The sequence below is a fragment of the Panulirus ornatus genome, chromosome 17 (genome assembly GCF_036320965.1).
Source record: "Panulirus ornatus isolate Po-2019 chromosome 17, ASM3632096v1, whole genome shotgun sequence".
Classification (NCBI taxonomy): domain Eukaryota; kingdom Metazoa; phylum Arthropoda; class Malacostraca; order Decapoda; family Palinuridae; genus Panulirus; species Panulirus ornatus.
Genome location: NC_092240.1, coordinates 51470102 through 51599994, shown reverse-complemented (window position 1 = coordinate 51599994; position 129893 = coordinate 51470102). Strand labels below are relative to the sequence as shown.

Sequence of the window (129893 nt, the reverse complement as noted above, 5' to 3'; positions counted from 1 at the left end):
AGTTTTCTACAACACAAGCTTAGGTTGGGTTCTGCATCTTCAGTCTGGCCATGACACTTAATGAATCAAAAATATAGTGAAGAGGAGGGAGGGGAGCCCGTCCAGGGAATGGCAGAGGGAGGGGAGGCCGTCCAGGGAATGGCAGGGGGGGAGGCCGTCCAGGGAATGGCAGGGGGATGGGCCGGTCCAGAGAATGGCAGCTTTGACGGCAGCTAAATCAAGGTATCTGAAGCTATTATGAGAAGCTAAGGGACATAGATTTACCCACCGTGGAAGAGAGAAGAGATAGGGGTGACCTAGGCTCAGGGACACAGCTCTGCCCACCGTGGAAGAGAGAAGAGATAGGGGTGACCTAGGCTCAGGGACACACCTCTGCCCACCGTGGAAGAGAGAAGAGATAGGGGTGACCGAGGCTCAGGGACACAGCTCTGCCCACCGTGGAAGAGAGAAGAGATAGGAGTGACCTAGGCTCAGGGACACAGCTCTGCCCACCGTGGAAGAGAGAAGAGATAGAGAGAGAGAGAGTGACCTGATTACAGCCTTTTAGATTTCTAAATGAGTGGGACGACCTCGACAGTGAAAAGTCCCCCACTCCCTCGTGTGATTGGACGAGCAGAGTGGCGAAAGGCCTTAACAAGCAGTTAGTTAAGTGAGTCGTTATAGGGACGATTTGACAAGGTGCTTTTCGTAATGTGAAAAGAGGGTGGTTCAGTAGTTTAGGGTAAGGTGGTTAAGAGCGGGTTTAACGATGACACTAGAGATGTCAGTACTAATATTATCTGTGTTTAAAAAGGGGGGGAAAGAAAACAAATATATGGGTTGGTTACTTGATAGTTCGCGTCGCAGAATGCGACCCCACACGAGAGTGTGTGTAGGGCTCTCTCTCTCTCTCTCTCTCTCTCTCTCTCTCTCTCTCTCTCTCTCTCTCTCTCTCTCTCTCTCTCTCTCACTCTCTCTCTCTCTCTCCTCTCTCTCTATCTATCTATCTATCTATCTATATCAATCTATCAATCTATCTATCTATCTGTCTATCTATATCAATCTATCAATCTATCTATCTATCTATCTATCTATCTATCTATCTATCTATCTATCTATCTGTCTATCTATATCAATCTATCAATCTATCTATCTATCTATCTATCTATCTATCTATCTATCTATCTATCTATCTATCTATCTATCTATCTATCTATCTATCTATCTATCTATCTATCTATCTATCTATCTATCTATCTATCTATCTATCTATCTATCTATCTGTCTATTTATTTCTATCTATCTATCTGTCTATCTATATCAATCTATCAATCTATCTATCTATCTATCTGTCTATCTATATCAATCTATCAATCTATCTATCTATCTATCTATCTATCTATCTATCTATCTGTCTATCTATATCAATCTATCAATCTATCTATCTATCTATCTATCTGTCTATCTATATCAATCTATCAATCTATCTATCTATCTATCTATCTATCTATCTATCTATCTATCTATCTATCTATCTGTCTATCTATATCAATCTATCAATCTATCTATCTATCTATCTATCTATCTATCTATCTGTCTATCTATATCAATCTATCAATCTATCTATCTATCTATCTATCTATCTATCTGTCTATCTATATCAATCTATCAATCTATCTATCTATCTATCTATCTATCTATCTGTCTATCTATATCAATCTATCAATCTATCTATCTATCTATCTGTCTATCTATATCAATCTATCAATCTATCTATCTATCTGTCTATCTATATCAATCTATCAATCTATCTATCTATCTATCTGTCTATCTATATCAATCTATCAATCTATCTATCTATCTGTCTATTTATTTCTATCTATCTATCTATCTATCTGTCTATCTATATCAATCTATCAATCTATCTATCTATCTATCTATCTGTCTATCTATATCAATCTATCAATCTATCTATCTATCTGTCTATTTATTTCTATCTATCTATCTGTCTATCTATATCAATCTATCAATCTATCTATCTATCTATCTATCTATCTATCTATCTATCTATCTATCTGTCTATCTATATCAATCTATCAATCTATCTATCTATCTATCTATCTATCTATCTATCTATCTATCTATCTATCTATCTATCTATCTATCTATCTGTCTATCTATATCAATCTATCAATCTATCTATCTATCTATCTATCTATCTATCTATCTATCTGTCTATCTATATCAATCTATCAATCTATCTATCTATCTGTCTATCTATATCAATCTATCAATCTATCTATCTATCTGTCTATCTATATCAATCTATCAATCTATCTATCTATCTATCTATCTATCTGTCTATTTATTTCTATCTATCTATCTATCTATCTATCTGTCTATCTATATCAATCTATCAATCTATCTATCTATCTGTCTATCTATATCAATCTATCAATCTATCTATCTATCTATCTATCTATCTGTCTATCTATATCAATCTATCAATCTATCTATCTATCTATCTATCTATCTATCTATCTATCTATCTGTCTATTTATTTCTATCTATCTATCTATCTGTCTATCTATATCAATCTATCAATCTATCTATCTATCTATCTATCTATCTATCTATCTGTCTATCTATATCAATCTATCAATCTATCTATCTATCTATCTATCTGTCTATCTATATCAATCTATCAATCTATCTATCTATCTATCTATCTATCTATCTATCTATCTATCTATCTATCTGTCTATCTATATCAATCTATCAATCTATCTATCTATCTGTCTATCTATATCAATCTATCAATCTATCTATCTATCTATCTATCTATCTATCTATCTGTCTATTTATTTCTATCTATCTATCTATCTGTCTATCTATATCAATCTATCAATCTATCTATCTATCTATCTATCTATCTATCTATCTGTCTATCTATATCAATCTATCAATCTATCTATCTATCTATCTATCTATCTATCTATCTATCTATCTATCTATCTATCTATCTATCTATCTATCTATCTATCTGTCTATCTATATCAATCTATCAATCTATCTATCTATCTGTCTATCTATATCAATCTATCAATCTATCTATCTATCTATCTATCTATCTATCTATCTGTCTATCTATATCAATCTATCAATCTATCTATCTATCTATCTATCTATCTATCTATCTGTCTATCTATATCAATCTATCAATCTATCTATCTATCTATCTATCTATCTATCTATCTATCTATCTGTTTTCTCTCAGTAATTTTCTCCCTCTTGTCTCCCGAGCAGGCATCATGCTCCCTCCTCCCTCAGCCACGGATTACAGGAGCTCTATATCTCTCTCTCCCTCCCTCTTCCTCCCTGTTTCTCCCTCCATCTATCTCCCTCTTCCTCCCTCCCTTTCCTCCCTCTTTCTCCCTCCCTTTCCTTCCCTCTATCTCCCTCTTCCTCCCTCCCTTTATCTCCCTCTTCCTCCCTCCCTTTCCCTCCCTCTATCTCCCCTCTTCCTCCCTCCCTCTATCTCTCCTCTCTTCCTCCCTCTTTCTCTACATCTTGGCCAAGGAAAAAAGAGAGTCAGAGGCTTTCGCCGATCGTCGCCGACGGTCGCCGACGCGAGCCCGGTTGACGCTGCCGGACGGAGTGGACTCCCCTTCCGCTGCAGAGCCAGGGTGAGGGAGGGAGTCGTAGTCCTCCATCGTGCAGGCCTCTTGCTCAATCAGACAATGACCTGCGATATCGTAAAAAGGTGTCGCAACACACCTTTCCGCTCCAGATGAGGACACAGAAGTCGGAGAAAACGATGGCCATCAGTCGTTGAAGAAGAAGACAGAATCCGTCGCCATTAATTTCGGAAGGGATAAAGCAAAGGTTATAATCCGTAATGACTCCTCGATTAATCAGTGAGGGATTAATGTCCTCTGATCATAAGGTGCCCTAAAGTACCCGATGAAATTGAGGTGGAATGACGGACAAGAGAGTTTGGAAATATTAACCAGATGCCCAAAGAGAGGATGAAGTGTTCATATACAGTTGTCAAACTTTTTGCCATGGACTTGTGTGGCTGACAATTATAATAGTGGTTCCCTGGTTCATGACAACAGAGTGTCTGTTGTGTAAGTCGTAGATTAACTCGTTCCTCGTTCTGCAAGCGTACTGAACGAGAAGGAAAGAGAGAAAATAAAATGTACCTTCAAATAGCCTTTTTCAAATTCATACTCGACATATATTGATTTACTGGATTGTTTACATATATTAATTACTGGATGATTTACATATAACGAAAACAGTTCATCTGTGAAAGTACCAATCTTTTTTATCTTCTTAACCCTGAAAACTCAATGGCTTTGACCCCAATATAAGTCTCTCGTGTCATCATATATTACAAAAGTTTCCCCATGTCAGAAAATGGTATATAGAAAACAGACGCCTCTTTGGAGGGATGACTCATTCAAAGAGATTTTAACCTCGCCCAAACCTTCCCAACACAATATCTACGGGTCTCCAGGTTCTTCATTTAAAGCCAACTGATTTTATATCCTTGGACTTCTCTGGAAATTTGCTATTGGTCGATTATTGTGGTTTTCTGGGTCGTTTTGGTGTGTCAATCCCAGGTTCATTGACACAGCCTTAGGCGCTTGTGACACAGCAAACACCCTCTGGGATGAAAAGTCAGTCATATGTGGTTTATATCCTGTCTTATGTGGTTGAGTTATATGTGGCTCATATTCTGTGTATGTTGGTGACGTTTTGTGACACATGGTTCATTTCTTGTTACATATGGCTCATTTCTTGTTATATGTGGTTCATTTCTTGTCATATGTGGTTCGCTTCTTGTCATATGTGGTTCACTTCTGGTCGTATGTGGGTCACTTCTACCACAACGAAGCGATGGGTCTCCATTTTCTTTGCCACATAACCATGAGGGGGGTTATGTATATATATATATATATATATATATATATATATATTATATATATATATATATAAACACGTCCATTTGTATATATTGGCGTATATACGAGAGGAAAAAATTCAAAATAGACGAGAAGAGATCATTCATGGTTCCAAAATGTGAGAATGGGAGGCGTAATGACGCATGACATGGGAATAGCGACATCCCGTTTTCCTTGTTCTGCGATGCCATAAAACGATGATGCATTGGTTAACTCTGTAACACTCTCTCTCTCTCTCTCTCTCTCTCTCTCTCTCTCTCTCTCTCTCTCTCTCTCTCTCTCTCTTGGCCGGACGAGGTAGAGTGGAGTAGAGTGAGTTCTAGTTGATCAACTTACAGAAAGACCCGCTCCCACCACTTCAGGTATTCAGAAATTATCTTAACCTGACCTAACCCAGATCAGTTTCACCTTAACCTTCAGGATATACAACTTTCGGAATTCCGTGTCATGAGAACAACAAACTGTAATTGGACTGGAGGAGGAAGAGTGGATCATAAAAACGATAACGCGAGTCGGACTGGAGGAGGAAGAGTGGATCATAAAAACGATAACGCGAGTCGGACTGGAGGAGGAAGAGTGGATCATGCCAACGATAAAGCGAGTCGGACTGGAGGAAGAAGAGTGAATGACACGAATCGGATTGGAGGAGGAGTGGATCATGACAACGGTAACGCGAGTCGAACTGGAGGAGGAGAGGAGTGGATCATGACAAATAAACACGAGTCGGATTGGAGGATGAAGAGTGGATCGTGACAACGATAACGCGAGTCGGACTGGAGGAGGAAGAGTGGATCATGCCAACAATAACGCCGCGAGTCGGCCTGGAGGAGGAGGAGTGGGCACTGCATTTAGGAGGCGGGCTTGCAGGTAGATGGGAGGGATGTGTGTGTGTGTGTGTGTGTGTGTGGAAAATGTGAGTCAGAGTGTCGTCACACTGCTCTGTAACCTAGGGAGGGTGAAGTGTGAGTCCAGACCAGGTCAATGCAGCTCTAGGAAACTTTGAAGAAAGAGCTGTGTGAACCCCCCACCCCAAGGGGAACTAGTGACCCTTGCGAGTCACGATGACGTAGCGGGGGAAATGTAGGAGGTCAGGTCAAGTCTTTTGAGAGACTTAATGACAGCAGCTGACCTTCGCTGGCCGGGAGCCCCATGACGTAAAGCCATTCGAGGTCAGCCAGCGTCGGAAGAATTTGAGCACCAGTACGACATCAGTCGGTCAATACGACATCAGTCGGTCATACGACATCAGACGGTCAATACGACATCAGTCGGTCAGTACGACATCAGACGGTCAATACGACATCAGTCGGTCAGTACGACATCAGTCGGTCAATACGACATCAGTCGGTCAGTACGACATCAGACGGTCAATACGACATCAGTCGGATCATATGACATTAGTTGGTCAATACGACATCAGTCGGTCGTATACGACATCAGTCGGTCAACACGACATCAGTTGGTCAATACGACATCAGTCGGTCAATACATCAGTTGGTCAATACGACATCAGTTCCCGGTGCTCAAGCATGGACGGAAGAATGTCGTGGAAGTATACGACCCGACACGCACACCCATACAAACGTTATCCTGGTCCCGAGACGTACGACACCCCCCCACTGGGTCGTGGCTCTTACGACTTTTGGTTGCGTGATGACCTAAGGGTCAGGTCAAAGACCGAGCCATCGTAAGCAAGGGTCGTTACCCTCTTAACCCAGGGGGTGATTGACCCCAGTCCTCAAAAGTCGTGCCAAAGTGTCCAAAGGAAATATATATATACTTTTTTTCCATATATATTCGGCATTTCCCTCTTTAGCGAGGCAGCGCCAAGAACAGATGATTGAGTTTTAAGGGGAAAAAATCCTCACTTATCCCCTTTAACGTGATTAAACATGGCATTTGATTCTTGTCCTGTTCTTATATTATATTTATATTGTTTAAGTCTAACAGAAAGATCCTTACCAGTCTGCCCATTATGAAACATATCACAGTTTTTACATGGTACTCTATAAACATACCCTGCAGAACTTTCTGGTGAGTTCCTCATTAAGATATTTTTTACAGTACTATTATGCTGAAGGCAACATTTTCATTAAAGGATTTAAGCAACCTGGGAAGTAACGTAAAATTATTATTAAAAGGGAGAGCTAAAAGATTCTTGGTGTCAAGGGGAGGTTTGGGCTCAACTCTATAAAATATTTCTTTGCCAACTTAAGGGATTTATCAATGATAGATCTAGGATACGTTAACTTGGATCCAATAGAATATATCTTCTCAAACTCATCAATAAACTCTGGACTGCAAATACGTAATGCCCTAAGGAACATAGATTGAAATGATGATAATTTAACTCTGTCATGTTGAGATGAGTAATAATGATATATGAGCATACATTGGTAGGTTTTCTGTATATGCCACACTTAAAAAATTATGGATCATGCAATCTAAAACTGGTAACATAACATTATTTTCATGTTCTACAGTAAATTTGATGAAAGGTACTAAATTGTTAAGTAAGGGGAGAAATGTTTGTAAGTTTTCATTTGTTGGCCAAACACAAAGAACATCATCTACATACATGAACCAAATTGCATTAGAAGTTAAGATATCCTTCAGTAATTTTGTTTCAAAGAATTCCATGTAAAGATTACTTAATACAGGTGAAAGAGGGCTACCCAGTTACCATTACTATAAATCAAATCAAAATACTCAGTCTTTTATACACAATGTTATCAGTTAAATAAGAACAGACTTTGAAACAGGTAAATGAATGTCGTAAAATATTTAGCTGATGTATTTGGATTATATCCATTTACCTGTTTCAAAGTCTGGGTTTTTTTTTTCATCTCTATACTCGAGAGAGAGAGAGAGAGAGAGAGAGAGAGAGAGAGAGAGAGAGAGAGAGAGAGAATTGAGAATTTAATCACACGACTGTCTCTCTCGTTGGCCCTGGGTGAGGTTGAGCCACCAGCTGCTATTGCTGGACCGAGAAGAACTTCCCCTCCCCCACCCCAGCCTTCCTCCCTCCTCTCCTCTCCTCCCTTTAGCACGCCCGCCTCCCTCCCTCACCCAAGTACACACACACACAAACACACACCCGTCCCTCGGGCGCCCACACAACCTCTGCCTGGAGCAAATTATGTTGCTATGTTTGGAAACCTTCTCAGGCAGGCGCGTCCCATTATCGCTCTCCACATTATCTATCTTGACTTTGATTGCCTATCCCCCGCCATTCTCACTTTCACACACACACACACCACACACACACACAGACACACACACACCAACACACACACACGTCTGAGCTGTGGACGAAGCTTTTGCTGACTTTTGCCTGACGGAGGGTTGTTGACGCTTTGCCTGACGGAGGGTTGCTGACGCTGGTCTGACGGGGTTGCTGACTTTGGCCTGACGGAGGGTTGCTGACGCTAGCCTGACGGAAGGTTGCTGACGCTGGCCTGACGGAGGGTCGCTGACTTTGGCTGACGGAGGGTCTCTGACTTTGGTCTGACGGAGGGTTGCTGATGCTGGTCTGACGGAGGGTTGCTGACTCTGGCCAGACTGGGGGTCTCTGACTTTGGCCTGACGGAGGGTTGCTGACGGGCTGAGGAGGTGTGCGCTAGCTGGGAGGACGCTGAGTGGGACGTTGGTCGCTGACGCTGGCCTGACGGAGGGTTGCTGACGCTGGCTTGACGAAGGGCAATATGCCATACGGGGCGCTGTGCCACAGTGCTGGCATATGACATATCTGAAGATCACCCCAGGGCCAAATCTTTGTTAAGGAGGTTGCGCTACCTCCAGTTGCAGGGAAATGGTGACTCCCTTGAAGCGAGAGTGTACCCCTCTCCCAGTCATACAACCTCGCCAAAAGGAATTTTTTTTTATTCACACGCGATGTAACCTCTTGCAGGTGGAGCCCGGTAACACCAAAAATGAGATACTCGCTCACAAATATACTAGCAACTTACTGTAAGAAGAAGAAGAAGAAGAAGAAGAAGAGGAAGAAGGAAAAGAAGAAGAAGAAGAAGAAGAAGAAGAAGAAGAGGAAGAAGAAGAAGAAGAAGAAGAAGAAGAAGAAGAAGAGGAAGAAGAAGAAGAAGAGGAAGACTGTAGTGTTAAGGTTAGCTAACTTCAGTGTACTATTCGAAATGATGTGTGCATATATATATATATATATATATATTATATTCTGTAGGAGTGCAAGCAAAATGTAAATAAGGATAAGAGATAGACGCGTATTCATCTATGGCGACCTAAAGCCTAGCCAATTAGCATCGCACAGAAGCAGTGAAATGGTGCGACCGTAATTCTTATTCGAATTGAAGTCTAGGGAAAATATCATCCTTACTTACTTGCTCTTCTTTCAGTCACTCTATTTGGAATGGAAAGAGTACAGAGACGAGCCACCAAGATCATTCCCGGATTCAGAAAACAAATTTTTATGAAAGCTGACTAAATGAATTCAATTGAGCCTAGGCATATTGAATTCACTATTTAATAATTCATATAAACTCGTATGGGTCACCGTTTTACCTCGAATGCATTGGTCCATTTATTTATTTTTCAATAGGATTGATTAACATATGAAATGGTTTAACAATCAGTGTGACTAAACAGTACTGTACACACGTTTAAGAATAGACTAGATAGATATTTTGCTTCAAATCTACGACTGACTATCTTTTTTTATATAAGTTTACTGGTTTAGTTTCCACCTGTCGTGGCCTCACACTGACTCGTGTGTGTGTGTGTGTGTGTGTGTGTGTGTGTGTGTGTGTGTGTGTGCGTCTGTTTTCTTCAAAAACAAACAATTTCGTCATGATCCATTGGTCTGTTCCTGTTTGCTTTCCGTTGTATACACTTCTCTGTTGGATTTCTCGACTGTTGGGTTTGTGAGGCAAAAATCTTATCAAATTTGTATCACAAATTCGTTCGTTTCTCTCTCTCTCTCTCTCTTCTTTCCTCTCTCTCTCTCTCTCTCTCTCTCTCTCTCTCTCTCTCTCTCTCTCTCTCTCTATCTATCTATCTATCTATCTATCTATCTATCTATCTATCTATCTATCTATCTATCTATCCTATATATATATTATATATATATATATATATATATATATATATATATATATATATATATATATATATTCATTTATATTATCTGTTATACTTGATTGCCATTTTCCCACGTCAGCGAGGTAGCGCCAGGAAACAGACGAAGAATAAATTAGCACTCATACACATAAATATACATTTCAACAAGTACACATATACATACACATACACAGTCATATATACACATGTACCTAATCATGCTTGCTTGCCTTCATCCATTCCTAGCGCTACCTCACCCCCACGGGAAACAGCATGATGCAGTATACCCCACGCGCTTGTGTGTGTGTGTGTGAGGGAGTTTGAGGAAGGGAAAGTTAACACGGACTGTGGCAGTAGTGTTGATGGCGGCGCCCTCTTAGTCGAGAAGGTAAGGGTGTGGCGTGGTGGGCCAACCTCTCTCCCTCCCACCCAACACCAGTCATTATGGCTTAGCCACAGAAACTGTAGGTCGCGGGTTCGATCATGTTGCTTCCCGTTACGTCGCCAAATCAAGGATCTATGTATATTATATATATATATTTATATATCTACATGAAAGTTATACGAATGATATGATCTAAATTCTATTTCGGTAGCAGAATATGCTATACTTCGAATATCCGTATGTTTCGAACTGAATAAACACGGAAGATTTATATGGACATGTAATTATTATATTTTCGCTGATTCAACTTTTAAGAAATATCTATTTTTGCCTTCGTCTATCGACTGCTTTCATCTGCGCGTTCTGATTTCAACCTTCATTGAATGACTGCCTTCATTACAGTCTGGTACAATGTATCTCCTTAGGGCACAAGTGAATATACTGAGGCCAGCGCTATATATATATATATATATATATATATATATATATATATATATATATATATATATATATATATATATATATATATATATATTCCTATGAGTCCACTGGGAAAATGAAACACGAAAAGTTCTCAAGTGCACCTTCGTGTAATAATCACATCAGGGGAGAGACAAGAGAGAAATATAACAGTCAGTTGATATACCCATTTTAAGAGTTAGAGAAGATAATTTGACTTGGCGTTTTCTTTTATCTCTGTTATATATATTTTACTCTATAGTTATCATATCTTTCAATATATATATATATATATATATATATATATATATATATATATATATATATATATATATTATAACACACACACAAGAACCTCACCTTTTACCAAACTCCATAAAAAATGATCATTTTGATGTCATGTCGTAAGAGGCGTGGATTGGGTTATTGACAAGTGTTTATGCAATTGTTTTTGATCGGTGAGGTTGTTATTTCCCTTATGATAATAAATGCGTCAATAATTTCTTTATACTTACACGCTTGATTTGGACTCATATTGACACCAGCCATATTATAACAACCTTTTCTAAGGCGTCGCTATTTTTTATTCCTCTCACTTTTTCTCTTTTAAAGGAACACTCCTTCAACGGATCTAACACAGATGGCAACGAAAAAAATAATTAGTTTTTCGTTAAGTTAGAAATATATATATCAAAAAAATAAAGCCGGGGTGTTCTATCTATAACATTTTTGAACTTATTTCTTAAAATTGGTTAGCTAGTTTATAGACAACAACTATTTCATGTAATATTTCCCTCGCATGATCAAACTCTTCGACTCCCTGTAACATTACTTTGGGATTATTTAGCCTCTGATACGTATTAATAATTTTCTGTATCACTGAAATAGCCAGTGTGGCTGATAGTGGAGCCCCACACGCATATTCACAATGGCCTTCCTCTATATCTTCTTTCTTGTGACGATATCCGGTCTTAAAATGGAGCTTGTCAAGAAATCAATTTGACCTCCTCTCTCCACAGCAGAATAACCACAGCCTCATTTTTTGTCTTATGTGAAATAGAAAAAAAAAAACATTTAAAAGAAAACTTCAACGTAGGGTTAACATCAATCCCAGAGGATTAAATGCACCAAGTAAGGTCGTTCGTTCGCTGAGCACTTCGTCAGTAGCCTCGCCAATTTCAAAAGGCTGAATTTCGCCGTAAGTACCTCTCTCTTCTCTCTCTCTCTCTCTCTCTCTCTCTCTCTCTCTCTCTCTCTCTCTCTCTCTCTCTCTCTCTCTCTCTCTCTGAACCACATAAAACACAAGTAAACAACCTTTGTGTCAGTAAGCTTAAGCATTTTATAACAAAGATAAGCAGCAAGAGGTGGCAAAATTGTTATGCTCCTGGTGGTATGCAGTACTGTCCTTCATGCATTTTCCTCACAACCCAATAAATTCCCGACTTATTAATAACCCAGGGTAATTATCAGAGCCAGGACCATAGATAGATTTTACAGTAGCATCATCGTACGACTTCATATTAAAAACGAAGAATATCTGACTTCAGGAAGACTTAATTTCGCACACGTATGTTGCTGAAGCTGAAACACCTCATTGAGTCTTTTGCTTTTCACAAGAACAACACACTGGGAAGACAGAGAAGAACACAAGATATAAGAAATACTATCCAGTGGTACACACAAGAACGTATGTATACCCAGTGGAATACATAGCGCCATCTACATGGAAATTACAGACCCAGTCGCTCACCGAAAATGTCACCAAAATCCTCCCCCAAAAAAGATGTTATTGGAATAATATAATAGCATAGCCATTAAGACACCCCTATGACTAAGTCTAACAGAGATAACTAGAACTTGCTCTAGGGAAAAATCCCTGGGTAAGAAGGACGTAAGGGAGGGATAAACAATTGTCTCTTTGGCGGCCATGTAGCAAACAACTTTATTATTGACGCATCAGATAACTTCGTCAGCAGTGTGACGCCACGCCCTTCCTCTCTCAAAAGGAAGGTTAGGTTGTGGGAACGGAGGAGTAATACAGACTCCCCACATCCCCCAAACCTCAACAGAAAGTATGGATAGCATGAGCTAAAGGCGGTGTCGTAGGAGAGATAACATGGCTGAGAATATTGTAATTAGAGTAAATGTAGAACCTCATTATCTTTAGGTAGTTACAATTCCAGGAATTCATTTGCAGTCAGATCAACGGCAAACCTTACATTAAACACTGTCACAATGCTGGTAATATTGCTCGTCTCCCTTTCCCGTAGAAGCACATCTGCCAGGGGTGCTGACATATCTGCCAGGGGTGCTGACATATCTGCCAGGGGTGCTGACATATCTGCCAGGGTGCTGACATATCTGCCAGGGGTGCTGACATATCTGCCAGGGGTGCTGACATATCAGGGGTGCTGACATATCTGCCAGGGGTGTTGACTTATCTGCCAGGGGTGTGACATATCTGCCAGGGGTGCTGACATATCTGCCAGGGGTGCTGACATATCTGCCAGGGGTGTTGACATATCTGCCAGAGGTGCTGACATATCTGCCAGGGGTATGGCAATTCTACCAGGGGTGCTGACATATCTGCCAGGGGTGCTGACATATCTGCCAGGGGTGCTGACATATTCTACCAGGGGTGTGACATACTGCCAGAGTGCTGACATATCTGCCAGAGGTGCTGACATATCTGCCAGGGGTGTTGACATATCTGCCAGAGGTGCTGACATATCTGCCAGGGGTATGGCAATTCTACCAGGGGTGCTGACATATCTGCCAGGGGTGCTGACATATCTGCCAGAGGTGCTGACATATCTACCAGGGGTGCTGACATACCTGCCAGAGGTGCTGACATATCTGCCAGGGGTATGGCAATTCTACCAGGGGTGCTGACATATCTGCCAGGGGTGCTGACATATCTGCCAGGGGTGCTGACATATCTGACAGGGGTGCTGACATATCTACCAGAGGTGCTGACATATCTGCCAGGGGTGCTGACATATCTGCTAGGGGTGCTGACATATTTGCCAGGGTGCTGACATATCTGCCAGGGGTGCTGACATATCTGCCAGGGGTGCTGACATATCTGCCAGGGGTGCTGACATATCTGCCAGGGGTGTGACATTTTCTGCCAGGGTGGTTTGACAATCTGCCCAGTGCTCAACTGAATATGTCTCAGCCAGGGATGCAGGGCCATTTTCTACCAGAGGGTGTGACAAATATCTGACCATGGGGTATGGCAATTCTGATCACCATGGAAATGTTACATATCTGCCAGGGGTGCTGACATATCTGCCAGGGGTGCTGACATATCTGCCAGAGGTGCTGACATATCTGCCAGGGGTGCTGACATATCTGCCAGGGGTGCTGACATATCTGCCAGAGGTGCTGACATATCTGCCAGGGGTGTTGACATATCTGCCAGGGGTGCTGACATATCTGCCAGAGGTGCTGACATATCTACCAGGGGTATGGCAATTCTACCAGGGATAATGGTGTTTGATTTTGCAATCCTGTCTCTCTTCACTAAGCTCAAAACTGAAATATGGGTCAAATCAGATCACATAGGCATGAACATGGCCTCTGGTCATCACCAAGAACTCGGGTTGTGTATAAAAATATCCTGAACATCGTCCATGGATTAGCAAAAAGGAAAATATATAAAGCTGAATTCACTGAGTCACCTTTGAAATGCTTAAGTATAATTAGGTGTCTCTCAGAACACCCAGGAAACAGACAGTAGTGAAGTTAGAAATCATCACAGGTCTTAAGATGAAGCCACACCAAATACAAAGCATTATATGTGTGGTGTTGGTGCCTATGTGACCATTTTTGATGCTCTACAGACGCAACAGTGTAAGGAACATTGCTTTATATATATATATATATATATATATATATATAATATATATATATATATATATATATATATATATATAATCTTTTTATTTCAAACTATTCGCCATTTCCCGCGTTAACGAGGTAGCGTTAAGAACAGAGGACTGGGCCTTTTGAGGGAATATCCTCACCTGGCCCCCTTCTCTGCTCCTTCTTTTATATGTATATTCGGAACAAGAGCTACCTACAATTTTAGGAATAATGGTGAATACAGGTGTTAGTTATGTCTGCACCAACGCGAGTGTTGGGGGACATGGCTTTCAAGTGGATGTGTTACAATTTGCTGATAATATACCCCTGACACGTTACTAACATTGGATCCACAACGTGGTAACAATTTTGGTGACTGTCAGTAACACTTGAGCGATAACAATATCACAATACACACCACTAGTCTACATAAAGCAGTTGTCCACAATTTTTATCTCCATATTCCCAATTACGGTTAGTGTGTGTGGGCCTTTCCTTCACCAACACAATCCTTATTTAAATATGTGAGGAAGATAGTAAATAAACCTTATGAGATGAACTGATATATGGGCCATGTCATCTATTATGCCATAAATACTCTTCAAAGCTGGCGAAAACTTGGACGTGTTTCCCTAATTCAAAGTGTCAACAGCTGTGAGATTTCATGATCCTACAGAAGTAATTTAGGATTATCCTTGTTCAGTATATCATCTTACAGTCATTGTTTCCAGTTGATAATGCAGATCCAACTCATCATCCATTGGTATTTTCCTATTTTAGCTGAGGGAATACTGCCGAAGTTTGATAATAACTTCCAAATGATCCATACCGCCAAAAGATGCTGTAAAATACCTGACTGAGTTAATGAAGGACACCTTTTAACTGCATTAGGCAGACATATTAGTACACATGATTATTCCCAGTTGACGAGACCAGTTGGGTTTACCCCCACGGCTTCGTGAAAACTTTTCCCTCCATTACCATAAGCTGAAATATCCAGTACGTCTTTGAAAAACCCCGTCACACCTCCAAGGCTGTTACTGAGAATTTTGGCCCACAGACCACAGCTTACCAGCCATCTCTGTTTTGAGGTAAGGTATATCAAGTTTTTGATGAATGTTACTTAAGTTTTTTGTAGTATTTGACGCCCAAGGTTACACAGTGTTTGACTCCATCTTTATTTAAAATGAACGTGTATCATGTCTGGATTCTTATATTGCCAGTTACACATTTATTTCTTGTGTCCTTTTAACTCAAAAGTCATCATGTGCTTGAGTGTGGGTGGCCAGCTTTTACGTGCGACCTACTAGGGTCGGGATTCGAACGTGGGTTCAGAGACTCATTTACCTTTCCATCATGTTATGGACGATATAACTCACTCACTTTACCCGTCACAAAAGCCATCCTTAAGATTAGCATCAAACCGTTGAGTGAGTGGTCCTAGCAGAGTGGTCCTAGCATTGGACAAACTACGAAAATTAAAATGAAGACCTGGAAATGAACCTCATGGTTTCTGAGTCGGGCCAAGGATTCGAGCAACGTCGACCTCACGGAAGGTGTGAAGACTTCGACGGCTTTTAGGAAAGCCAAGAAAAAGGGAAAATTACTCTCATAGGAATGCTTGAAATGGAACATAATTACCCCAGGATATCTTGCTATGATCCAGGACATCTTGCTATGAAACAGGATTTCCGTGGGACATCTTACTGTGTGTGACCCAGGACATCTAGCTATGAAACATGTCAGTGTTGATAATACAGCTGGATGTATCAAAGGTAATGTTAATTGTAATGTTGTTAAAAGTCCATTGGCATATGATGCAGACCAATGGGTAAGGAGCAATAAGATCAGTTGCCTTGACTAAACCTGAAATTGAAGTATTATTATATTATCAGAACACTGGCTATTACCATAATGGTGATCGTGATCACGGTTGCTCCCACCCCAAGTGCTAGACATTATCCAAAATAGTAGATTAGGTGACTGGATGCCAAGTATTTCTAGCTAAATAAAGGTGGTTGAGGGAGTGCCACAGTGGACAGCCTATGATAGACCTGGAGGCCATATGAAGGAATGTTTAGGAGATGCAAATATGCCATTTGAACGAATAATCAAGGTCCATAAATTTGTTAATGGAAGTAAAATTGCATACATATGGCATTAGGATTGATTTCCTATATACATTTTCATCTCGCAGATGATTTAGAGAATGAAATTTGAGACTCACGTTAGATATTTTCCTAGGTAATAATTGTTTTCTTCCTTGATGCAAAGTAGAGGTCTGCCCAGAGGTGGGTAAGAATGATCATCATCCATCTTATATCTTATTAGAAAGACACATGGAAATCAGACAAAAAGTGCAGGCCTCAGTGGACGTATAAGGTAAAACATAAACTGTTTATCAATTAACATAAAGAAAAAATACCTTAGTAATATTTTAAATGACCTAAACACCAAAGTGTTCAAACATACAGAGGGTGTATATTACCCATAATTATCATAATCATCATACGCAAAAACTGAGAGAAGACTGCATTCTCTTGAGAAAACACTGTATTGTAGAAAATCTATAGAAATATAAATGATGCATTGCACCTCTTGAGGTAGGTCATCACAAGAACAAAAAAAAAATACTGGTACTTCATTCACAGATAAGCAAACCAAGATTGAAAACTTGGAAAGCACACACTTTTAATTGTATTCTGACAATTTTCCTGTCATGTCCTAAGCTAACTTCACCCCTCAAGATAAAGTTAATATAGCGGCTGATTATTGTGACAGCATTTTAGAATGAAGAGTACATTTTGATGATGAACTAGGCCAGCTTGAAAATATTTCATCCACCACCCAAGACATAGGTAATGATTGGAGTATTGAATTTAGCATTCAAAAACTCAAGAAAATAAAAATCTACTAACTTTTCCCAAACATGAGACAACAGGTAAAGATTACATCCTTATTAATTCTTTCATCATTTCTCGACAAGTAGCAGAATGCGTATTGTATCTGGCCAAAGTTGGCTTGAAAGATATTTTTCTGTACCTTTAAAAGACATTAATTGTGGCGTATTTAAAGTACGGTAGAGATTCCTCACAACCAAATTCTTACAGACCTATCCCTATTTTCAACAACTGGAAAAAATAGAAAAATAGGTTGTAATGGTATTTTGAAACAATATATTATCCCCTTATCAGGCCAGTTTTAGACAAAGATCAAATGCTCATGAATGAGTTTGACAGAAGCATTATTTACAGTGTGGATGAAAAAAGAGAAAATTAGTTTTGCCATGTATTTTGATTATCTCAAAAACTTTTGACAGAGTATCCTACAGGGCAGTGCGTGTCAAACTGCTTGAAGTTGTAGGGACCTTGCTTGGGTGGTTAAGAAGCTTTATAAATGATGAAATATTCCAAGTATTTCAATTAGTTTAAAGTTATTACGGAAAAGAATATCTGATCAGGAGTCCCACATTGGGCCATTTTGAGACCACTGCTATTCTCATTATTTATGGCGGACATCCCTGTGGTTGGTGATGTCAAATGCAATGTATTCACATATGATAAAGGCTTTTATCTTGTAGCCAATGATTACAGGATAGCTTTACAACAAATGCAAATTGCAAATGATCTCTTTTGCATTTGGTCGGATGAATGGGATATTGAGATTAATGCTGAAAAATCATGTTTGCAGTACTTACCAAACATTCATTTATATACCCTCTTGCGTTACATAAAGATAATGTTATGATTAGATACAGAAGGTGAATACATATTTAGGTTTGATTTTTAACAGCTACTCTCATGTAGAGAAAACACATGGAGGAGTTCCGTAAAACTGTAACCAACACTATGACATTATGAGATCTTCGTTAAAAGCCTGGAAAGCTGATAGGAAAATGTTAATTATCGTGTAAATATGCATTCAGACCACTTTCACTATATAGTACCAGAAATGGTAGACCATTTCCTTCTCAGTTGTCTCAGGCATTATGGAGCGGGATGTGTGTTTAGAAGCCATACTACTTGGAGCAGACAACTGTGATCATGACACGAGTTCAAAATTGCAAAGGTAGTAATGTCCTTCTTGCTAAGCAGAGGGAAAATGAAGAATTATAATGATAAATATATATAAGTACTTTAGTGATTGTCAAGTTGCACTCCTCTGACCCAGGTAACTGTCTTTTCTTTCTGCCTTACTGACATGTGTATAACTAGCATTCTGTCCACAAACATACAATCTCTCCATGTCATATGTAACACGTGACAACATTTAACACATGCAGCTCATTCTTTGTAACTCTAGATTTTCCTGTGGTGAGCAATATGTGCTAACCCTGCCTTTTGACATAATGTTAGGAGCATTAGATAGAAGTTGCAGATGGGAACATTTAGTCTGGAGCTTTAGGTAGAAACATTAGTTAGAAGTAGAAGGATTAGACAGAAGCAGTCATTAGGAACATTAGGTAGGAGCCTCTGTAATCACTGTGCTAGACTTGCCCTCTGCCAGTGGCCCTCTGCCAGTGGCCTGTTAAGGGTGAGGCACTAAAGGTTGTGTTATGGAGACTGTTGCTGTGGACACCCCTTTAAGGGAGTTCCGATTGGAACATCCAGCTGATATCATTGCTACAGTACCTGTGATTCTACAGAAGTCTGACTAAGAAATACAAAGGTGAGACTTATGAACAATGAAAGTTTAGTGGCTTGCACCGTAAAGCAGAAAAAAGACAACTCTCATGTCGTTGAATTTTTGTAATGACCTATTTGTACTGTACAGGAAGGGAGTTTTCTCAAACATTCTTTATCATTATACCACTACTTAAATTTATGCATGCTCTCTGCATTGACCATGTCTTCAGTCATTCTCTTCCTTTCATCTACCAATCTTATACTGTAGCAGTATTTATTTACATCTTTTTTGACAATTCTATCACATGATTTCAAGTTATGTCTTCTGGTTGCTTTATCCCTACATCCCTCGAAAAACTGTTCACTGTCTGTTGTCGATCTGCTTTAAAACCTAGAGGTTGTGATCAGTTCACCCCTCATGTTTCTCTCTTCTTAAGTGTGCAAATTTAAAGCATCTAGCTTTTCCCTGTAACTCTGCTCTCTTAATTCTGGTACCATCTTTGGTGCTCTCCTTAGGACTTCCACCGTTAACTCTTAGTGCTTCTGTAGGTGTGTTGATGACCAAGCTTAAGAACCATATTCTAGTTTTTGCCTCATTTAGGATATGTACATTTTGCTTAGTATTTCCTTATCCTTAGATTTTAGAATTGTTTTATAATTTGCTAGCAAACAAAACAGTTTTGTCTTCCTAACTATTCTCCTTATATGGGACTGTGTAACAGGTTAGGGACAGTGTCAACTCCCAAATCCTTTCTCATACACAAAATCCTAAAGCTTATTTCATGCTAATCAGTAATTATATTGAGGCCTTCTTTCACTTCGTCCCATCGTCATTACTTGATATTTGTTTGGGTTGAATTTCATCAACCACATATCAGACCAAGTTTGGAGTCTATTTAGGTCCCCTTGTAAGCTGATGCAGTCCTCCTCACTTTACAATTTCCTCGTGACCTTTGCATCATCAGCAAACATACTCAGGGATAAATACATACCTTTAGGCAAGTCATTTACATATATCAAGAAGAGAAATGGTCCACGATCAGAACCCTGTGGCACTCCACCAGGCATCTTAATATGTAAGCAACTATGTAGTTATTATGGTTTTTTTTTTTTTAAGCTGGTATTTTAAGATATACACTTAATCAGTCGTGAATGATAAGGATAAGAAGGCTGCAACTGATGCAGAAATTGAAGTTATTTTGGCAGTAACTGAAAGTGGGATTGAGTTTGACATCAATGAATGCTATGATGCCTTAGCAGTATAATTGGATGAGAATGTCAAAAGCCTAAATCTTCCAGACTTATTGAGCATTTAGCTCATGAAAGGTTTGATATTTACCTTCAGGTATCAGGGTCTAGATTTTGTATAATAGCCATATGTATGATTGACTGTAGATGCAAAATAATGGTACATATTACTGTATTTTTATTCATTATCATTATTTTCAAATTCTATTTTTCACTAGATTTTTGTCACTCATGAACATCCTTATCCTCTTATTATTATTATTATTATTATTATTATTATTTATTATTATTATTATATGGTGCCTACTGATATTCAAATTTATTTTTGTATAAACAATGATGATTTTTGATGTTATTGACTCTGTTGAGTGAATTTATATACCATTCATGAGAGAATAGTTTAAGAAATATTTTTGTATTTTTTCCGTAAATTGTCATTGTTCTCTATTCAGTATGAATTTCAAGAAATTCTAGTTCAAGTTCTAAAAAATGTATCTCTTTTGGTATTGAGAAAGTAATAGAAAATGTCAGATTGATCATTTTATTTTTTCAAAGCATTGAATTTTCAGGCACTATCTACCTTATCTATATCTCTGATGCCCATTCCCTCCAGGAACATTCTTCCACATTTCTCTCCCTCCAGTAATCTTCCACTCTATTTCCTCATGTCACAGGTGGTCTTCTACATACACTGTCTTTGTAAACTCCTAGTCTTAACATTCTATGCCCAGACCACCTCAAAGTATTTTTTCACCCACTCTACCACTCTACCATTTCTTTTGCAATCCCTGACATACCATATCTCTCATACACCCTTTCATTTCTTTCATCATTCCATCTAGTCATACCACATGCTTCTCTCAAGTAGCTCATTTCCACAGCCTGGATTCTTGACCTTTCAGACTCATTTCTATCCATGTTTCAGCTGCATAGGTTAGGATTGGGAGGACTATGCTGTACCTTATTTACACCTCTACCCCTGATTTTTCTATTTAGGGACCCAATAGCTCTTCTACCCTGTACTGCTCTCTCCCATATCTCTCCTTCCATATCACCAAACTTACCAAAGACTGCTCCTAAATACCTCAGTTCTTTTATGTCTTCCAGTCTTCCTCCCCTATATCCAAAACATGGTTTAGTACACTTTCTTTCATTCCATATTGTTTTGCAAAATCTATACATTCACTCTGTTTCCTTTCAAACATCATTACTTTACTTTTACTTGCAATTACTTTCAATTGCCTAAACTTGCACAAATTATATTTAACACACATACATCCTTCTGCAACTCCTCTTCACTCTCAGCAAACAACAGAGTATCATCCAGAAACAGTCTTTCCATTTGCCACCATACCTCACCACCACATTCTACCTCTGCGCCCTTCTTCCTTAGTTTTGCTTTCATCTCCCTTACCACTCCATATATTAAAAAGCTCCGGTTACAGCACACAGCCTTCCCGCACACACACATGTATACAGAAACTTTTGCACAACTCTCCAGCCTCTCTTACACATGCATATGCTCCTCTCCAGAAGGCTTTCATATCATCCAACAGTTGTCCTCCTACCCCATTTATCCTTAACAAATCCCTTGAATTCCACTCGACTGAGTCATACATTTTCTCCAGATCCATAAAAGTTGCATACAGCTTCTTACCTATCAGTAAGTATTTTTCCAGTCATCTTCACCAGAAAAATCTGGTCCATACATCCCCTACCTTTCCTAAATCCCCATTGCTCTTCTCTTATTCTGCATTTAGTCACTTCTATCACTTTGTCAGTTAACATTCTTGCACACATTTTTCCTGGCATGTGTAACTGACTTATTCCCCTATAATTGTTACATTGGTGACTGAGTTTGGTAAAGTGTGTGAAAGAAGAAAGTTAAGAGTAAATGTGAATAAGAGCAAGGTTATTAGGTACAGTAGGGTTGAGGGTCAAGTCAATTGGGAGGTAAGTTTGAATGGAGAAAAACTGGAGGAAGTAAAGTGTTTTAGATATCTGTGAGTGGATCTGGCAGCGGATGGAACCATGGAAGCGGAAGTGGATCACAGGGTGGGGGAGGGGGCAAAAATCCTGGGAGACTTGAAGAATGTGTGGAAGTCGAGAACATTATCTTGGATAGCAAAAATGGGTATGTTTGAAGGAATAGTGGTTCCAACAATGTTGTATGGTTGCGAGACGTGGGCTATGGATAGAGTTGTGCACAGGAGGATGGATGTGCTGGAAATGAGATGTTTGAGGACAATGTGTGGTGTGAGGTGGTTTGATCAAGTAAGTAACGTAAGGGTAAGAGAGATGTGTGGAAATAAAAAGAGCGTGGTTGAGAGAGCAGAAGAGGGTGTTTTGAAATGGTTTGGGCACATGGAGAGAATGAGTGAGGAAAGATTGACCAAGAGGATATATGTGTCGGAGGTGGAGGGAACGAGGAGAAGTGGGAGACCAAATTGGAGGTGGAAAGATGGAGTGAAAAAGATTTTGTGTGATCGGGGCCTGAACATGCAGGAGGGTGAAAGGAGGGCAAGGAATAGAGTGAATTGGATCGATGTGGTATACCGGGGTTGACGTGCTGTCAGTGGATTGAATCAGGGCATGTGAAGCGTCTGGGGTAAACCATGGAAAGCTGTGTAGGTATGTATATTTGCGTGTGTGGACGTGTATGTATATATATGTGCATGGGGGTGGGTTGGGCCATTTCTTTCGTCTTTTTCCTTGCGCTACCTCACAAACGCAGGAGACAGCGACAAAGCAAAAAAAGAAAAAAAAAAATTGTTACATACATCCCGAGCTCCTTTTACCATGAACAATAGTAGCTTTTGCCCAGTCCTCAGGCACAACCTTCTGTTTCCATTCTAAATTACATCCACTGCATCACACTTTCTCCTCCATACTTCAGCATTTCAGCAGTAATCCTATCAACTCCAGGTTTTTTTTCCTCTTGCCAGCCTCATCACCCTTTTACCTCCCTTTTTGCTATAGGCTCTTGCACATATATTCTCTTCCTTCCATCCTCCATACCAACACATGTAGCAACTGCTGCCTTACCTTCTCCCATATTCATCGGTTCTTCAAAATACTCTTTCCATCTTCCTTTCACTTCCTCTTTTAGATTCAGCAACTCCCTCTCTTCCTTCTCACATCACCATTTCTACTCTTATATCAGCCTCTTTCGTTTCTCACCTCCTTTTAGTACAATTTTTTTTATTTTTCCTAAACTTTTCTCTCAACTTTCTTCCTAAATCTTCATGTACTCTTTCTTTACTTTCATCTATTAAATTAACACTCCGCTTACACATCTTACATCCTTCCCTCCTCCTTTGCTGAAATTCCACATTCCCTTCAATCAATCTTCCATATGCCTTTTTCTTCTCTTCCACAGCCTTCCTAATACCTTACATCAGCCATGCTTTTCCCTTTTTATTCATGTATCTCACGATTTTGTAGTCAACAGCTAATTCTACAATCTTTAATAAACTCTCTAAACATTTTATTCACACAGCTGCATCCATCATTCACTGTACTTCCACCTACACTTTCAGTCACCCTATATCCTTACTCCTTGCATTTTTTCTGCTTCATCTTCTCACTTGCCAATACTTTTACCTCTCCATTCCTCCTTACGCCATACCCCCACTTCTCCCTGATCCTCATCCCCATAAGAAATCAGTTGTGAAGTAAAAGGGTTCAAATTGATACTAGGAATTATGAAAGCCCTCGAGGAAAGTGGTTTCCTTTAAAGCTGATGTTTCAGTTGGGGATGAATTGGACTTCTGTGTTATGAGTTGTATATTTTGAAAACAATGATGGGTTGCAGGAAGTGGCATATTTATATTGACACACGGCTTAATGTATGAGGATTCTTATATTGCATTAGTATTCTGTTTTTGGATCATGTTTTGTGTTGCATCATATTTTGTAACTTTATGGGGTATGTAGGGGATAAGATGCTGGCTACTTCACTGGCTGAATTTGCAGTGAGCATGTTGAGTAGTGTTAGGCAGTCCGAAAGTTAGATCCACATTTAATGTCTTTAACCTAGCTGCCCAACATTCTGTTACAAGAGCAGTTGGTGTAACTTAGCCGTATGATACTTACTGGTGCTCTGAAAGAAACCATGCCTATGATGATGAAGCTAGGATGAGCTCATCAGTGATTTAAGTATTTACGTTTTTCGTAAAATTCATTGTTATTTTTAAAGTTACTTATGACTCAACTCTGAACTATTCACATCAACCTTCTTTCACTTATATTTCAACAAGAACCCATGGCCCAAAGTGAGACAAAGAATTCAGTATCTGAAGTCAGGAATGTGGGAGTAGTTTAAGTGAAGATGTCAGAATGTCAGGATGAAGTATGTACTAAGAGCCAGGATGATTCATGCATGGGAATGAGCCTGGCAGTGGTGATGATGCTGAAGAAAATATCTGACTGCATTCCCTGCATCAACAATGCACGCGACAAACTGACCCAGCAACAACAATAGATCTATGGCAACCTGAATAAGCAGAAGCATCTTATGTGATAACCTGATGCACCAACAGTAGCAAATATCTTCCCTGACCCAGCAAAACATGCAGATGTTCAACAGTCTAACTCACCAGTTTCTGCTGCAGCAGCAGGTAGATGATGTCAAGCAGTACCTGGCAGAAAGTTTAGACCAGCAGTCAACAGCCTTGATAGTATTAAAGAAACAGTTACAAGAATAGGTAAGGCAGGCAAAAGTTCTAGAGACTGTGAAGTGGGAACTACAGGAATGACAAGCAAAATGCCTGGATCTTTAGAAAGAGCAGGTAAATGGAAAAACAGGTAACAAGATACCTGTAGGTCTGTAATGTAGTCATCTGCTTATATTTTTTTCCATACTTGATCATTATTAGCCATGTTAGTGAGGTAGTACCAGGATCAGATGAAGAAAGGCCGCATTTGCTCACATCCGTTCTCTAGCTGTCATGTACAGTGCACTGAAACCACAACCATAGGCCTATCCACTACCAGGTCTCATGTACCTTTCTGTTGTTTCCCTTGGCTGCCTCATATGCCCTGGTTCAGTCCATTGACAGCTCATTGATTGCTGTATACCTTAGCACTCCAAATACTCTATCCTGTGCATGCCTTTCACCCTCTTGCATGTTCTGTCCCTGATCACTCAAAATCTTTTTCACTCCATCCTTTCATCTCGTTTGGTCTCCCCCTCCTCGTCTCATCCACTTCTGATGCATTATTAGTCAGATTAACAGCAAATGCAATTCACTTATGACAAATATGAAATAATGGGGATGGAGAACAGTGAAATCCATTAACTATAACTCCCACCTTGCAGGAGATGAAAAGGATTTAAGGGCTTGATGTAAATTTAATATTTCACCAAAGTTCCAGACTAGAAGGGTTGTGTGGAAGACATAACATATCTTGGCAAGTGTTTGCAACACCATTTAAGAACATGGTCTTATGTTCAAGAAACTATTCAATTTTATCCAGATATTTTTGATCCAGATCACCTCTCGCATTGCCAGTTTGATCTCATGACTTAAGAAAGCACATAAAGATGCCAAAAGGGGGAAAAAAGTCAGTGAAAAAATTACACTGATAGAGTAGATCCGAGCAAGAAAAGAATTGTAACCATCGACAAACTTCATTAAAAGAAGGTCAAAGGGAAATTTTGATAACTTGTAAGGCACCTACTAATTTTATGTAACAATTCTTTGAAACTGGAAGAAATCATTTGACTGGAAAAATCAAACTAAGAAATTTAGGCAAAAGGAGCCTGGTCCAATGAAATAATGCATGTACCAGTAGAGTACAGTACAAAGCAAGTGAAACAAGCTGAATTAAGAGGTGAACATATGTGACAAACTAAGAATTCATGAACTTGCATGAAAAAAATGAAAAGCAAAGAAATGGGTCCCGTAAACACAACTCCACATACACACCAATGTGTAATTAAACAAAATTCTGGTCTTCAGAAAAATTTATTAAAATGTGTATCTAAATGTAAAGAAACAAATTAAAGCTTACAAGGCTGGAGATCAGCAGAACTCACTGCTTGTCAGCTGCAATGTATAATGCATTTTGCACATAAGTGATTCTATAACCTTCTACCTCAAAATGATTAGCATCATCATACAGTTCCTTTCTGAGATTACAAAATTAAGGCAGATCTGTTACTGACATATGCATTACATTTACTGTATCAAAGTTTGCAACAAATTTGTTACTAAGAAAATACTCTTATCTTGTTTATAAAATCATTGTGGCCTACTTGCCACACATTTGAACAGTCTTGTATATATGGAAGTGTAATTATATGGGCAACTTTTTATGAGTGAGATTCTGATTGCTGTATGAAGCACATCAAGCTTAGTCATTACTTCTACAAAAAATTATCAGTGATCATTACTTAATTAATACTTTATCAGACAAACAAAAGTATGAAACATGCCTAGGTATTATGGGAGATTCACTGACATTCACAAGTTAAAAAAAAATGATTTAGAACACAAAATTTAATCATTAGTACATTAATACAACCCTTACAAAGCAAAGTAGTAGGCCCTACTTCAAATAAGAATGATAATAGTGTCTACTCTACACCCATGACTTCTTAAATTAATATGGCTCTTTTTCCGTTCTCTAAAATAACCTGTGGCACTCTTCGGTTACACTACTAAAAAAACACTCATAAACAAGCTCACTGTCGGCCACATTAATTTTTTTTCAGATGCTTGTCAGATACCTTCCCTTGACGTAATTCCTCCTCGATAATTATCTTTTTGAATGCTTGAATGTTTTAATAAGTTCAGAGTTTAGTTCCATCATAATACAAGGAATTACACTTCAAACAATGATCCGACAGAGCTCTCTATCCCTAATATACAGTAAATGACAGATCAAGCTGTAAGGGATTTGGTTGTACATCACTGTTTTTGTGCCTAATATCACCTATTTAGGCAATGCAGCTCTCAAAAACATGTATTCATAAATACTGGCCAGATGAATAATAAAGTCCTTTGGCTAAAATCACAGTGCAAAGAGACTTACAGTCATGCCTTTTTGAGATACCACAGAGACTAACAAAGTCTAAACTTTTGTATGAAACCCATGACTTGCCACAACATTATGACTAGATCACAGAAATATCAATCTTCACATGTAAAAAGAAATACAATACTGGGGGGTTACAAATAGTAAAACTGTAATAGATAATTCAAAATTACAATTCATTGTCTACAAAAAAACTATGTCCACATCCCCGTGTATTTTCAAAGGCAATACATGGCTAATGTATTTTGTGGGTACAAGCATATGACGCTCTCAGGTTGAAATGTTTCTAACAATGTGAGCCACCTCACAGTGCCTTATGCTAACTTGTGGGAAGGATGTTCCTTCTTTACTCTTCCTGTCTGCCATTCTTTTTGGGAATTTTGCTTCTGGTTGCTGTATTTCTTCCACCTGGAAGCAAGAAAATGTGGGTGCACATGAAATTTCTATGCACAATGGGTGCTCAGAATGCTCCACTAGGTGACTGCTTCCTGCAACACATCATTGCCTCACCTCATTCAGATCGACTCTGAACCCAAAACATGGATATACAGTACCTCAGGAACTTTGACACTTCCACACCCAGACATCTGCAGATGGTAATCATGGCCAAAGGCATGATGACAGAGTAATAAAATGTAAGTGTGACCGCCTTTGACTGTGTACCAGGAGGTGGACAAGGTTTTTACAGACACGATACTACTACTGCTTCTGCCCCAGGAGTCCCCTCTACCCTTCTAAGGCTCCTGTAGCAGTGGAATTTACAAAACATCTCCATGTCAAGCTTGATACAGGTTGAGATTTGAAAATATACGCCTTTAAAATCTATAGTCCAGGAAATTCAAATTTACCCAAGTTGGATCAGAGCTTCCAAAGTTGGTTGCTTTATTTATCATGCACTTACATAACACATACCAATGTTCACCCATGTCTAAAACTTAGCAGTAAAGTTCAGTTCTTTCCTCGAGTATCTGTGTCATATTTTCAAATTTTCTACCCTAATAATGGCATCCAAAAGATATGCAAGTGGTAGTTTAGAGTGTGGTGTTGCAAAGAGGAAGTAAAAACTTTGCTTAAGGTATGTTTTCCTAGGAAATATGAAGGTACAGTGAATATCTGCAAAGCAGACATAATAATGTACAAGTAAAAATAGGGTTGCATTTTTAGCATGTGCAAGAGATGCATTTAGCATGTAAAAGGTGGGAAGTGGGCAGATTAGAAAGGGGAGTGAGTGGTGGGATGAAGTTAAGTTACTAGTGAAAGCCAAAAGAGAGGCATCTGAGTGGTACTTATAGGGAAGAAGTGAAAATGATTGGGAGACATATAAATGAAAGCAGCATGATGTCAAAAGGAAGGTGCAGGGGTTGAAAAAGAGGGCAAATGGGAGTTGGGGTGTGAGATAATCATTATACTTTCGGGAGAATAAAAAGATGTTCTGGAAGGAGGTAAAGAATGTGCAGAAGACATGAGAACAAACAGAAACATTGGTGAAGGGGGGCAAAAGTGAAAGTGATAGCAGGTACTGATGAATCGAGGAGGAGATGGAGTGAGTATTTTGAAGGATTGTTAAATGTGTTTGATGATAGAGTGGCAGATGTAGGGTGTTTGGAGAGGATGGTATGTGGTTTGGTGAAGAAAGAGGTGTTGAAAGCCATGCAGAAGATGAAACGCATCAAGGTGGCTGGAGTTGATGGTATTGAAGTTAAATTTACAAAGAAAGGGGGTGACTGTTATTGACTGGTTGGTAAGGGTATTCATTGTATGTATGGATCATGATGAATTTCCCAAGGACTGATGGAATGCATTTATAGTGCCATTCTATAAAGGCAAAGGGGATAAAGGTGAGTCTTCAAACCACAGAGCTTTAAGTTTATTGAGTATACCTGGTAAGTAGTATGGGAGGGTTGTGACTGAGACAGTGAAGGGATGTACAGAGCATTAGATTGGGGAGGAGCAGTATGGTTTCAAAGGAGGTAGAGGATGTGTGGATCAGGTGTTTGCTTTGAAGAATGTGTGAGAAATATTTAGAAAATATATGGATTTGCCAGTGGCATTTATGGATCTGGAGAAAGCATATGATAGGGTTGATAGAGATGCTTTGTGGAAGGTCTTAAAGAATATATGGTGTGGGAGATAAGCTGCAAGAAGCAGTGAGAAGTTTTTATCATGGGTGTAAGACATGTGTATGAGTTGGAAGAGAGGAGACTGAATGGTTCCCAGTGACAGTCGGTCAGCGGCAGGAGTGTGTGATGTCACCATGGCTGTTTGTTTAAGGATGGAGTAGTGTGGGAGGTAAATGCAAGTATTGAAGAGTGGGGCGAGTATGCAGTCTGTTGGGGATGAAAGAGCCTGGGAAAAGAGTCAGTTGTTGTTTGCCAATAATAGAGCACTGGTGGCTGATTCAAGTGAGAAATTGCACAAGTTAGTGACTAAGTTTAGAAGTGTGTGTGAAAGGAGGAAGTTGAGAGTAAATGTTAGGAAAGGCAACATTATTAGGTTCAGCAGTGTTGAAGGACAAGGTAGTTGGGAAATTAATTTGAATGGAAAAAAAAATTGGAGACAGTGAAGTGTTTTAGATATGCGTGAGTGACTTGAAAGCAAATGGAACCATGGAAGCAGAAGGAAGTCATAGGGTGATGGAGGGGGCAAAGATTCTGGGAGCAATGAAGAATGTGTGAAAAGTGAGAAAGTTATCTCAGAGGGCAATAATGGGTATGTTTGAAGGAATAATCGCTCCAACAATATTATATGGATGCGAGGCATGGGCTATAGATAGGGTTATGTAGAGGAGGGAAAATATGTAGGAAATTAAATTTTTGAGGACAATATGCAATGTGAGGTGGTTTGATCACGTGTGGTTGAAAGAACAGAAAGGGGTGTGTTGAAATGGTTTGGACATATTGAGAGAATGAGTTAGGAAAGGTAGAGAAAGACAATAAATGTGTTAGATGTGGAGGGAACAAGGAGAACACAAAGACCAAACTGGAGATGGAAGAAGGGAGTGAAAAAAAGATTTTAAGCAATCGGAGCCTGAGCAGCAGGAGGGAAAAAGGCTTGCATGAAATAGAGACATTAGGCAGGAGCATTAGTTAGTAGTAGTGAGATCATTAAGTGAAAGCATTAGGTAGTAGTAAGTTGAACATTAGGCAGGAGCATTAGATAGCAGTAGTAGGGTGGACATTAGGTAGCAGTCAGTAGAAACATTACATAGCCTCTGAGAAGGCTGTGCTAGTTACCCTGTGCCATTGGCCTGTTAAAGGAGAGGCAGTAAAGGTGATGAAGCAGAACTGGAGTCCTCCAGTTATGGAGACTCTCTTGCCATCACATTTACCCCTGACTGTACCTCTAAGACATTCCCAAACCATTCTTTCCCCTTACCCTTGAGCTTTGTTTCACTCAGAGCAAAAACGTCCAGGTTCCTTTTCTCCAACATACTACTTATAGCTCCCTTATCTTTGATACATTCAAACCACCAAGCCTGAGCCTTTAAGGAGGATGAGCACTCCTTGCCTTGCATCCTCATCTGTTTCAATTTATAGACAATGAAATACAAGAGGAGGAGGATTTCCAAGCCCCCTACACGTGCCCTTCTTGACTGCCTTCTATGACATGTAGGGAATACATGGGAAGTATTCTTTCTTCCCCTCTTCCTATTCCTATTTTTACATGTATTAACAAATAACATTAAGGGACCTGTATTAGGTATACAAGCACCCTGCCAAAGTTATGATACATTCATACCTCTATCTGTGGAGGAACCCATTTCTAAAATCCATAAATTTACAAAATCCAAACTCTGCCTGGTCTTAAGGACTATGATTTTCAAATCTCAACCAGTACCTCGAAATTATCAGTTTACATACTGGTTGGGGTGGTGGATGTGAACCAGTTATACAATAAGATTCACAAGAGAAAGGTTCAGAGATCTCTATTCACACTGACACACTTCTTTGATGAGTGGTAAACTCTGTACACTCTGCAGACTGTTGGTTATCCAGAAACTTGTGCCATACAGCTTACACGTTATTTTTTCCCAGGGTAGAGTCTATTTTAGATATGAGGTAAAAAATAAGGAAACGTGGGTTTTGAGGGATAAAAAGCCATTTCTCTGCCATGTGTAGACCTTTCATGTTGACCTCACTCAACAAGAGGTTCCTTTAAAAAGCAAAGGTAGACGCTACTTTGTTAACATCATGGAGTCTAGCAGACAGCCTGCGATATGAAAGTATACATATTTCTTACTCCATCAAGATTAATATTATACATTCTTCTTAAGGCTTGAAGGAGCCTATACGAATGAGTAAATGTTTTAAGTAATTTTCTTTGATATAATGAAATTTCCTGAGTCATGACTAGACATATGGAATTGTGCTCTGATGGAGCAATTTTTCTGAGCTGTTATGATAAGTTCACTCCAGTTTTTAACAATATTGTTCTTGATGACAAACTTTGGATTAACAACTACTGATAAAAGGAGACTTCAAACTTATGTAGATTCCTAATATCAAAGCTATACAGAACTGATTTTTTTGTAAGACGGTTCAGTGCTATAATGACCATAAAGCTGACAGACAGTATAAGATACAGAACCTTCAATGACCCCCTATCTGTGGTGAGAAAAGATCTACAGGTTTCCTTGAAAAATATAATTTACGCCCATTCAAAATTCTAACTAAACGATCAGTAACACAGTCACCACTGTAGCCCCTTTTTCACACTTCATCTTATGCAAGGCTTTTACCACTTATCTTTTTTTTCACCAAAACGCTGCCACCTTATTATCAAACAACTTCAACATCCTTTAAAGAATTTATTCAATCTCTTCACCTCATCTGTTTGTTATTACTTCCCTATGTGCCCCTTCAGTGATGCTCCTATCTATTCTCTTGTTTACCTTACAATTTTATTTTCCTTTCAAAACATTTTTTTTCATCCTCCCTAAAGTTTGCTGATACTTGCACGCCCAAACTCTCATTTGCTCTCTTTTTTCAGTCCCTGCAACTTCCTCAACCTCCAGTCACTTTCTCCAGCGCATCTCCCTTTCAACTCACTTCTTCCCTGCAAATAACACATATATACTACTCTTGTATTTCATTGTGAACTTACTTCATCATCTCACTACTCACTACTCTGTCTCAGGTGCCAAACTCCCTCCTTCCTCATATCACACATTTCTCACGCACATCAGCACTGCTTCCCTAAATACCTCCCATTCCTCACCCTTTCCCTTGCTTCATTTAGTCTCATCTTTTGCCACTCTACACTCAATCTCCCAGAATTTCTTCACAAGAGCTTATTTCCAAGCTCAATCAATTTACCACCCTCTTCCCACCCATATCTTTTCCTCTTTTCCAAAGGCCTATACGAATCATCACCCATGCCTCCACCAACAAATCATCAGACATCCCACCCTGAAATGCTTGGTGATTAGAGATAATACATGGGTAGAATGTGCTAGGAAATCACAGAAAGGTGTGTGAGGTTTGGCTGTGGATAGGGTACTAAGAGGATCTGGTTTTATTGCATATGCCTGACAGCTAGTGAGTGGATATGAGCAAATAAGATTATTCTTTACCTTTTCCTGGCACCTCACTTTATGGGAAATGTTGAATGAGAATGAAAAAAAAAATTACAGTTCATATTATGTTTATCACCCACTACATTAAACTGATACGTCCTGAAATTAAGTGAGAAAAAAGTGATTACATCACAAGACAGGAACAGTCAGAGGGCACTACATCTATGTGAGCAAGTTAAATAATTATACGGTACTGTAATCGACTACCCCTTAAAGCCAACGTCAAAGGCCTAGCTAGGTTGCTGTATGGTCATTAACTCCCTCTGAATGAGTACCAGTGTCTGCTGGCATCATATGATTTATGAATGGTTAAAGGGGGTAAGTTCTCATCGATATACCCTATTTGGCAGGATAGTACAATGTTTGAAAACCCTATCAAACAAATGTAAACAGAGGTGCTTATATAACTAACATCATTAAAATTGAATCACTTATGTATATAATATAAATAAATAATCAAGATTATTACTAATCATTACATGCAAAAAATTGCTTTTAAAAGTAAGCAATTACTGGTATAACCTCGTGGAATTTTATGGTTATCAAGCACTATCTTGTTATGTTTACAGTATCTTTAGATTCTCTGTCTTTCAAAACAGGGACTTGGGGCATTCTAAGAATCTCACTACTTACATAATAAGATGTTTCAGAAAGACTAGAGAAAAACACAGTAGCATATTCTTTACAGTGAAGTAGAAAATATACCAACTAAGCATGGAATGTAAGTACATTCTGGACCATCAAGTAGTAGAAGGCTTGGCTGCTGTTGATAAATGGACATGTCGAGAAGAAGAGAAGCAAGACGTTACTGGCATTCATGGCAAAGTTTACTGCTTTTATCCAATTCTGGCAGGTAGTCTTGGGGGAGTCTCTCAAATTTCTTGTGCTCTGACTTGGCCACCTTTAGTAAGTTACCTGATACTTGATTTAACTGAAGTTGCTGTTTTGATTACAGTGATGAATATTACTACAGTGCTCCCTTCTCTCTTCCAGGGCAATGGCGACCAGAGTGTTGCAGCAGGATCACATAGTATGGCTGTCCAGGTTGAAGAAATTACAACTGTAATTGGAACAGGTCTGGAGGTGAAGGAAATTGACCACAGTTGAAGGGTCCATCCAGAAAGTCAGAGCAGCTGAAAAAGTGACCTGGGAGGCAGAAACACAGCATGAAGATGGACATCAAGGAAAGAGTCTGACAAAACCAGCCAGGGGGAGGCTGGCACCAAAAGAAGTGTGATGGCTATAAACAAAATACTGTGCCTTCAATAAGTAAGTAACATTTATGATTTTTATATCCAAAATTCATTATGGCAACTATTTTACAGATGTTTTACTTCATCTTTATGTTCAGGGGACTAAAAGATTGCTTGATTACCCAAACCTAACACTGCAGTCAGTATGTTGTCTAATAATTTTCATGAAAATATCTTTGGTGCTCTGTATCATAAACTATTACTTACTGAATGCTGCAATTGCACCTGACATTCATATGCATTGAAATCTTAAACCTTTGTTTTGACAAAGAAACTTTACATCAAAGTACTGTTTTGACAAAGAAACTTTACATCAAAGTACAAAAAAATCTTATAATCTTTTAAAACACTTTTAAAAGACGAAATCACTTCAAGTAAATATTCTATTGATGCCTAACCACCTTTCCTGTATTTGCAAGGTTACATCATGACAAATGAACAATACACTCATTTATACAAATCCAGGTTCTTGTAGTCAAGCGGTGTACCAAAACCAGTGCCTAATATCCACAGCCAAACCCCGTGGACTACTACTTGCTTTATTACATCAATTTACATGCCCTGATTCAGCCAAGAGAGTACACTGCCTGCCATTATACTGCACTAATCCATGAATTTGCCAAGGATTACACACCTGTGAGAAACCTTTGTAAGGGCCTCATTTACATTTATCTCTCCCCATGATTAGAAAAAAAGTTCATTATTTGTCTCTGAAAATTTGCACATAAGAAGTGAGAAATGGATAGCTGTGGCATCTGAACACTCATCTGCTGCAAAATTCATTTTCAGACATGTTCACCATTTCCCCCATCAGCAAGGTAACACCAGTAAAAAAGAAATGGCCTTATTTTCTCACATTCGTTCTCTAGCTTTCATGTATAATCCACCAAAACCAAAGCCCCTTGGGAACTGGGGAGAAAGAATACTTCCCACGAATCCCTTCATGCTGTAGAATGTGACAAAAATGAGTGGGAGTAGGGAGCTGGAAACCCTACCTTCCTTAAATATTTAATTTGTAAAAGTTGGAAAATTCAAATAAAACTAATAATTTTCTCTTCCCATGCTAACAACATACAGGTTTACCCTACACCTTTCCTGTGCATTTCTAAAAGCATATTTCTTTACTGTGTGGTGTTTCATCAATATGAAAGGATTCATGGCAAAATTGTCTATATATATTGCATTCATACTCTAGTAAAGTACTTTTAGGTTGATATTTCATTGTTAATGGATGGGGTGGTTAGGGAGGTGAATTCGAGAGTTTTGGAGAGAATGGCAAGTCTGTTGTCGATGAGAGGGCTTGGGAAGCAAGTCAGTTGTTGTTCGCTGATGATACAGCAATGGTGGCTGATTCAGGTGAGAAACTGCAGAAGTTGGTGACTGAGTTTGGTAAGGTGTGTGAAAGAAGAAAGCTGAGAGTGAATGTGAATAAGAGCAAAGTTATTAGGTTCAGTAAGGTTGAGGGACAAGTTAATTGGGAGGTAAGTTTGAATGGAGAAAAACTGGAGGAAGTGAAGTTTTTTTAGATATCTGGGAGAGGATTTGGCAGTGGATGGAACCATGGATGCGGAAGTGAGTCACAGGATGGGGGAGGGGGGCGCAGGTTCTGGGAGTGTTGAAGAATGTGTGGAAGGCAAGAACGTTATCTCAGAGAGCAAAAATGGGAATGTTTGAAGGAATGGTGGTTCCAACAGTGTTATATGGTTGCGAGGCATGGGCTATAGATAAGGTTGTGCGGAGGAGGGTGGATGTGTTGGAAATGAAATGTTTGAGGACAATATGTGGTGTGAGGTGGTTTGAGTGAATAAGTAGTGAAAGGGTAAGAGAGATGTGTGGTAATAAAAAGAGTGTGGTTGAGAGAGCAAAAGGGGGTGTATTGAAATGGTTTGGTCACATGGAGAGAATGAGTGAGGAAAGATTGACAAAGAGGATATATGTGTCAGAAGTGGAGGGAACAAGGAGAAGTGGGAGACCAAATTGGAGGTGGAAAGATGGAGTGAAAAAGATTTTAAGTGATTGGGGCCTGAACATACAGGAAGGTGAAAGGCGTGCAAGGAATAGATGAATTGGAACGATGTGGTATCCCAGGGTCGACATGCTGTCAGTGGATTGAACCAGGGCATGAGAAGTGTCTGGGGTAAACCATGGAAAGTTTTGTGGGGCCTGGATGTGGCAAGGGAGCTGTGGTTTTGGTGCATTACACATGACAGCTAGAGACTGAGTGTGAGCAAGTGGCCTCTGTTGTCTTTTCTAGTGCTACCTTGCACGCACGCACATTTGGGGGGAGGGGGGTGCTGTTTCATGTGTGACGGGGTGGTGACGGGAATAGATGAAGGCAGCAAGTATGAATATGTATATGTGTATATATGTATATGTGTATATATGTATATGTCTTTTTTTGTATATGTATGTATGGCCATTCTTTTGTCTGTTTCCTTGCGCTACCTCGCTAACGCGGGAGACAGCGACTAAGTATAATACATGTAATATACAATATATTATTCTTATCAGTTTCAGTTGACTGTAATGATTGGTTGGGTGGTTACAAAACATGGTTTATATCCCTTATTAATAACCAGGATCACTAAGAGAATTTATATCATGTTAAAACCAGAGGAGAAAAAAAAATCAACCAAACTCCTTCTTCAGACTTTAAGCTAAATCTAATATAGTACCAATTACACCTCTTTGTTTCTTGTAATGCAAATTGATTATTGATAAGATTTTGTAACATCTTCATAAAACAAATGTAATTATGTTTTTATATAATTTCAAGGTGTTTCTTACACCATATCTTTAAACTTCCAGGTCAATTTGATTTTCTTTCTATTCTTGTTCACCATTTCCTGCATCAGCAAGGTAATTATACGTATTATTGCTGCTATTAATATTTTTTCATACATGTTCACCACATCCTGCATTAATGAGAAAGCACCAGGAACAGATGAAGAAATGGCCTTATTCACATAAACTCTCAAGCTGTAATGTATAATGCAACAAAACTAGAGCCTCTTATCCACTATCAGGCCCACAGACCTGTCTGTGGTTTCTCCCCCTATCATTTCACATACCCTGGTTCAGCCCATTGACATCACGCCATCCCATGTAAACCACATCACTCCAATTTGCTCTATCCTTTCCATGCCTTGAACTCTCCTCCACATTCAGTCACCAAGCCTTCAAAGCATCTTTCACTGCATCCTTCCACCTCCTCCTTGAATTCACCCTTTTTTTATATTTCCTCTACTTCTGACATGTATACTTTCTTAGTAATCCTTTCTTCACTCAACCTCCCCATATGTCCAAACCATTTCAGCACGTCATCTCCAACTCTCTCAAACATACTCCTCCTAATGTCACACCTCTCTCTTACTTTATCATTTCTTATTCAATCAACCTTACAAAGACCAGATATTGAATTAAAATATTTCATTTCCAACACATTCAACCTACCCTTTGCATTTTTATCTATGGCCTGTGCCTCATATCCATACAGCACTGATGTAACTACCACACCATCAAACATACAATGACCTCTCTTTCCACACATTATTTAGTGCACCCTCGACCACTGCTCCCTCTCCCACTTCTTAGCTCATTTCAGCTCCAGTGGTTCCATTCACAGCTATATCCACTCCTAGATATCTAAAACACTCCATATCCTTCTATTTAAGACTCACACCCCAACTAACCTGTTTCTTCACTGCTGATATTCACATTTACTCCCAACTTTTTCCTTTCAAACACTCTCCCAAACTCAGACACCAGCTTCTGCAGTTTATCACTCAAATCTGCCACCTAGTTCTGTACCATCAGCAAAGACAACTGACTCGCCTCCTAGTCCCCCAAACCCCCATCCCCATCAGACGGCATACCTGCCTCTGTTTTCAAAGTTCTCTTCATTCACCTTCCTCACCACCCAGTTCAAATTAAACAGCCATGGTGACATTGCACACCCCTGAGACAGAACCATCTTCCTCTGGAATCAGTCACCCTCCTCTCTATCCACTCATGAGTATCCTTACTCTCTTGATGAAAATTCCAAACTGCTTCTAATTGATTTCTTCCCACTACTCATATTTGTAGAACCTTCCATAAAGCATTTCTATCAACCCTATTATATGCTTTCTCCAGATCTTTAAATGCCAAATACATGCCCTTCTGTATATTACTATTGTATTTATCCCAGGACTTCGTGGAGAAAGAATACTACTCATGTATTCCCTGTGTTGCAGAAGGCAACTAGAAGGGGTGTGAGTAGATGGCTTGAAACACTCCCCTCCTCTTTTACAGATCCAAAAGAAGGAATAGAGAGGGGGCCAAGCGAGAATTTTTTCTCCTCTAAGGTTCAGTCATCTGTTCTTGACACTACCTTACTAACGTGGAAAATGGCGAACATGTATGAAAAAAATTATTATCATTATTATTGTTATTATTATTATTATCATTATTATTATACAACCTCAAAGACCTCTCCTTGAGGAACATTTACAGTTTCAAGGCTACACTACAATCAGAAGCAGGGAAAGGATAGACTCACTTGGGGTGATAAGTTCTTCAACGAGATTGTAATATAAGGAACAATAGTCTCAACTGCTTACATCCACTCTCTAACTGTCACGTATAATACATCAAACTCAGAGCCTACCATCTACACCCAGGCTCCAAGGACCATTCCATGGCTTATCCTAACTGCATCATTCACCCTGTTTCAGCCCAGTGACAGTACGTCACTACCTTGTATACGACACAGCTCCAATCCATTCTCAACCATGCCTGTCTCACAGCCTCCTGAATGTTCAGGCCATGATACCTGAAGGCCCCTTGCACTCTACCATTCCATCTCCTTGGCCTCCCTCTCCCCTTGCTACCTTCACTTCTGATACACAAATCCTCTTCGTCAGTCTTTTTTCTTTCATCCTTTTTACGTTACGTGTCCGAGCCATTTCACCACACCCTGATCAACTCTCTCAGTCAGACTGGGCTTACAACCACATTTGTTCTTACAGTCATTCCTTACATATTTAACCCACTTCACACTCAATACTGTCCTCTGGCATTTCATTTTCAACACTTCCAACTTCTTCCTTTCTTTTGCATTCAGTGCCCAAGACTCATCCACACAGATGGTCCACACTACTATACCTTCAAACACACTCATCTCTGTCATATGAGACACTGACCTCTCTTCCATGGCTCCATCCAATGCTAAGTCCACTCCCAGGTACTTTTAATACTCCACTTCCACCAGGTTTTTTCCCATTCAAACTTTCACTCAAACCATCATGTCTAATCCCCCAGCACTGCACTTACTTTTGTTCATATGAACTCTGAATTTCCTCTTTTCACACAATCTTCGTAACTCACACACCTGCTTCTGCAGTTTCTCTCTTGAGTCTGTTACTAGAACTGCATCATTTAAAACCAGCAACTGACTCTCCTCCCAGGAACCTTTTCCTCCACCAAACTAAAGATGTGCCATTCACTCCTAGACCCTAACGTTTACATCCCTCACCACCCCATACATGAACATACAGTCATGATGACATCTCACACCCCGACACATACCTACCTTCACTTTAAACCACTCGGCCTCCACCCTTCCAACTCGCACATATGCCTTACTCTCTGCATTTAGAAGCCTTCCTCCCACACCATATATTCATAATATATCTGACAACCCTATCGTACATTTCCACCTGTCCATAAATGCCACATGCAAATTCCTTTCTTTCTAAAAATGTTTTTCACTCAAAGTTTTAAAACAAACGCCTTGTTCTCACACCCTCTACCACTCCTGAAGCAATATTTATCCTTACCATTCCTATATTCAGTGCATTTCACCACCCTTTCAGTCACCACTACCCCTTACAACTTATCAGGTGTACTCATGAGACTTATACCTCTGTAATGTGAGCACTCACTGTCATCATTGCCTTTATACAAGGCCACTGTACATGCATTGTGCCAGTCCTTAGACGCCTTACCTTAGGCCATACATATACTGAAAAGCCCACCTAACGAATCAACAGCATGATCACTCCCTTCCCTAACTCACCTACAGTCCTATCCACTGTGCTACACTTCATCTTACACAAGACTGTCACCACCTCCTCTTTTCAACAAGCCATTCATTATGACTTCCTTTCTCTGTATACCACCAATCCTATACACACCTCGTCTGCCATCCTGTATTCTAGCACAATCAACTATCCTTTTAGTACTTTTTTTCATCCACTTTTCAAAACTCTCCTTTTAAACTCTTCTCTGCTGTCATCACTGTTCTTCCCATTTTTCCTCTAGTTTTCAGATATTCATTTCATTCCATAACATTTTTCTTGTCCCTTAAGTCCATTGATACTTTCTCACATCTCTTATTTGCCCACTTTGTTCATTCTTGTGCCTTTTTCTACACCTCCTGCTGCTTTCTTTTATACATCTCCCAACCTCTCATACGCCTTTCCTGAAGGTACAGTCACCTGCACTCATTCCTAATATAGTGGCTGATGCATTTGTTCAAAGTGGCATATATGTTTGTTTATGTTATACATTTTTGAGGTTAATGATCAGATTTACAGCATTAGGGATTCCTGTTATATGTATGAATGCTGATATAATCTCAAGTGAAGAAACTTTACATTCAGATCACAAAATATAATGTAACTACCTTTTTTCTGATATCTGTTGGGTCATGGCAATAGCGATGAAGTTCATAACTCTATAGGTATGTAGTGGCTTGGCTGGGCAGGGGTGCATTGGTGCAGCAGTGATTAGGAATAATGTTAAACAGATGCAAAATTGCCAAGGCATGGTGTGTAATCTTACAAAAGAAAAATATTGAAAATTACATGATGAGTTCCCTAATATTTAACACAAGATATGTTCGACCAATTTTGAGCAACATCTGGTCAAACGTTAGTGCTAACATGTTATCGCAATGTGTTTGTATTCTTTATTGACTTTTCTATGTATACTTGTTTACAAATCATTAACAGATTATTACTGAAGACAATAATAAACCACTGGATATACTTGTCACAGCATATCCGAGTATAGCATGTTTTCATTGATTTGTGCCTTTGTGCTTGGTAGCATAAAGCCCACAGTATAAATTTTGTTTTTAATCAAAAAGACATCCATAATACTTATGATCTTATACTATTTTCATATTACATGTAATTAAATTTGGATACCTCTGCATCATATATAATCAAAATAGTAATTGCAAGGAGCAACCTAAAAACACAATGTCCCCACCCATCACCACCACATCATTATGTCTGTCTCACTCTAACATTATCCCTTAATCTGTTAACTAGTTTAGTTTGTCAACTGTTTTCCCACCCATGACAGACGTAATTTCATAAAATTTATGAAAATTGCAAACTTTGTGAAAGTAATAGTAATGGTTATCTGAGACTGAAAGAATACTATGTCAGTATTACAGAAGCCAATCGAAAAGATAGTGAGATTTCAGACAAAGGAAATGATAAGTAGTCTATTCAGATTTTGGCCTTCATCACAAATAAGAGAGATCACCAACCAAGTGGCTCTGTGAGGAAAGATCTTCACCCTTAGAGAAAGTGGCTTCAGTATCTGAGCCATCGCCAACTGGCTAAACATTTTGTCAGCCACTGTAGCAAAAGAAAATGGAAAGTAACTTTTATTTGTATAAATAAACCTTTGTTGATGTCCAACCATGATATATCATAGATATAAACTTGTTAAATCATTATTTTTTTTTTTTTCAGGCTGAGTCAGAATTATGGTTTTATATCTCACAGCAATGTCCTGCACAATAACTTGTCAGAAGGATGAAAGGATAAATATGGACTGTGGAGGAAAACCCAATAATGAATGCTGTGGCACCTCAAGACAGTCTGCACTTGGATCTTTGCTAATCCAGTCCAGAGACCTTCTTTAAGCAGGAATACACCACTGGGTTCCCATAAAAAATGGATAAGCTCAGGAACACACTCTGTGCTGCCAGACTCAGCTTCACTCACCAACATGTTAATGAAGGGCATGACTTTTAATCCAAGGTAGTTTTCTCTGCCAAGAAGGCATTCAGATCCTCAGATTATGGGAATATTCATGTGTGAAAGAAGAATAATACCAGGTAATGGGACCTCACTGTCTTCTCTCACAACACTGATTACTACTATGATAAGATAATGGCAGCACTATCACAGTTTACATTCAGCTTTGAATTAAAAAACTTTGAAGAATTGTATAGTCAGTCTGTCATCAAAACTGTAACTTTTAGGTTATAATTATTTATTTATTCTTTTTATACTTTGTGTGTCTCCTGCATTACCGAGGTAGCGCAAGGAAACAACGAAAGAATGGCACAACCCACCCACATACACATGTACATACATACACGCCCACACATACACATATACATACCTATACATTTCAATGTATACATACACAGGCATATACACATATACACATGGACATATTCATACTTGCTGCCCTCAGCCATTCCTGTTGCCACCCTGCCACACATGAAATGTCACCCCCCTCCCCCCTGCAAGGTAGCACTAGGAAAAGACAACAAGGGCCACATTCATTCACACTCAGTCTCTAGCTGTCATGTGTAATGCACCAAAACCACAGCTCCCTTTCCACATCTAGGCCCCACAAAACTTTCAGTGGTTTACCCCAGACACTTCACATCATTCCAATTCACTCTATTCCTTGCACGCCTTTCACCCTCCTGCATGTTCAGGCCCCGATCGCTCAAAATCTTTTTCACTCCATCCTTCCACCTCCAATTTGGTCTCCCACTTCTCCTCGTTGCTTCCACCTCTGACACATGTATCCTCTTTGTCAATCTTTCCTCACTCATTCTCTCCATGTGACCAAACCATTTCAATACACCCTCTTCTGCTCTCTCAACCACTCTTTATTACCACACATCTCTCTTACCCTTTCATTACTTACTCGATCAACCACCTCACACCACATATTGTCCTCAAACATCTCATTTCCAACACATCCACCCTCCTCCGCACAACCCTATCTATAGCCCATGCCTCACAACCATTTAACATTGTTGGAACCACTATTCCATCAAACATACCCATTTTTGCTTTCCGAGATAATGTTCTCGCCTTCCACACATTCTTCAACACTCTTAGAACCTTCACCTCCTCCCCCAACCTGTGACTCACTTCCGCTTCCATGGTTCCATCCGCTGTTAAATCCACTCCCAGATATCTAAAACATTTCACTTCCTCCAGTATTGGTTGGATTCACAGCCACCTGATTTTTGGCAGCATCACCAATGAGTCTCTGTGTATCTGTAAAGGCAACATAAGATGGAGTGGTTCTGTTGCCTTGGTCATTTGCTATTATATCAACCTTTCCATGCTGAAACACACCCACACATGAGTAGGTGGTGCCAAGGTCAATGCCCACTGCTTTGGTCATGTTGTTCAGTTCCATTCAGTGGAAAGTAGTTTTTACTTTAAAGTTTTCTGATAATGTCAAGGTGTCGATTGGTCAGGACTCTTCCCTCAACCCTACTATACCTAATAATTACCTTGCTCTTTTTCATATTTACTCTCAGTATTCTTCTTTCACACACTTTACTAAACTCAATCACCAACTTCTACAGTTTCTCACCCGAATCAGCCACCAGTGCTGTATCATCAGCGAACAACTGACTCACTTCCCAAGCCCTCTCATCCCCAACAGACAGCATACTTGCCTCTCTCTCCAAAAAAACTCTTGCATTCATCTTCCTAACAACCCCATCCATAAACAAATTAAACAACCATGGAGACATCATGCATCACTGCCGCAAACTGACATTCACTGGGAACCAATCACTTTCCTCTCTTCCTACTTGTACACATGCCATGCAACCTCAATAAAAACTTTTCACTGCTTCTAGCAACTTGCCTCCCACACCATATACTCTTCATACCTTCCACAGAGCATCTCTATCATATGCCTCATCCAGATTCATAAATGCCACATACAAATCCATTTGTTTCTCTTAAGTATTTCTCACATACATTCTTCAAAACAAACACCTGATCCACACATCCTTTACCACTTCTGAAACCACACTGCTCTTCCCCAATCTGATGTTCTGTACATGCCCTCACCCTCTCAATCAATACCCTCCCATATAATTTCCCAGGAATACTCAACAAACTTATACCTCCGTAATTTTAAAATTCACCTTTATCCCCTTTGCCTTTGTACAATGGCACTATGCATGCATTCCGCCAATCCTCAGGTACTTCACCATGAGCCATACATACATTGAATATCCTCACCAACCAGTCAACAACAGTCACCCCCTTTTTTTTAATAAATTCCACTGCAGTACCATCCAAACCCACAATCTTGCGGGCTTTCATCTTCCACAATGATACTCTCTCACCCCAACTCTCCTTTGCCCTCTTTTTCACCTATTGCACCTTTCTCTTGACCTCCTTCTTCTTTCTTTTACAAATCTCCCAGTAATTTGCACTGTTTCCCTGCAAAAATTATTCAAAGGCCTCTCTCTTCTCTTTCACTGATAATCTTACTTCTTCATCCCACCACTCGCTACCCCTTCTAATCTGCCCACCTCCCACATTTCTCATGCCACAAGCTTCTTTTGCACAAGCCATCACTGCTTCCCTAAATACATCTCATTCTTCCCCCACTCCCCTTATATCCTTTGCTCTCACCTTTTTCCATTCTGCACTCAGTCTCTCCTGGTACTTCCTCACACAAGTCTCCTTCCCAAGCTCACTTACTCTCATCACCCCAACACTCTCTTCTTTTCTGAAAACCCCTACAAATCTTCACCTTTGCCTCTACAAGATAATAATCAGACATCCCTCCAGTTGCACCTCTCAGCACATTAACATCCAAAAGTCTCTCTTTCATGCATGTATCAATTAACACATAATCCAATAATGCTCTCTGGCCATCTGTCCTACTTACATACGTATACTTATGTATATCCCTCTTCTTAAACCAGGTATTCCCAATCACCAGTCCTTTTTCAGCACACAAATCTACAAGTTCTTCACCATTTCCATTTACAACACTGAACACCCCTTGTACACCAATTATTCCCTCAACTACCACATTACACTTTGCATTCAAATCACCCATCACTATAACCCAGTCTCGTGCATCAAAATTGATAACACACTCACTCAGCTGCTCCCAAAACACTTGCCTCTCATGATCTTTCTTCTCATGCCCAGGTGCATAGGCACCAATAAACACCCATCTCTCTCCCTCCACTTTCAGTTTTATAATCATCCCTATAAATTACAGTATTGTGTAATCACTTGAGAAGCAGCATGAAAGTTAATCATAAATCCTCCAGTCCCTCAGTCACTAGTTACTCAGTATCTTATCGCATGGCTCAAAATACCAGCGAGCACTGTAGTTTCAAGTGATTTAAGTAGCTAGGATAAGAAAATACGTAAATTTTTTTGCTGGTTTATGATTATTTATTTTTTTTTTTTGCTGATATGATTCTATTTCTACTTTTTTGATTTATAATTCTATTTCTAATATTTTCTTGTTGATTTACGATTCTATTTTTCCTATTCAGTACTAATATTCAGTACTATCACAGGTTTCAGGCATGATTCTGGATAGGGAGCTGTGTTGCAATGCATTACATATGACAGCTAAATAATGCATGTGAGGGCCTGCGGCCTTTCTTCATCTGTTCTTGGCATTTCCTCTTTAACACAGGAAACAGTTGTCAAGTGTGAAAGTCACATTCACAGAAGTTGTGTCATCATGAGAGGATGAAAAGGAGTACAGCCTTGTCAAAGAACTTATTACTCCAAAGGGGTACATCTTTTCCTTGATACTGGATGTAGCACAGCTTTGAAGCTGCAGGAGCCCCACAAAAGGATTCCTGGGGTTATATAACAAAATTTATAATACTTCTATTATTTCAAAGTTTGCTCCTTTTCATTCATCAGTGGGACAAGATGGGCAAGCATGCCATCTTGTAGACTTGTTGGTAAAATTACAGTTTATAAGTGCCACTTTATATGGATTAAACTGTATCAATGCACATGTACACTTCGTATAAGTTATTTAGAGAGGGAGAAATCATCAATAATAACTTTAGCACAAAACTGGCAGGCCCTTGAAAAATGGCTGTTGGGGAAAAACAAAAATAAAAAAATAATAACTTAACCTAACCAGACACAACCAAACTCAACAAAATTTAACCAAACATAGCCAATATAAACCTGATCAAATATAAAATTCATGTTTGTTTAGGTAAGATTGAGTTAACTAACTTAACTAACTTTAGTATGCTTTGCTGGGGTTATGTTTTTTTATTTTCATGTTTTACCCCACTATTTCCCTCTACATCAGGGTCCTGTTCATTTTAAGGGAACTTTGTCCCTACAGGAATTATACATCATATCTCCCACTCTGTATCACTTGTACTAGATATCAGGGATACTTGATACCAATTTCATCCACGTCCCTAAAGAAAAAGAGTAGCAGCGCTATGAATTTTACCCTTGTCCATTACTGAAAAGATTAAAAGGAAAACATGCCTTATCTGTGACAGCTATCTAGATATTCACAAAACTTAATTTTCATTACCTTTCCATCTAGCAGAACTGCCGCTCCTCTGGAGTCCTGGAACCAGTTAAAGGGATGCCATCACTTGAGGAGGAGTATGCAGATCTTTTTTTCTTACGCCAACAGATCACCAAGCAACAAGCAATGGGAACCCCAAACAGCATTACTACAGTCAAAGCCCCAATAATTCCAAGGACAGCCTGGCTCCTAGGGGTGAAACCCTTATGCCCTATATTCTGCAACCATGCCACCTGTATATGACAAGAAAGATCACATCAGGATTCAGAAACAGAAAAATAATTGTACCAGGTATTAAAACATTACCACAATTAAACTTGAAGGGGTATTCTTAAGATTATGCACTTTATCAGCAACAAAACTTCATGATACATTAAACATATTTGAAAAGATAGTAGTGCAGAATTACCTGATGACTTCACTCTACTGACCACAGAAGAGCAGCTAAAAACAGATGAAATTCTTATGCTCAAGAAAGAAAAAGAATTTGAAGTGAACCCATGAGAAGGTAGAGTGAAAACTCACACCAGAAAAAACATTTTCTGATGAGTCTAGTATATATGAGCTACAGTGGCCCTAAGTAAAACATTTTTTATTATGACTCACTGTAAGAGAGAATATGGTATCTAAGACAAAGCAGGGCTGTCATATAGCACTGTGCTGCTTGTTTTGCAATAGTCGTCATCTGTTGCCGAGCACATTGCAAAATTATCAGTCTTTGATTTTTCTGCATTATTTATAGCCATTTTTCTCATCTTGAAGGTTCCAGAATTGACTGCAGATTTCTTATTTCAATTGAAAAAGCATGAAATTCTCAAAATCGCTTTTGATAGGCTCTCAAATAATTTTGTATGCCTTTATAGTAGTTACATGAAAATCTTTCAGATTTACCCATTCCCTTATTTCCAGATTGTGAGGTTTTCATTGCTATTGTTTTTCTTAAATTTTCATTTGCTGCTGCACGTAAATTATCAAAATTTAAAGATGGTTTCAGAGGTTTTCAACTATTACAGCTGTCATGGATCATGCCATCATGTTGCTCCATTGCTTTGTCATGTTGTTTAAGTGCATATTTCATCGATCTGTGTAACCATAGTATTTTTGTTAGTTTTATTCTCTCTGTAGATACCTGTTCAAACTACAAGCAGGTTCTTATGGCAATTTTGGGCCTCAGAATTTTAATTTTCTTAAGGTCCCCATTGCAACTTTTGAGTGTATGTTGAGAAATGTGCATTTCAGGATTTTCAGAGTGTATACTATGATGCTAAATAGCTCTCCCAGCTGCAGGCTTCATTGCTTTCACTCATTCCCAAAGCTAATGTGGGTTGAGAAAGATCAATGACTGCAGGTTCAACCACTTTATAGGATGATGTTAAAAAATGGCACTATTCTCTTCAGGGATGAATTACTGTATTAACACCCTGAAGATCATCACAAGTTTTCCAACCCTTTGCATAAATCATCTTAATATCTTTCTGGAAGAGGCAGCTATTGAACTGATGTGTTTCCCAAAAGCAAGATAATCAGCCATGATCACTACAAGGTTTTTTACTTTGTTCTTTTGAGAAATGATGGTGTTCATTCCTGTTATCTTTTTTTCTTTTTTCACAGAGAGAGCAGTTGAAACTTTTCTCCATTAAAAAAAGCATATTTGTGGCAGCCCACCGTAAGACTTGATTTATTTCTGTATGTAGTTTTTCAGTGTCTGCAAATGATCCACTTTTCACATAATTATTGTGGTATCATCAGCAAGGGATATGAAATCTTGCTTCATGTTTTTCTTACATGTTAGATACAAGAATGATACACAGTGAAAATTCAAGTACACTTCCTTGAGGAGCTAAGCTTTTTACCTTAGGGGTATAGGAAATTGCTTGATTTACTGTCATCTTTAGTTAAAAAGTTGTAGCTAAGAGGTTATGTCTTTCTAGTTATTCCCATCTTATGCATTTTTTTTTTAAGCCATGAAACCAAGGTAATATGTTAGCCAAATGCTTCTGTTTATTTTTCCAACATCTCTACAATTTTATCATATTGATTAAGCAACTAATAAGGCATGATCTTTCTACCCTGAATCCACACTGCCCTGAGTTATGTAGACCATTTGATTCCAGAAAGTATGTCAACTTACATCTTTGGACTAGCTCAAACACTTTTAACTGTATGATGTCAGTGTTACTAGTTTCTAGTTTTGGGGAACTGCTTTGCTCTTTTCTTTACAGAAAGGGGATGGATGAGTTGATTTCCAACTCTACAAGATAATAACAAATCCAAGCTCTCTTTTCACAAGATATTTAATCCCCAAGCTGATGGTGTTTTGCATTTCTTTCCAGATTTCCATGAGGCTTACCCAGAACTGAATGAATATACTGTAAGGTAAAGCAAACAGTCATGGCCTGGTTCAAACCTACTGCAAGTATACCACCCACTGCACTGCGGTTATTCAGTAATTTGTACTATATTGTCCATCATCCAAATCGGACCTCAGGTAATAAAATGTGATGTGTGTTCATCTCTGTCCAGAGAGTGCAGGGCAGGTGAGTATTGAGCGCTCTTGGTCTTTATGGTTGCATTATCATGGACATGAATGGTCATAGGATGTTGAAATAGATCGTAGTGTTGTAGTTATGAGTGATTTCCAGTTGGTATAAGGTTTATTATTGACTGCTACCTATTTTACATTAAGCATTCATGAACAAATGAATCTAGAGAACAATACCAGTGGAAGATGGAAATCAGTTTCACAAACTGATAAACGTCTTAAACATTCATACTATGGCAATCGTAATTACCTCAGGATATTTGTAACAGTAAAGCTGTTGTAATATTTACTGTCACAAATTGCTCTCATAAATACTTATACTTTTGTGGTATCAGAAGTAATTACATAGTACATAATAGTGGAGTTTTTATCAATTTTTAAAATTTGGTGTACACAATATTAAGAGCAATCATTATTGAACAAATGTGAAAAAAATATGTGTTAGGACCAAAAACAGCTTCACAAATTGATAAATATTTTAAACATTTATGCTTTGGTGGTAACAATTACCTTAACTGCTTTTTCACTGTGAAGCACTTTTTAAATTTACTGTTTGCTGAAGAAAGTATTATACAGTAATCATTTATGAACAAATGCGTGTATAAAAAAGTGAAAGACCCAAAGCATCAGAAAATGAATGAATACTACCAACATGTATGCTCTGATAGCAGCAATTATCTCGATATAATTGCTCTATAATAAATGAAGCTGTTATATGATAATCATTCACTTGATATGCATAATATTAAACAGCAATGAATTATGACCATGAGTGTGTAGAAAAAAAATATTACCAAAAAATTGCCACAAATTGATTATTGTAAACTTCTACACATTAGTGATAGTTGGGGTATTGAGGTGTGTTGATGAATAATGTATCTCATATAGGAAACATGGTCTGCATGAGACAATCTATATTTGCTCTAACTTATTTGTCATATATCTATATTTTTTCTTAATTCACTACTATTCACATATATGTATTTTCAAATATCAAAAAATTTCTTGGCAATAGATAAAAAATCCAACTTCTAAGGCTACAGTGAATATGTTACTAATAATGTACCTGTACTGTGCCATATGTTTCTTGATGCTTTGTTCTCATTTTCTGTGAGTCAGTTTGAGAAATCTTTCCCTAAAACATAACCTCCCTTTATCCCACTGAATCCTATGGTCGGTGTTACCAGACTCTCTGCAAGAAATAAATAACATTGCAAGTGAAAAGTCACCTATGGCATGGCTGTATCATTGAGGGTAAAGTCCCCTCAAAGAACTTTCCATTCTAGAGGAGTTTACATTTCCCTGTCACTGAAAGTAGAGCAGCCTTGGGCTACAGAAGCCTTCAGAAAGGTCCTGGGTAATGCCAGCACTCTTCCATAGAAACTTGTCCTCGGATGATTATAAAGAACGAATAATCTTCAGCCAGACCCCACAGACCTAGCCATCATTTCCCTTGGCCACTTCACATGCCATTAATCAGTCCCTGGTTCTATCTAATGACAGCATGTTGACCCCTGTATACTGCATCATTCCAAATCAATCCATCCCATGCACACCTTTCACCCTCCTGTATGTTCAGGCCTCACTGATAATTGTTTTCACTCCATGCTTCCATCTCCCATTTGTTTTTCCATTTCTCCTCGTTCCCTCCAATTCTGATTCATATGTGTCCTCTTTGTCAACCTCTCCCCTTTCATTCTCTCCATATGTCCAAACCATTTCAGCAGACACTCTTCAGCTCTCTCAACAACACTTTTTATTATCACACCTCTCTCTTACCCTTTTACTACTATCTATTTATCTATCTGCACACTTTTTTCTTATGTACTCGCCATTTCCCGTGTGAGCGAGGTAGCATCAGGAATAGATGACTGAACCATTGAGGGGGAAAATCCTCACTTGGCCCCCTCCACTGTTCCTCCTCTTGGAAAAGTAAAACTAGATGGGAAGATATCCAGCACCCCATTCCCACCCCTTTTAGTCGCCTTCTATGACAAGCAGGGAATACGTGGGCAGTATTCTTTCTCCCCTAGCCCCGGGATAATCTTCATATCTATCTGTCTATCTCTCTGATGCCTGTTCCCTACTGAAAACTTCTTCAAGGAGGCAGCCTTGGCAATAGAGTCCCATAATTAGAGAACTCCACTGCTGCTTTTTAGGATGTAAGGGTAGGCTTTCATAGGCTCTGTTGACTTCTGCAAGTATTTCATAAACCTTTACATTAATTGACGACATTTTCCTTGTAGCCTGTGTGCAGAAACACAACTTCACACACAAGTAAAAACAAAACAAGTTTAAGACATTTTATAAAAATTATGAAAATATAATCAACTGATAACCACGAATAAGTAAAAAATTACAAAATAACCACAATATGAAATGTCTTAAAGATACATGAAGGAATCAAATAAAGGCCATCATCATGCTCGAATCTAATCTTTTAGATAATTTGTCCATTATTCAATATTTCCAACAACCTCTCTTATAGCAAAAGTTAAAAAAAAAATCATTAAGGTGATGCAAGTAACGTAAATTATTACCAAGTACTTAAATACAGAAATAAAACTTCTATTATAAAAGCATTATTAATGTATTATTACTTGTACAGTACACAAATAAATGCTGCATCATTCACAAATGCACATAGCAGTGGTATAAAAGGAGGTTAAACTTATGTCCAATATCTTGTATGCTACAGCTATATTCAGCATGTTTCCCCCGATTAACATCATTTCTCATCAGCCCCTTCTATCAGATAAGACTTTGCACAAAGATTCACTCTTAAAGTCACAAATTTCCAATTATGTCAGTCTAGTTGTGAAGTTACGACATTTGACTTCTAACTGGTCACCATGCTAACTATTTTGCTCTGCAGTGTAATTAAAATATGTTGCACTGTACACCCTGCCAACCTCAGTTCTCTTTACATCACTATTTCCTGTGTAGAATACATTTTCTGCTTTATTTATACTGTCCTTTACAGCTTCAATTCCCAATCACAAGTCAAAAATGCCAAAAGTGACAAGAGAGCCCTGTTGTAAGAATTCAAGTAAAAAACATTTTACTTGAAGTATCCAAATAGTTTGAACTGTTTAGATGCTGGCAAACAAGCCATGGTCATTGAAAGAGTACTGGAGAACAATGTGATAATGCAGGCAAGTTCAGGGTAAGCTGTGGTAGTGCAGGCAAGTTCAGAGTGTGATACCATTACTTTTAATTGTAAAACCCCGAAGTCCCTTGTACAGAACATCTGCAGCTTCAAAGCTGCTCTCCAATTAGGAACAGGAAAATGAGGTACTCTGTTGGGGCAAGAAGTTCGTCAACAAGATTTTGCTCCTTTTCACCCATTGATAATGATACAGCCTTGCTGAAGATTTTTCACTTGCAGTGTAACCACAAGCAGGAAGAGTCCAGTAACACCCGTGATATCATTGTACACAATTATACGCCATTATTATTGCAACAAAGAAGCCAAAAGAGCCTACACATCCAGTTTCACCTTCAGTTTCATCCATAGCCAATTTTGTCAAGCTCTGCCCACTTCTGTAAGCAAGTTTCACAACCATATCTTTCCACTTCTTTTTTCATATATGCTCACCATCTCCCACATGAGCAAGGTAGCATTAAGAACAGATGACTGAGCCTTAGGGGGAAAATTCCTTACTTGGCCCCTTGCTCTGTTCCTTCTTTTGGACAGTAATACAGGAAGGTAGGATTTCCAGCCATCTGCTTCTGTCCCTCTTAATTGCCTTCTACGACTTGCAGGGATACAGGGGATTTATCCTCTCTCCCCTGTTCCTTAGGATAACATATTTATTATATTTATTTATTTTATTTTGCTTTGTCACTGTCTCCCAAGTTAGCGAGGTAGCGCAAGGAAACAGACGAAAGAATGGCCCAACCCACCCACATACACATGTATATACATACACGTCCACACACGCAATATACATACCTGGGGATAGAGGAGAAAGAATACTTCCCACGCATTCCTCACGTGTCGTAGAAGGCGACTAAAGGGGACGGGAGCGGAGGGCCAGAAACCCTCCCCTCCTTGTATTTTAACTTTCTAAAAGGGGAAACAGAACATATTTTTTTTATTATTCTTTGTCGCTGTCTCCCGCGTTTGCGAGGTACATATTTATGTATACTTTATATATTTTAGTGTCCTTTATGTAAGTACGGTTCATGTATTGTATATCAACTTGTTTTGTCTTTTTTGTAGAGAATATTCCTAAGTTAGGCCAAAAAAATGTAAATACCCTTTATACATGGTTTACTTTAAAAAAAATGGATTGGTTTTAAATCATTATGCTTAGAGCTGCAGTTTCCAAAAACACAAGCCTGTTAACTGTAGCCGAACATAATCTTTTCACTGCTGGTGTTTCATTTATACAGCTTCATCATTCATGCATGCACATCAGTGCTATTAAAACTCTGGTATGCTACTTGTCCTTCTTCTGGTACTGTCTTGCTCTTGACTTAGTCTTAGGAACCAAGTATCAAAAGTCCTACACATATGACATTTATTTTGTTACTGCTTTGATTTTTAGCTGCAATACCAAACTATGTTTCCTAGATAACCATATAATTACCTTCATATCTCTTCTTGCATAACTCATTCTCAAGTAATTCCTACTTTGTCCATCTCAGTCATTAAGGAAAAGGTAGGGAGAATCATTAATAAGAGGAGCAAGATATATTCGTAGATAGTACGAGAAAAGGCAGACGTATGAATTATGTACATGTGTATATATGTATATGTCTGTGTGTGTATATAGGTGTACATTGAGATGTATAGGTATGTATATTTGCGTGTGTGGACGTGTATGTATATACATGTGTATGGGGGTGGGTTGGGCCATTTCTTTCATCTGTTTCCTTGCGCTACCTCGCAAATGCGGGAGACAGCGACAAAGCAAAATAAACAAAAAAAATAGTATGCGAAAAAGGCAAAAAAAGCTTTAAACTGTAAACAGCACTCAAATAGTCTGGCTAAGCAAAACTGAATACAAAATTACAGCAGTCCTGAAGATTCTGTCCTTAATCCAGCTTGGAAAGATAAAAACTTACCCAGCTCTCACGAGGGATGGTTCCATTGTTACTGCGAGAGGAGGAGGACATAAGTCCAGAAGCATAGCTTCCCTTAGCAATTCCTTTAGATGTAAAACCCATCTCTGTAAAAGGCAACAAAAAAGAAGATATGGAAAGTAGAGTGATGAGAAATAGCTTGGTACATAAATTTTCATTTGATCAGTACCAGCAACTGATATCCTGAAACACTTAAAAATTGATGATAAAAATCAGACTGGAGGAAAATGAATATATCAACTGGAACATTTTGCAGTAGCACCAACCAAATGCCAAATCAGTAATCACATTTAACAAATAAACTGTGTCTCCTATTTCTGAAGAGCTTTGAAAGGCCAAGTAAGATAAAATCTTATCTATTCATTCAAAATCATCTATAAAAATACTTGATATCTGCATTCAAAATCATCTATAAAAATACTTGATATCTGCATTCAAAATCATCTCTGCATTCAGATATATACGAAAAAACTAATATTAAATCTGTTGATCAAGGCAAACTTAAGGTAATTACAGTTAAAAAATCTGTGTCACTTCTGATAAGTTATTTTTAGCCAAATTGTAATGAATAAAATGAAAAGAACTTTGTGTATTTATCAAATCTGCTGATATAACTTACGATTAAGGACACTGGGAGCACTTCCCAATGCCACTCCAACTCCAACAACCACTGTAACTAAAAAGAGTCCCACAAGCAACAGCAAAAGCTTTTTCTCCTTGAACCAGAAAGAATTTACCACTTCATTATGTTCTTTTTGTTGATAAACAGCTGCAGTAGAGCCATTTTGTCCCTCTTCAGGCCTATCTTGCCTCATGGACACATAATTATAATCCTTACTCAACATATTCCTGGCATTTCCAAGGTCAGTGTCTGGATTTTTCAATTGGCTCTCATTTTCTTTCAGTTCTTTCTTGGTGGGTTTCAAATCTTCCTCCACCTGCGGCTGACTGTGATGTTTTTCATCTTTGTTATGACCATCATCACAGTTCGCCTTTGCCCTGCTGTCCTTGTTTTCAAAATCTTCACTCTGTGGACTTCTGTCTTCTTTCTGAAGGTAGTTAAAATATTATTATTCATAAAACTGCAACTATCACCTATATTTTGGCATACTGCTGATGTATTCATTTGTCTGTTTATATACCACTGACTTTTTTGTCAAACAGTTAGAGGGGTCATGCTGGATCCTCTCCAGTTACCATTAACAGTAAAGTTTTTGGAGCAAATAAACTGGATCCATTCACATATAAAAAAAAAAATATATGTATGCAAGGCCATGCATAAAGATACATTGAGACAGTAAATATAGCTAAGAGGTGAATCATTTAAGTCTGAGAGCAAATAAACAACATAAGTTCCTAAAATCTTAATTAGTATTTGCAAAAAACATTGTCCATCTCCATATATTTTTAAAGTTTATATACAGCTTAGGTTTATCATGGGTACAACCATACAACACTCACGAGTGAAATCAACATACATCAATTTCTGAACCAAATGTTTCTCAAGTTGTAAGCAACAAAAACGTGCCTCATGGAAGAGTGTTCTTTCTATACTCCTCCTGGCTGCCACTTTATTTTGGAAATTTTACTTCTGAGTACTGTATTTCTTCCACCTATGCTTCAATATGATGGCTCTTACCTTTCTTTCGCAGAGGAAAGCCCAAATTCTTGCCTGGATGCAAGAGATTATGGTTACAAGTGATATTTTTAAGTGCACTGGGTGCTCAGAATGCATGATCAGGTGGCTGCCTCATGCAACATCTCATCAGTGCTTTGCCTCATTCAGGAGGTCAAGATCCTTGCCAGTTTCATGCCTAGATGTCTGCAGATGGTAATCAAAAGTAAAGGAGAAATGACAAAGTAGTAAAATATAAATGCAATATAGCCTTTGAAAATTTATGTGGAGGCAGACAAGGATTTTTGCAAACACTATCTCTCTATCATCATTAATCTGCTCTTTATTCCTCGGGTTGATCACATACAAACTGATCATATACCTACCCGAGCCATTCCCAGTGAATTAAAAGTGAAATATGAAATACATTCAAATAAGTGCTTCTTGATTTTTCACTTTATACCGTAAGTTGACTTATCAAGTGAAACCAATATTTCCATTCATACACCCCTATACAGAAAGCACCTTGACTGCATTCATTCCAAAATTATTCATGTAACATCCTTGTACGAAGTACCTGTACCTCTAAGTGATTCATTCACTGCACCCATCCATCCTTTCAGAAGACTACCACTCCTCCTCATACATTCAACTGTGTTATTAAATGTATCTTCCCCAAACACATGTTCTACATGACAAAATAATCCTAAGATTTTGGTCCAGATGCCTCTCCAGTAATTGTTTCATGCTACAGAATAATTTCACATCAGTTTTTTCTCTATATGTATTCTTCATTCCCGTTATACTAAGCAAGTAATCCATTTCAATGGTTCTTATTTACTTGGGTTTCACAACCATTTCACAGAGTTAGGACAAGTATTCCTTCAAATAAGCTTGTTGCATTCTCTATTTCTATTCGACAGGGCTTTCTGTGCGACTATAATTTTTCTCCCTTGGAAGTCTCTAGTCTCGACTGCAACTTTTCTGATACTATCCACAATGAACTTTACCCCCCCCCCCCCCCCCCCCCCAAAAAAAACTTCAGTTCCTAGTAACATAAATATAATTTTGGTCAAGTCATAAGCTATGTCAATTCTCAGGTTAAACTCTTTTGTAGGGAGCACAACACAGGTAAAATCCATAGCTGGCTTAAATCCTAAGTTAGACCTTTTAAACAATTATATTAGCAGGATACACCCATAAATGTATTAAGCTCTATGGCTAAAGTTGGAATTTCATTTGCATGTTGTGAGTGGGCTTAAATCCCATGTTAAACCTCGTAATAATTTTTTTAGCAGCATAACTCGAGCAGCTTCCAAATTAAATCTATGAGTCTTCGACCAAACAATTCTTAAGATGATGAGAAATAAATGTATAAGGAATCAAGTGTTTGATACCAAATTCTCAAGTTATGACCAAGGTAAGTTGCAAAGCATAACTCCAATGAGGAATGATGGATGATAAACAGGTTTTTCAAATTATGACCAAGATTAAGTAGCAGATTAAAATACAACTCATGTTAAAAGATGACTGATGATGAACAAACATCCATGGTCCATCATCCTTTATCAGCAGTCACACTTTAATCTGCAACTTAACCTTGGTCATAACGTGGTGATAACATCATCATCCCACTAGCTGACCCACTGGAAATCCTGGTCATCTCATACATCTTGGATAATGGATGTCATCCCTGTAAAGTTTACATTCGCTGAAGTTTATTAAAAGCGAGGAACAGGGAACAGCAACCCCAAAAGTATGCTCATAGGACAATGCCCCACAGAAAGCTTTTCATTCTTCAAAACTCTCCTTTGTCTCCAGAGTCAGTTTGTTACATGAACTTTAAGAGCATACCAACATGGAAGAGAGGGGTTAGAGAAAAACTTCTCAACCTTGCCTTGAAGGTGGCAAGCCCAGCACTTTAATGCTGGGAGTCTGCATTTGAAAACTTCCATGGCAGGTATTGGGAGTCTTCATAAGAGTGCTACATTTATTTTTTAATCTCCTGCCAATAAATTGAAATTGGTGTGGCTGCTGAACATTGCCTTAATTACTATAGGTGCTTTCTCCAAAGACTGGCACACTTTGGAAGCAAATCTGGTGTAAATACATACTTAATATGCAGAAACACCACTATGAAAGGAAACATGAGATTCCTGAGCACTTTCATGTATTACCGCATCTTCAGACGACTAGTTATGGAAAGATAAAATAGATACTACAATCTTTCCATGGTTTACCCAAGATGCTCCACAAGCCCTAGTTCAATCCACTGACAGCACGTCGACCCCGGTATACCACATCATTCCAATTCACTCTATTCCTTGCACGCCTTTCACCCTCCTGTATGTTCAGGCCCCAATCGCTCAAAATCTTTTTCACTCCATCATTCCACATCCAATTCGGTCAACCACTTCTCCTCGTTCCCTCTAGCTCGGACATATATATCCTCTTTGTCAATCTTTCCTCACTCATTCTCTCCATGTGACCAAAACGTTTCAATACACCCTCTTCTGCTCTCTCAACCACACTCTTTTTATTACCACACATCTCTCTTACCCTTTCATTACTTACTCGATCAAACCATACACATAAATGCCCATAATGCAGATATAAGTACACATACATAACATATACACATATACACTACCCCGTCCCACAGGAAACAGCATCACCACCAACTGCTTCAGCAAGGTAGCGCCAGGAAAACGGTCAAAAAAAAGGCCACATTCATCCACACTTAGTCTCTAGCTGTCATGTGTATTGCAACAAAACCACAGCTCCCTATCCACATCCAGGCTGCTCCCTACCCTTTTAGTTGCTTTCTACGACATGCAGTGAATACATGGAAAGTATTCTTTCTCCCCTATCCCAAGGGATAAATTTCCATACATATATTTGTCATGTAAGATATATAAACTTCATGGTCATATCATGTTTAAAAGAATAAAAACATGACATCAACATTGATTTTAAGGTGAAAATTAATGCATTTAACAGAATTGCCTTCAAAGCTATTGCTGTATCTAAAAGTTTACTATAAGATGATGATAAGTACCATTAAAGTCCTATTAAATAAACTTACCTAGCTAATTTTGTCACTTTTTAAAGATATTTCCAGAGGCATGACAACAGAGTACCAAAGAAGGTGGGGAAAAATGTATAGTCTCACCTCCGAGGAATATGGGAGTAAGCTGAGCACCAGATAGTTCAGAGGTAAATTGGCTACATCCTCCCCCTCATGCGGCTTCCTGAAATATTGAAAAGGAAGAGTGAGATCTGAGCAAGTTAATTCTAGTTAAGACAAATTATGGTGGCAGACTGTTTCAATAGAACAAGATGAATAAGTGGCCAAACTCTTCTGAAATACCACAATGGTGACTGAGTAGCAATATCAAAAGTTTAAATGGGATAATGCTACTAACCCACAAGAAACTAAGCAGATACCTGATATTTAAAATGCATGGACTGATTATAATCATGACAAGGTAGGGGAGAGCAAAAACTATGAACTACTCGTACAAACAATAACCAAGCATTTTTAAGAGAGGCATTAGATGCGATATAATGGGGTAAAGTTATTCAGGCACTGTAGTGCAGACAATAGTTATATGATAAATCAATAACCATAATGACAAGTAAGTGTAAAGAGATAGAAAATCATATATTGAAAGAGATAACATTTCTGCATAATGGGGGTCCAACAAACTCATGACATGAAAAAAACATCAAACCAAGAGAGCCGACAGTCATTCTAAAAAAGTCATAAGCAATCGAACTTACTGGGATACTTGATAATTACAGCTGAATAACTTGGTCAGAGTTTATTTATGTACATACATTGGGAAAAACATCCTGTGAAACACGGAACACTATGAATTACTGAACTTGTAAGATTTTCAATTAAAGAATGCACGTTTCATCAATAAAAAGAAAACATTTATATATGTTTTCATATTTCATTATTTCCCCCATATTCTTATCCAGTTTCACTGTTAAACCACAGGACACAATATACAACTTTTTCACTGATGTCACTGACATCACAATTCACGCTCTCAGACAATGGGAACTACTGGAAATTATGAATTAATTACGATTCAGTATGGCTGCACCATAGGAAGAAAGAAGATAATTATGGGGAGGTTTTGTAAGGTTCTAAAGAGATAAAGAAATGTGCAATGTGAGGTAGTCATCAATTTAACATGACCCACTCATCACATGAAGACATTACCTGTGAAACGACAAATAAATACATAATATTAAACAAGGTATTCCCTAGATGTAAGTGATGATATTAGTTTTCAAGAGTCAAATTAACAAAGTTGTATGATTCATGAACAAATACAGTAAAACACAACTGGGGATGATTACATATTAAAAACACTTAATGAATCTTAAAAAGAAACTGCAGCATGATAAAAGAAAACATTGACCTAAGGTCATATGGAAAGGAAACAGAACAGAGACTCATCTCAATGTTTCAGCAATACCCTATACTGGGTAATTTTAAGGAGTTTTCAGAACGAGTGCAATTAAGGGTGATGAAGCTCAATGTAAATGGGACGACTGGTGAGAGTATAAGGAGGGAGTGTGTAGAGAAATTTAAGTTAAAGTTTGGATGTGCTGGGACTGAGAGGAAACCCATAACCTTGGACAAGGTATATGGAGAGAGAATGGAAATTATGTAGGCAAGTTATAAAGAGGGCTTGGAAGGAGGAGTGGTATGGACAGGAATGAATGAAAATCTTCAGGGAAGAGCAAAAGAAGGATGTGCAGTTCTGCTCTCACCAAGAGTGTGGAAGGGTGTAACAGAGCATGGATGGAATGGGTCAAGAATAGTGCAAGTGACGGGAAAGATTAGAATTGTAAAGTATGTATGGGTATGTGTATATGTGCCTGTGAAAATTAAGACAGTGCGAGGTAAGGATAAAATGAAGAGTTTCCAGAGAAATTTGAATGCTTGTATAAACAGTTTTGAGAATGAGATAAATTTGGTTGTAATGTGTGATATGAATGCGAGGGTGGGATTTGATGAAATTAGCTGACAAACAGGGAGTGCCTGGAGTTAATGAGAATGGAAGTTAGTGAAGGTTATCTTGTGAATGTCGTTACTGAGAAGAGTGTATTCCTTGCAAACACCTTTACTCAGCACACACTGATCCACAGGTATACATGGATGAGATATGATGGAAGAGAAGAATGAAAGGGTGTGATTAATTATGAAACAGTGGATGAAAGATTGAGAAAGGCAGTGCTACAGCACAAGTTTTGAGAAAATTCTTTGGAGAATGACCATTTCACACTTTTTGTGGGAACAAGGATCAAGGAGGAGACACAGTGTAATGAAGAATGGAGATCTAAAAGTGTTTACATGAGTTTATATGAGAAAGACAACCGTCAGGAGGCCTGATTGGCCTATAACTAGGTTGTCTGGTAAAAAAGAAAAAAAAAAGCTGAAGAAAATGTAATTCCGCTCAGCAGTTATTTAAGCTATCCCGACTCCCTGCTGCTGCACATTAGCCTTCTAGTGTCCCTATTACTGCTGTTGTTAATACACTTCATTTCTGGAGTTTTTCTCAGAACATACCTGAATTTATAAAATAGATGTCTAAACAACTTTTGAAAGTATTTATAGTCATAGCATTCACTACATCTGACAGTAACTTATTCCATGCTCAACACACCTATAGGAAAAGCTTTTTCCCCACATCCGTACTATATCTTCAATCATTAAGTTTTATTCCATTTGTCCTGGTAACCGAATTTTCTTGTATTTCAAAAAGATGTTTGTAATTTACTTTATCAAACTTGTTCAGAATTCTAAACACCTGGATTAAGTTAACACAAAGTCTGCATTTTTTAAGGGAGAAGAGATCCAATTGTTTTAGCCTCTCTTCAAATGCCAGGTTTCTGAGGGATGGGATCAAATTTTATCAAGCGTCTTTGTACCTGATCTAATTTTTCCTCATCTATTTTATAGTTTTGAGACCAAAACTGGACTGCATATTCAAGGTGTGATCTTACTATAGAATTATAAAGTGTGAGAATTGTTTCTGGTCTCTTGTAATCTATGTTCCTGGCTATGAAACAACCTTCGGTTGCCTTTTTTACTTGCTGCTTGACAACTTGGGCCAGAGGAGTGCAATTTCACTACCACTAAAGTGCTGGCTCACTACAAAGTATCCCTAACCCTCCCAATACACTCAGATGGGTAGTAATGGTACTATACTTTCCTGGTCGGTGGCTGCCTACCAAATACCTACCAATGCACTCTTCTGTAAAGCAATCTTCAGTACAACTGAAATACATCTCGGCTCTTAGAACTGTTACATACATAACGTAAATTAGTTCCCTTTTTTCATGAGATACATAATGCACTATACTTAACATGGTACCTGCAGGTAGGACAGAGGAGGTCGTGGCTGCGGTGCTGTAGTTTAACTAGGCAGGGTTTACAGAAAGTGTGACCACAAGCAGGTAGGGCAACAGGCTGATGCAACTCCTCATCCAGGACCTCATTGCAAATCACACATGATGCATCATCTACCTCACACTCCACTATGTTGTCATCATCATCACCTGTCATCTGTACCATCCAACCATAATAGATATTAGCAACATTACCGAACATGAAACAAAGACCACGAGAACATAAGCAAGATTACTCAAGAAACTATGCTGGCAAGGTTACCCACAATAGCTGAATATCAGTAAGACTATGCACTATACAAAATGGTGATAAGAGAGATACTCTTAAAGCAGAAGTAAATCAACAAGCAAACACAAGATCAGATGTATTCTGTTTTGGGGCATGAGGAGGAATATCATTTATCCAGTATGTTTAATTAAATCTTTGTGGAGAGGACCTTGCAATATGAGAATAATAAAGGGTCACAGGGGTAGTGAGTGCTATACCTAATTGTCCCCTCCACTGTGGAAAATATGCAGAACAAGATGGCTCTCTGTTAAAAATATTCACTGGAATACATTCTGTCCAAAAACTTATGTCCCAGCTTAGCCAAGTGATTAGCCTATACTAAAGCATGCAAACTGTTCCTACAGCAATACAAATTACCGGTTTTCATCTTCAAATACTGGCATCTTCATCAGATATGAAACCATTTCCTCAATTATATGTGTTGGAAACTTTTCATGGGCAAAAAAAAGGATTTCAGAAGAGGAAGGGGACAGAGCTAAGTACATAGTATGGGTCTCCCATACTAGCTAAAGCACTCATCATCTGCTAGTTAAGGTGTGTTCATGTACTCTGGTACTGTAAATCTCACCCTTACACGAGATGAATATGCATGAAATATGTACCCTTCATTTTGAAACATTAAAAATACATGGTTTATTCCTTACCACAGACCACCTAAACAATGCTGTCAATAGGAATTTAATTAATGAAAAGCAGTACCATTACCAACAATTCATCAAACAAATAAAAAAGTGTCAGACGTTTTAGCTTCTCACCTCTGGAAAGTTTGTAGAATGCATAAGTGACAATTATTAAAAACCTATTACTAACAGACAATTCTGTGATGAGCTTATTTTGATGAAAACCTACAAACTGTAGTGTCGACCTATAGAGGTTCCAAGGATATATTATGGTACAATGGCAGCAATTATGAAAGTTAAGCAAATGTATGATGTAAAGCTGAACCCCCAATCACTTAGGTGAAATAGGCATAGACAATGTGATATCCCAAAAATCCCATTACTAACACTACGAAAGTATTATGCTCACCCATTGTTAAAGGCTCTCTGTGTAACATCATCTGTACCATCAGAGCAATTAGAAGAAGAGGTCTTTTGGAAGGAAGCGAGGATATATGCTTTTATTCTAAACAATAACCTCTCCTATGCATCTGATGGAGACAGAAGCGTCACCACATATGAGACAATAATTTACCCAAGGAAAGCCAGGAAAGAATTTTTTGTAAATTATTCCAGTCAGCTTTGTCGAAGTGCCAATATCTATGTTTATAAGGCCCTGCTGGAGAGGAAGGGCTGTTAAAATAGATTCCTTTATGAAAGTGAGGTGAGATGAAGCAACTTGGGGGAAAGACGGTGTACCTACAGCACAAAGAATTAAAGAAAAAGAGATCCAGATCTGAGTGGTCAAAGCAGTCAAGAATATGGGTGGGGTGGGGATAATTAGCTCTTTTTCATTGAGAATGGAGAATGTAAGGGCTTCAATCACTCCATCATCCGTGTGGGAGAAATTCAACCATTCCCTATGGTAATAGCTAAAATCCTCAAGTTAAAGGATCTCGGCTTGCGGATGTCACAGCAGAAGTTTAGATAGTATAAAGAAAAGAAAAAAGAAATTTGTAGAATTAGGACAGCAGTATGTAGGAAAAAAAAAATGGTGGTTGGGAGACAGACCTTAAGCCATATAAATCAAAGTTTGGGGACTCAAGGTCCTGGGGGCATGCAACATGTATGTTGATTGATGCTGGAATAAGCACAGACACCTCCTTTGAACCAGAACCGTGAGTGGGGATTACACTTGGATATGAGAAAGGAGGGTGTTAGATCATTAGAAAACTGGGTCTCAACTGGTCTCGTCGAGAAGTCAGGTAGGAGATGTACTAGATGGATAGTGTTCAACAGCAGGAGGTTACTAAAGACCGTGAACGCTAGTATAGTGAAAAGAATGAGGCGGGTCTGTCAAAAAGGGAAAGGGGGGAGGGGCAGAATGAATAAAGGCAGCAAGTATGAATTATGTACATGTGTATATATGTATATGTCTGTGTATGTGTGTGTACATATATATACATATATATATATATATATATATATATATATATATATATATATATATATATATATATATATATATATATTTTTTTTTATACTTTGTCGCTGTCTCCCGTGTTTGCGAGGTAGCGCAAGGAAACAGACGAAAGAAATGGCCCAACCCCCCCCCCATACACATGTATATACACACGTCCACACACGCAAATATACATACCTACACAGCTTTCCATGGTTTACCCCAGACGCTTCACATGCCTTGATTCAATCCACTGACAGCACGTCAACCCCTGTATACGACATCGCTCCAATTCACTCTATTCCTTGCCCTCCTTTCACCCTATCTATCATACTATTCACCATTTCCCGCATTAGCGAGGTAGCTTTAAGAACAGAGGACAGGGCCTTATATGGAATATCCTCACCTGGCCCCCTTCTCTGTTCCTTCTTTTGGAAAAAAAAAAAAAAAAAGATTGAGAGGGGAGGATTTCCAGCCCCCCGCTCCCTTCCCTTTTAATCGCCTTCTACGACACACAGGGAATACGTGGGTAGTATTCTTTCTCCCCTATCCCCAGGGATAGGGGTCAACATATATATATATATATATATATATATATATATATATATATATATATATATATATATATATATATATATATATATATATTTTTTTTTTTTTTTTTTTTTTTTTTTTAGACTTTGTCGCTGTCTCCCGCGTTTGCGAGGTAGCGCAAGGAAACAGACGAAAGAAATGGCCCAACCCCCACCATACACATGTACATACACACGTCCCACACGTCCACACACGGAAATATACATACCTACACAGCTTTCCATGGTTTACCCCGGACGCTTCACATGCCTTGATTCAATCCACTGACAGCACGTCAACCCCTGTATACCACATCGCTCCAATTCACTCTATTCCTTGCCCTCCTTTCACCCTCCTGCATGTTCAGGCCCCGATCACACAAAATCCTTTTCACTCCATCTTTCCACCTCCAATTTGGTCTCCCTCTTCTCCTCGTTCCCTCCACCTCCGACACATATATCCTCTTGGTCAATCTTTCCTCACTCATTCTCTCCATGTGCCCAAACCATTTCAAAACACCCTCTTCTGCTCTCTCAACCACGCTCTTTTTATTTCCACACATCTCTCTTACCCTTACGTTACTTACTCGATCAAACCACCTCACACCACACATTGTCCTCAAACATCTCATTTCCAGCACATCCATCCTCCTGCGCACAACTCTATCCATAGCCCACGCCTCGCAACCATACAACATTGTTGGAACTACTATTCCTTCAAACATACCCATTTTTGCTTTCCGGGATAATGTTCTCGACTTCCACACATTTTTCAAGGCTCCCAAAATTTTCGCCCCCTCCCCCACCCTATGATCCACTTCCGCTTCCATGGTTCCATCCGCTGACAGATCCACTCCCAGATATCTAAAACACTTCACTTCCTCCAGTTTTTCACCATTCAAACTCACCTCCCAATTGACTTGACCCTCAACCCTACTGTACCTAATAACCTTGCTCTTATTCACATTTACTCTTAACTTTCTTCTTCCACACACTTTACCAAACTCCGTCACCAGCTTCTGCAGTTTCTCACATGAATCCGCCACCAGCGCTGTATCATCAGCGAACAACAACTGACTCACTTCCCAAGCTCTCTCATCCCCAACAGACTTCATACTTGCCCCTCTTTCCAAGACTCTTGCATTTACCTCCCTAACAACCCCATCCATATATATATATATATATTATATATATATATATATATATATATATATATATATATATATATATATATTGAAATGTATAGCTATACATATGTGCATGTGTGGACATGTATGTGTATATACATGTGTATGTGGGTGGGTTGGGCCATTCTTTCGTCTGTTTCCTTGCGCTACCTCGCTAACGCGGAGGGCAGCGATAAAGTATAATATGTAGGTTTGCGGCAGGGGTGTGTGATGTCTCCATGGTTGTTTAATTTGTTTATGGATGGGGTTGTTAGGGAGGTAAATGCGAGAGTTTTGGAAAGAGGGGCAAGTATGAAGTCTGTTGGGGATGAGAGAGCTTGGGAAGTGAGTCAGTTGTTGTTCGCTGATGATACAGCGCTGGTGGCTGATTCATGTGAGAAACTGCAGAAGCTGGTGACTGAGTTTGGAAAAGTGTGTGGAAGAAGAAAGTTAAGAGTAAATGTGAATAAGAGCAAGGTTATTAGGTACAGTAGGGTTGAGGGTCAAGTCAATTGGGAGGTGAGTTTGAATGGAGAAAAACTGGAGGAAGTGAAGTGTTTTAGATATCTGGGAGTGGATCTGGCAGCGGATGGAACCATGGAAGCGGAAGTGGATCATAGGGTGGGGGAGGGGGCGAAAATCCTGGGGGCTTTGAAGAATGTGTGGAAGTCGAGAACATTATCTCAGAAAGCAAAAATGGGTATGTTTGAAGGAATAGTGGTTCCAACAATGTTGTATGGTTGCGAGGCGTGGGCTATGGATAGAGTTGTGCGCAGGAGGATGGATGTGCTGGAAATGAGATGTTTGACGACAATGTGTGGTGTGAGGTGGTTTGATCGAGTGAGTAACGTAAGGGTAAGAGAGATGTGTGGAAATAAAAAGAGCGTGGTTGAGAGAGCAGAAGAGGGTGTTTTGAAGTGGTTTGGGCACATGGAGAGGATGAGTGAGGAAAGATTGACCAAGAGGATATATGTGTCGGAGGTGGAGGGAACAAGGAGAAGAGGGAGACCAAATTGGAGGTGGAAAGATGGAGTGAAAAAGATTTTGTGTGATCGGGGCCTGAACATGCAGGAGGGTGAAAGGAGGGCAAGGAATAGAGTGAATTGGAGCGATGTGGTATACCGGGGTTGACGTGCTGTCAGTGGATTGAAGCAGGGCATGTGAAGCGTCTGGGGTAAACCATGGAAAGCTGTGTAGGTATGTATATTTGCGTGTGTGGACGTATGTATATACATGTGTATGGGGGGGGGGGCCATTTCTTTCGTCTGTTTCCTTGCGCTACCTCGCAAACGCGGGAGACAGCGACAAAGTATAATAAATAAAATATATATATATATATATATATATATATATATATATATATATATATATATATATATATATATATATATATTATTTATTATTATTATTATTTTCATTATTATTAATATTATTATTTTTCATTTTTTCATACGTTTATTTTCAAACTAGAAACCATATAGGAATTAAAATATACCCGATAATATTAACTGATAGCCATTACCAAAGTGGTTCTGTTCGATGGGACATGCCTCGTTCCTGTACATAGATGCCAATATTCCTATACGAGTCCACAAGGAAAATGACTGTTATATTTCTCTCTTGTGCTTCCCCTGATGATGTGATTATTACACGAAAGTGCACTTAGGAACTTTTCGTGTTTCGTTTTCCCCGTGGACTCATAGGAATATCTTGATCAAGCGCAAAATTGTGATCCTTTCCAACATGTCAATATATATGGTCGTTTCATTGGCTGCCACTGTACAAACCACTGAGACAGCTTAATACGAGACATATAAATACATCTTCCCTTTCGAGCTACGACGGTTATAAAACAGACAGACATATACAATTCATTATCGTTAATGTACACTATATAGCTAAAGAAGGGGGACTGGCCCCATTAAATGCGTTCCTACGGTATCATTATTTCAAGAAAAAAAAGGTTTTAACGCTTCCATGCCCTTCAGCATCCAATGCAATAGTTACCATTAAAAAGTTTCCTCTCCAGAGATATGGAACCCCAATCCCAAAAAGGGGGTTTTGGTGTGGCCCTTTAGGCAAATAGCTCTTGGCTACTTCGCCGTGGATGGCATTTTTCGAAGTCATTTCCTTCCGTAAGGGATTGATTTGACTTGTTTCTCTATTACATCCACAACCTACGCCTGACATAACCGGGGGAAGGGAGAGCGTTATTAATTACGCTAATAATAACGCCGCTGGGAAGTCCAAGAGGCGATGATGGATACTGAGGACACACACACACTCACCCAACCACATGGGACGCCACCCACACACATGGGACGCCACGCCGCTCTTTTATCCGTGGTCAGCACACTTGTGCTGAGAACTGCTTAGCATAAGCTAATCGTTAATTGCACATAACTAGGAGCAGGCACCGAGACCCGCCCTCTGCACAGATGACCCCCTAGTGAGTGCTTCTGCGCCAAAAGCGCCTTCTTGCAAAGCTTGAATTTCAAGAGACCATTCCAAACAATTTGTAAGCAGTGTTTTAGGTCATCTAATTCTGCATGAGAATTTTAGTGTACACACATACACACCAAATCTGGTCAAAAGTCTCGAACGAATTCATTTGTAAGTGATACTGTTGTTACTGTGCCTGTTTAAGCTACCCCATCATGGCATCAATTTCATCTTAACTAGTTTCTTTCAGGTAATGAGCTTTGTCGGCTACCTAAGCATTCGTATATGAGGTCAGCCATGATCAATGTCACCTACATAACAAAAATAATAGTTTGGTGTCTATTATATTTCATTCTTCTCCTATGCCATATCATTTCTAAGTTTAAATTAAGCTAGGTTAACGACGAGGGGGGGGGGTTCAAGGTCACGATGGGCTAATGTAATCTATACAAGTTTTGATCCTGATTAGCTAATGTAATCTGTACATGTTTTGATCTGGATTATTTCCAAGATGAAGACTGAAATGTAAAATGACATTTCGTAGCGACATTTCATCTTCTACTCATGATCAATTTCGCCGTAATATTCCAAACTCAACGAAGACTGAAAGTAAGAAAGTATAAAAAAAACTATATATGTGTACTGAAAGTAAGGGGAACTATATATATGTGTGTGTGCATTTACAACACATTTAGAGAAATAAATAAACGAACCCGTCGTCGTAAAAATCTAGTGAATCTTGTACCTTCAGAACAATTCTGAAAGAAGATATTAAACCCCCTTTGCATTTCCTGCCATCACCAGAACATTGAAGAAAACTATAGAAGATGCCTCACACTTAGAAACACTTCCACAATTCTCAAAAATATTATTATGCCACGCCTCACAAGACACCTCGTGTCACGTGACCGGCCAGGGAAAAGCTCACAAAGAGGGTCATTAAGAGAGCTCACAAAAAGGGTCATTTAGAGATAATTGAACGCTCCTCCACCACATAGTTCATCATGGCGTTCACTTGAGCAGGTCTCCCTCATCAGTTATATTAAAATAAAAGGAACTTTACCGAAGCCATTTGCCGAAAATAAAGACAAATATGTTTAACGCTTGTTATTCTTAAGAGCTTCGAAACTTGAACGTAGTATAATGGTAGAAGAGTTATGTAAATGCGAGTGAGCACGGGGTCACAAATGGCCCACACCCAACTCAGGTGGCTCTCCTCCCCTTGGGGTTGGCCATTTAAATGGGCACTGGAGTGTGTATGTGTGTGTGTGTGTGTGTGTAAAAACACATAGGCAAAGACACATAATACACATACCGCGTGTTAAGCTTCCTTCCCTCACCTACAACCCTACCACTATATAAATTACAAATTGTATACACATACCTACGAGGCAATCATGTTCGAGTAAGTTATACCCAAAATTATATATATATATATATATATATATATATATATATAATATATATATATATATATATATATATATATATATATATATATATATATATATATATATATAATAATTATAATAATAATTCCGGCGACAGGATCATATGGCGTTCGTGCCTGCAACCAAAATCTTCTCTAACGCACATATGAAGTTTTCTAATAAGTACTGCCATTGCTCAAGTATCAATGATGTTACACACGTTACATGGAGAGAAAAAATAAAGACATTGAGCAACATATAAAAACAAGCGAGGAAGAAAATCAAAAATACGTGGCGATGAAATTCAAAATGTAGTATCTATTTTCCACCAGATACTGTCAATCACATTTTCCTCAATGTTACCTCGACTTAAGTAGTGATAATGGGGACCACAATGAACTACACACTCTAAAAATAAAAAATAAAAATCAAAGTATCAAATATACAACGGATGCGCCCTCCCTCCACCTTCCTCAGAGAAAGACGCGTCAGGCCAGCCCAGGCCAGACCCAAGCGGAGTTGCCAACTCGAAATTTCAGATAGCGCTAGATTCACTCCCGGAAAGCGCTACCAAAAATAAAGCGCTAAACTTACTAAAATAGCGAGAAACAAACTGCTCTTCGAATTAGTTCTGCTTTTGGACGTGACCAATTATTAAGAACGAGTATGACTGACTGCTTTTAAAACTATAGCCCCCCACGATTGTTCTAGATCTGCTAATTCATAATGGAATCCGCTATCTCTTCGTCCTCAGCGACCTGGGGTTGAAGATGGTGGTGTGTGTGTGTGTGTGTGTGTGCTCATTGCGGTGGCCATGGCTCGTACGCTTTCAATGACCCAACGTTTTCCTATACTTCCACAGCCACTTTATATATCATAATAGTAATTTCCATTTCTTCTCAGTACATTCCTTGGCGTTTAGTTCTGCACTTAAGCTTTTGATAGTCTAGTTCAAAGCTTTAACGAGGGTATTTCAGCCCAGAGTTTTAAGATAGCCAAGTGTTCTGTTTCCACAATACGTGAGGAAGCTTTCTCCACTGGACGTCAGTGCGTGTGAGAATATCTTCGTTATCAAGTAAACACCTTTGCTAATTCCATTATTCCAGGCTCTATGGGCGGCACTAGGCATACCACTTGGACACCTGTCTGGCCTACATTGACGAAGCTGTTTAACGCCAACTCCACACCAAGCTTTTCATCGAGAAATTTACAATAAGACATCTTTTCAAAACTCGTACACACACACACACCCTCTCCAAGTACAGATGTGGGTCTGAGTCGTTCTCTCTTGAATCACCTCCTTCCTTTAATTGTTGGCCTGGGATCTGGACCAGTGAGTTTTATCATATCAGAAAGGCGTAGTTTTCCTTGTCTCAAAATCATGTCCTAAAGGATCAAAGCTGTCTTAACACCTTTCACCATTTCTTGCCATTGATCTAAGCTGTCTAACACCTTTCACCATTTCTTGCCATTGATCTAAGCTGTCTTAACACCTTTCACCATTTCTTGCCATTGATCTAAGCTGTCTTAACACCTTTCACCATTTCTTGCCATTGATCTAAGCTGTCTTAACATCTTTCACCATTTCTTGCCATTTCAAAGCAAGTCTTTTTTTTTTCTTTTAAGTCCAACCCACTACTGCAGTATGATGGCAACTGGTGATTCAACTGAGAGCCATCGAGTCTGGCTTAGCTGGATTCATTCTAATTGGAGGCTTGTGGCCCATCACTGATCAAAGAAAAGGTCTCCTTGTACCTTGCTTGGCGAAGGACAGAGTGTGAGAACCAAGTATAATAAGGTCTATCTAATCATAAAAAAAAAACAGGTTCCTAGGAAGACAGCAGCTGCACGAGAGACAGCCAGCTGTTGGGAATGACACACACACACACACACACACACACACCACACACACACTTACCACGATCAAACAAGGAACTTCTAGCGTGAGTTTAGCAGTATAAACTCCCCTGTTAACACACACGTAACAACAACACGTAAATGAACAGCCGAGTTGATCAACAACACGTAAATGAACAGCTGAGTTGATCAACAACGCGTAAATGAACAGGTGAGTTGATCAACAACACGTACATGAACAGCTGAGTTGATCAACAACATGTAAATGCACAGCTGAGTTGATCAACACACGTAAATGCACAGCTGAGTTTATCAACAACACGTAAATGCACAGCTGAGTTGATCAACAACACGTAAATGCACAGCTGAGTTTATCAACAACACGTAAATGCACAGCTGAGTTTATCAACAACACGTAAATGCACAGCTGAGTTGACACGTAAATGCACAGCTGAGTTGATCAACAACACGTAAATGCACAGCTGAGTTGATCAACAACACGTAAATGAACAGCTGAGTAGATCAACAACACGTAAATGAACAGCTGAGTTGATCAACAACACGTAAATGAACAGCTAAGTTGATCAACAACACGTAAATGAACAGCTGAGTTGATCAACAACGCGTAAATGAACAGCTGAGTTGATCAACAACACGTACATGAACAGCTGAGTTGATCAACATGTAAATGCACAGCTGAGTTGATCAACACACGTAAATGCACAGCTGAGTTGATCAACACGTAAATGAACAGCTGATATGATGATCAACACGTAAATGAACAGCTGAGTTGATCAACAACACGTAAATGCACAGCTGAGTTGATCAATACACATAAATGAACAGCTGATATGATGATCAACACGTAAATGAACAGTATTCAGCAAAGAATAGTGACCCCTTTTCCTTCAGTCTGCCTTCCATGTGTCATCACTCACTTTTGCATACGGAAATGTAGCTTGTCTGTGAGTGCTGAAATGGCTCCTGTGTTGAGCTGTTTTTCCTGTGTCTTTCAAATGTCTCACTATGTCTGGCAGACAATGGACAATGACAGGACTTGCAAAGACATTTAGTGTCATCCCCCATCTACTTTTCTCAACCATTTTTCATATTTGGGGGTCTTGCAACCACTAACTGAACCTGTTCAAAGAAAATTTCCGAACATGTTCAATTCGTTGGACATTAATAATGTGCAATATTTGTATTGTTTTCCTTGTTAGTTTAATAGGTTCCAAATAAACTTCCGAAATCACATTAACATATTTGAACTAATGTTTGAATTTCCTCATATACTGAATGAAATAACACTAAGTATGATGCTAAATAAATAAAAATAAAAAAGCGGAGACGCGTTAAATACGAAATTTAGGCGCTAGATCTAGCACGATTTTGGTCGCTAAGTTGGCAACTCTAGACTCACCGTCACCCAAGCACAGGTACTGTACCTGTAAACACACACAACACACACACCTGGCCACCTGTGAGGTCAGACTGAAGTTGATTATCATTATACTTCAAATCTCTAACGCTGAGACGTTATTACCGTAAACAGGACGAATGAATAAATTTGACAACTTCACTATACGCTATGTACAGATTATCATGTATTCCTGCAAACGGTGGAACTGGTATTACCATATTAAGTAACTTATACGTATAAATTTAATCAAAAATGAGATATAAATGTTTTACAAACAAGATTTAAAGATCAATACACGTAAATGAACAGCTGATATGATGATCAACATGTAAATGAACAGCTGAGATGATCAACAACACGTAAATGAACAGTATTCAGCCATGAATAGTTAATTATTATTCAAAGGCCGTTGCCTGAGACATACCAACATTTTTAATACCGACTTCTAAAGATGAGAAACAAACTGTGGGGTAAAAAAAAAAAATAATCATCTGCACCACAGCAGTGAAGGCGTCAGTGTACGAAATCAATGCGAGTTAAAACAGAGATATCCCATTACACAGAAACCCGACCCCCATCTATATGAAGTCATCATGAAACAATCTCATCCTTGACTTCAAATCACCTAACGATACGTCCAATTGGTTTTCTAGTCATGATAATAATAACGGGTGGTAAATGCTGTGTGAGCGAGACGCCATAATAAGCCAATGGAGGGTCTTCCCCACCTTTGGAAGGGATGCGTACGACAACGCCTCCATATTTTTGCCAGAGCACGAAGCCCTCCAGCCCGGTTGGACCCGTTGCCTTCTTCCTCCCTTGCTTGAAACCTTGCACATTCACCATGAAACTGGATATCTAATAAGACTTTTCGACTCTATCTTTTTCCCTTCTGTGGTTATTATTTATTAATCTTTATGATGGATCGACGTTTCCCGCGTTATCGAGAAACAGACACACACACACACAACCAGCAATGTTGTTAGTCTTCATGAACTATCGAATTTGATTGAACCTCATGGTTAAGTGCGGAATGCATGCATAGTGCCACTGTACAAAGGCAAAGGGGATAAAGGTGAATGTTCAAATTACGGAGGGATAAGTTTGTTGAGTATTCCTGGTAAATTATATGGGAGGGTATTGATTGAGAGGGTGAAGGCATGTACAGAGCATCAGATTGGGGAAGAGCAGTGTGGTTTCAGAAGTGGTAGAGGATGTGTGGATCAGGTGTTTGCTTTGAAGAATGTATGTGAGAAATACTAAGAAAAAACAGATGGATTTGTACATATGTAGTATTTATGGATCTGGAGAAGGCGTATGATAGGGTTGATAGAGATGCTTTGTGGAAGGCATTAAGAGTATATGGTGTGGGAGGTAAGTTGCTAGAAGCAGTGAAAAGTTTTTACCAAGGATGTAAGGCATGTATACGAGTAGAAAGATAGGAAAGTGATCGGTTCCCAGTGAATGTCGGTTTGCGGCAGGGGTGCGTGATGTCTCCATGGTTATTTAATTTGTTTATGGATTGGGAGCTTAAGGAAGTGAATGCAAGAGTTTTGGAGGGGCAAGCATGCAGTCTGTTGTGGATGAGAGGGCTTGGGAAATAAGTTGTTGTTCGCTTATGATACAGCGTTGGTGGCCGATTTGGGTGAGAAACTACAGAAGTTGGTGACTGGGTTTGCCAAAGTGTGTGAAAGAAGAAAGCTGAGAGTAAAGGTGTATAAGAGCAAGATCATTAGGTTCAGTAGGGTTGAGGGACAAGTCAATTGGGAGATACGTTTGAATGGAGAAAAACTGGAGGAAGTGAAGTGTTTTAGATATCTGGGAGTGGATTTGGAAGCGGATGGAACCATGGAAGCGGAAGTAAATCATAGAGTGGGGGAAGGGGGGGGGGGGCGAAGGTTCTGGGAGCGTTGAAGAATGTGTGGAAGGTGAGAACGTTATCTCGGAGCAAAAATGGGTAGGTTTGAAGGAATAGTGGTTCCAACAATGTTATATGGTTGTGAGGCATGGGCTATAGATAGGGTTGTGCGGAGGAGGGTGGATGTGCTGGAAATTGAAATGTTTGAGGACAATATGTGGTGTGACGTGGTTTGATCGAGAAAGTAATGAAAGGGTAAGAGAGATGTGGTAATAAAAAGAGCGTGGTTGAGAGAGCAGAAGAGATTATGTTGAAATGGTTTGGTCACACAGAGAGAATGAGTGATGAAAGATTGACAAAAAGGTAGAGGGATTGAAAAGTGGGAGACCAACTGGAGGTGGAAGGATGGAGTGAAAAAGATTTTGAGCGATCGGGGCCTGAACATACAAGAGGGTGAAAAGCGTGCAAGGAATAGAGTGAATTGGAACGATATGGTATACCGGGATGGACATGCTGTCAGTGGATTGAACCAGGGCATTTGAAGCGTCTCGGGTAAACCATGGAAAGTTTTGTGGTACCTGGATGTGGAAAGGGAGCTGTGGTTTCGATGCATTACACATGACAGCGAGAGACTGTGTGAAAGAATGTGGCCTTTTTTGTCCTAGCGCTACCTCGCGGGGGGGGGGGGGAATGCTATTTCATGTGTGGCGAGGTGGCGATGAGAATGGATGAAGGCAGCAAGTATGAATATGTACATGAGTATATATATGTATATGTCTGTGCATGTATATGTATGTATACATTGAAATGTACAGGTACGTATATGTGCGTGTGTGGGCGAGTATGTATATACATGTGTATGTAAGTGGGTTGGGCCATTCTTTCGTCTGTTTCCTTGAGCTACCTCGCTAACGCGGTAGACAGCGATAAAATATATATATATATATATATATATATATATATATATATATTATATATATATATAGATAGATAGATAGATAGATAGATAGATAGATAGATAGATAGATAGATAGATAGATAGATAGATAGATAGAGATAGATAGAGATAGATATAGATAGATAGATAAATGGATAGATAGATAGATACATACATACATACATACATACATATAGATAGATGGACAGATAGATATACATAGATAGATATACATAGATAGATAAATAGATACGAAAATAATGCCTAAGCCAAGGTGCCCATTTCATCGACCAACCCCTATGGGCAGATGAGGAGCTGGGTTGGCTGTGGACTGACCAGCCTGGCACAACCAGAATTTGAACCAAAGTGCTCTACCCTGGACAGCTCGTGAATGCATCATAGTTAGGAATGCTAACCACTACATCCTTTTATACTCTACATTGGCTACCAGGTACAGGTTGTACCTCTTTAATCCATTAACCTTGGGACCTGGCCATTGCCAGACCACAGAAAAGGCTGGAAAACAGAAACTGACCACTTTAACGGCCATTGGTGAACACATTTACCAATTACCATCAGCTTGTTTTATGTTTTCTTACAGCATTGCTGCAGCTAAAAATTATTACCCTATCTTCGGAATCCTTACCCCAAGATGGAGACTAATATCTTGGGCGAGGGTTTATCGTGGCATATGATGCCAATACAGGGCAGATTCGTCTGCATTATACACTTTTTCTGGGGCTACAAAAAGAATTTACAGGACTGCATTGTAAAAATATTTTGCTGCCTTAGCACTGCTAACAGTGCCGCACTGATAGCAGATCCACAAACTAATAGCAGCAGATTAAAAAAAAAACTGACCATGGGAATTGCTGGTCCACAAAGCCACATATTAAAGAGGTACAACCTGTATAGAAAAGCCAGCATGTAATTCTAAAATCTTTTTAGTTCCATTTGATTAGTATAGTCTATGTTACTCGAGTGTAATAAGAAAAATACAATTTTGAAATAAAAAATTTCAGCAATGGTCACAAAATACTATGCTAATTCATCTACAGGGTTATGACTAGTTCTAATTCATCTGCAGGCTTATAACTAGGCTAAATCGTCTGCAGGGTTATAATAAGCTAATTCGCCTGCATGCTTAAGTGCTGTAGGCCTAATCTAGATGAGGGTTTGCATTCACAAGATACATGAAAAGCTAATTATTTGCCAAATAATAGGCTTATGACATTCAAAATATGCAATCATCCAAATGATATGTTTTGAGGATATCAGAAGTATAATTTCAACCCTTTGGCTGCATAGTTCAATCTATGCTGATACAGCATTTCGTCCTATCAGGTGTATGGCCCAACTTTCATCAACATCACTCAAACTGCATCACTTTGCTGAATGCTGTAATGTCTCCACCTAAATTTTTATGCAATGAAAAACTAAAGAATTTACAGTGCTTATGCTATTTCATGAAAAATACTATTTTAGTGATGCTATGAATATGCTTTTGGGAAATTTTGCCATATTCTTATTGTAATTACTGAAAATCTTTTGTTGTGATATTTTTCGCATTTTTCTTTTTGGAAAAGTATCATTTTTCACCATTAGATGTTTTAGGGAATTTCAGTGTCATAGGTGGATACTTCAGTCTTTTCATAAAACAAAAGTAGTAAAAAAAAGTCTAAATAACAATTTTCATGTTTTGACTGGAACTAACTGAAAATATACAGCCAAAGGGTTAGTGAGAATTTGAATATTTCATGACAAACTAGATAATACAGGCCTCTCCAGAATAAAGTTTAGGTACCAGCTAGTTTCAAAGTCTCTCTAAATACAATTTATTACAACAAGCATTCCATTCATCAAAATAAGCACAACCAATGATAGCAAAACTACCAGCACTCTATCAAAAAACACTAGCCCTGCTAATAGCTTCCTAATACCACCATACTCTTGAATCATTAAAACTAACAGCACGTCTCAATCAGAAACTGATTATGTCAGCAAGAACACACTCATATTTCTGAAAGTTGCAAGGAAATTTCCTTATCTTATGCCTTTCCAAATTATGCAGTTTATATAAGTCATTCATCTCAGTCAATTACGACGTCAGGTAGTGCATAACTTACCAATACTGGAAACAGCAAAAACAAAGTATGGAAACAGGTGGTTTTGCTTGGCTGGCCTTCCTGTTTACTGTCTGTGGTATTGCCAAACCAGATACAAATTATTGTGCCCAAACCCCAAAATTACTGTATTTTTCTACAAATGCACACACACAAAGCTCACCACATGCTGAGGAGAATTAAATACAAAAATATGGGCATCTAATTACTGCTGGAATGGTTAAGACTTTTCAAAATACATTTGAGAAGTCAACAAAATTACAATAGGCAAAAAAAGAAAAAGCCACATGCATACAATGTGTATACCAAGCTACACTAAAGATCCTCTTGACAAAACATTTAAAACATATCAGGATTCACTTAACCCCATCTTAAGTGAACTGCAAATACTGTACATGGGTCACAGACACGTGGTAAGTGGAGAGAGACTGATTAACAGGATATATATATATATAATGTGGAGGGAGCATGGAGTAATTGCCTACCTATAAGTACATATGAGAGATTTTGCAGTAATGGCACTTTTCCAAACTCAGTCACCAACTTTTGCAGTTTCTCACTCGAATCAGCCACCAGTGCTGTATCACTGGAAAAGACCACAAAGGCCACATTTGTTCACATTCAGTCTATAGCTGTCATGTGTAACGCATTGAAAAAAAGAGATGAAAGCAAAAGTAAAAAAAAAGGGGGTACAGATATGGAATGTGGCGGTGATATATGGTGGCTAGCGGAAAGCCTGATTGCGGATTATAAAGTGTTGTTTGCTGAGAATGAACAGTTGCTGAAGTTTGCATGTTTTATGATGTGTGAAAGCATAAGCAATTGAAGGTAAATGCAAATAAGAGTAAAGTAATGGTGTTAGAAAGGAAACAGAATGGAAGTACAGTTTCTGTAAAACCATATAGAGTGAACGAAGAAAGTGAATTAAAATGTGCTTTGGCTAAAGAGGAAGAAAGACTAGATGATGTGAGCGAATTTAAGTATTTAGGAGCTGTCTTGGGTAAGTTAGGTGATATGGAAAAAGATATATGGGAGACAGCAGTACAGAGTAGAATAGTCAAAGGGTCTCTTAATAGAATAATGAAAGGTGGAGGTGTAAGTATGGAAGTGAAGAGAGAATCAAGGGACAGCATAGTCCTGCCAACCCTAACATATGCAGCCAAAACATGGACATGGAATGAGTCACAGAGGTCAAGAATCCAGGCTGTGGAAATGAGCTAATTGAGAGGAGCATATGGTATGATTAGATGGAATGAAGATAGAAATGAAATGGTGAATGAGAGATGTGGTATGGCAGGGATTGCAAAGGAATTGAACTAAGGAGTGGTGAAGTTGGTGAAACATAATACTTTGAAGTGGTTTGGGCATGGGGAAAGATGCAAGACGGGAGTTTACAAGGAGAGCGCATGATAGTATAATTAAAGGGATTGTTTGAGAGGAGGACCACCTACACGGTGGGCAAACAGAGTGGAAGAATAGTGGAGGGAGAAAAATGGTGGAAGAATGCATGGAATGATGTATAAAAGGGAAGCATGTAAGGACAGGGATAAGCAGGGGACTCTTTTGCTGTGGCCACCCTCTTGATGGGAGCTACCAGAGGGAACAGGTGTCAGAGATATAGATAGATATTGATAGGTATTGTTAAGATGAAATAATAGTTGTGTCTGGGCTTGTTCCTGGCAAAAAAAGTGCAGTTTTTATGAACCTAGTTTTCATGTTATGTTCAGAAATGTTTTCTTGAATGTTTTTTAATCACTTTCATAAACTTGTATTATATAGGATGTAAGGCCAACTAGTTTAAACTTTCGATATTAGGGTACATTTGCCTATGTATTGTATTTATACATGCCATTTTATGTATATCTGCTATATGAGTTTGATTGGAGCTTTGTCTAAAGAGCATCAACAGAAGTTTTGCTGTTGTCATCTTTGTCTTCTTTGGGAATATAGCTGACATCCCAACGTGACCTGGCACCGAGTTCTCTTTAAGATGCTCGTTGCCTTTGTACATCTCCATTATTCTGATACCTGTGGAGGCAATGTCATCCAAACAACTAAATGTTTCATTGTCTATATTATCTTTGTTTCTCCTGCTGAACACCGAATTTTATAGGTTGATTAGCACTGCATACTTTCTTTGAGTCACTTTCAAATTCTCCCCCTACTTTAAAAGGGTCTGTACTTTTGATTTTTTTCTGTACTTTATTGATATATGGGAGTACACCTTTTGGGTTCTATTCCATGATTCTAATTACTTTCTGTTCTATATGATTCCTTCATTTCTATTGGCATTTTTCCCTTGTTTCATCCAGCTCTTCTGTCTTACGTAGGTTCACTGCACACCTTTTCTTTTCCATTCTCTATTATTCACCAATTGTTTTCTGTCTCTCAGTATTCATTGCATTGTATTCCTTTTCTCCTTTTTGCATGGTACTTTTCCTTTGACTGTTTGTCCTATACTCTTTTGAAACTATTCTTTTTTTTTGCACTATTTTTGCTGAAGACATTGTTCCATTTTGTAAATGCTTTCATGGATTCCCCATCAAGAGGAAAGTAGAAGGATGAAGTGAAACAAGGTTTAAGTTATTGGGCCTGAGCATACAGGAGGGTAAGAGGTGTGTTTGGGATAGAGATACAAAGGGGGTGACATGCTGCCAGTAGGCTGAACAAGGGCACAAGAAGTGGTCAAGGGAAACCATGGGAAATTCTGTGGTGCTTGGCTGAGGATGAGGTGCTCTGGTTTTGCTACATTGTACATAAGGTCGTTCTTGTATTCCTGTCATTACCTTCTCCCTTATGATAAAAAAAAGCAAATATGCATGAAAAGAAAAAATAGATTATCTTTTAGTTTTGGTTTTTCACTCCTTATCCACAAGCTTTGTAGAACACACAATCCAAATTATATATGCTTAGCTTAGAGAAGTTCATGGTTTTATTAAGTCAAATGTTCTCCATGAAAACTCTTTATCTTCATCTATGTGCATGGGAAGATTATGTAAAGTCTTCCCATTATAAGCAAAGTTACAGATGCTACATGAAAATGTAAAATGTGCATTTTCATTTATATTTTGAATTCTTTTCAATACAAAATGAATTCTTTTTACATACAGATTGCATTCGACTAGGTTCCTGTTGGGCAGCGTAAAACATTTGCAGTTCACTTAAGATGGGGGATAAGTGGATCCTGAAATGTTTAAAGGTTTTTTCATGAGGATCAGCAGTGTATATTATTGAGAGAATCAGAGATAGAGAGAATTATTGCTCATCATCACCTCAGGTGATCAGGATGGGTAAAGTTTTCGTTTGGATGAAACAGAGAAATAACTTATGGATCTAGATGAAATGCATATCGCTAGAAGGAAAAATAATTCAGACCAAGGGAGTGCACTTACAAGCATTTTTTTCTATGGTAAAAAAAAAGGGGGGGAATGATAGTAGGAAGGGCTATGATAATTAAGAATTATATGGGGGTAAATGTGCATGAAACATTTCTTAAAATAAACAAAATCCATGAAAACCTAACCTAACTTTTCCTTATGAATACTATGTGAATACCTCATGAAGTCTTCAAAGGTCTTCATCCCCACAGCCCAAGTTGGGCCCAAGCCACTGAATTATTTCAACTAAGATATCAAAATTAAGATAATCTCAGCCCTTGTGTGGTTAGCTTACATCTTCAAAAATTTGTTGATTTCCAGTTCAGTCACTCTTGCCACACATATTCCTTAATCATTACAGACATTCCCACTCATTCATTCAACACAATTTACTCCGAACCGAACAAGTTATTTCTCTCATGCCTCTAAAAGGAAACATTAACGAAACCTGTACAGTTTTCAAAAATGGTTTTCCATGTGAAAGATGGCTGTCAAAAAATTTCTCTGATTTTGATGTCATATACAATAAAAAAAAACTGTGGGCCACACCATGCTACACACCCATCTTACCTAGATTTAAATGCTATTCTTTGGAGTTTGACAGCTTTGTTAGCAAACACAGTCCTTCATCCATCTTAATAATGGCTTTTGTTTACTTCTGGCCAAACTAACTTCAGCCATTCAATGTTAGGTTACCTCTGGATGTCATAATTTGTAAAGACTATCTTAAGGCTAACCCTCTCACTTTCCCTTATCTTCAAGGGCCCATCAGAGTTCTGCAGGATCGGATGGAAGGGCAGCATACTTATGCATAATCATTTACCACTCAAAAATTGATCCTCTTAGTAAATGTTTAGTTTAATCATAAGAAAATAATATAAATGGACTCATTCCAAACACTTGTCATTCTATTCAACCTGCAGCCATCACTTAACTGAATGCAAGCATAGCTTTCTTGGGTTGGCATTATGTTTTGTAAAAACCATATGCAAATATGGAAAAAAAAGCTACTCTAAGAATGATTAAGAAGATATGTTTCAATTGATCACTGCACATGAGAAAGAGGTTAAACTAACTGGTTAAAATTCAAGGGAAAAAAAAAGAGCTCTAATACATGCAATGAATCCATTGGTAACAATTTTCAAAATGTTCATGAGGTTAACTTACGCTTTCTGGTCCTGTTAATCACTTGTAACTCCTGCTGTGGTGTTGTTAATGACTTGTAACTCCTGCTGTAGTCTGATAATCACTTGTAACTCCCACTGTAGCTTTGTTAATCATTTGTAACTACCTCTGTAGTCAGGTTAATCACTTATAACTCCCACTATAGTCTTGTTATTCACTCTCAACTTCCACTGTAGTCTTGTTAATCACTTTTAACTCCTTCTCTAGTCTTGTTAATCACTTTTAACTCCTTCTCTAGTCTTGTTAATCACTTGTAACTCCCACTGTAGTCTTGTCAATCACTTGTAACTCCCACTGTAGTCTTATCAATCACTTGTAACTCCCACTGTAGTCTTGTCAATCACCTGTAACTCCCACTGTAGTCTTGTCAATCACTTGTCACTCCTGCTGTAGTCTGGTTAATCACCTGTAACTCCCACTGTAGTCTTGTCAATCACCTGTAACTCCCACTGTAGTCTGGTTAATCACTTGTAACTCCCACTGTAGTCTTGTCAATCACCTGTAACTCCCACTGTAGTCTGGTATCATTGAATCCCACTGTAGTCTGGTTAATCACCTGTAACTCCACTGTAGTCTTGTCAATCACCTGTAACTCCCACTGTAGTCTGGTTAATCACTTGTAACTCCCACTGTAGTCTGGTTAATCACCTGTAACTCCCACTGTAGTCTTGTCAATCACTTGTCACTCCCGCTGTAGTCTGGTTTACTGAACTCCTGTAGTTGAACCCGAACTCCACTGTAGTCTGGTTAATCACTTGTAACTCCCACTGTAGTCTGGTCAATCACCTGTAACTCCCACTGTAGTTGGTTAATCACTTGTAACTCCCACTGTAGTCTGGTTAATCACCTGTAACTCCCACTGTATCTGTCATCATTGTCCCGCTTTGTTTATCATCGAACCCATGTTGCTTGTAACACTTTTAACCCACTGTAGTCTGGTTAATCACCTGTAACCCACTGTAGTTTGGTCAATCACTTGTAACTCCCACTGTAGTCTGGTTAATCACTACTCCCTGCAGTCTTTAACACTTGAACTCCACTGTAGTCTGTATCACTGTACACTGTAGTGGTCAATCACTTGTAACTCCCACTGTAGTCTGGTTAATTACCTGTAACTCTCACTGTAGTCTGGTTAATCACCTGTAACTCCCACTGTAGTCTGGTTAATCACCTGTAACTCGAGCTGTAGTCTGGTTAATCACTCGAAACTCCCGCTGAGCATCTCAGGCACCAACAGTCCCCTTGTGCACCTGATGGCTGGCTGGCGTATTGTCCTTTATGATTTTTCACACAATATTCAAATTCTCTGCACACCTTCCACCTGACCCTCCCCCACCACTCGGGCACACCAGACCACCACTGTCCTCCTCCTGTGTTGGGAAAACCGGTGTAATACCATCAAATGACGAGATGCCATTTGCAAGCACTGTCGCCGGGATGGTCCAATTCACTTCACTTTCTGCACGAGAGTGGAAGCCGCTCCTCCTCCTCACGCGCCGTTCATGGCTTCAAATTAACCTTAGTACAGAGGTAAGTGAAATGAATGGAACGGGTAATCATAATGAGGCTGAAAAAGTCTTTTGTCTTTTAATTACATTTCATCATGCGATGAGGTAAGGCAAGGGCATCCGCGAGACATATCCGCCGACTGCATGACGCCGCTGCCGCTCTCAGGTGAAAGACTGGCTACTTCTCGTGAGTCTTAGGCGGTTTTAAATCGGTTATTCAAACCTTTGGAGCCAAGGTCATTAAGGGGAATGAACTGTCTCATGATAACCACCAGCCACAAATGCATGACCTGCCATAGATCTCGAGCAATAGGCAGTGAAATACGACACACCCACACACACACAGCCACAACACATGCGCCTGTTGTTGTTGCTCTTCGACGGGAGGAGGAGGTACCAACCCTCCTCCTCCTGTAGAAGGGGAGTCTTGTGGATTTAACGTTCCCTTTAGGGCCATGGGTGATGGGATGTACTCAAATTGATTATTTCATTTACGATATGTTGAATAATATCAGGTGTGAATGGCCTCTCGTACGATGGGTGTAGTAGTTAGGAGGAGTGGGAGCTCTGGCATGACGCAATCCATGCCATGGCTTCTCCTTGGGCGGGGTTTTCAAGTGGTATTTTAAGGGGAAATACAAACTCAAATCTCTATAAAAAAAAATGGCCTATGTCAGTGACCTTCTATCCTCGGTGATGATTAAGTATACTCAGGTTGTTAATACCAATATGAAGACATGTGTTTTAGGTGTTCTGTACGTAGATATTGGCATAATATGGAGAGGCAACTCTAAACGAATTCTGGGAAAAGTATGTTTTCCCAGGAGAATAGAAATAGTTAAAACCGGTGGTCCAACACAGCTCACACGAAAGATCTGCTCTACTTTTAACACATTTTCTACTGTTTAATGTCGCTGCTTACCAAAGTGACCATAGTCTGCCGAAATAAATCTTCTTATCTATTCATATTTGACCACAATAAAATTATCAAAGTATACTCTTACATGTAAATTAATGTTTGATAAGATTGTTTTTCCAAATCGGTAAGCCATGTTTCAGAGAACATATATCCCTCTCATACTGGGAAAGCACACATAAAGCTCGTGTCTCCCTAGTATCTAAAATTAGCAGAGATGCAATCAAGTGATTTTGAGCGGCCGGGACCCAAATACGCAGGAAGGTGACAGGCGTGCGTGGGATAAGAGTGAATTGGAACGATGTGGTATGCTGGGGTCGACGTGCTATTGAAGCAATGCGATGCGTCCGAGGAATGAAAAGGTCCGTGGGAACTGGTTGTGGATAGGAAGTTTTAGTTTCAGCTCAGTACACATGACACAGCAAGAGAAGGGATGTGAGCGGATGTGGCCTTTCTTCCTCTGTTCCTGGCGCTACCTCGCCACTTATTCTAAGTTACAGCCTTGCAGAGGAGTTAGCCATACCTCTCGTGTTGTTAGAAATGTTACTTTTACTAAATATATTCTAATTATACGAATTTTTTTCTTAAATCTTAAGGTGTATGCGCAGTGATTATCTGTTATGTCCATCCTTTTTTTCATAAAAGTAGTTTTATACCTAAAAAAAAACTTGGAAATCTTCTGTCTTTTTCTTTCATCCGCTTTGTCTATTCCATTCAGGGCCTGGCGTGAAGACCCTGTTCATCATGGCTGGAGCACTAGACGTGTCAAAATGAAGAAAATGATGTCTAGTAACGCAGCATGTAGGGTGGGGAGAGTATATATATATATATATATATATATATATATATATATAAATATATATATATATATATTTTCAAGCAAATAGAAAGGCCGACACTTACATGCCGTCGTGCACAAGAGCCAATAGCTTGTGGCAGTCGGCCACTCACCATTCCCCATCACAGATTCATCGTCGAAAATGATTTTTCCGACATCGAAAATAAGTTCTGATAATGGGTTTCATATCCCGTTTAAGTCCATGGCATTGGACGCCATTTGGGTGTCTCCTGTGGCGACGGTAACATTAAATGTTGATAACTTGGACCTCCCCTACATGGTATGAGGCTACGTTACAATTTGTAGCAGAGAATAGATGACCTTTGGAAGGAGGGAGAAGATCTTATCGTAATCATATTCACAAACGGAGTCCGGATATCCTTCGCTTAATCAAAAGTAAGAAAAATGAAGAAATTAAACGTTAGGTATAAGGCTTGAAACCATAAGACAAGCGCAATTAACACACACACAAAATACCAAACCCTCCCTCCTATCCATCCACAGAGAGTAAACACAGTTTGCCCAACACATTTAACATATATCATGCAGATAATTGGACATATTGGCTTTACCAGGAAAATTACATACCTCTAGCTGATCCTTATGTTATAAGGGCGAAGCAGAACACTGGGAACACACGACCAACACTCTAGCACCGCTGTTTTGGGTTCGCGAGCCGACTCTTTTGAAATCTAATAGAGAATTTTCGTAACAAATTAATTTATTTGCGGTGTTGCGGATGGCTTTTAGTGGTTGTCCAGGTGGAAGGTTAGTTTTAGATGTGAGGATGACAAGGAGTTCTATCTTGGGTGCTGGGATGTTTTATACATTCGCTAAGAATTGGTTGAAGGTAGACGGGAATGCTTTGAGAGGGACACGGATGGGGATTGATCGCTATTGTATATCAAATTATAGCGGGTCGAGAGGAAGACGAACACCTCACTGAGCAGGGTAAGGTGTGTAAATTCATGAGCATATGGATGTTGGTATTTAAAAGTGCGCCCTTAAAAAGAAAAAAAAAGAAAGGAGGATTTGCAACGAAACGCAGAACGGGGAAAGAAACGCATCCCACATCGGGACAAGCCTGAGCACAGCCATTTTGGGGGGGCCCTAAACTGTGTTTCTTCGTGGGGGGAGGGGGGACTCAACCCTTCAAATTCCCCTTAAAATCACCAGCTCAAGGGGAACCAGAGACACTGCGCTCTGAATGTACATGGCGTACAGGAAGGGCTGGCCCTGAATCAACAACCATCTTAAATACCCAAGAACTCAGCCCCAGCTACGAAGCCAAAAATCTAGAAACAAAGTCAGCATGCTAACACACAAGAGACCATCAGTACCTACTCAACACACACAACGTTATGCTAAACACAGGATACTTTCCCTTGAGATTTAGGTTAGCCAGAGTAACAGTAACACTAAAATTAGGAATGTAAGATAGTCAAGATATTTGCTGACCCACATCCTACTAGAAGTAGTTTTTTTTTCTTTTAATTTGGCTTTAAATAAGAGCCCACCAACTCACAATCAAATAGCCTACGGACAAAAATAATTGCATTGATGATGCAATTACGGACTTAAGCAAAGCCTTTGTTGAATCTGGACTAACGGCATGTCAGGTCACAAAGAAAAACTGCTGAACACCTCCCTTGGCCAAAGTCCTACCGAAATCACAATCAACTTTGCGAATTCCTAACTTACACAGTTGAGTCCCCCCTCCCAACCTACCAGTGTGGAAAATAAGCGAGGATGTCTTCTTCGCAAACATCCTACTCCTCTAAGTAACTATCTAATTTTCATCGGGCCCAACCATCGCTCCAAAAGCCCTTCTCTCCTGCAGAGTACACATTAGACTTCTGAGATGACAGCAAAACTGATGATTTCAACCTGTCGCAGAGGGTCTGGGTGCCTTTGTCCTCACCTCATTCCCTTCGTCACCATTAACTGAAAAGATCTCCGTCGTCACCATTGGATATGCCCACCTCTCTCCCCAAGTCAACCTTCTTCCTCCTGCAGCACGTATCCAGGACCTCAGAAACCCTCATTCCCTTCCAACGTCATAACCATGGGACTTCGGCAAAGCCTATTTCAGGCAATGTCTCGCCTCTCCTTCACACGGCACCACTTGGCTTCCACCCTCACAGCTCCTCTTCATGCATCAGCACGCCCGAGCCACACTTCCCCAAGCATCATGGCACTGATGTGTTCCCTTTATTCCTCCTATCTCTCACTCCTCACATTCCTTAAGCCAAACGGTCAAATATGCTCGTCCTACATGATGCTTGATCGTACGTCATACGTAGCTACACACTCGTCCAACACACCGGTCAAACACCAGTTGGGTACTAATGTGTGTGAGTGGGAGGCTAACAAGAGTAAGGAGGTAGCCTGTGCTGCAATTATTCTAATCATTAGCCTTATAGGCTACAAGACCATGATGAAAATAGGCCTAGTTGTTAAATCAAAGTTGAAAATAGGCCTAGTAGTTGAAGCAAAGTTGACTAACGCTTGCCAACGCCTATATCCATAACAAATAGTTATTAGATGATTATAAAACCATACCAAAACGTAATTATTAAATGATTTGCATAAGCAACTATTTTAGTGATAATATTCATGTGTAAAGATTTGTTTGTATTGGCTAAGGACTAATAAGCTAAATAAACTTACAAAATGTTCACGTATATTTCCATTCTCCTCTTCATTATCCAAAGTAGATATTCCTTCTTGTTGACTTGCTGATCGCGTACAAAATGGTCATTGAAAAAACACAGGGATAATATATATCTATCCTTCTTGCTATTTTGATTTCTTTGTTAATTTTTCATAACACTCTTGCTTGAGAGTTTTATCTTCATAGCCATCACTTTTTTATTCTCCAAACAGCAGGAAACTGCATGTAGTTCCATGAACTCTCGCCAAAACACTTGCGAGTCAAGACACAGTCGCCATGGCTACAGCTGAGCGTAAACAAGGCCACAGACTGTCAAGCATGCATGACGAGAAAACATCAACCTCCTTCACAAATGTTGGTCATACCTTCGGTCACATCCGCACATGCTCAAACTGAATGGTCGAGTACCATGTAGGAACAAGCCTTGTATTCAAATTACCATGAATCGGTCCGACTCATTCTCATACTGTAGGACATTGTTGTCTGGCTCGATGGTACTAAGTGCACAATGGCTCTGAACGTAGTACTTTTCTGTATATGTCTTATGTTGGCTCACTTCAGGGCGTGCAGAATCTCTAGGTCCTTTTTATGTTAGCTGAGACAAAGCCATCCCATTAGCATTATTGATATATACATACACCTGGTCGGTGTTTCCCGCGTTACTGAGTTAGCGCCGGGAATCACACGAAGAAAGATGCATCCACTCATATATATATCATATACATTATATATATATATATATATATATATATATATATATATATATATATATAATACTTTGTCGCTTGTCTCCCGCGTTAGCGACGTGGCACAAGGAAACAGAGGAAAGAATGGCCCAACCCACCCACATACACATGTATATACATACACGTCCAAACACGCATATACATACCTATACATCTCAACGTATACATATATATACACACACACAGACATATACACATGTACATAATTCATAGTCTGTCCTTACTCATTCCGTCGCCACCTCGGCACACATGAAATGAAAAACCACTCCCCCAGCATGTGCGCGAGGTAGCGCTAGGAAAAGACAACAAAGGCCACATTCGTTCACACTCAGTCTCTAGCTGTCATGTACAATGCACCGAAACCACAGCTCCCTTTCCACATCCAGGCCCCATACAACTTTCCATGGTTTACCCAGACGCTTCACATGCCCTGGTTCAATCCATTAACAGCACGTCGACCGCGGTATACCACAGCGTTCCAATTCTCTCTATTTCTTGCACGCCTTTCACCCTCCTGCATGTTCAGGCCCAGATCACTCAAAATCTTTTTCACTCCATCTTTCCACCTCCAATTTGGTCTCCCGCTTCTCCTCGTTCCCTCCACCTCTGACACATATATCCTCTTTGTCAATCTTTCCTCACTCATTCTCTCCATGTGACCAAACCATTTCAAAACACCATCTTCTGCGCTCTCAACCACACTCTTTTTATTACCACACATCTCTCTTACCCTATTATTACTTACTCGATCAAACCACCTCACCACATATTGTCCTTAAACATCTCATTTCCAGCACATCCACACACACACACACACACACAATATATATATATATATATATATTATATAATAGATAGATAGATAGATAGATAGATAGATAGATAGATAGATCATTTTCATGCATATTAGCCATACCCCACATTATCAAGGTAGCGTTAAGATCAGATGACTGACACTAAGGGGGAAAATCCTCATTTGGCCCCCTTCTCTGTTCCTTCTTTTGTAAAAAAAAAAAAAAAAAAACTGGAGGGGAGGATTTCCAGCCTCCTGCTCCCATATATATCTCAATTTCTAATGGAGAAAACAGGGGAAGGAATCATGCAGGAGTGTTCATCCTCCTTGAAGGCTCAGATTGAGATGTCTGAATGTGTGTGGATGTAACCAAGATGAGAAGAAAGGAGAGACAGGTAGTATGTAGTATATTCTGGCTTTAAGTGAAACGAACCTCAAGGGGAAAAGGGGAAGAATGATTTGGAAAAGTCTTGGGAGCAAAGTTAGGGGATGGTGAGAGGACACAAGCTAAGGAAGGAGTAGCACTCCTGAAGCAGTTGTGGGGTGTGTGATAGAGTGTAAGGAAGTATATTCTAGATTGATTTGTTTATAACTGAAAGTGGATGGAAAGAGAGGAGTGATTTTGGTGCTTATGCACCTGGTCATGACAAGAAAGATCATGAGAGGCAACTGTTTTGGGAGCAACTGAGTGCGTGTCAGCAGTTTTGGTGCACGAGACCAGGTTATAGTGATAGGTGATACGAATGCGAAGGTGAGCAATGTGGAAGTTGAGGGTATAATAGGTATGCATGGAGTGTTGAGCGTTATGAATGGAAAAGGTAAAGAGCATGTGGAATTGTGCTGAAAAAGACCGGTGATTGGGAATACCTGGTTTAAAAAGAGATACGCACAAGGAAACGTATGTGAGTAGTATACATGGTAAAAGGGCATTATTAGATTATCCATCAATTAATTTTGGATGTAAATGTGCTGAGAGGGGCAGCAGGTGGGATGTCTGTGATCACTAGCTTGTGGAGGTTTTTGAAAAAGAAGAGAAAATGTAGTGGAGAAGAAAGTGGTGAGAGTAAGTGAGCTTGGAAAGGAGACATGCATGAGGAAACATCAGGAGAGATTGAGTGTAGAATGGCAAAGTTTAGTGCAAATGATGTGAGGAGAGTGGGCGAGGAATGATGTGTATTTAGGGAAGCAGTTGTTTTGTCTATGGCAAAGACAGTTATAGCACCATCAGAACTGAAAAGTGAAGGAAAGGTGGAGGAACAGGGAGTTGTTAGAGTTGGCTCATGAATAACATACTTGCAATGATTACAGGCAATAATAAATGCTGAATGGGAGTCGAAGGAAGGAGAGTTTTCCAAGCCTGATCCCTTACCAAACAGCCTCAGAACAGGAATGGTTGAATGATTGGCTGGAAGAAGAGGTCGTCTTGGAGGAATAGGGGATAACTGCTTCCATTCCCACAACAATAACCACTGGCATGTGTTTAGTAGACAGAAGTATCACCAAAATAGAGACAGTAGTTCATCCCATGAAAGTCAGAAAGCAATTTTCATCCCATGAAAGTCACAAAACAATTTTCATAAGTTATTTGACAGCTTTCTTGGTGCCAATATTTACACTTAAGAAATTGCATCTGAAGGGAAAGGCGCCACTAAATTAGATACATTTACGAGACAGTGATTATATGAACACACTGGTGGTGAGATGGTGTAGGTACAGCAGGATGGACCAGAGGTGAAAAATAATCTAGAATATTAGAAGTGGTCATAGCAATCAGGAATATGAGTAGGAAGGGAGATAATTTACTCTAGATCATTGAGAACAGAGAATGTGGGGGTTTCAATCTCCAACAATCCGTATGGAAGGAATTCAACCATTCCCTGCAGTGAACACTGAAATCCTGAGGTAGAGGATCTCAGATTGCAGGTGAAAAGATGCTAAGTCTCATGGCAGGAGTTTAGATAGTAGAAGAAAGACATAAAATTCGTAGAATTATGATAGCAATAGGTAAAACAGAGGAAAAGTGTAGTAGTTGGGAGACAGACCCTGAACTACATCTTATCAAAGTCTGGGGACTCAAGGTCCTCAGGCATGTAACCATCCCATCCTATCAATAACCCTAAACTTTTCCCTGAACATTCTGAGACTACTTTACCCTCCTATTCTTCAACCTTGTTTTACTCATTAACAGTGCACCAGAGTTTCTACCATCAAAAATAGTACCTACCTCCCTCTCCCATGAAACATGGTCACAACCAAACACATTCAGATATCCCAACCTGAGCCTTTCAGGAAATCTCCTCTATTTCTATTCTTGGAAAGTGATAATGCAGAACTGGAAGATTTCTAGCCTCCTGCTCTCACCCTTCTTATCTGCAACAATAAAAATTTATGGGTTGTACTTTTTTCCTCCACTATTGCAAGATCTGATATGCATTAATAAATCATACACAGTGTATACCAATAATACTTGCTATTTCATCAAACTTGGGTCTCGTATCAATATTGACAAAATCCTCTACTTACGATTCAAAATATTACTCAAGATTCTTGTTATTCTATCAAAAAATTATAATAAACTCATTTACACTTCTAAGTACCCCTGGTATTCTCGATATGATCAGATATCATAAAACTAAGAAAATATCCCTTATCAAAATCAGTTCTAAAAACAGTAGTGATAATTTTGATAAAATTCAAGGAAAATGTCAAGGAATAAGTAAGTATATAAAGAGGTGAATATCACAGTTGAATGAGAATTCAGGATTCATATATGCAAGTGCAATATACTTTTGAAAATATTTATTGCTAAAGCTTACTCTTTTAGTAATACTGGCAAAATAGTATAATTTGAGAAGTACAATAATTTGAGAAATACAAAAGACAGAGATATCAGGTCTCATTAATTCAAGAGAAAAGGTCAGGCCAGCATAAAATCTCACCATGATGATAAACTATTGTGTGCTCAAATTCAAGTCTTTGGACATATTCTTGGTATTCCTATAACATTATCTGAACGTCTATGAATAAATTCACGTTATAATGTACTAAGCATACAAATCAATTGGTAACATCTACTTCAGTTTGATTAATAATAAACATTCCAAGCACGAAGCCTAAAAATATTTTACCTGTTAAATTCTTGGATGTAACCCAGTGATTCCATGATCATTGCATAACTTAAAATGCAATACACTACAATGCTACAGTACTACATTCTATAGGTATCCCCGTGTACATTTAATTTTTCTATTTTTTTTCACTTTTAAGGCACAAAATATATACACCTTTCTGTCAGATGTATAGGTTTATTCTGAGAAGTCTGCCTCAATGGCTGATGCTTCATATTATCTTTTTACTTTTTTTTTTACTTTTGAGCAGTACCTTTTGATTATTCTGATATTACTCTAGAAAAATCTAATGATGATTCCACTTAAAAAGAAAGGAAAACAACAAAGTGGTTAAGAGCATTATCAAACTGATGGCTCATGGATCATTATAAAAAAACTATCTGATGTCCCATCCCAGGTACTGAGCACCCAAAAGCTGGGTCACCAAGTAAGCCATGGTTCTCAAAATGATCTACCTTTTTCCTGTGAAAGAAAATCAAGACCAATTGCAAATACTAAAGAAAGTATGGGGAATTTTGCCATGTGTGAAAAAGTGTAAACCATTCAGTTTTACATAGGCACACACAATGGAAACAGATGGAGGACTTTTCTCAGACAGAAACTATGTAAATAGCAGATAAATTAACAATAAAAAAAGATCAGGCATGACTCACTTTTTGGACTTCTTTGAAAGGGTAAGCAACATCTTAAAGGAAAGATGAGTAGGAGCATTATGTATTCCTGGATTACCAGGAAGCCATAAATATTACCCACACAAAAGACTGCTAAAGAGTATAGATTTCCATGCTAGTGTCAAAGGGGTGCATCAGAAAAGTTTCACAGAAGAGAGCATGCTAAAGTCTTTCAAGGTAAATAAGAGCAGCTTCCTGGTTTCCTCACGGGATCAATGTTGGTACCACCACTATATCCAGTCTAAGTTCATGACTTAACATATCAAATCATACATGCATTTGCATGCTACACATGCTGAAAATATATGAAGGTCAGGATAATACAAAATTCTACAAAGAGACCAAAACAAAAAGGAGGAAGTCTATAACAGATTTGACCAATTATTCAAGGAGCCTTATCCACTTCAACTCTTGAGAGTGACCATAAAGATGTTTGGTTTTACCCAAAACAGATATTGGGACTCGATACTAACATGCAATAGCTATAATACTAGTCTGCAGGAAGTTCATATAAAATTAACAAGAAAATAATCATCATAAATAAAGTCATATCTGCAGCTACATATTTACAATATAAACTTGCATGATTCTATTATCATTTAGTAATATCAACACCTCACCAATGAACTCATTAAGTTTTGATGTGCTTCCTAAATGTGAAATAAATATCAATATAAAATCTAAAACAAATGGTAATACACACACACAGATATATACATACATACGCATCTACACATTCATACTTACTTGCCTTCATCCATTCCTGGTGCTACCATGCCCCATAGGAAACAGCATTGCTACTCCCTGCTTCAGCAACGTAGCGCAAGGAAAACAGACGAAAAAAAGGCCACATTCATTCACACTCAGTCTCTAGCTGTCATGTGTAATGCACCCAAACCACAGCTCCCTATCCACATCCAGGTCCCACAGACCTTTCCATGGTTTACCCCAGACACTTCACATGCCCTGGTTCAGTCATGGACAGCACATCAACCCCGGTATATCCTAACTCTGTTGAGTATTCCTGGGAAATTACATGGGAAATCATATGGGAGGGTATTGACTGAAAGGGTGAAGGCATGTACAAAGCATCAGATTGGGGAAGACCAGTGTGGTTTCAGAAGTGGTAAAGGATGTGTGGCCTTTGTTGTCTCTTCCTGGCGCTGCCTTGTGCATATGCAGGGGGAAGGGGTTGTCATTTCATGTGTGGCGGGATGGTGACGGGTATGGATAAAGGCAGCAAGTATGAATATGTACATGTGTATATATGTATATGTCTCTGTATGTATATGTGTGTATACGTTGAAATGTATAGGTATGTATATGTGCGTGTATGTATATACATGTGTATGTGGGTGGGTTGGGCCATTCTTTCGCATGTTTCCTTGCACTACCTTGCTAATGCAGGAGACAGCGACAAAGTATAATAATAATATACATAAAACCACAGACCACAACTCCCTAGCCACATTCAGACTCCACAGACCGTTCCATGGTTTACCTTAAACATTTCACATGCCCTGGTTTAGTCCACTGACAGAACATCAACCCTTGTATATCACATCATTCCAATTCACTCTATTCCTTGCACATCTCTCACCCTCCTGTATGCTAAGGCCCTGATTGCTCAAAATCTTTTTCACTCCATCCTTCTGCCTCCAATTTGGTCCCCCACTTCTCCTTGTTCCCTCCACCTCTGAGACATATCCTTTTTGTCAATCTTTCCTCACTCTTTCTGTCCATATCTCCAAACCACCATTTCAACACACCCTCTTCAGATCTCTCAACCACACTCTTTTTATTTCCGCACATCTCTCTTACCCTTTCATTGCATACTCGATCAAACCACCTCACACCATATATTGTCCCAAAACATTTCATTTCCAACACATCCATCCTCCTCCATACAACCCTATTTATAGGCAATGCTTTGCAACCACATAACACTGTAGGAACTATCATTCCTTCAAACAAATTCATTTTTGCTCTCCAAGATAACATTCTCTCCTTTCAGACAGAGAGAGGTTCTTCTGGCAGTGATATATGATAAAATCAAATTGCAACAATTTTTTGTTTAAAAAATATTCATTTGTGTCCCAAACTAACTCAGTATGGCATCAAAAACATGCAAGTATATTCATTTATCTAAAACAGAAAAGGTTTCATAGATTTGGAGTAAAAGAAATGTACTTTATGGATAATAATGCTTAATTTAGCATTTGGCTTGAATCATGTTTTCCTTCCATTAAAAATTATATGCATGTTATAATTGAAGCTATGTAAATCCTTCCACAGCTTACAATGCTCATTACATATGGAATGGTTGCTGCACAAGAAAATGCCACAGAAAAAAGAAATTAAAAGCATAAATATCTAGAATCTTGGGTTGTTAGAATTGCACATATGTAGCCGAATTATGAGTAGAAATTCAAACTGAAAGTAGTTAAACATTTGGAGCATCGCAGGGCTACATAAACAAGTTAAATATTAAACATGAAAACCACTCCTAAAGAATATCATCACATATCTGTCTGCTCAATCTTTATCTAGAGGGGATAAGGCTCCTTAACACTGTATGAACAATTAAGATAACAAGACTATGATTACCATATTGATAAAAATAAAAGAGAAATATCAATCTGTGAAAGGGATATTGAAGGGAGTAGTACACCAAATCTATAACCAGAAAATAAGTAAACTCTATCTTGGTCAGTGTGAAAACTGTTTTTCAAGTACAATTGGAGTGAGATTTTATTCAGTATAAGATTGAAAATGCTTCAGCAGTGTGGCGCCCTCATTTGACAAAAAACACATAACTGCTGGAGAATGTGTAATAAAATATAACAGTGCTACCAGAACTGAAGCAAAAAACTTTGAGGATGGGGAACATGCCCTAAATCAACTTATTCACATGAAGCCACACTGATGTTAGCAAGAATCTTATTTTTCAAACCAGTGGCAACTCCTAAAGTGAAGGACACAGCAGGGTGCCATGCAAGAAAAAGGAAGAAAAGTGACAACACAAATTTCCTCAGCAACATGGTCGTGAATGAATGTTAAAGGCTAAGAAAAGATAAAAAGTAAATGTGGATAGCACTGATGGCCTCTAATGCCAATATCACAAAAATTTGAGATTATGAAGTGAGGGCCTACAGAGTAAAGTGACCTCACTTTAAACATGAAAAAGGTAATCACACTCACACGCACAAACACGTATACATAAAACACATACATCACAAAAAACATACACAGTATATATATATATATATATATATATATATATATATATATATATGGCAGGAAACATGCTTACTATGAAGCATTTTCAGTATGACTGGTACAGTACTATAGATAATTTTTTTTCTCTTCTTGCTACCACAATTCGAATGAAGGTTACTGCAATGATATACATTACCACATTCCAATACTTGAGGAAAATACTTTCTAATGTAATAAACTACTTAGTAGAAAGTTGTCAGCCTACTGGAATAGAGTTATATAAATAAAAAGCTTTGAGTATTCTTTGTAACACTGTAGAATATTTATCATATAATACAGCCTATTGTTTATGAGAAATTAGGAGATACAGATATTCAATAACAATATTTGGGATAACACATAATAATCTTTACAACACATAAATACTACAATGATATTCAGTGCCTTGGATTTTACGTGTCACCTAACTATTCACAGAAACAACATAATAACAAAAATTATGAATCTAATGAAACTTTGAATGTAACAAAGAAGAAAAAATAAATCTAATTCTGTAATAATTATCTGGTAATAATGCTAATAAAAATTCTGGCTAAACAAAATATACTCTAAAAAGCATTTAGAAACCTGAAAATATCATTAAATAGAAATTTCAAACTTAACTTTTTTTGAGTTGTACATTGCAATATACATACATATACATACATATATATATATATATATATATATATATATATATATATATATATATATATATATATATATATATATTTTTTGCTTTGTCGCTGTCTCCCGCGTTTGCGAGGTAGCGCAAGGAACAGACGAAAGAAATGGCCCAACCCACCCCCATACACATGTATATACATACGTCCACACACACAAATATACATACCTACACAGCTTTCCATGGTTTACCCCAGACGCTTCACATGCCCTGATTCAATCCACTGACAGCACGTCAACCCCGGTACACCACATCGATCCAATTCACTCTATTCCTTGCCCTCCTTTCACCCTCCTGCATGTTCAGGCCCGATCACACAAAATCTTTTTCACTCCATCTTTCCACCTCCAATCCGGTCTCCCACTTCTCCTCGTTCCCTCCACCTCTGACACATATATCCTCTTGGTCAATCTTTCCTCACTCATTCTCTCCATGTGCCCAAACCATTTCAAAACACGCTCTTCTGCTCTCTCAACCACGCTCTTTTTATTTCCACACATCTCTCTTACCCTTAAGTTACTTACTCGATCAAACCACAATCGGGGCCTGAACATGCAGGAGGGTGAAAGGCGGGCAAGGAATAGAGTGAATTGGATCGATGTGGTATACCAGGGTCGACGTGCTGTCAATGGATTGAATCAGGGCATGTAAAGCGTCTGGGGTAAACCATGGAAAGTTCTGTGGGGCCTGGATGTGGAAAAGGAGCTGTGGTTTCGGGCATTATTACATGACAGCTAGAGACTGAGTGTGAACGAATGGGGCCTTTGTTGTCTTTTCCTAGCGCTACCTCACACACATGAGGGGGGAGGGGGATATTATTCCATGTGTGGCGAGGTGGCGATGGGAATAAATAAAGGCAGGCAGTATGAATTATGTACATGTGTATATATGTATATATCTGTGTGTGTATATATATATGTGTACATTGAGATGTATAGGTATGTATTTTGAGTTTGTGGACGTGTATGTATATACATGTGTATGGGGGTGGGTTGGGCCATTTCTTTTGTCTGTTTCCTTGCGCTACCTCGCAAGCGCGGGAGACAGCGACAAAGCAAAATAAAAAATAATAATATACATATTCCTGGGGATAGGGGAGAAAGAATACTTCCCACATATTCCCTGCATGTCGTAGAAGGCGACTAAAAGGGAAGGGAGCGGGGGCTGAAAATCCTTCCCTCTCGTTTTTTTTTTTAATTTTCCAAAAGAAGGAACAGAGAAGGGGGCCAGGTGAGGATATTCCCTCTAAGGCCCAGTCCTCTGTTCTTAACGCTACCTCGCTAATGCGGGAAATGGCGAATAGTATGAAAAGAAAAAAAAAAATACATATATATATATATATATATATATATATATATATATATATATATATATATATATATATATATATATATATATGATTAAGTAAAAAAAATATAAACTACTTTTATGAACAGCTGTACATACATACCTTCTAGAGGAAGAAAATAAGTTTTTGTTTTATTTTTCCATAATCTTGTAAAGGCATACTCTAAAACAACCTAGTACAGAAGTAGTTTAGTCTTCATCCACCATACAGCTGATCATGGACCATATTTCACCTAAATATGTATGAGAATAAAGCATGTAGGCTGCTTCTACATCTGGCATGAAATCACAGTAAATGCAATATATCATAATCACTAAGTGTATTTTAGTCTAAGTTGATTGATGTTTTCATGAACTTGGTCAGATTTTTCCATCGACTGCTGGATTCTCTTTACGACCGACTTGCGCTTTTGTCTCGCCAGAGTTTGATTCTCCTGTAATAATAAAAATTCATTTCAATAAATCATTTCATAACATTATTCATAAAGTATTTCAAAAGAAACATCCATCTCAGAGAACTGCAGAAATGTATTGAGAATGGTATCTGGAAGAGGATCAGCATGAATCGTCTACTGAGAAAAATACAGAAACCCAGTAAATTCATGAATCTATCCAAAAACAATCTTTGTAAAGCATCTCATGCATGCTATTTAGCTCTCTATAAGCTTATCACAACAATCAGTATGTTATGTTAAATAAATCCTCTCAGTAAACTTGAAATATGGTCATTAAACCAACGCACATTATTTAGTCATTAACACCTTTCTATGCAAACAAAAATGATGAATATACTTTTAGAACAACTTTTAGAAAACTATTTTTCTTATTACTTTATACAGTATATCAAAGAAAAATATGATCATTGCACCTTCAACATCATCTGCACCAAAAGAACATACATCAACTAAATCATGACTTAGATTTGGAGATGACTCGGTAAGGTGATATGGTTCCGTGTAAATTGCTACCTTCCCTTTGGGAAGCATTATATAAATCACATCTCTTCATCCAAGTCATTCATATACCAAAAGTATTGCCTGATCATTTATAATGTGGTCAGATTCACTGCTTTAATATTGATCTTAATCATTGATCTATGTTAAAACCTACAACTCACCATCATATAAAGGTCGTAAACAGAGTATGTACAGACTGAAAACTATAAAGTGTTGACACATCAACCAGTATCAGAGTTCCCCAGAGAGAAATTGCAATTGTGAAGAACTTTGCTCTCAAGAGGTTATATAGGACTTTCACTGAAAAACAACTTTCACTCGACATTAATGAAGCATACCTACCTATCAAAAATGCACAATGAACATGGTAATTGCAAGATTACTTAGATGTCATGCACTATCCAAGATCCAAGACAACAGGGTCTCCAGTCAATTATAATCCATAAGCACTGCAGAGTTATACAGATATTTCTCTCACCCATACTTTCGCTGATGGACAATAACATTTAGAGTAGCTAATGATTCAAGGGAAACTTTAGAACTACAGTTAACCCTCTGTATTCAAGAGTTTACTTTCTGTGAATTCCAAGAATATGCAAACTGGTAAATGTGTGCCTATTCCCAATTCATGACCCAGTGACTCCAGTATTCATGAATTTACAATCCTCACCACCTTGCGCTCAACACGTTGCCCATACCTATGCTACCATCAACACCAGATGCATAAGAGAATGGCATGCATGTGCTGATATTCAGTTTGCTGCATGGGAATCTCACTACAAACACCCACCCTGTCCCTCCTTTTCACGGCAGCATCCACACCACAAAAACCTCGATGAACTTCTAGTCTCACTATCATGAACTTGTGCTATCTTTTGGCTCATCATCTCCCCTTAATCATTCCTCCTAAGCAGAAGGTAAGATAAGAAGGAGAGTCTGCTAAAAAAGTGGCAGATGGTGATGAGTTTAAGGGAAATAGAGAAAAATGTTCTAGACTCTGGCTACATATAACAGTGAATCTGCAGTGGGAAAGTATTTTGGTGTGAATAAGTCTACAGTACATAAAGAAAAACAAAAAAGCCAACAGGGACTGTTGCAGAAAGAACTCCCACAGCTGCTGATTATTACTTCTGGTCTTTAATTTAAGAAGGGGTTACATTCCATGGTAGCTGCCATTATGATGTGAAAATTTGTTAAGTGAAGCATATTATCCCATAGAAACCCATGTATTAAAAGGAGATGCACTGCTGGCTGGGAATTATGGGGAAACTTTGGGGGATTCTGAAATTTAATATATATAAAAAATTTCAAAAACAGGTACTAACGACACAACAGCACTATACCTATCCTGTAATAAACACTGTAAGAGTATGGTACACTCCACAAGTGCAAAGTCTCTATGAGGCAAAAAGAAAACAAAGGATGAGATGTGATAGTAAGGGAAAGCATAGTTTCTCCATTTGATTGTCTTATCACAGTTCGTGGTTTGTAAGTTCTCATTAAGTACCATCTAAATTACAATCAAGTCTATGGTCAGCAGTTCTTGGGCTAGGTTTGACTGACTATGTGGCAGTGTACGAAAGGTTGAGAAAGGCTTATTGGATGCAAGAGTTGTGAGAGCATTCTTTGGAGACTCAGACCATTTTGCAGTTCTTGTGGGGATGAGGATCAGGGAGAAGTAGGAATATGGTAAAATGATGAATGGAGAGGTAGAAGTGTTGGCAAATAAGACGATGAATGACAGAGAATCCTGGGAGGAGTATGAAAGAAGGGTAACCAAAAGTTAAACACAGAAGTACAGTAAATGTAGGGATGCAGTCATGTGTCAATAAGATGTTTAAAACGTTTAGAGACTGTTAAAGATTGTAGAAGTGGTAGTTGGATACACGGTCATGAGATATAACAATAAAAAGGGAAATACTTGGTGATATGAATAAGTTTAGAAATACTGTGGAAGAGAAGAAAAAGACATATGGTAGAGAGCTTGAAAGCCATGTACCAACGGAAGTTCAACAAAGGAGGGAAGAATACAAGATGTGTGAGCAGAATGTTAAGCTGACAGAGGAAAGCAAAGAAATAGTAGGATGTTGAATGAGGAGTTTATGGAAAATAAGAAACTGTACTGGATGGAGGTGAAAAAGGAAAGAACTGGATGCAAGAGTGGAAATGCTAATTATAAGAAGTACGGAAGAGGTGATGCTGAATCAAAAGGAGGAAGTAAAAGGATGGAAAGAGTAACTTGAAGAACTGATGAATGTGGGAAAAGGTAAGGCAGCAGTTGTTACACGCACAGAAATGAGGATGGAAGGAAAAGAATACAAGTGCGGGGAACTAAAGCAAGAAAGGATGTAAAAAAAAAAAAATAAGATGATATTGAGGTTGAAAGTAGGAAAGGCACCTGGAGTGGGATTAATGCTGAACTGTTGATAAATGGAGGAGAAAGTGTAATAGAGTGGATGCAACTGATATGTAATTTAAAATGGAAATTAAAGGTTGTCCTTGAAGATAGAGTGAAAGCTATCATTATTCCTTTATTTATAGGAAAAGGTTCTAAGGGTGTATGTAGCAATTATATGGGAATAAGACTGTTAAATACACCAGGAAAAGTGTATGCAAGAAGGATGATCAACAAAATGATGGAAGTGACTGAATGGAGAATCAGTGAAGAGCAAGGGAGTTTTAAAGTAGGGGATGTGTAGATCAGATTTTTGTAATGAAAATGGCTGTGGAAAAATATCTAACAGTATGCAGCTTTTTGGATTTAAAGAAAGCATATGACAGTAGAATGGAGTGCTTTATGGGATATGTCAAGGATATATGGGGTAAGGGTTCAATTGTTGGATAGTGTTGGTCGGTAGAAGTTGGTAGGCAGCCACTGACCAGGGAAGTATATTACCGGTATTACCTGTTGGGTATTGGGAAGGTTGGTGATGGCTGCATTGTGAGCCAGCACTTCAGTGCACTCCTTTGATCCAAGCGGCTATTTTCTTTCTGCCTCACCCAAATGTGGATTGCTAGCATCTGTTCACAAGCATACAATCCCTCCTTGTCACATATAGCACTTGGCAACATTTAACTCACACATCTTATTCTTCGTAACTAGACTTCAATGCGGTGAGTGCAATGCACTAGCAGAATGGTGGGAGCAATAGTAAGTAATAGTAAGTAGGAACATTAGACAGGAGCATTAGATAGAAATATTAAGTAGAGGTAGTAGGTACAAGCAGTAGATGAACCATTAGGTAGAAGTAGTAGGTTAGAATATCAGGTAGAAAAATTAGGTAGATATATTAGGTAGAAGACCGATTTCGACGATGAAGGCCTGCACTGTGGCTGAGAGATTGACTTGAGGAGGCAGAAGTGATATTGTGACAGTGATTGTGTCAGCGTCGCGTCGCCTCGCCGCAGTGTATCGAGACAGACTTCCCCAGAACTTGTAAAGGGGAAGTAAATGTTTATAGTTGTGTTAATGGAGTGATAGTTTTCATGCATGGTGTTTTTGACAAGAAAATAGTGAAGTTGGAGAAAAATGTAGCTTAGACATTGAAGCTTATTGACACAGTGGTGAAATTGATGAGAACTGCTATTGACGTTTGTGTGAATAAATTGTACATTTCCTTTCCAAAGCCAGAGGTTGAACCATTATGTGACATTCATTTTTTTTTTTTTTTTTTTTTTTTTTTTTTTTTTTTTCAAGCTAAAAGTTTGTTTTCTAAATTGTTTCTTACATTTTTCATATGTATATATATGTATGTGTGTGTGTGTGTGTGTATGTGCATATGTGTGTGTGTGTGTGTGTGTGTGTATATGTATATATATATGTATATTATCCCTGGGGATAGGGGTGAAAGAATACTTCCCACGTATTCCTCGCGTGTCGTAGAAAGCGACTAGAGGGGGCGGGAGCGGGGGGCCGGAAATCCTCCCCTCCTTGTATTAACTTTCTAAAATGGGAAACAGAAGAAGGAGTCACGCGGGGAGTGATCATCCTCCTCGAAGGCTCAGAGTGGGGTGCCTAAATGTGTGTGGATGTAACCAAGATGTGAAAAAAGGAGAGATAGGTAGTATGTTTGAGGAAAGGAACCTGGATGTTTTGGCTCTGAGTGAAACGAAGCTCAAGGGTAAAGGGGAAGAGTGGTTTGGAAATGTCTGGGGAGTGAAGTCAGGGTTAGTGAGAGGACAAGAGCAAGGGAAGGAGTAGCAATACTCCTGAAACAGGAGTTGTGGGAGTATGTGATAGAATGTAAGAAAGTAAATTCTCGATTAATATGGGTAAAATTGAAAGTTGATGGAGAGAGGTGGGTGATTATTGGTGCATATGCACCTGGGCATGAAAAGAAAGATCATGAGAGGCAAGTGTTTTGGGAGCAGCTAAATGAGTGTGTTAGCGGTTTTGATGCACGAGACCGGGTTATAGTGATGGGTGATTTGAATGCAAAGGTGAGTAATGTGGCAGTTGAGGGAATAATTGGTATGCATGGGGTGTTCAGTGTTGTAAATGGAAATGGTGAAGAGCTTGTAGATTTATGTGCTGAAAAAGGACTGATGATTGGGAATACCTGGTTTAAAAAGCGAGATATACATAAGTATACTTATGTAAGTAGGAGAGATGGCCAGAGAGCGTTATTGGATTACGTGTTAATTGACAGGCGTGCGAAAGAGAGACTTTTGGATGTTAATGTGCTGAGAGGTGCAACTGGAGGGATGTCTGATCATTATCTTGTGGAGGCTAAGGTGAAGATTAGTATGGGTTTTCAGAAAAGAGGAGTGAATGTTGGGGTGAAGAAGGTGGTGAGAGTAAGTGAGCTTGGGAAGGAGACCTGTGTGGGGAAGTACCAGGAGAGACTGTGTACAGAATGGAAAAAGGTGAGAACAATGGAAGTAAGGGGAGTGGGGGAGGAATGGGATGTATTTAGGGAATCAGTGATGGATTGCGCAAAGGATGCTTGTGGCATGAGAAGAGTGGGAGGTGGGCTGTTTAGAAAGGGTAGTGAGTGGTGGGATGAAGAAGTAAGAGTATTAGTGAAAGAGAAGAGAGAGGCATTTGGACGATTTTTGCAGGGAAAAAATGCAATTGAGTGGGAGAAGTATAAAAGAAAGAGACAGGAGGTCAAGAGAAAGGTGCAAGAGGTGAAAAAAAGGGCAAATGAGAGTTGGGGTGAGAGACTATCAGTAAATTTTAGGGAAAATAAAAAGATGTTCTGGAAGGAGGTAAATAGGGTGCGTAAGACAAGGGAGCAAATGGGAACTTCAGTGAAGGGCGTAAATGGGGAGGTGATAACAAGTAGCGGTGATGTGAGAAGGAGATGGAATGAGTATTTTGAAGGTTTGTTGAATGTGTCTGATGACAGAGTGGCAGATATAGGGTGTTTTGGTCGAGGTGGTGTGCAAAGTGAGAGGGTTAGGGAAAATGATTTGGTAAACAGAGAAGAGGTAGTAAAAGCTTTGCGGAAGATGAAAGCCGGCAAGGCAGCAGGTTTGGATGGTATTGCAGTGGAATTTATTAAGAAAGGGGGTGACTGTATTGTTGACTGGTTGGTAAGGTTATTTAATGTATGTATGACTCATGGTGAGGTGCCTGAGGATTGGCGGAATGCGTGCATAGTGCCATTGTACAAAGGCAAAGGGGATAAGAGTGAGTGCTCAAATTACAGAGGTATAAGTTTGTTGAGTATTCCTGGTAAATTATATGGGAGGGTATTGATTGAGAGGGTGAAGGCATGTACAGAGCATCAGATTGGGGAAGAGCAGTGTGGTTTCAGAAGTGGTAGAGGATGTGTGGATCAGGTGTTTGCTTTGAAGAATGTATGTGAGAAATACTTAGAAAAGCAAATGGATTTGTATGTAGCATTTATGGATCTGGAGAAGGCATATGATAGAGTTGATAGAGATGCTCTGTGGAAGGTATTAAGAATATATGGTGTGGGAGGCAAGTTGTTAGAAGCAGTGAAAAGTTTTTATCGAGGATGTAAGGCATGTGTACGTGTAGGAAGAGAGGAAAGTGATTGGTTCTCAGTGAATGTAGGTTTGCGGCAGGGGTGTGTGATGTCTCCATGGTTGTTTAATTTGTTTATGGATGGGGTTGTAAGGGAGGTAAATGCAAGAGTCCTGGAAAGAGGGGCAAGTATGAAGTCTGTTGGGGATGAGAGAGCTTGGGAAGTGAGTCAGTTGTTGTTCGCTGATGATACAGCGCTGGTGGCTGATTCATGTGAGAAACTGCAGATGCTGGTGACTGAGTTTGGTAAAGTGTGTGGAAGAAGAAAGTTGAGAGTAAATGTGAATAAGAGCAAGGTTATTAGGTACAGTAGGGGTGAGGGTCAAGTCAATTGGGAGGTGAGTTTGAATGGAGAAAAACTGGAGGAAGTGAAGTGTTTTAGATATCTGGGAGTGGATCTGTCAGCGGATGGAACCATGGAAGCGGAAGTGGATCATAGGGTGGGGGAGGGGGCGAAAATTTTGGGAGCCTTGAAAAATGTGTGGAAGTCGAGAACACTATCTCGGAAAGCAAAAATGGGTATGTTTGAGGGAATAGTGGTTCCAACAATGTTGTATGGTTGCGAGGCGTGGGCTATGGATAGAGATGTGCGCAGGAGGATGGATGTGCTGGAAATGAGATGTTTGAGGACAATGTGTGGTGTGAGGTGGTTTGATCGAGTAAGTAACGTAAGGGTAAGAGAGATGTGTGGAAATAAAAAGAGCGTGGTTGAGAGAGCAGAAGAGGGTGTTTTGAAATGGTTTGGGCACATGGAGAGAATGAGTGAGGAGAGATTGACCAAGAGGATATATGTGTCGGAGGTGGAGGGAACGAGGAGAAGAGGGAGACCAAATTGGAGGTGGAAAGATGGAGTGAAAAAGATTTTGTGTGATCGGGGCCTGAACATGCAGGAGGGTGAAAGGAGGGCAAGAAATAGAGTGAATTGGAGTCATGTGGTATACAGGGGTTGACGTGCTGTCAGTGGATTGAAGCAAGGCATGTGAAGCGTCTGGGGTAAACCATGGAAAGCTGTGTAGGTATGTATATTTGCGTGTGTGGACGTGTGTATGTACATGTGTATGGGGGGGGGGGTTGGGCCATTTCTTTCGTCTGTTTCCTTGCGCTACCTCGCAAACGCGGGAGACAGCGACAAAGTATAAAAAAAAAAAAAAAAAAAAAAAAAAAAAAAATTAGGTAGAAGTAGCTGGTAAGAACATTAGAGAGGAACCTCTAAAAACACTACACTACAGTTGCCCTCTGACTGTGGCATCTTAAGGATAAGGCACTAAAGTTCAATATTCCAGCTGTTGTCCAAGCCACTCCAAGGAATTCTCCCATTTTTAACCTTTCGTTATACAACAACATAAATGATATGGTGAACATATAAGTATACTATACCTCAAATGATATACCATCCAGTTGCTCCAACAGACGCATAAACTCTTCATTCACTCCTAGAAGCTGTTTCCTCAGTTTGCACAAGGCTTCTCCACACAGTCGAGATTCTAGGTACCCACCAGATATCCCATCAACTTGTGGGATGATATCACATAGTGTTTTTTCTACTCTGCTACATGACTGCTCAATCTGAAAATACATCAGAAACTACAGGTAGTGGATCAGCTAGTCTAAAACACCAATGGAAAAAACAGTCACAAAGTTCAAGATGGCAAAAATTGAGTCTTCTTTCATCCCGTTTTTGTGAATTGAGAATTCAAAATAACTTGGGCTAAAAAAGCATTTTCCAACTGAATGAAGGTGATATGCTCAAACTAAGGACAGTATTCCCAGTAATACTATATATAAATTTTCCTCAAGTATCGACTTCTCCTTGCTTACCACACTAGTGAGGTAGCACCAGGAACAGAAGGGCCACAGCCATTCACATCTATTTTCTAGCAGTCATGTGTAATGCCCTGAAACCACAGCTCCGTTTCCACAACCAGGCCCCACAGACCTTTCCCTGGCTTACCCTGGACGCTTCATATACCCTGGTTCAGTCCTTTGAACATGCCCATTTTTGCCCTTCAAGATAAAGATCTCACTTTCCATGCAATCTTGTGCATTCCAAAAATCTTTATCCCCTCACACACCCACCCTATGACTCACTTCCACTACCATGATTCCATTTGCTGCCATGACCAATCCAAGGAAACTAAAACACTTCACGTCCTACAATTTTTTTCCATTCAAACTCGCACCCCAGCTAACCCGTCCCTCAGCCCTGCTTAACCTAATAACCTAACACAAAAATTGCTGCAATATCTTACACCTCTCAAATTATAAGAGTTGACCTGTACTGCATAGGTGCAGTAGACCAACAAAAGTCCAGCAGGTGAAGCTGCCAACAAATCTGACTTTCCTAGTCCTACAGCACAGTATTCTCACACTGAAAAAAGTGAAAGCAACATCACTTCACTTTGTGATCTATGGTCCCACCAGGTGGGCCTCACTGAATTCCTGAGTGGTGCAGGAGCCCCAAAGATACTGAGTATTAATTGATACTTTGAGGTGGTTTGGGCATTTGGAAAGAATGAAAGATGGAGAGTTTACATGGAGAGCATATGACAGGACAATTAAAGGGGTTGGTGTGAAAGGAAGACCACTTATTACATGAAGAAATAAAAATGGAAGAATACTAAAGGGAGAGAAATGGGGAAAGAATGTATGGAATGGTGTGCGTGAGGGATACATGTAAGGACAAGGATAAGTGGTGACTCTTTTTGTCGTGGCCAACCCCTTGATGATAGTTCCCCAAGGGAATAGGCAACAGAGATATAATCAGATAGAAGTGATACTTTATACTGAACAGACACCTTTCAGTAAACATATTCAGTCAAAGTTACTGCCATGATTATGATCATACTGTACGAGAAATATTTCCAACCATCATCGTCACAATTATAAGAATGCCTTTGATTTAACAGTTTTTTAATAATGATAATATCTTAGTAAATTACCAAAATATCAATATAACAGAAATATCAATTAATACTCAGTATGTAGGCATCACCTTTGCTGGTCTCTGACAAGAAAAAAACAAGTTAAACCAAGTTGCTAGCCATAACAGTTAAATGTTGAATATTCAACAAATTTTGATTCAGTTAAAAGTTCAATTCACATAACTATGTTCCTTCTTTTTAGTGAAAAGTTCTTTTCTCAAATATAATCTTTCTGTATTTTAATAATCAGATATTTCCACTAAATTTCTTCATTACTGAAAAAGAGGTTTTGTTGGTATTGTATGGGTATAGCCTAGCCAAATGGGGTGCCTAGGCTCTGGTGTTACACCCTCCAAGGGTACTTCCCAAGATATGATGCCAGTCTTGCACTTGGTCATCTCTCTTCTTTGATATACTGACGATATATACAACTTATACACTAAAAATCATAATGAAATAAAAACAACATGAAACATACACTGTTTTACAACTACTTTAAAAATCTTATCAAACTAATATTGTAAACAATGTTTTGGATGTTATACAATATGACATGGGTAAAAGGTAGCAATGAAAACTGAAAACAATATCGAAAAATTTATTCTGGTTCTTGCTTTTAGTTTTCATTGCTAAATTCTTATCAAAAAACATTTTGTTATATCATTAATACACTACTCGAACAATAAATGGATAAATAAATTCATTTTGCTTCTTTATTACTAGGTATGTGTACTGCATACTTTTTCTCCAAAGACAGGGTTAACAATGTCTGAATTTACAATTGCAAATCAGAGAAATTTTTCATGAGAATAACAATCCAAAGAATAAGTCTTCGTAAATCTTGCAGTAGTCAACATGTTAAGCAGTAACTTGGATGCAACACTGTTAGGTTAAAGAAAACATCTCTCAAACGCAAATGTTTTGGCCCTGATATTGTTGGCCTTGGTATTACATAAGAAATGAGGCAAAATTCATAAGGCAGTTAAAGCATGAAAGGAGGGGTCTGACATTTGATATAGCTGGGTTATGGCTTACCGCATATGAATGAAACCAATCACATATTCTCTGAAAGTGGCATCAAAAAGATAAAATATACATGAGTGTAACCATATATAATGGGTCCAAGCATACAATGGGAACAGTATATGTTCTTTCATCTGAAACATGTTTACATATACGGAACTCTAAAAATTTCAGTGAGTGATATTTCCTCACATCTCACTCTTATATTTCCATACTTTACACCACAAAAGCTTCTCTATATGTGCAAGTAATTAATTTCTTACCTGAACAATGGCCTGATAATTAGCATCCTCCTCTGGATCAAACCTCTTGCCGAGAACCATCACCTTTGACCCTGGCCCTATTCCATAAGAAGCTAAGGTCACATTACAATCTGTTAAATTCCTGCCTTTGAATATAATCTTCTGACTTGGGGGTGGAATATGGGTTGCAGCTTCTATCTGCAATAATGAAAGAAGTCTTTTATGATAAGTGTGTCAATATCCACATATCTAGAGATAACATATACAGTGTGCATAAATGAAGGTGGCACAAGTGGGTTTGTGCCAATCATAGAACACAAATCATCTTATCTATCTATATAGATGACCATAGCAAAAGAGTCTCCATAACTGGTGAACTCCAGTGTCACTTTTTAGCCTTTGGTGCCACATCCCTAACAGGCTACTAGCAGAGGGCAACTCTAGTTGCAGTATTTTCAGAAGATCCTACCTAATGTTTCTATTTACTACTACCTAATGTTTCTAACTAATGTTCAGACCAAATACTTTTACCTAATGCTCCCATCTAATATTCCTATCTAATATTCTCATCTTCTACTTCTGCCTAATGCCCCTGTCTAATGTTCCTACCTACTATCATTGTATTCTTCCTACCATTTTACCAAAAGGCAAAGGAAAATTCTTGAGTTACGTAGAATGAGTTGCGTGAGTAAAGAGTTGTTAAGTGTTATATGCAACATGGAAAGACTGTATGTTTGTAGAAATAATGCCAGCAGTCCATGTGTGGGTGAGGCAGAAAGAAAAGACATCTACCTGGGTTAGGGAAGTGCAACTTGACAATCGCTGAAGTGCTCACTCACAAAAGAGCTGTCACTAAACCCCCAATACCTAGGTGGATAGTACCAGTAATATATCTCTCTGGTTGGTAGCTGCCTACCAAATACTACCTACATCAAATTACTTTACCCCATCTAAAACAGTGTTGGGTGTCCACCAATGAAGTTGGCACCCTCTAGCGAGCAGTGGCAATTACATGTTCATGCTGCCGTACCACATGAACTTACCTCAGTTACAGTTTAGCAGTTGTTGGAGGCAGGAGTGTTTTGTTGTACTCCTCACTTATACCCTGGATTTACTTTTCTTTTCCCCCTTACTGAAACTCTACCACCTACAATGGTTGGAAATATTCACCTTTTAAGTGACAAAATAGCTTGTACAGCTTCACTTTACAAAAGAAATAAACAACTTAAGGAAGTTTCTCATACCATCAGTGTGAGCTTCAGATCAGTACAATGACGGGTGAAGAAATTTAATGATGGCAGTGGCACTGCTACACCACCCATGTGAAATGCCTTAGGGAGGCAAGAAAAACCTCTCCATGTACTCTTAATGTTCTTAAACACAATGTGGTTGCAGATCCATGCTTGTGTGCAAAAGAATTAAAAGAAAAAACTTGACTGCTCAGTAATGTGTCAGCAAGGACAATACAACCCCACTTACATGAGAACCTAAAGTAGCAGAACTGCAGGCTGCATCCCAAACTGCTCATAACCCACAGGCACCAGAAGAAAAGAGTCAATTTTTACATGAAACATGCAGTGTTAGATACAGCACAGTTCAGAAGTATCTTGTGGAGTGAGGAGTCCACCTTTTCTCTAACATGTGACTGTTGAGGGCATAGGTGCAAGTAACCAAACTGTGATCCATTTGATCCCAAGAACATTGCAAGCATAGTAAGTTCCCTGCTTTGCTTACGGTGTGGAAATGTTCAGTTATAAAGGTGTTGGGGACCTTGTAGTGTTGCCAAAGATTGAAATCATAAATAGGAATAGTTACCTCGAACTACTGTGTGACCATCTCCCAGATTCATTAAAAGCGCTGACCATCTCCCAGATTCATTAAAAGCGCAAGACCAATGTACTTACGCACAATAAGCCTTCCTGCCACACTGCTAAACTAGTCACTGATTGGCTTCAGGACTGTGAGGTGGAGTTTTTGGGTGACTGGCCCAGAATTCACTGGACTTGAAACCAATATAAAACTTGTGTGCACTTCAAAAATTCAGATCACATAACAGGGATACTTTGTTGTTACCCAAGCAGGAGGTGGCTATTCTTGAAATTTGGGCAAAGATGGACCCTAAATGGCTTTAGAACCTTAATGATAAAATTCCAGGTCATTTTAAGGAACATCCAAAGAGGAAAGGAAAACCAATACCCTAGTTGGTACCGAATACATATTTTCATGGTTTATTTCACGTTTATCCTTAATAATTGTGCTACAGCACCATTGTGCCAACTTCATTGGCAAGCACTGTATGACTGCTTAATTTGTTTATGGATGGGATGGTAAGGGAAGCAAATACAAGTCCTGGAGAGAGGAGCAGATATGCAGACCACTTGGGGTTGGGGGACCTGGGAGGCAAGGTAATTACTGTTCGGTGAAGACATGTCCCAACATGGTGATCAAATGAGAGCTTTCTCAATAATTCTATGAGGGTAAGAATGATCCTGGCCCAATATTCCCTATGGAATATCTCACTGCTTGTGGAACACACTGCAGAGGAGAGAAAAAAGGTGAAACTTAAGAGCATCAAAAGTTGATAGTTGTCATAAAAATTATGTATCTCAACACACTAGCTGTAATGATATTGTTGGTAAAAAAATACCAAAAAGAACATAAAAATCTAATAATCATCATACACATTTACATGTGGCACACAATTAGTTGTACATGCCTTGTTCACTGAAAAGGTACTGGGTGGGGTCACTGCTTCATCAGCCAAAGTGTTAATCTAAATATTATCTGGGTGTAACCTGGAGGTGTAATTAGATTCTTTGATGACGACATTAAGTATGTTATAGGATCAAACAAAGCCCCAAAGAATATCATGAGAAAAATTACTTGTTTTGTTATCCACTATGGTATTGAGACAAAAAGAAAAGATATTATCTGAATAAAATCAATTCACTGCACATGAAGAGATTAAAATACATATAATACTCGTGGCATGGTTAACCTTTCATTTTCTAAACTGATGATCAATCTGCTTCCCTAACAACTCGTCACTGCTATGCAAACTTTTGGTTAGTATATTTCATAACATAAGGTTTAACTCTCTCAGTTTACATGAGATTACACTTAGTCAAAATCACAAGTGCAAAATTTTGTTATCTAAAAATAATGTCAACATTCAAAAGAATAAAGTTAGCATAATTTAATACAGTTAAGATTAAGACAAAATTTGAAGATATATAATAGTTTAAGCTATGAGAGATCCTACCAATATTCAAAATTATGAAAAACAGCCACTAACCTTGAGTGTCAATTCACCAAGAGTCATGGCACCCCAAACAACAACTTCATATTTGTTCGGCCCATGACATAAAAGAATGGGATATTCTTGATCTCCCATTTTTGCAGGATTTGATTTCATAAATCGCCTGAAAAGTCCGTTTTGAAGATGTAAGAGACTTTTTCATTAAAGAAAAATTTTACACCAGAAGTAAAGAAAATAACAATGAGTGCTCAAAATCTACTAAAAAGACATGCAGCCATAACTGATATATCTAAATAATTAAATACATCAGACTGATTATCATACTTTTTTGTATCAATAATAACAAGTTTAATTTAAAATACATGAGTATACATTCAACATACATAGAAGTTATGTGCCTATCATTTATTAATTAACCCCCGGGCCCCTTCAACAAGGCTTTTGCAGCTTGAAGGATATACTCCAATCAGAAGTAAGGGAATTATGGACTCCTCTTAGGAGAGAAGTTCCTTGGTGAGACCGAAAGTGTTTCTATCCACTGGTGATAACACAGCCTTAGTGATTGTGACTTTTCTTTTGCTGTGTAACAACCACTTACTTTTCTACCCTTTCATGGAGTTTCCACAGCACATTGGAAGCTGGCTGCTTCCCCTGACCATGATCACAGTGTGGTGATGTGTGTCTGTTTGTGTGAGGAGAGTACACAACAATCTAAGAGTAAGTATTAGCATCTTTTGTACAGACGGTGTACCTTGTGCACTGATTATAATGTTGTAAAAATGGATGGTGTCTAAAAATACATGAGAAATTGTAACCCATACACACCTGGGGAATGTTGTTTTAAGTGGGTGTATATCTGGTAGAGTGGAGTTTAAAATATGATTGTGAGGGCAGTCGTTTAGTAATGGTTGAGTCATTACTGCATGTGTAAGTTTTGTCAATGTCATGTTTGTTGGGAAGGAAAGGATCTATGAGTATAAGTTTGTGAGGTACGATGTATGGTGAAACTTTTCCTATTTGGGAGTTAGTCACTAGTTATGGTGTGATTTGAGTAGGAGGGGTTCACAGGTATTGCAAAGGAGTGAGTGAATTGGAATGATGTGGTATACAGGTGACAGTGTGCTGTTACTGGACTGAACCAAGGCATGTGAAGCATCTAGGGTAAACCATGGAAAGGTATGTGGGGCCTAGGTGTGGATAGGGAGCTGTGGTTTCCATGCATCACACACATGACAGCTTAAGAACAGATATGAGCAGATGCAGCTTTTCTTTGTCTGTTTCTAGTGCTATCTTGTTAAAGTGGGAAAAGGCAATCAAGTGTGTTTTAGATATCTGGGAGTGGATCTGTCAGCGGATGGAACCATGGAAGCGGAAGTGGATCATAGGGTGGGGGAGGGGGCGAAAATTTTGGGAGCCTTGAAAAATGTGTGGAAGTCGAGAACATTATCTCGGAAAGCAAAAATGGGTATGTTTGAGGGAATAGTGGTTCCAACAATGTTGTATGGTTGCGAGGCGTGGGCTATGGATAGAGATGTGCGCAGGAGGATGGATGTGCTGGAAATGAGATGTTTGAGGACAATGTGTGGTGTGAGGTGGTTTGATCGAGTAAGTAACGTAAGGGTAAGAGAGATGTGTGGAAATAAAAAGAGCGTGGTTGAGAGAGCAGAAGAGGGTGTTTTGAAATGGTTTGGGCACATGGAGAGAATGAGTGAGGAGAGATTGACCAAGAGGATATATGTGTCGGAGGTGGAGGGAACGAGGAGAAGAGGGAGACCAAATTGGAGGTGGAAAGATGGAGTGAAAAAGATTTTGTGTGATCGGGGCCTGAACATGCAGGAGGGTGAAAGGAGGGCAAGGAATAGAGTGAATTGGAGTCATGTGGTATACAGGGGTTGACGTGCTGTCAGTGGATTGAATCAAGGCATGTGAAGCGTCTGGGGTAAACCATGGAAAGCTGTGTAGGTATGTATATTTGCGTGTGTGGACGTGTGTATGTACATGTGTATGGGGGGGGGGGTTGGGCCATTTCTTTCGTCTGTTTCCTTGCGCTACCTCGCAAACGCGGGAGACAGCGACAAAGTATAAAAAAAAAAAAAAAAAAATATATATATATTATATATATATATATATATATATATATATATATATATATATATATATATATATATATATATATATATATATATATATATATATATATATATATATAAAATAAATAGTGTGGTTGAGAAGGCTGAAGAGGGTGTGTTGAAATGGTTTGGACATAAGGAGAAAATGAGCGAGGAAACATTGACAAAGAGGATACATGTGTCAGAGGTGGAGGGAAAAGAAGATGCAGGAGACCAAATTGAAGGTGGAATGATGGAGTGAAAAAGTTTTTAAGCAATTGAGGCCTGAACATGTAGGAGGGTGAGAGGTATGTAAGGAATAGAGTGAAATGGAACGATGTGGTATACCAGGGTCGATGTGCTGTCAATGGACTGAGCCAGGGCATATGAAATGTTTGGGGGTAGACCATGGGAAGGTATGTGGGGCCTGCATATGAATAGGGAGTTGTGGTTTTGGTACATTACACATGACAACTAGAGACTGAGTGTGAGCAAATGTGGCCTTTATTGTCTGTTTTCCTGGTGCTACCTTGCTGATGCCGGGATGGCGATGTTATTTCCTGTGGGACATGGTAGCGCCAGGAATGGATGAAGGCAAGTGAGTATGAATATGTAAATGTGTATATGTGTATATGGCTGTGTATGTATATGTACATGCATGGGCATTTATGTATACATATGTGTATGAGTGGATGGGCCATTCTTTGTCTGTTTCCTGGCTGATGCAGGAAACAGTGATCAAGGCAAATCAAGTATGAAAATATATAAGATTTTCATTATCTTACACATCTAACCCCACATTTTCCCTCATCTCTAATGCCCCAAACAGTTACAAGATATCTATAATTGCAGTTAAGGAATAAATCATCATGACTTACGATAGACAGTTCTAATGGTAAAATTTCAGCTAAATTGCGCATTGAAAAATGACTTTTGAATATCCTTAACTGTCTTCTCATAATGATAGCGAACTGTACTGTGTAGACAATATGATAAGACTGGCAGAGCATAATTTGGGTCATTACCTAAACTTATTCTAAATAATAAAAATTTAAAGTGGGAAATTCTATAAAATCAGGGAAATGTGGGGTTAATCAGCACAAGGTAAGTAATAAACTTCAGTAATCAATGAAACTTATGAACACCTCAAATAACTTCTCCAAACAGCTGTGCTTTATCTAGTCTCAAATGTTATTTGAAAAAATGTTCATTTGGGTCTCGTGTTTACATCATTTTTGGGCTCTCTCAATATTAGAGTACAGACAACTAGATTCCATTCCAAAGAAGTGTTATAAGCACATTCACTTCACAATGTGGCATTAGGCAACAGCCACGAAGGATGATGGTGCATTTTAGCCATAGATATGAAGTTCAAGGAAGATCTCAGACACTAGTCGACATCAGGTGAGGTCTTGTAGGTTCCACTGTGTTCGCACATAGAGAGATTCCACTACACAACAGCATTCTTAGCCCACATGCCTGACCATGTGTTGAGACACAGCATACATGAATACTGGTACTGTACATACTGAGCGATTAAAAAACAGAGCAACCTCAGTTGCTGCAGGAATTTAAGTTCTCGTAAGTTTTGTTGATTTATAGGTATTTCAACCTACAAGTAGGTTAATCAGCCTCACAAAGTAAAAAAACTATTAGCTAATCCTGCTGTCAAAATACATACAGCGGCAGAATGAGATATATTTTTACAAACCCGGGTCCCGTATGCTTATTAAATTCTCCACACAGCAGTCTATCATTTGAAAACAAAACTGATGACGTTCCTAAGATTGCTGTAATGTGTCCCACAGCTAGAATTTTCCTCAGCACCATTCTAATGTACCAGTACCATACTGTACAAGCAGGAGAGTGTCACAAGATGTGAGTTTCGTTAATATCCATCAATCAATAAAGATTATGGCATTAAACTCAACATGACAGGTGTTTAATTCCTTGAGAAGGTCAGAACAGGTTAATATCGGCTCTTGATCATATCTGAAAATGGCTTTCCGTGTTTAAACCCACGTTTTCCATCACCTTCATCACTCGGCTAGCTCTGGGGTGACGAGTAACAGCTGCCACCCCAATTGGGGTTAATAAACCACACACACTTTCTAGCAACTATGGGTAGCCTTCCTAGACATACTAAGCCAATTGGCTTGGCCAACAACAACAACAAGCACACATTATTCCACACATGCAAGACTGAACAAGGACAGTGACTCACCCAAACAACCACATACAGCAGAGCACAAGTAGCACACTGCAGTTTGCAGTCTTCCCGTAGAGAGAGACAGAGAGAGAGAGATAGAGAGAGAGAGAGAGAAACCTTTCCTAGTTCTCCACTTTTGTAATACACGCACTTTCCCTCCACTTGGGAAAATAACACGATATCTACAGTGGGGGGAAAAATACCCAACCGCTCCACTACGCGTCGTACTTAAGGGTGGGGGAACTTTAAGTGGCTAGTTTGCCGTGTGTTACGCAAGGCCCATAAATGACCCGTATGTGATTATACTCAACGTTGTGTGTGTGTGTGTTTGTGTGTATGTGTGTGTATATATACAGTGTCTGTTGACATGGCATATGCTGCCATCTGTTGACAGCTGGAACAGATAGGTACCACCTGGTTGCACACAACTAAAGACACAGGATTTAGAATTTGGATGGTTTCAATTGTTATATACTCATCATTTCTCTCCCTGGGTTTCCCCCTGGGTCTTTGGAAACAAGTATAATGGGAAAGAAGATGTACCACCACTGATGAAAGATACAGATGTTAAGGAAAACGAGATTCAGGTTTCTAGATAATCCTTTTAAGTCATTGAAGTCCAAATGGTGGCGAGGAGACTGAACCCCTACAGTTGAATGGTGATGTAAGAACTAATATCTTATTATTAAAGAATATGTGCAGCCGAAGATATAAGCCTCAAATTACGACATATGTACAGATGTTGGTCCATTTATGACTCCCTTTCAATCACTTTGTACCAACTAGGTGAGGTACCTCCCTGTTATCTCTTCTTAATCAAATATAAAGTTGTATGACATGTAATTTATATATAAATAAACAACTGGTCAATGTATACAAGGAATTGAGATGAATATCTGCTTGATCATCTATAGCAATGATCAACTGTCAAATGAATCTTTGATGCACGGGAAACGAACATATGACTGAAGGGAGAATACGAGACAAGTCATATGTCATGGGGGAATTTCTTTCCGGCCGGATGTGACTGGATAGACTTCAAACATCCTCTTGATGTTATCTTCTGTGCCAACAATCCCCAGGACACATTTCACCCTGATGTATCATGCAGCGATCCTCTAAATTTCAAGTTCTGAGGGCAAGATGATAACTAGCAAGCTCATTTCATACTCGGGAAGAAGTTTGGAAGTGTAATGCCTCTCTGTCACTCTTTACAAAACCCTGAGTCATGGCTATACAGAAAATGCTAGAGAAAATGCCTATGTTCACGAAAGCATGAAGCTACCAGTGGCTGCGTAAAAGAGCAGGAAGAACGATAGAGTAGGCCTCCCTTGGTCTCACCAGATAGGGTATCTGTAGAGAAGAAAGTTACTGTCGAGGGGCGGCCAAGGACTTCAGTAGACTGGGGAACTAGCTAGTGCTCATCATACCAGGGGCAGCCAATAGCCATAGCCAGTTTATCAGTAAGAATACATTCTGTCAGCCACAGTTGGGCGTGACACTCCGAGTTCCTTCCTCTCCCCCGAGCAGTGGGGGACGGAGACTAGCTAGCCATGTGTCCTTGTAGCTCCATTTTGGGTGTTGCTTGGTGCGCTAAACCCCGCATTTCTCCCTCTGTGTGCACCTGGCGTTCACATATCCAAACCTCAGACACCTAAAACACCTTCTCGGCTCTGTAACATCTGTAAAGTCATGCCCTTCACACTCTCCCAGATGGTGTAGGATTCTCTCGATCATTGGGGGATGGTAGCCATGCCCCACAAGTCCTCCTTTCTGCCCAGTACACCCAAAGCATCCCTTATTATTTTTCACTCGGTTAACCCTCTCTCTCTCTCTCTCTCTCTCTCTCTCTCTCTCTCTCTCTCTCTCTCTCTCTCTCTCTCTCTCTCTCTCTCCTGCCAACTGACTTCCTTCTCTAAAAACTGAGTATTTTGAGCTCTCACAACTGTACCTAAAACCCGCTGACCCTTGCTCATTATAAAGTCTCGAAAAATATATATATCTCGGTACGATTCTGAAAAATGAACTAAAATTATGTTACTTCTGACTCTTAAGTTCCTCTGAGAGCTGGAACGTAGCCATTCTAAAAGCAGTTACTGTCTCCTTAAGAAAAAATATATATTCCATAATCACTTAGAAAAAAAGAGGAGCAGAGATGGCTTCCACACATCACCAGTGGGCCTAGCACTGCAAAATCTTTACTGGTGATCAGAAAGGAATAAAAAATTCCAAGTACTTCGGAAAGTGAGTGTCAAAGATATTTCTTCTTAAGAGACAGCAGAGGTTGAAGGCAATGGTTATAAGAGGCCAATTTCTTTTTTCTTCCAAGAAAGTCTATCCATCCAAGATAGGAAAGTCTGGGTGTTTCATACATCGACATAAAAGAGAAGAACAAGGATCGGAAATAATGGTGTAGTAGAGGACAAGTCTCCTTGTTGCTGGTGGAGAGAATCAGACATCTTGGAAGGAGGAATATATTAGCGATGACGTATAGACTTAAATGGCAGGAAATGAAATCAGCAGTGGGGCGGGAGAGGAACGATGCAAAACCATACAAAATAAAGTGGTAACCTACACCAGTTGGACATTTCAGTATCTCAAAATGAACTGCTAATTTAGGCAGCTATCAACGTTTATCAATATTGCAGCAGACGCGGCAGACAATTTAGAATAATACAGTCATTAGCAAATCTTAAACGAGAGGCCAGACGGCCGGCATAAAGCCGTCTCTCTCATTGGATCTCACGACAAAGGGAGTCATACATGCAATCCTGGGCTCAAGTATTATATAAAACAGTAAATTAATTCTTGACAAATTAAACATTTAGTAGAAAAAAATAAGCAACTAATCAGGATGCATTCGTATATAAACTGTATGATACATTCATCTGAAAATTGCAAGTTACATTAATTTCCTCAATGAATATATTACTAACATTAAGATGGTTCATTTCACCTCCCCAATCACTTAATTAGCAATCATTGGTTCATTTGACCTCCTCCACCCCTTAATTAGCAATCATAAACACAGAAAAATACAATAATAACGGGATAATGATAAGAAATTATAACGAATAACATGTCAAAGTAGCATTTATAAATACGATGAAACCAATGTGATTAATCCAATACGTCGAAAAACTAAGCCACCATTGTATTACAATATAATGTACTTACACACACTGACTTGAAGTTGCTGTATCAAATAATATAAAATGGTTAAACACTCCACTTACTGTGTCACGGGGGAGGGAGCGGGTCTCGGCTGGCGCGTGTGTGTGCGTCTGTATGAGCGGCTGGCTGACCACACTACTTAGGAGGCAAGTCACACACTCGACCACCACCACCAGCCACCAGCCGTCATGCAATCGTACTGCTCACTTTTGAAATCTGTTCCGTACACGTTCAAATTAAGGACTATGTACTACCATGTCGTACAATGAATGACGTCACTATGCACCGTAGATGGCAGGGTGAAAAAAAAATTTAGGCTATCCAAAAGAGACATTATTGAAAGAGTTGGTACTGTAGTAGAACGCTGTGAATTTTTTTCTTCCCTGGACAGTGATACATTCTCTGGGGAAGCGAAGGGGAGTTTGTCCATTTGACTTAGGGCATAGCGGGATCCCATTAACTACCGGATTCCTCTAAGCGAATCGTAAAAAAATATTTCAACGAGGCTGGCTGAGGATGGACGTGAGGATGGGCAGTGTGGTAGTGTCTATGAGTACCTGTGCGTGTGATTTTCTTGTACCTGCTACACACCTTTCCTTTGAGGATTATCTAGTCATTGTGTGTGTATGTGTGGGGAGACCTTACGCCTTCTCGCTAACACGGGTACAGGGGCGTGGGCGTGGGTGTGTGTGGGTGTGGGTGTGTGTGGGTGTGGCTGCGTTTTTCCAAGGGAACATCTCATAATGTACCCAGGGCGTTTATATATGAGACGGGTTCATTCCACCCCTGGGTAAAAGGGTTCTCCTGGTGACTGTGTGAAGCCACCAGCGAGAACGGATATATAAAATGAGAAATGCGCTCGTGAAGAACAAAGAACAGACTCCGGCGTGTTATAGTGTTCATGTTGCCGTAACATGGCGAGGCAGTAGTGCTTATTTAAATTTATATTTATTAGTTAGGGATGTTTTAATGTGTGTCCGTGAGATATAGAGGTCTTAAGGTACATCATAATCATCCTTTAGGAAGAGTTCAGTGTATAAGGGATACAGAGGGGGAAGTACTGAGTTAATATTACCGTTTTAAGGATGGTGCAGACAGTTTGAGTTCCAGAGTGGCCCAAACCTCTTGAGCTGATACATCTGTCCCTCAACCCGACTGAACCTAATAACCTTTGCTTTTACTCGCATTTTCTCACTCGAATCCGCCACCAGTGTTGTATCGACAAAAACTGACTCATTTCCCAGTCCCTCTCATCCCCCACCAGATTGTATACTCGCCCCTCTCTCCAAGGCTCTTGCATTTACCTCCCTCACCACCCCATCCATACACCACACAAAACTGAACAACACGTTGACATCGCACACTACACTACACTACACTACACTGCAAACTATTCTTTACTGGAAACTAATCACTCTCTTCCTACATGTACACATGCCTTACATGATTAAACACTTGTCACTGCTTCTAACAGCTTTCCTCCCACACCATATACTCGAAAGACCTTCCACAAAGCATCTCCATCAACCCTCTCAATATGCCTTCCCCAGATTCATAAATGCCACAGTGAAGATTCATCTGTTTTTTCTAAATATTTTTTCACACATTCTTTAAAGCAAACGTTGACCTGATCTACACATCCTCTACCATTTCTGAAACCACACTGCTCCTTCCCCAATCTGATGCTCTGTACATGCCTTCACCCTCTCAATCAATACCCTCCCATAGAACTTACCAGGAATACTCAACAAACTTGTATATCTGTAGTTTGAACAATTACCTTTATCCCATTGCATTCATGCAGTCAGCCAATCAAGCGGAAAAACGATCAATAAACATTCTAAAATTAAAGTGCTAGTCATGTCGCCAAAGACAGGAGGTTGGTAGACATCTTTCCTTCAGTTGATTCACAGTCGCCTGGGATTCGTTGGTCGACCGTATTTTTAAGTGTTCCTTGTTTCAGTAAACCTTCAGCAACCCTATTCCCGTATAGAACCTCCATGGCTAGGAACCCCAGTTGGGAATAACACATATACCTTCTAACAGTAGATTAAGGAGCAGATTAAATTGTCTTTGTAATCATGTTAACATTGTCAGTAGGGTTCATGTGATTCAAAGTTTCTTTAGCAGCTTTCGAATCAGTGTGTAACAGTTCACAAATTTTTTAGACAATACAAATCCATCAGCTGTCAGGATGGGGGAATGCATGATCCACAGAACCACAATTGCAATAAACCACAGACCTGACTCTTACTGAACACTATGCCTTTATCCAAACTTCATCACGCTGCTTGGGAAGGATTAACTCCAGTATCCTATAGACATTCAAGGATTAACTCCAGGATCCTATGTAAGACATCCCTCACCTTTCTTGAATTACCTTAACCATCAGTGAGGAAGTGAACGATTGAATTCTCAATAATATAGACTGGAAGTGTGTTTTCTAGGATTCATTTGTCCATTACGTCAAAGCATTGTTATACCGTGGTAGCTGGAGTGGCTAGGCTTTTCTTTCACAAGAGTAAAAAGGCCATTTTTACCCCAAGAAAATGGGACCTTTATGGCCGTTTTGGGTATAGAAATGTGAATTGTAATATTCCTTGTGAGCATTTCTATCATAAGGATAATTATCATTTATATCCACGTATATACATGGGCCCTTCCGGAAAATTTGCCCAAGGAGCGAAATTTTTTGAAACGATTCCTAGATTTTCGCCCATCCAGGAACTCTTGTGTTACTTTTCATTGTCCTCTTTTGTTTGGTCTCAAAAAAAGTCTAATTTGCATTTTGATAATGTCATCAGTGCTTGGGCCAGGTAGTCAATAACAAGACATGATGGTTTGCCTATCAGACTTACCGATGGCTGATTGTTTCTTAACATACATCAGTTCCTTAACAAAATTTCTCCTTTTTTTTTTTATCAATCCGCAATTTTTATCAACCCTATTTAGAGTAATTTATAATAATGGCACTCAAGGTTTATATCCTACGCCCGTAAGTGTGCTAAAGGATCCTTGGTATCCTACAGCACTTCGAGTCCCTAAGGATGAAGTACGCCACCATCATATACAGTGATCAGTCTTATGTAAGACGGAATCCTTAGCTTGAAATAATAGTTCATATAAAAGTCTATTATTGAGTTGTCTCTGCCTATAAATGTGGTCCTTGGCGGTCTGTGTATCCACTAACTCAGCAAATATGAAACTGATCAGCCATTGCCTTACCCACTTGCCGGCCATACCTTTGTGCTTAATGGTGACTGGATATACTCAGGGATACACTTACCTGGTCCTTAGACACGTTAGATACATGGTTATACTCAAGGGGTACACTAACCTGGTGATCAGACACGTTAGATAAGTGGTTAATTACTCGATGGTCACTTAACATCAACTGGTACACGGAACTTATCGAAGAACTGACATTCAAACATCTTTCAATTTCTTCATTTCCAGTAAATTTCGTTTTTTTCTCTCTCTCTTGACAATCTCCAAGGAAAGATTTACATATAATATGGAATTTGGGTGTATTATACTGTGACATTGTTTTGATAATCAATGTAAATAGTAGATGGTAAATGATTTGAAAAGTCGACAAACGTGATATTCTTCGTTGTCCCCGAACCCCAGCTGGGAAGGTGTGACTATGTCATCTTCCTAAATCTCTCTAATAATTCAAGAGAAGCCAGTTTATATATATATAAATATATATATATATATATATATATATGTATTTTTTTTATTATATATACTTTGTCGCTGTTCTCCCGTTTGCGAGGTTACCAAGGAACAGACAAAGAAAATGGCCCCCCCCCATACACATTATATACATACGTCCCAACACGCAAATATACATACATAATATACATAATATATGTATATATATATATATATATATATATATATATATATATATATATATATATATATATATATATATAGATATATACATGAGGATGTAATAAACGAAACTCCTTTTCTTTCCAGTGGTGATTGTGATATATATAAAATATATATATATATATATATATATATTATCCCTGGGGATAGGGGATTAAGAATACTTCCCACGTATTCCCTGCGTGTCGTAGAAGGCGACTAAAAGGGAGGGAGCGGGAGGCTGGAAATCCTCCCCTCATTTTTTTTTTTTATTTTCCAAAAGAAGGAACAGAGAAGGGGGCCAGGTGAGGATGTTCCCTCGGAGGCCCAGTCCTCTGTTCTTAACGCTACCTCGCGAACGCGGGAAATGGCGAATAGTAAAAAAAAAAAAAAAAAAAAAAAAAAAAAAAAATATATATATATATATATATATATATATATTATATATATATATAATATATAATATATATATATATATATAACGAATTGTGCGTGTTAACGTCAATATCCTAGTTCTAGATTTACCCTATTGGAATCACCCATACAGCTAAAGACGTGGGTGTGGGTCCTAGAAAATCCCGGAGGGGGGTGGAGGCCCACGTAACAGCAAAACTAATAATAAAATAATCTTAATAAAGCTCGCTTACATGGATATTGTTATATAATGTTATTTTTGTTGATTTCCATTTGTCTTTGAGTCCCGAGGAACTGAATATGTTCATTAGTTACGACAGCCAGCGAATCATCTCCTTAGTGGACTGTGCTTTTACATATCTACTTTACTTCATTATAGTGTTATTCTAAAGTGATTGAGGACACAAACTCAAGAGTTCTTTTTCAAGTACGTGGTTGTGAGGGAGGGGAAAAAAAGGAAGAGGTTGGGGGAAGCATAAGGCACATAGAGTGCACAGATGTATGGTGGAGGTTTTACTGATGCCTGTAGATGATTTCTTCTTGAAGGAGCTGAGTACTTTTGCAGCATCATGATGGACTAAGTAACTGTGATGGGTGATGTGGCAGTTGAGGGTATAACAGGGGAGCATACTATTTGTGAATGTAAATGATGAACAGCTTGAGGAGTTGGGTGCTTGAGAAGGGCCGGTGATTAGGAATACCAGGTTTTCAAAAGAGGTACGTACCTATGTGAGTGGGGTTAATGGTAAAAGGGCATTCTTACTGGCTAGTGTGCTATATATAGACTTTTGGATGTAAGTGTGCTATGAGGGACAGCTGGTGGGGTGTCTAATCACTCTTGGTGGAGGGGAGGAGGCAAGTTTGCATAGGTTTCAGTAAGAGAGGAATGATATGGATCAGAAAGGGCAGAGAAAGTGACTGAGCTTGGAAATGAGGGTTGGTGAAAAGAGAACAAGTGGTGAAACCTTGCAAAGTGTCTCAAAGTGACTGGTGTGGATGAGACTGCAGTCAAGTTTCAAGAAACACAATAAATTGCTACTGATTAGTTAATTACAATTTTCAGCGTATATATAGCTCAAGGCGAGGCACTTGACGAGTCCCAGAATGCCTGTCTAGTTCCATTGCATAAAAGCAAAGGGTAATTACATACGTTTAAGTTTGTCGAGTGTACATTGCAAGCTGTATGGGAGAGTGGCTGGGGAAGCCCCGAAGAAGACCCCCCATAGCAAGAATGTATTTATAATTGTTTGCCATTTCCTGCATAGCAAGGTAGAACCATAAACAGGTGGTCAAACTTCTCCTAGTCATAGACAAACCTTTGTCGCTAGTGGACGTGTTTTATGACTCCCAGTTCACCTTCATGCTGTGCAAGATGGTGCCTTCTCCACATTTTAATTGTCCCAGCCAAATGAGGGAGTTCACCCAGGATTTCCTCAAAGCAGAAGATGAGATCATGTTTTTTTTAGCGTGTTGAAAAAATAAGTATTGGGAAAATGATACAGGCTTGGTTAATGCAAAATCAGTACACATACAATCAAGGGAAACAGTAACAATTAGGGTACACAACTTATAGGCTTAAAAATGTGATTATGAGGACTTAAGTTAGAGGATTGCCTTACCCTCCAGCTAGCTTGGAAGACGACTTACAGTAAAAGTTCAAGCCAGAAGGAACAGACTCAAAACAGGTTTATTCTACTGGACGATAGAGTACAGGATGATTGTAGTGTTATTCAGGTTGGGTAATCCTCGGTTAGATATCAATACAAGGAGTTCTGTGCTCATGGAAGTAGGGAGGAAAAATTTGTCGTGGTAGTCAGTCCACAGTCAACCTAGCTGCTCATCCAACCTTAGGGTTGGTCAGTAAAATGGGTACCTGGCTCAGGCTAAGGTATATATATATATATATATAATAGCATGAATGAGATGGCCTTGATTAGGGGCTTAGTTGCCCATGCCATCTCAGCTTTTGAAAAAAAATCTAGGTAAATGTGAAGACATTGCCTCAAATATTCCTGAGTATACTTTTATTTTACAGATGGGAACTAACAATAGCTAGCGGTAGATCTGAAGGTATGTGGATCTCGCTTTCAAGTTTAAAGAGCACCATATGATGTAAGTTATATCAGCATTGCTGCCAAGATATGATGTAACTTCCCAGAACCCTTAGTAGAATGCTGGGTTTGAACAGTGACATGAGGCTCTCTGTGAGGAAAACTTCTTTGTTTCAATTTGAGGGATCATTTTAGCTATGATGGGAGCCTCTTTGCCAGGGATGGCTTTCACTTGAATGGCAAAGTGTTAGAAGAGAATCTTACACTTTTTCAATAGAAAAAGACTAGTAGGGTACATAGAACATGGAGAAACTTAAAGAGGAATTCAGGATAGGGAACATGGCAGGATAGGTCAACCAGACTGGAAGTCACAAACCTGGTGCTGGTAGGGCACTAGAAAGGGTAGGAACATGGCAGAGCTGAGCAAGTAGAGGTCACTTAACCGTTAGTAGTCACTTTACATGTGCAAGCATGGAACAAGGTTGTAAGGGAACTTGGCAAGATGGGTCAGCTAGTAAACACTCAAATTGGCTGAACATGAGTGGTGTACCATAGGGGTCAGTCCTTGGCACTATTCTTTTCATAATGTAAGATCTCCAAATCTGCATATGATATAAAATTAGGAGGTAGTGCTGTAAACAGGCAAGTCTACAAAATAATTTGGATAGCTTAACAAATAAGCAGAGGTCAGAAAAATAACAGATGAAATGTAATTTTGGTGGATGTAAAGTTCTGCACCTTGGCTATACAAATAACAAACACAAGGATCAGATATTCAGAAATCTGCAAACAAAAGTAAATGGAGGAAATTATCTTGAAACTGTTATTAGTAATGATCAGTAGTGTACTAAACAGTATTTAGCAGCAAGTAAAAATGGGATCTTAAGCAGGATTACATAACCAAGAACATTGACCACAAGACACCAGACACAACTCTAAAAGTTTTCAGTGCTACAGTAAGGACACCCCTTAAATATGCAGTCCAGTTCTGGTCCCCAATCTACAAGAAAGATGAGGGGAGAACTGAAATAAGTATAAAGACAGATGACAAAACTGATACTACCTCTGAGTAACCAGGAGTACAAAGAGAGGTAAAGAAGATTAGATTTCTTTTCATCTGAAGAAGCACTGACAAGTTTTCAAAATTTTTAATGAAATCAAGATCTTGAATCATGCAGATCTTTTTGGAATACAAGAAAAGACAGTTATAAAGACAAATGAATTAACAATGAAGATGAAATACGCATTATTGACATGGTTAAAAGTTTCTTTGCAAAGAGTAGTTATGTTGAACAGCTTCTGTCAAACACTTAATGGTATGACAAATTTTTCATCAGTTCAAGTATCTACTGAATGAACATAGAGAAATAAAAATACAAGTTACCCCTTTTTTCTCATTCCAGGCTCTAAGAATACTGTATACTTTACTAAAGCAGATTTGGATAATGCAGTTAGATTTTACAGCAGGATTTCCCTTTTGTTTAATCCAGTTAAATTCGATGCAGGCATACATCACCAATGAACAGTTTTTCTTCCATTCTTTTTCCTGCCATCTTTTGTTTCCAGATGGAGCTGAGAATGAGGAGAGGGTGTTCTTGCTATAATATCCTT

At 39.0% G+C, this 129893-nt stretch overlaps 2 protein-coding genes and 2 long non-coding RNA genes across 17 annotated transcripts; 2 read left to right on the top strand and 2 right to left on the bottom strand.

The window, feature by feature from the left end:
* Positions 1–8885: 8885 nt before the first annotated feature.
* Positions 8886–60676, top strand: LOC139754754 (uncharacterized). Its single transcript, XR_011713943.1, has 5 exons — positions 8886–9069; positions 34231–34506; positions 42242–42532; positions 49424–49578; positions 59450–60676. It is a non-coding gene; the product is annotated as an uncharacterized lncRNA (long non-coding RNA).
* LOC139754752 (uncharacterized) lies at positions 26572–84187 on the bottom strand. Of its 12 annotated transcripts, XM_071672518.1 has the most exons (9): positions 84074–84187; positions 83470–83986; positions 62737–62927; positions 59511–59589; positions 55343–55772; positions 54706–54809; positions 53588–53701; positions 47094–47323; positions 26572–34383 (listed from the first exon to the last, which is right to left on the bottom strand). In XM_071672518.1, exons 3-8 carry the CDS (start codon positions 62925–62927, stop codon positions 47102–47104), a joined length of 1140 nt encoding a protein of 379 aa, XP_071528619.1. In that variant the 5' UTR covers positions 83470–83986; positions 84074–84187; the 3' UTR covers positions 26572–34383; positions 47094–47101. The 12 variants fall into 12 exon arrangements, with proteins under 12 accessions (XP_071528619.1, XP_071528620.1, XP_071528621.1 ...); XM_071672519.1 differs by lacking the exons at positions 83470–83986; positions 84074–84187 and adding an exon at positions 71094–71217; XM_071672520.1 differs by lacking the exons at positions 83470–83986; positions 84074–84187 and adding an exon at positions 71177–71197.
* A 700-nt stretch (positions 84188–84887) lies between these two features.
* Positions 84888–89425, top strand: LOC139754755 (uncharacterized). Its single transcript, XR_011713944.1, has 2 exons — positions 84888–85017; positions 86630–89425. It is a non-coding gene; the product is annotated as an uncharacterized lncRNA (long non-coding RNA).
* Positions 89426–100048: 10623 nt separating this feature from the next.
* Positions 100049–122133, bottom strand: LOC139754750 (BAG family molecular chaperone regulator 1-like). Of its 3 annotated transcripts, none has more exons than XM_071672508.1 (5): positions 115273–115652; positions 114484–114610; positions 111210–111386; positions 108380–108568; positions 100049–100485 (listed from the first exon to the last, which is right to left on the bottom strand). In XM_071672508.1, the coding sequence occupies exons 1-5, from the start codon at positions 115392–115394 to the stop codon at positions 100366–100368; spliced, it is 735 nt and encodes a 244-aa protein (XP_071528609.1). In that variant the 5' UTR covers positions 115395–115652; the 3' UTR covers positions 100049–100365. The 3 variants fall into 3 exon arrangements, with proteins under 3 accessions (XP_071528609.1, XP_071528611.1, XP_071528610.1); XM_071672510.1 differs by lacking the exon at positions 115273–115652 and adding an exon at positions 122001–122133 and having other exon boundaries at positions 100056–100485; XM_071672509.1 differs by lacking the exon at positions 115273–115652 and adding an exon at positions 118780–119140 and having other exon boundaries at positions 100060–100485.
* Positions 122134–129893: the final 7760 nt, after the last annotated feature.

What these genes read in the sequence shown, in the direction of transcription:
- LOC139754750 (XM_071672508.1), bottom strand. Translation starts at nt 115,394, where the DNA reads ATGACATTGACAAAACTTACACATGCAGTAATGACTCAACCATTACTA. An exon ending in CTTAAAACAACATTCCCCAG is followed by an intron (nt 114,611 to 115,272) that starts GTGTGTATGGGT and finishes CGGACTTTTCAG; the next exon opens with GCGATTTATGAAATCAAATC. An exon ending in TTGGTGAATTGACACTCAAG is followed by an intron (nt 111,387 to 114,483) that starts GTTAGTGGCTGT and finishes TCATTATTGCAG; the next exon opens with ATAGAAGCTGCAACCCATAT.
- LOC139754752 (XM_071672514.1), bottom strand. Translation starts at nt 69,048, where the DNA reads ATGTCAGGCGTAGGTTGTGGATGTAATAGAGAAACAAGTCAAATCAAT. An exon ending in TACTCCCATATTCCTCGGAG is followed by an intron (nt 55,773 to 59,510) that starts GTGAGACTATAC and finishes AACTACCTTCAG; the next exon opens with AAAGAAGACAGAAGTCCACA. An exon ending in TGCTCCCAGTGTCCTTAATC is followed by an intron (nt 54,810 to 55,342) that starts GTAAGTTATATC and finishes TGCCTTTTACAG; the next exon opens with AGATGGGTTTTACATCTAAA.